Raw genomic sequence first — 106803 nt, 5'->3', positions numbered from 1 at the left:
GGCAATCTTAAAACGCTGGCGGGCAGCAGCGAAGCGTTCGCTGCCGACCCCCAGCATTTTAAAATCGTCCCGGGACAGTGGAAGCTTTGCTGCCGCCCGCCAGCATTTTAAAATCGCCCCGGGACAGCGGAGAAGTCTCCGCTGTCCCGGGTGCTTTTAAAATGCTGGCGGTCGGCAGCGGAGGCTTTGCTGCCGCCCGCCAGCATTTTAAAATCGCCCCGGGACAGCGGAGAAGTCTCCGCTGTCCCGGGGGCTTTTAAAATGCTGGCGGTCGGCAGCAAAGCCCTCCTGTCCCCGGAGCTTGCGGGGCGGGAGGTGGGGAGAAGGGCTTTTCTTCCCACCGCCAGCCTTCAGAACAGCCTTCTGAAGGCTGGCGGTGGGAAGAAAAGCCCTTGTCCCCCCCCCCCAGCCTTCAGAAGAGGTCGGGGGACAGACTGTCCCCGGACCTGGTCTGAAGGCGGTTTCCATAGGAACGCATTGATTTTCAATGCATTCCTATGGGAAACCGTGCTTCGCAAGACAAAAAACTCGCAAGAAGAAAAAACTCGCGGAACGAATTAATTTCGTCTTGCGAGGTACCACTGTAACCAAGGATGTTAAACTAATATCCTCCATACAAAACATCATATGCCATCAGTAAGTGTTAAGCTTTATCAATACCAGCATCAAAGAGCTTCAAGCAGAAAGAATTATAGCATTTTCGACTATGTGTACGTTTTCATTTTGTATACTTAATGGAAGTTAACAAATACAGTAGTTAGATAATTTATTCTTACTGAGTGCTTGACAAACTGACTTGTACTTGTTTTGTTTGGGCTTGCAAATGCATCTGCAGTAGTAGCAATACTATTTTTATCAAGATTTCATGGGCATTTCAAGAGCATAAAGAGATGCACATACATTGAATATTTTCAGTATATTCTGTGGGAATGCGTCAGGACAAATGTCAGCAAGAAACTACTCACATCAGTAAAAAAATAAGCATCATGAAATATTATTCTGTATTACTAAATTGATAGTAAACATAATTCAACATCTGCTAAATCATACTGTTCAGTCATTGTAACATTAATAAAAATCAATGTATCCTTTTAAAACCATCATTTTATTTAATACAAATGTGTTTTCCTGTAATTTATAAACATGATTTTCATGTTTTCCATCTGAAATTAGTTAACATCATCAAACTATAAAAAGCATTTTTCAGTATTTTAAATAAAGTACAGTTTGGAGATAATGCTGATAAAGTTTGGGAAACATAATATGGGCAAATTTAACAAAATACTTGCACTTCAGTGGAAAAACCCACCAGACAGCAGTTTGAAAAAACAACTGGAGCTTACAAAATATCAACTGCATTTAAATCAATGAACCATTTCACATGGGCCCATTTCGGCTAGATTTTTCTTTACATGATTTTGCCCGTGTTATGTGCCCATGATCATGTCAAGAAGGCACCATGTAAATGGTTCATTCTGTAGCGATTTTCACAGCTGCAGTAGCTATGCTAGTTTACATCTCTAGGTAATGTGGCAGGAGACCCATGAAGTGATGTCCCATGCTTTTTTTGTTATTTCATTTTAAAGTGAAGAGCAACTACAGGCACCTCCCAAACTGAATCTGGCCACAGCATTGGGAGAATGATGCTTAATAACCCACCTACTCACGTGCGGGTTCCAAAACTAAATTCCTGCCAGACTTTTTTATCCTATGGGAAAGAAACATACAGGTACTATGTGGTTACCTGTCTTTTTCTCTGTTTCTCTGATGTCTTCTACTTATCTGGCACATAGTATGCTACTCCACATAACTACATCACTGGAGACAGTTTGCATGAATGAAATGAAAAAAATGTCCATGTGAACCACCCATTCATCAGATACACACCTATGATTTGAAATTTCACTGCATGAATATATTGCTTTGTATAATAAATTAATTTAAATCTTCTATGCTATTTCCATTTTCTATTGGCAGGTTTTAAGGAATCTTTAAAGTTGGCTGAAATCATTATCTGTTTCGCACATACTTTTCCATCTTTGCAGTTCTCCAGAATTGGTAGTATTCCATATTTTAACAAAGGTCATCAGCCTTTTTCTAAAAGCAAACAAACACCAAGTTCAGTGTTAGAACTTCATTAAATGTTCAGTTCATTAGTATTTAAATATCTCAGTAAAGAAGAATTAGATGAAGAAAGGCAAGGCTGATTTTTCTAACTAGACAAAGTATTATGAATGCGTTTACATTTGATGTCACAATGGTGGTGTGGAAAGAAAAGAACATGGGGGGAATCCACTAGAATACTTTAACTGAAATGAAAGCTATGTTAAAAACATATATCTATATTTTTTACTGCAGAAAGTATTATTACTTAAAGTGAAAGCATAATCCAGCCTGTCCCATACATGTGTGCCAATGTGGAATCCCACACACTGGAGAAATATTTATTTTATCCTCACTTCCTACTATTGTGTGAATTTTCACACAGAAGATACTAGAATTAATATCTAATTCCTACAATAAAAAGTGCAATATACTACCCTGGGGTTATTCAGAAGACAAAAGCAAATTTTTGAAAACATTAGGGCAGGAGACGCCAATATTTTTGGATGCATGGACACATCTGCAAACTGAATTGCTGGTTGGCCCACCACCAAACACACACTGCAACCCATTCTACTGGCCAGAAATAATGCTTCTTTTAAGTCTAATTTCAGCAAAAAGAGGGGGCCATGTAGCCAATCAGGAAGGCCATTTGTGGGAGCACATATGTGCCCATAAGCACCCAGCTGGCAACCCCTGCATTAGGGCCATAAAAATTGTGATTCTAAATTTTCTTCCCCTTTCAAGTTTGCAAATGGTAAACAGTTTAATCTTTTTTTTATAGTGAATTATTACCAAAACTATCAAGTTATTTAGGGTGTCAAGAAAGCATTGACCAAATTTAAATAGTGTTTCAAATGTATGAAAGAAGGAATGAAGCATGTGTTTAACAGTTCCGTCTTGCCCTAGCCCTTTAAAGCAGTAATGAACAGTACTTGTTGGGACCTTTTTTTAAGATGCACTAGTAATTTATTTTTCATTACTTTTTAGAAGTCTTTTAGGAGCACACACCCTGATTGTTTGCAAACATTTACAGGGAGGTGATACCACATCACTGTTTAATGAACAGGAGCCCATCTGGAAGAGTCCTCAGTCCCAGAAGTATTTCACTTACATTTCTGAATCCTCAATCCAAAATATAAATGTTATATTTAAAGCGAGACTTCCATATTGCACCCCTATAGCTGTTTAAGACATGTGCTAAAGGGTTGAAGAAATGACTTTAGCACTCTGTTGACATGGCTAGTATGGACCCTGAGCCATGCAGTGACTGGTTTTGGTTGTATCAGGTCATTTTTGCTACATCAGGCCATTAATGAGTAGTCATCACAATTGTTAAAGAAAAACATACAGTTCCCTAAAGAAGTTTTTTCATTAATAGAATTCACGTTTAGCTACTCAGACTGTAGGTTGTAATGACGTTAATGTAATTAAGCATTTAGGCACCTCTTGAAAATCTTTTAAATCTACTTTTTATGGCTGCTCAGAAAGGCTCTCCCAGATGATATATGTGAAAGTTTTATTACTAAGATGTCAATCAATCCATTCTCTAACCTTTTCATATTCTCTAATCTCTCTAGTTCTTTTGATTTGCGAGCTGCCTTTTTAAGAATTTCATCAGGAACATCTGCTAGTTTAGCAACGTTTAGCCCATAACTCTTTGTGGCAACTTCCCTTGTTATTTGATAAAGGAAAGTGACAAATTCAGGATTTTCTTCACCTTCAGATCCTAGGAAAACAAAAAACAAAAACATACATTTGTATGAAGATGTCATAATTGAGTTCAATATGGTTTATATTTTATTCATCTCAAAAACCTGGAAATCTTACTTCAAGTCAACCACCATACTACGCTAGCTTTTCAATCATTTTAGTCACATTCGCTGGGTGACCTTTCACAGCTTAACCAACCCCACATGGTTGTGGTGAGGATAAAAAGGTAAGAAGTATGCCACCTTGAGCTCCTTGGAAGAAAGGTGTGATATGTGAAATGTATATTCATATATATATATATATATATATATATATATATATATATATATATGTGTGTGTGTGTGTGTGTGTGTCTAAATTTGATATCATACCCCTTTCTTGTTCACGATCATCTTCATTCACCAGAAAAGCCATATGGTAATTCCCAACTTGTCTCAGGTAGGCCCTTTCTAATTCACACACTGGAGGATAATGGGTGACAAACAGTGTCAATGAACCAACCTAGAGAAATAAAATACATTAAGGCTTTAAAATATGCATACTTCCTATTTAGAGAAGGTGAGGGAGGGGAAGAGGCAACTGGGTTCAGTCCTAGTCATTTGACTGAATCAGCCTTAGTTTTCTTGACAGATGGTTTTTATCAAGAATGGGACAAGGTGTGAACCCTGCTCCTTCTCAGCTCCAGCTCCACGGAATCTGTTTCTAGGGAAGGTGCACTGAGATAATCATCTGGGGAAAACTCATTTTCACAACTTAAAGCCTTCTAAACTTTTAATGTTGGTGAAACACTTTTTAGACATGCATCATTTCGCAAAACAGTAATTCAGCTTTACTAGCAAACCAGAGGTTAAACTAACCCCTTTCCAGCCCCTGGGGATCATGGGGAGCGTTCGCACTTCACACTAACGTGTCACAACACAGTTTGAAAAGCTCTGACTTAGATCATTCAAAGGGACAGATAATGCACTTACATCTCTAATAAAGTATTCCAGGGTAGCATAAGCAATTGCAATTCCATCATGTGTGCTAGTTCCTCTCCCCAGTTCATCCAAAATTACTAGTGAATTGGAAGTTGCTTTAGTAATTATATCAGCTGTTTCTGTCAGTTCTTCCATAAATGTGCTTTGACCTTTGAATATGTTGTCTGTGGCACCCATTCTGCAAAATAAAACAAAATTGTTCAGTATTATTAGAAAATAGTACAAATTAGAAAACCAGGAAGCACACACTATTGAGTTTTTAAAATAAAAAATGCGTAAAGAATGAGTAAAAATCATCTGAACTTCTATTACGTAATTTTGCTGTACATAAGAATATTATCTGGTTGCTGAAGTACACAAGAAAAAACTCCAAAATATAAAAGTGTTTATTAATTTCAATGGGTCTACTCTGAGTATAACTTAGTTGAATATCATCCCATGGTCTTCAAATATTTATTGCAAGAAAACAAGATGTATGCTCTCTTCCTGCAATTAATTTTAATATTTTGTTTTATATTTTTGCAAACTGCCTGGATGTTTTCTTACAATCATATAAATTTTGTTAAATAAATACTTTTTTGAGCCAGGATATGTTTTGACAAACTTTTCGTACTGAAGGTTTAAAATATTTAGTTATGCTTGATACTTCACTGGAAACTACATGAACATCTAGACAACAATGCAGATGTATACTGCCGTATGTGTTGCACCCTAACCATTTGTTCAACTAATTACATTCATGGAAAGTTTTTCCCCAGGACTTCCTTAGCAGAAGTGACCTTTATCTTTTAGCTATTTTCAGGAGCAGCTGTAAAAACAAATCTCTTTTGTCCATGATAAATAACAATTCTACTCTGGTCCAACAGTGATAAGTGGTCCAAATGATACACAAAAACCATTAGATAAGAAATGAACTTGCTTTTGGCATCTATTGTATATAGCACCAAGGTACAATATTACTTAGAATAAATACATTTAATCCTCATCACTAATATACTCTTATTACTTGCTCTGTGTTTAAAAGCATTAAAAAAAATATTGGGCACTTGAAAATAACTTTGCTGGCAAAGGTACTTCAGGAATGATGTATGTGTTAGTTCACTGCTGCTAAGACAAAACCAATTTGCCACCACCACAAGGCACTGGAAGTCAATCCCCAGCAAATTCCAGGCATGTCTTCAGTTAGTATGCTACTCAACAACAACCAATTTGTTAATACTTCATAGTTTTTCTTTTACTTACCGGTAATTCCAAAGAAGTAAAAAAAGGTATTTTCTAGTATTAATTTACTCCAAAATATTGTATGTTTTCCCGGATTATGGTTGTTCTTCCAGGTCTCTAGTCAATTATTAGTAATACATGTAGCAGATGAGGTCCCTTGTCACCCAAATTATTATAATTTTTCATCTCTCCCCACTCTTACACATGCAGCAATACAGTTGCACATTGCAAATTGTGCAGAGATCCAATTTAATTACTTATTTCAAGTGTTGATAAGAGACTCATCTGCACAGAGCAAATTCTATCTGGAAACAATTCAATAACTGCTGAGCCAACTAAATCACATTCCAGAGAATAAAGCATTTTGTACAATTATCAAACTTTAAATTCAATAGACAATTTAAAAAACCAAACACATCTTTCAGATTTTTTGTCTGCACCTATCAGACATAAAAATATCCTTCGTTTTTATTAAAGTTACAAAAGAGATATATCACTGCTGCCAGAATGTTTTTGATCCCATTAGATGATGTGCAACAGGGGCAGCATTGTTTAATTGACTTCTACATTTAGATTAGATAGCCTGTACAAGAAAATACACTCAACGGACACATCAAAGCACAAAGGGGGGAAATGATTACTTGCTATAACCCTAAATTATTAATATGAATTTTCAGCGATAATCATGAGCAACTTCATAAACTGAAACTCTGAAAACAAACAGCATTTAAGGAAATCCTAGTTTCAAAGCAAATTGCTGCATCATGCAGCAGGGAATTATGTAAGCAGGTCTGAATTGCTTAGCACACTGGTCATGAGAGAACCTGCATACTCCTTAAGATCATTACAGACAGAAATGTCATGTAATTAAAACATCCTGGAATCTGATGAGGTGGGCAGTTGTGTCAAGGACATCACTTTAGCAGTTACTGTTAAATTACTTTCAAACAATGAATTAAGTTGGCTGCAAGCTGATTTTCCACATAATCACAAATCCATTCCTGATTGGGGAGTTAAAAATGGCTCAAAGATCTAACTGAGTGTTGAACTGGGTCATTAGGAACCTTTGGTGACAGTTTCCAGCTACCACAAGGTAACTCTCACAGGAAATAGGACCATCCCACAAAACAGATGAAATGATGAGATGTAAATGGGAGACAGAAACATGTGGCCATGAAAAGGAGGAGACATGAAAAGTAAATAAATGTGTTCCCTAGGTAGGTAGAGGATACACAGCCCAATGTGGAATCTGAGCCTTTAAGCATAACCCATCTTCATATTTCCAAACTTTTCCAGTGACCTTGAGAGCTAGAAACTTGCTCTTCATTTCAAGAACGAAGCTATACACTGAGCCAATCAGCACACACAAATGATATTTTAAAAGAAATGTCTTATGAAGTGAAATTATAATTTACAAGATTACTTATCTTTAAAACATGAAGCTTTGACATCTCACCTGGTAAATATACCAGTCACAATACCAATTCTTGCTTCCTCAGCTGGTACATAGGAACCAATTTGTGCCATGACTGTGATCAATGCAACCTGCTTTATGTAAGAGCTCTTTCCACCCATGTTAGGTCCAGTAATTATCATTACCCTTTGACCGTCTTCCTGGAGAAAGGGAAACTATCATTAAAATACTTTTCAGAAGCAGGTAATTTAACAGTTCCAGGACTGCAACCTCTGGACCAATGTCAAGGGTAGACCCACCCAGAGCACACTGCAGTAATCCAACCTTGAGGTTTTAATGCATAAACAACTGTGGTCAAGCTACCCCTGGCATCCCCATTCCACACTTCCCAGATACATATTAAAGACATAAAGACACTCCACACAAAACCAGCTGTTCAATCATAATAATGTAGTACCAATAGGTCTTCTGGCAATCAATGTCAAAAGGTAGCAAACTGGGAGAGACATACATATGACATAAAAATATCAGGCATGACCCACACCTCAGCTGTCACCTGAGACAAAAATGACTTCCTCCTCTCCTCCACCCAGGAAGGGTTAAGTTCCATGCTAAGTTGGATTCTCACTGTAGGGGAATGATACCATTTGTCTCTCACGTCACTGCAGGCTACTTCCAGTTTCTCACACTGTAAATGGTCTAGAGAACTGTGCACAGTATTCCAAATGCAGCCACATCATAGATTTGTATAATGGCATTTTGATATTAGCAGTTTTACTGTATTTTCAATTCCTTTCCCAATGATCCCTAGCATGAAATAGCTGCCACACACTGAGCTATCCCCTATTTGCTTTTTCAATAGGTTTCAATTCTACACGATTTCACCAACACATGTGGTGTCTCAGAACATAACCCCTGCATAAACAGGGAGATGCCTGTAGCCCACTTATTCCTAATCTCTGCTTCCTGCTACTTAACCAATTCCTGGCCCACAGAAGGACCCCTCCTCTTATTCCATGACAGTTAAGCTTACCGTACTTAGTACCCAGTCAAAACCTTTTTGAAGGTCCAAGCACAGTATGAAATTAAGAAACCATGTTCAGTGTCTTTTTCGTCTACGGGGGGGGGGGGGGCTAATCCACACCAAAAATATGGTGTCATGATATATTTTGATTCCCTATACCATACTTACTGATAAATGTGTATCATTTGGAACATACTGCTCTTGCTCTCCCAATAACACATCAATCACAGGGTGCTTCCCATTTTTTATCATTATCTCTGACCTTCCATCTTTTATGACAGGTCTGAAAAGAAAATTATGTTACAGCGTGTTAGATGGAGTTTGGGGTGAGGCATCTGAAACCAGACTCTTGCTTTTCTGAAACTGAATCAATCAGGCCACAATCTACAGGAAATGTAAATCAATCCATCCTACCCAGAAACTACACTGTCTAATCTTTTGAAGCATCACTATGTGTCCTCAAATATGACAAACATACATTTGACAGTACTCGTTTTTGTAGTCTAGTGAAAAAAATCAACAAAGCTAACCATAATATTCTACCGTTGTTTAGACAGTGATTACCTGCAGTAGTCTCCTTGTTTGGCAACCTCAGCCAGGGAAAATATACAGTCCACAGTTGCTAGGTGACCCACAGCTTTAGATATTGTGTAGTAATGGTCGTTAAAATCACTGTATAGAGGTAAATGGGGGGGGGGAGAAAGACGTGAATAAAATATTAATATGAATAAAATGTTGAACTAAGTGGCAGCACAGGATAGTCTTTTAAAATATTGCTATATAAAGTTCCTATATAAAGGTTTGGACCAGCACTTTTTTGGGGTAAAACTGAAAATAAAAAAGAGATGCTGGTACTCATATATGTGCAGTGGGTGTCAGCAAAAAATGGCTGCCATGGGCAGAAAAAAAAGGTGCTGGTACTCTGTACCAAGTAGAGTTCTCTCTCTCTCTCTCTCGTTCTCTCTCTCTCTCTCTCTCTCTCTCTCTCTCTGTGTGTGTGTGTGTGTGTCTGTCTGTCTGTCTGTCTGTCTGTCTGTCTGTCTGTCTGTCTGTCTTTCTGTCTCTGTCTCACTCACACACAGGCAGAGACAGAGAGAGAAAACACCCTGGTTGGGACTATTCTTTAAAGGACAAACAAAATTAAATTAGACTATGTGGAAAGGGTATATTAACAGTGCAATGAGGACTGCCAAAAGATGAAGAATTTATCGCATTAAAATAAGTATTTGCCCTCCTCTTATGAATTACTACTGCAAGACATTAGTGATATCAGGTGACACATACTTAATAATAATAATAATAATAATAATAATAATAATAATATCTTTATTGTCATTGCCCCCTCTCGGGGACAACAAAATTACTTCTTTTGTAGCATGTCAAGCCAAGTGATTGATGGTAGACGCTATACACAAACTAAAAGGGACAACAGGCCCTGCCTGCAGACTTACATACTAAAGATTGCCTAAACTTTCCATTTGTTAGGCAAGAAAGCAGGAGTAGGAATAGCTGGCAAAGCAGTGGCTGAGTCAGGGCTGTGTGGGTGCACCAGTGGAGCCAATCCTGCACTCTTGCCAGTGCAAGAGCAACACGGCTGTTGGAATGGCACCACCCCACCATACCAGTGCCTCATGCTTTCTTCTCTAACAGACTTTGTACCACTGCAGATTTTGTTCAAGAGCAGAACCTACCTCATATTGATCTGCAGCACTCTGTGCTAAGGTAGAGCTGTGTTACCCAGCTCTTCTGGCAGCTCCTCTCTGCCATTAGGGGGGAAGAATATGTTAAGTGTTGCCAGCAATACATGAGTGATGGTTCTGAGGCATAGCTGCTGTTTTTCTTCAACTGTTGTAGAAGTTGTCTGGGTACAACAGTGCCATTGGTGGAAAGAGGCGGACAGTCTGTCACTATAATTAATTTCCTAATGACATTCTAAAAGTCTTTTGCTAGAGTCAGCCCTCCCGATGTTTTGAGACTACAATTCCCCATCATCCCTGACCACTGGTCCTGCTAGCTAGGGATCATGGGAGTTGTAGGCCAAAAACATCAGGAAGGCCGAGGTTGAGGAAGCCTGGTCTGACTTATAAGGCAGCTTCTGGTGTTCCTATGACCAATTAGGCTACCCTTTTACTTACTTTATAAAAACTGTAAAATGTGATAGAAGTACTCAAATGGGTCGTGGCAGTTCTGGCATTCTTAAGCTGGAAGTTCTTTTGACTTTGCTATTGTGCTATTGTGTTGTTCGTCAGGAGGCAAAGAGGGACAACTGCTCTGAGCCTCACAGTTAGTGCCCATGGCCAACAGCGCCACTGCCCCCCCCCCCATCTGCCTGGCAAGGCTTTCTACCTCTGCCCTTTCTAGAGAAAGGCAGGAAGGGGGGAGGTGGAGGGCTTTGCCAGCACTGCCACTGCAACAGCAGCAACAAGAGAAAAAAATGTAAGGAGGTAGGGGGAAGATCACGTCTGCTAAAGTAGTGGCAAACCCTCTCCATTACCAGCAAAAAGTAAGCTGGGGAGAGGAAGAGATCCCCCACTACAATGAAGAGGAACGACAGCAGAGACAGGAAGGACATGAAGGGGTACACATAGTGTAATCTGCTCTGGATCCTGCACTCCTTAGGGACAGTCCTATTTTGGTGTAATTCTGTTGATTATCTTAGATTACTAGAGTGCACTGCTGTAACTAGAGACACACTAGCATCTATTTCAGGTGGATCATCTCAAGAAGGGCTGTAGCTCACATATACAGAAGTTTCCAGGTTCAAACTCCATCATCTACCTGAAATTCTAGAGGGGTGATGTCAGTCAATGTAGAAAATGCTAGGCTAGATGAACCAATGGTCTGACTCAGGCTTCCTCAACCTCAGCCCTCCAGATGTTTTGAGACTACAATTCCCATCATCCCTGACCACTGGTCCTGCTAGCTAGGGATCATGGGAGTTGTAGGCCAAAAACATCAGGAAGGCTGAGGTTGAGGAAGCCTGGTCTGACTTATAAGGCAGCTTCTGGTGTTCCTATGACCAATTAGGCTACCCTTTACTTACTTTATAAAAACTGTAAAATGTGATAGAAGTACTCAAATGGGTCGTGGCAGTTCTAAAGTACTGCCTCTATTTTAAATATAACCACCTTTCGAAGTTCAGGTAAGCCTATAAGCAAGGCAAACTACACATCAGATGCTTCAATAATAATAATAATACGAATTGTAAGCTTTATAGTTATATTTTGTAACTTACTTTATAATCTTATTTCAATAGAAAAAACTGAATTTGTAAACTCACTCTAAAAAGCGTAGCCATTCAGCACTGCAGTCAAGGACTAGCTGCTCACGTAGCTGATTCAAATGCCTGTAATTTTCTACAATAAAAGGAGTGTGGAAGCGGCTGACTGCTTTTGTGCTATAAGAGAAAACCAAATAGGAAATCAAGGTTACTAAGCAATCAGTTATGTAGCAATATGCAAAAATCAGACCAGTTCTTTTTTTAGGACCAGTACACAAATTAAATTTTTTCTGCACAGAGATAAGGAAAGAGAGCGTGATCCATACTATCTGAAGTGGAAATGTTCTTGACAAAGCAGTTGCTGCTCATATCTGCTCAAATACTTTACTTGCAGTAAACATACCATTGTGCATCAAACAACAAAAAACACACTTTTACTTCATGGAGGTTCCTTTCTTATAGTCAAAATGCAACGTGAGAAGCAGTCACAATTACCTATTGTGAACACAATGTACCAACAACTAAATCTACATAGCACTGTAACTTTACATTAAGAGTTTTCAGGAAAGCAGGATAAAAAGAAATGAAGAGGAATGGGTATTGAAGGCTGCATGGAGAGAGATGCTAGACAAAGATGTAGCATTGGTCCATCTTGTTTACCTACCTGGTTTATCCATATGTAGAATCTCTTACATAAGAGCTTCTTAAAAGCATTTAATTCATTCTACAATATTTAGAATGACCAAGTATTTGATTAGAGCTTTTTCAGTGATACCAAAATTTTCAAGTTTTCAGTTGGGTGGTTGTCATTTTCTAAGTCCTTGAAAAAACAGTAACAACCCCCCCCCCCGAATCTTCACATTTGTATATGGAAGTAATTCCAAGTTCTGTTGTGTAAGCCCAAGTAAATGTAGCCTTGGGTCCTCAGACTGGGCACTGCTGAGAGTACCATATGCTCCCCAGAGGTGCATTTAGCATGCATTAGAAACTGGGCTTTTACTGTTCCAGCTCCAGTCCTCTGGAATCAGATATGACCTGAATTTAGACAACTGCCTGGTCTTTTGATATTTAGGCAACTATTGAAAACACTTTTGCTTCAGAAGGCTTTCCCTGAAGTGTGACTCATTAATTTTATGGCCTCTTAATTGTACAAATACTACAATCTCATATTCTAAATAAACTATAAAATATACATATTGTGTTGTGAAAGCAGTTAAACAAGCTTAGTGTTGCTAAGAAAGTAAGTGCTGCATATGTTTCAATACTTCCCAAAAGAGAAAGGATAATCATTCTTCAACTATTTCTCTATTTCTTGTTGCTTTTTCAAAACTGCTCTTTCAAAAACAAAATGAAAAAGGAGCAGTTGTCCCAGCTCAGTTGCACAGATCTGTATGTAATGTTTAGTGAGGCCTTTCAGACATCTCAAGTATTTCTAAACTAACAACTTAAAACCTTTATCTACCTGTTTTTAGGCTAAAGATAGTGTCTCTCGCTGCAATCTAGATAGCTTGCATTTACTTTTATTTCCACAGACTCTCTAATCCAAGTTGCAGTTCTATTTGAGAAAAATAATAATTATGCTACCAATAAAAACTGTTCTTTTGTATTATATTTTGAATCGGGGCGGAGGGGAGAGTTCCTACTCATCCCCCCCCCAGAAAAAATGCTCCAATCTGTGTCCTTGAAAGTTGACATGTAACAGAACACACAACATAGAATCTTAGAATAGAATTCTAGAGTTGGAAGAGACCCTGAGGATCATCTAGTCCAACCCCCTGCAATGCAGGAATATGTAGCTGTCCCATACGGGGATCGGACCTGCAACCTTGATCTTATCAGCACCACACTCTAACCAACTGACCTTTCTTTCTACAGCACTGAAATCTAACTGACAGACACAGAAAGTTACTAGTGATTTCCTATTTCTTGTGACAAGGCACCCAGGCCTTGAATATACTCAATGCAGATATTCACATTGGTGGCATGTTATGAACCTGAGACAGCTCCCTCCCTGCCCCCATTCTTTGATTGTGACATGTATATCCTGCTCTTACATGGGCAGCAGTTTCTCATCCAGACTACACTTGTTTATCTTCACTAATATTACAGCATTTGGTGTTCCCAGACAATTCACCAGGCTCCTTCTGAAAGAGTTCTTTATATCTGCTTACACTTACATATATGCTTCTGAAACACAAAACCAGCAAACACAAGACACTGAAACAAATCAGGAAGATTGCCCAATGCATGCAGCACATGGATCAAGAACCTTTTGTTTTTCATGATAGTTTCTTGATTGGTACTCTTATCATTTTGATGAGCTTTTGATATGAGCACATGCTCCTAGATTCAATTTTATTTTTTAAAATCAAAATAATCAATCAATTCTATGCTAAGAGACCTTTGGAGAAATCAAATTTATTCAGAAATAGGCTTCTACTGCTTACTGTGTAAAATACATATTCCCTCCCTTCTTTGGTAACCCTGATTCAGCAAAGAAGTCCAATGACAATTAGTAAACAAAGCCCTTGTGATCTAGCATAACATTTCAAGAATATAATTCCAGAGGATGGTTTGACTGGGTGAAATACCTCAGGCTTTAATTCAGTCCTAGATTAAATTACCAGCCGGAAGACTAGATATCATGTACAGTGGTGCCTCGCAAGACGAAATTAATTCATTCCGCAAGTTTTTTCTTCTTGCGAGTTTTTTGTCTTGCGAAGCACGGTTTCCCATAGGAATGCACTGAAAATCAATCAATGCGTTCCTATGGAAACCGCCTTCAGACCAGGTCCGGGGACAGTCTGTCCCCCGACCTCTTCTGAAGGCTGGGGGGGGGGGACAAGGGCTTTTCTTCCCACCGCCAGCCTTCAGAAGGCTGTTCTGAAGGCTGGCGGTGGGAAGAAAAGCCCTTCTCCCCACCTCCCACCCCGCAAACCCAGGGGACAGGAGGGCTTTCCTCCCACCCGCCAGCATTTTAAAAGCCCCCGGGACAGCGGAGACTTCTCCGCTGTCCCGGGGAGATTTTAAAATGCTGGCGGGCGGCAGCGAAGCCTTCGCTGCCGCCCGCCAGCATTTTAAGATCGCCCGGGACAGCGGAGAAGTCTCCGCTGTCCCGGGGGCTTTTAAAATGCTGGGGGTCGGCAGCGAAGGCTTCGCTGCCACCCGCCAGCATTTTAAGATCGCCCCGGGACAGCGGAGAAGTCTCTGCTGTCCCGGGAAGGCAGGCGGGGGGGAGCAAAGACTTTTGCCCCCCGCCGGCCTTCAGAAGAGGTCCAGGACCTCTTCTGAAGGCCGGCGGTGAGCGAAAGTCTTTGCTCCCAATGGCCAGCATTTTAAAAGCGGTCCGGGACAGCGGGAAAGCGCAGCGCGTTTCCCTGCTATCCCGGACCGCTTTTAAAATGCTGGTGGTGGGGAGCAAAGCCTTTCGGCCCCCGCCGGCCTTCCTGGACCTCTTCTGAAGGCCGGAGGGGGGCGAAAGGCTTTGCTCCCAATGGCCAGCATTTTAAAAGCGGTCCGGGACAGCGGGAAAGCGCAGCGCGTTTCCCTGCTATCCCGGACCGCTTTTAAAATGCTGGTGGTGGGGAGCAAAGCCTTTCGGCCCCCGCCGGCCTTCCTGGACCTCTTCTGAAGGCCGGAGGGGGGCGAAAGGCTTTGCTCCCCACCGCCAGCATTTAAAAGAGGTCCCCGGAGATTTCCCTATGGGCTTTCTTCTTGCGAAGCAAGCCCATAGGGAAATTCGTCTTGCGGAACGACTCAAAAACGGAAAACTCTTTCGTCTTGCGAGTTTTTCGTTTTGCGAGGCGTTCGTTTTGCGAGGCACCACTGTATGTTATAATATTTATCTTTTGCTTTAACATCAGATCCATTTCAGCTTACGACATTTAACTTGTTATGAGATGTACATACTATTTTCAAAGGGAAAATATTTAAGTAGTAATAAAAGATTTTAATTCCTCGCTGTGAATTAGTGTGAGCAAAGTCACACTGAAGTCTATGGGATGTACCTGCACGTAACAGATGACAGGACTGCATTCTCAGTATAAAAAATAAAAGGAAGAAGGAAATCAGTTTATCTACCTCAAACTTTATGTTACATTATGAACATCCACACATTATAAATGGAAGCTCCATGAAAGTAGAAAAACGTATTAACTAAGATGAGAACACAGCTGTCCAAATATATGTCAGATTTTTTTGATGGGAAAATAGCCCTGAATTTAGTAAGGAATCTGACTACATTATGTGACTGAGTAAAGTACTGCAGACATACATGAAATTCCTGCACCTACAGATATATTACTGTTAGGCCTGACTACAGCTTTTGAGCGGTCCTTAACAGACTCCCCATGGCTCCTGCATCTTACACCCTTCCTCATGGCAATACTCCACTATAGTGCTGACTGGTCCACAAGCCTGCAAAGTGAGCATGGCAGGAGGCTGACAACTGTCTCACCACTTCCCTGTGATGCAGTGCTTACTGGGCAGAGATTTTCCTGATAGTGGTGATCCTGCAATGGGCTGCTGCCACCAAGTAAGCCAGTAGGCAAGCAGGAATGAGGCTGACTCACAGTGACCACAAGTAAACTGACCACCGTCAGGCAAACCAAGAAGTTAGCTTGAAGTGATGACTGGCCGCTGCTGGGTACCTCTGTGTCCATAGGACCAGGTAAAGCAACATCCCTAGTGGGCTGTACTGGCATGTGTAGAAACCTGGAAATGCCCCCTTTGCCATGTGCTGATGCCAAGACTGATTACTGTACCTAAGAGTATTAGATACTGATTTATAGTTTGCAAAGGTGTATTTAAAAACATTCATCCAACCCCACCATTCAGAACCTTAAGGTGCTTTCATGCAAATCATCTTCACCATTAACGTAAATAAAATTAATGGTAATCACATTGCAAATTACATTATCTTTACATACCTGCTAACTTTAATCCAATCATATGGTACAGAAGATAAAAGTGAGTTCTTGACTTCAATCTGAAACTAAAATATCTCTGCATTACTATTATTGTTATCATTGTTATCATTTATTCCATACTATCCCACCCTTCATCAATTCACAATCTATGGGCTCCTGGGAGGAAAAGCGAGATACAAACATATAATGCATTCACATAAAGAAAAATTAAGTTGTACAAACCCTCTTGTTTGAACTACAACATTCCACAGTCCTAATATTTTACAGCAAAATACCAAAATCTTGCCACTGAGATTATTGCAGCCATCAATAGATGGCCCAACAAATTGTTATGTAAAATATCCTAGTCAAGTTTCTTCCCATGCTACCTCGTTACTACTTACGTTACAGTTTAACTTATCTGTTATAATGTCAGATTGTACAGCTAAAAGTGTGTTGGTTTATTTATTTATTGGATTTATATCCCACCCTTCTTCCAAAGGAGCCCAGGGCAGCAAAGTGGGTATCAAGTGTTACCTACTTTTAAAAACAATTCTCAATGCAAAAGCCAGAGGCTGAGCTTATATCTATCTCACTTGTTCTTTGTTTACCCTTGAAAAAAAAGCTTTATCAACAGAAGATAATCTCTTTATATATGACTGTATCTAATATCTCGGATTAGAATGACAGTAGCAGGAAAAATGATTTGGAATTAATGCAGCTCTATTGGTTGCAAGTCAGCCCATTGGTTGGAAAACAGGTGTCCGGTTCAGAAATGGGGGCTAGGAAAATCAATGTAGCAAAGTGATATGGCAATTCAATGTTATGTATAATTTGGCATTTGGTAGTCATCATACAAATCACACATCTTTTGTCAAACTGACTGAAAAGGATTGTGTATCAACTATTTAGCTGCTGTCCTTCTATTTGCATTCCATTCAAAACATTTAAGCAGCATAAACAGCAGTAAAGATTAACCTTTCTACTAGCAAGAAATCCAAATGATCTTTCACAAAAAAATGCACTTTATTTCTTTTATATAGCATATCAATACAATATCAGGGGAAAACATTTCTAAGCTTTTTAGCTTGCAGAAGCATTATTTATTCTGACAGCATATAACCTGCCTACCTAAAGATGAGTAAGAGGATCATTTTCTCACTTTTGAAGATGGATTGGCAGTCTTACCCTTGTTTTGTCTTTTTATTGTCTCTGAATCCTTTATTATATTGTATAGGTTCACTAATTAACCAATTCAGTTGCACTATAATTTATTATCGTCTGTGCTCAAGCAAGCTTTAATTTGGTAATCTATATGCTACTTTTACATCGGTCTGATGAATTTCTCTTGAAGAAGCCAACAAGATTCTTGAAGAATACTCTCTCAACCGTTATGTGTGAAAGTTGATAATAGCTATATGGCAGAGATTGGCTGGATTTGTCAGATCACTGGACAATATCATTGTTGGAGGGGAATGTACTTTCTGACTGAAAGCAGGCTGCAGTAATATCCCAATTTAATATAAACTAGTCTCTCTACTTGTGGGTAATGTGCCTCTTCATGCAGTGCTTGGGAGGCCCTTTTGATTAACCCTGGTCAATGGGAACAAATACTAAATTCCCAGCAGCTTAGGTGGTTCTAGTCTTTGAAGTTTTGTCTGCTGACAAATGAACACTTGAACAAAATATGACCGATGGCAAATACAACAAGAAAGAATATGAAGCAAATATTTAACTTACTGCTTGTCCTGACACTGTAACATAATCCTTAGAGGGACAATTTAGCGTTCTTCGTATATCCTGAAGGTGTAACTGGATCTGAGAGTGAACTTCCTGAATCTCATCCTTCCTCTTTCTTATTAAGGGAAATTCTTCAAGATCCTTGAACAGTTGGGTTTTGTCTCCACTTCTAAGTATACAGAATCCAACAGTTAAGATAGACACCCCCCAAAGTACACACATTCCTTAATACTAACAAAAAAGTACAGTAGTACATTCGTAACAATATGTTACCAAATATATGTAATACTAACACACACATTAGTAAAAAAACAAACTCCATTACCTTTCAGATTAAGAACAATATTTTAAGAGTATAAATAAACCAAACTAAAGAAATAAACAATTTTGTTTCACTTGCAGGGATTATAGTCAAAGTAACTTTATGACATTTCAAAGCAATGGTGTAAACTGGGATATATAGTGTTTGATGTACAGAATGTAATAATAAAAACAAACCAATTAGTATAACTATTGTTCCCTGCCCCAGGAACTTATGGTGAAGATTAAGAAATCTTATTAAGAAACACTCAAGGAAACTAGCTCCTCAAGGTTAAAAATGAATGGACAGCTTAGAAACTGAACAATCTTTCAGTCCAGTAGGATTTATTCTATATTCACTTTCCATACTAACTGCACACTGAGTGTCTATGCTAGGTGGCTACTGTCAAAACCAGTGGGCTCAAAGACCTTTGCCTGAGGGTACGGTAAATGATGGGGCAACAGGGTAGCAGTAGTGGTATCCAGGTAGCATGGCCAGGATTACAAGACCTTCTGTTAGAGCCATTTGTTAATATTACATAAGACTATTGTACCATGCTTATATAACAATTTAGGCTGCAATCCTAACCCTATTTACCTGGAAATAAGTCCAATTGAATTCAGTACAGCTTATTTTTGAGTAAACATGGAAAGACTGCACTGTTACTTACTTTGCTGCTGCTTCATTAAGCATGCTTATATACTTCTTTGTTGAACAAAGCAATTCTGGAATTTCCAAAAGACTCTTCTGTAATAAAGGTGCTTGAACCTGAGTACGTATAGCTGGAACCAGTGCTGTGATTGTTGTTTCCAACTGAGAGAGTGTGCTGACTACCAGATAGAACTCTTGAATGGAACACTGAAATTAGAAACAATTGTAACTTCAAGGCTAATGTTTTAAAAATTAATGTTCCTTAGTTTCCTCCCAATTTTGGACATTCATTTAAATATATGCACCCTGATTATATTTGCTGCTGGTATCACAATGCGAAGGGAACTTACATACATGGGATGCAGTCTAATTGTTGTCGTTTTAATAATGTATAAATTAGAATGTCAATAATATTTTAATTTATATTTTAATGCATAGCCTGAAACTGTAGGCCTACTACCCTACAGCATTATGAGGCAACTTGCTCAGCAAAGACTGAAGGAAATCCATATTTTGTATTAATCACAAATGAACAAAATACTTTTCTCAAGACACTGCTAATATTGAAACTGATTTAACCCTCCACTTAATGGTGAAATTCAAACATACTGCAACAGGGCGGGTGGGGGTTGGTTAATGAAAATCTTGGGTCAGTCAGCCCTATCAACCAATGAAGTGTGAATTGCCATGCAGTGTTTCAGGGCCATCTTGTCTGAATTAAATGAAAACAGATGTTGTGTACTCTTTCAGCCCAATGACTTGTTTGTAGCTTCTTCTTGTTTACTGGAAAAGGGAGGGTCTCAATAAAGGCTTTTTTTAAAAAAAATGTGGGTAGTATTATGCTTAGTAATCAGGTATTTTATTTCAGGTATATATTTGACCCTGGGACTAGATTTACAGTGTTAATTTTTCTACTAATGTAGGGTTAAATCATCTCCTTCCTTTCAATGTATGAATCTTAAACCTAAATTTCAAGGAAAAAATGCCAGTTTAAACCCATATTTTAATATAACAGAATATAGTATTAATCATTTGTAGCTCACTGATTTTTTTTACCTTTTTGTGATAAATACTACAGAGTCCTCGTTCAACATCTGGCATCTTACATAGAAGGTGCTTTATTTGGCCAAAGATACTCGATTCTGATAGGATGACCTCCGACACCGCATCAAGTCGAGAATTAATTTCACTGTTAAAAAAGGATTATTTTACTACAGATTGAATGTTCTCTACAATATAAGAATTTCAGGCTCTCTGTCTGGATCACCCCACTTAAGTGGGCTGTGTAGATAGAAGGCAAAGTTACATAAAGCAGCAAGTTTCTTAAAATATCTTCAACACCATCAGAAAACAGTTTACAATGAAAATATTTAACCCAGAATAACCTTTGTCTATTCTGTGGATTTATATTCCCCACTGGCCACAGCATAGACACTCTTTCTTAGTTAACTAGGGGTTGTACCACTGCTTGCTCTGCCTGCTAACACTCCTGCAATTCCCTCATTAAACCCCTAGAGCTTCCCCTTAACACAACATGCAGCTATTAAGCTTGCATTTCACTTTCCCAACTCCACTTCTGAAGCTGCTTCTCTCTTCTAGTCTGCAATTCCCCTTTGCAACCATTTCCATCTTCACCCCCATGTCCATGCCTCCTCCTCCTTTTGTGCACCCTCCCCTTGCGTGTGCGCACACACACGTAGCCTACTGCATCTTTCTCCTCCAGCACATTGCAACCATGAAGCATTGTTTTCACCTTCTGCCCAATTCTTAAGTGGCCATCCCTTCCTGTTCTTCAGATTCTTTCATGGCCCTGCTTTCATCTTTAACCCCAATCCCATACCTCCAACCTTCTCCTTTTTTGCAACCTCCCTTGCACACCCATTTGCACCTTCAGCCTCTTTTCTCAACTCTCCTTTGCACATAGAGCACCCCTATTTCCATGCAATGTCCTGTCTCCTATTCTGCAGCTCCCTTTGCATGCGCACACGCCATGATGATATAAGTTACTGTATCTTTAAGATGAATGGACTCTGAAGAGCAATCCTGCCAGTTTTCTTGTTTAGTTAGAGAACTTTTCGGTTGGTGAGTGTTATACTTTATTAACAAGCAAACACCCATATATGCACATCTTCTAAATTTCTACACTGAATCTAGAACATCATTTTGAAGACAACACATGATACCAGAAGTGAAACATACTGTAGGCACAGTATTATGGAGTATCTGAGGGCTCCACATCCTTTATTTCTCACACATGAAGCAGCTGGGGAATGGAAGAGGGTGAAGTTTAAAACAGTCTCTCCCCCCCCCCCCCCCGCTTGTTCTTCCCTTCAGGGATGTAGAGACACTCAAGAGTTTTTAAAAACAAACCAATTTTAACAAGAAGAAATAGCAGAGATGGGCACAATGCAGCAGCTAACACTTCCCCCCACTCCCTTATTGGGGTACTCAAACTTTGTTTTTAAACATTCATTTCCCCAACCTCCAGAGTCACCCCTGCTCGCTCCACTGAAAGCTCTGTCATGTTTAAAATTGCCACTTCCCCCTTCAGGTTTACTCCATGCCTGCTCTATTCAAAGCTCTGTTGTTGTTTAAAACTATGTACCATTTTCCTCTGTGTGTTTTCATCCCTGCTTTATCAAAACCTTTGCTGCTCTGTTTTCCTTTTTATCTCCCCCCCCCCCCAATTCAAATTTCTGGCACTCTTTTATGCCAGCACTTTCTCTCCTCTCAATTTTTCTCCCTTCTTGCTCCCATGTCAAGCTGATTATACTCATCTGTCTGGATAAACCAGCAATCAGGGGCTAGCTTAGTACCAGTCTAGAAATCAGAGAGCCAATTCAACATACAAGACACACACACACCTCTCTAAATTGAAGGATCTAGCATTACATTTATGGGTAGCATTCCACCTGAGCTGGCCTTTTCAAAAAACTATGACTGTTATGATTCAAATGGAGGACCATTCTCTGAGTCAAAAGGCTTCAGACATTCTCCCCCGCCTAGTTTTTGTATGGGTATTTAAAGGAGAACATAAATACATCTAAAAATACTAACTATATATCACATTGGGACTGGAAAAACATGTTTATGAACTCTATTTATGAATACATAATATACTAACATGAAGCAGTAAATGTAAACATACTACGACAGAGGAAAGATGAAACACTACCCTCAAAAGGTTAATCTGCACTTTAAATCATTTTCACATATGGCTATGCTACTATAGCTCTAGTAATCTAACACAAAAGAAGCATGCATAGACTTTGCCTGCTGTAATCCTCAATATTTAAAAACCGGGTCAAGAGAACATCATCCAATATCAAGTGACCTATTTTTTTCACCTCACTATGTTTTTTAAACACTTTCCCAAGAATAATAAAATTCCATAGAGGATTATGTATGGGATAAATATGCCACTGTAAAAGGGCCATTTAAAACATTTTTGCTTCTACTACAATCTGTTGTAAATACAGTACAACAAATATTATGAGAAACTAAATATTCAGATTGCATTATCTGAATTTTAGTTTGTTTTTATATCTGTACTAGGACTCGAATCATGTATATTGTCTACATTTTATACAAACACAAATTGCACTACAATATTATTTAGATTTACAGCAATTGAGATAGATGGGTCAAACTTTCTATATACTTTTAGCATAAAAGCTGCAACAGTCTTTTTTCTGTCTGGAAGCCCCTGAGTATAAACAACCATGTGGCTGGGGGACGGGGACAATATGGTCCGTGCCAAAAGTGTGAGAGAAAGTTAAACAAAAACCCATGCAAAAATACCCATCAAGTTTTGAGCCTGACAGACTCTTCAAGGAACTGCAGAACTATTACTAAGATGAAGTTTTCTTTTCTTCTCTCAACCTTCTAAGTAAAACATTAAAAACTTGAAACATCCTACATATCCCACAGTCCATTTCTAGCAACTTTAGAATGGCTCCTTTTGGGTTTTTTTGTGGTATAATGGCACAGCTCTCTTCATATTTGTGAAACAATAGTGAAAATATTCATGAATGCATCTAGAGGGATGACTAGATCTGCATACTACTATCTCCACATCTGTTAAATGGCAATCAAGGGCTTTTGTTTTGCACAAGTAAAATGCAACTTCAGCAACAATCACCTTGAAAAAGGAAACAAGCAAATTTGCACAAATGAAGAATTTAAATGTTTGCCAAATACAGGTAATCTTATGCAAGGGTTATGTTCCTGGCTATCAAATGTATAAGCAAAATTGTGTAAAGTACTAGGAAACCATTTTTTTTAATTGTTGCAATTACCAGTGAGGGATAAACGCAGCTCTTAGTCTTCCTCCTCTTTTTCCTCACTGGATGACACTTCAGGGGATGATATGAGGATAAGGGGGATTGACCGATAGTTCAAAGAGGTGCTGGGGGGGTCAAACTCTGAAATCAAATCATTTCTCTACAACTCGGAATATGTTTGCCCTTTCTCTGCCATATAAAACAGTTGCAGCTGTGTGTGGATAATCTTTAAGTGTCTAGCATAAGAGACAGGATCATTTTTCATACAAAGTTGTATTCATACCTCAATTGTAGTAGGAGAGGAGCCATTCTCCATAGCATTATGAAAAGCTATTTATGAGCAATTAGCCCAATATTGGGACATCAAGCTAGACCACTTCACACATGACTTCTATCTCTGATACAATGGTCCCTGTCTCACTCTCATGTCCCACTCCCATATTTTCCAAAATAAAGTTTTAGTTCCAAAGTATTTACTGGATGTTGATCCAATTCTAAGCAGAATTACTACTGGGTCTAAATTAGGCTTTAGTCATACACATTCCATCCTTAGGGAGAGATGAGCCATTGAGTAGAATGCATCCGTAATGAAAAGCTGCAATCATCATAAATAATTCTGATCTACAATTACAGCACATTTTGTTGCAACAACAGTCATTCATCATGATAAGTCAGGAGAGGAAGCTGCTGAATGCAAACTGATTAGGAAAAAAGATAAAGAGGCACATCAGCCAGTATCATAGTTTTCTCAACTTCCATTCATATATTACTGCAAAGAAAAAAACTGCTGACTGGTGAGGATTTTACATAAAATTCTAAATTCTGAAATTCAGTTAAATGACAATAAACAACTGCATGCTTCCAGCTAGCAGAATTTTGTCTCCTACCAGTGATCACTCCCCACTAGTACTATAACAGGGGAATGTCTCTCCCATTGTTTCCAACTGTTATCAAAGTGAACTGCCAAGGGCAGACACTGACTCTTCTATAATTGTCACAATCACTGCACAGCTGAAAATAGTTCCTAGGATGAACATGTAAGTAAGACACAGTAGTGAGTGATCCCCAATGGGCACAGCAGAAGTTAATTCTCAATAAATTTACACCATAAGAGTCTCTTATGGGATTCCCTGTAAGAAAGCAAAACAAAACCCAACTACGTTAGAAGTGAAGCATTTTATTTATTTCCTTATGTTTCTGTTCTGGCCTTCCTCCCAATGGAAGCATAGGGTGGCTAGCAATACAGAACATCACAATCAAAACAAATAAAATATTGTTAAAACACTGCATCAAATCTAAAAATGGAATCATAACAAAGCAGCAACTCTAAAATCAACAAAACTATCTGTTACATTCCAATGCCTAGCCAATGAAGAGTTTTTATTTTATACCTAAGTATGGCCAAAGTTGAGGACAACTATATATTATTCAAAAAGGAGTTCCATTAAACATAGCAAGTAATGCCAGCATGTTTAAAGGATGCAGAAACAGGCAAATGCATTTTTTGTAACTGCCAAAACCTAAAAAACACACTAAATTTTACATGGAGTATAAGAGCTGGAGTAGCAGAGCTGATCTGAAAGTTGGTAATTATTCCTCGAAGCTAGCAGTGTTTAATTTAGCCTAAGAAGAAAATTAGCTGCATAGACTCTCATCAAAGGAAAAACAAAAGAATTATACCTTTAAAATAATCAATATCCAGCTCAGCTATTGGGTAGCAAAGTTATTTGGTAATGAATACCTGGATTTCAAAAGAGGCTGTGTCACCCATTTCTTTAGTCTTCGTTGCCCAAATGAAGTTTTTGTATGATCCAAGACCCAAAACAGGCTGCCTTTTTTTTTCTTATCAGTCTGCAGTAATGACAGTGTTTTATTCAATCAATTAAAACACATTTGAAAGAAAATATGGGAAATCTGAACTTTAAGAATCTTAGTTCTTTAAACATATTCTGTTTTTCATCAACATAAAATAGAAGAAGTATGATAAAAATGCACAACAAAATAAGTTTACCTTTTTCCTCAGAAATTCACATTTCCTTGAATGTCTGTGGATCCCTTTTTTGAAAAGTGGTGTTACAGTGGCTACCACAATCCTCCCATAAAGAGGTCAATGTTAATAATATCTACACTTCTGAAAAGATTGTGCTCTTTGATAAATGACATTTGGTTCTAGTGGCCAATTACTTTGTCTTTTGTCTGTTTGTTCTACAACTTATTTCCACACATTATACATACTAATAACATCAATGCAGTGATTTAGATATGAATCTCTTGAACTTCTGGGGAAAAAACTTTACTTTTTCTTTTACTTTCTATAACTCCTTCAGTGATCTTTGTGACTAGATTCCTGCTTTTGGTGTAAATGTTTATTTATTTATATCTTTAGCCATTTTTTTATCTTCAGTAAATTCCTTCTCTCCTTGGCTTATTTTCCATGTACAGTTGTGTTCCAAGTGTTTGTGCCTTTTATGGGTAAGAGCTTCACTTTTAAAAAGGAAGTCTTATCTTCAGTATAGTCATACCTTGTGTTGCATTAGGTTCATGTTGCGTCTTTTCGGCTTGCGAACGCAGCAAACCCGGAAGTGTATACTTCGGGGTTTTGCCGCGTGCGCATGTGCAGAAGCATTCTGCACACTTCGCACATGCACAAAGGTGCTTTATTGCGCTCCGTGCTTGAGCCGAAGCGCCGCTCTAGTTGCGGACTTTTCGGGGTGCGAACGGTACCCTGGAATGGATCATGTCCGCAACTAGAGGTACCATTGTACTTATATCTGGCCTTTCATTCATCACATAATTAAAAATGACTAGACCAGGACCTGCTTAACTTCAACAAGCTGGCTGCATCATATGCCCTCAGAACATGCATGCCCTGCATCATGTTCTTCTTCTTTGATTGGTATTAAATTATGCTGGCATCCTTCTAGAGTTGTACATTATCTGATAAAAAGACAGGGTACAAATCAAAACAATGAATATAATGTCAGCTTGGTAAATGCATTACCCCAAAACTGCATTTACTAAAGTACTGTCAACATAGGCTCAGAGGGAAATCAGGAGACTAGCTGCTAAATTCTAACTCAGGGGTCCTCAAACTTTTTCAGCAGGGGGCCGGTCCACTGTCCTTCAGACCTTGTGGGGGGCCGGACTATATTTTGGAAAGGAAAGGGGGGGGGGAAAGAACGGCGGTGGAGGGATGATGAGCAGCACGCGAAAGGGCTCCTGAGGGGCTGGCAGCAACAAAGCCCAGCCCCCTTCCTCCTCTAGGCAGGGCGGGGAGAAGGCAGGAGGGAGGGAGGAGGAGCCATTACCACCATTGTGTCAGGGAAAGGGAAAGAACGCGCGCGCACTGGCAATCCACATGGCGATTCCCAGACCATCTGTGGGCTGAATTTAGAAGGCAATTGGGCCTGATCCGGCCCATGGACCTTAGTTTGCCGACCCATGTTCTAACTGCTGATTCTTCCCTGAATATATTCCTTCCGAGAAAAAAAACAGAATCATAGGTCTCCTGTTTCAACTTACTTCCATTGTTAGAGCCTAGCTGGGGAAAATCTGACTAAACACAGGAAGCTAGGGGAGAACTGGTGTATGAAGGACACATGCAATAATCCAAGACATGCTTCCCAAGCAAAGAAATGTGCAGGATGAAGCATACTTTCTTACCTGATTCTGTAAGATTTCAAGATTATTTACTGTAGACCCATTAAGTATCATATATTCAGCTTCACTTGATAACTTCTTAAAATTACTGAAAGTAAAAGCATTATTCCATAGTGATGACACAAAATAGTTGCTTATTAACCTTTAAAATAAAATCTTGGCTTTGTATATTGTTGGGGAAAGCACGTTAAGACATATGAAGGAGAAACAGCTTCTGGTAAACACATGTGAATCATTTTACTTCTGGGAAAAACTAATTTAAAATCAACTACCAATGTTAAAGTGAAAGCCTTTGCAGATGACTTGGTTTTAACAATGGAAGAACCATTAACTAGTGATAAAGAAGCACTAGAAGAAATAGAACAGTTCGGAAAAGTAGCAGGTTTCAAATTAAATAAAAAGAAAACTAAAATGTTAGTTAAAAGTATGAAACAAGATTTGGTGGCTATGCTGCAACGACAAACTGGTGTAGAAGTAGTAAAAAAAAAAAGTGAAATATTTGGTAATTTGGCTAACCCCCAAAGAATATAAATTTATTTCAAGATAATTAGACACCGATGTGGAATGGAATTAAGAGAGATTTGGAAGTGTGGGGACGGATGCAACTTTCTCTATAGGATAGGATGTCAGTCATTAAAATGAATGTGCTACCAAAACTGTTATTTTTGTTCCAATCAATTCCGATAATCAAAGGGGCAGCTATATTTAAGGAGTGGCAGAAAATAATTTCAAGATATATCTGGCAGGGGAAGAAACCAAGAATTAAATTTAAATTGTTAACTGATATTAGAGAAAGAGGGGGCTTCGCCTTGCCAGACCTGAAGTTATACTATGAACCATCCTGCCTTTGTTGGTTGAAGGAATGGATATTGTTAGACAATACAGATTTGTTGGACTTAAAATGATTTGATAATAGGTTTCGTTGGCACGTATATTTATGGCACGACATAACAAAAGTGCATAAAGGATTTGGAAACCACATATTCCGAAGAGCTCTATATGAAATTTGGGATAGGTATAAAAACCTATTAGAACGTAAAACACCATGGTGGTTTTCACCTTTGGAAGCAATGAGTGTAAAAAAGATAAATATGAGTAAAAATTGGGGCACATATGAAAAGTTAGTAAGTGAAGAATGAAATAATTGGAAAATTAAACCTTATGAAGAGGTAAAAGAGGCACTTTTATCATCTGTCGTGGGAATGTAAGAAAGTGAAAGGCTTCTGGGAAATGATTTATAATGAGATGGAAAAGATGTTGAAATATACATTTATTAAAAAAACCAGAAGCATTTTTACTTGGTATTGTAGGCACTGACATTAAAAGACAAGATAAAAAACTGTTTTTATATACAATTGCAGCAAGAGTATTATTGGCACAGAAGTGGTGATTTGATAGAATAAGGATTTGCTTAAAAATTCTTCTCATAGCAGTTCTGCATTTAGTATTATAGTAGTTCAACTAGGCAGTATAATAACCAGGTAAGTAATTTTAAAAACCCCTACAAGCATATACTTTTACATTTCTAAAGTTTTCCCACTTTTGTTAGCTTTAAATGCCTCATTTATAAAACATTATAGAACTTGTTTACAAGTGGGATATCACAAAAAGTAAACTTATTTTATGAAAGGAAATTGGCCAGAGGATTCAAAATAATATCCCTACAGTATTCTTTCTTCAGGATTGTGATTTTCTCAAATTAAAAGTACTTACCTTGGGTTGTAGAGTATCTTTTCTAAATTAAATTCTTTAAGATACATGATTACAGCAGCCAGGGAGCATAGCACTGACTTATCCAAGTTTAAAACCACTGACAATGCTTGGGAACCTTAAAAATACAATTGTAATTTGTGTAGTTGTATTACAACCAGCTTTTATTACAGCAACATATAAAATCCAGTGTGTAGGAGCTCCTATTCTGCACTATATTTTAGCTCTCGCTCCAAATTGGCATCCTAATCACTACTACAACAAATATTTCTTTTGCCTACCTCATACTTATGGACAGTGCAGCAAGGATATCTCCTTCAGCGAGTTATTTGTGGTATTTTTACAATCTACACATTTAATGCCTTGTATTTGTTTGTGCATCTTGGGACAGGGAAAAACTGATGCCTTACTGGGCAAGAAGAGTTATCAAGTTCTGCATGATATATTGGATTCAGGCAAGGGAAGAAGCTTTGCTGCACGGGAAATAGTGGCTGTGCATTCCAGAGCTGGAGAGGAGGAGAAAGAGGAAAAGCAGTAGCATTGCTACTGAGGAAAGGAAAGCCTTCCTGGTATTTGCTTCCTTCAAATTCTTCAGCATATACTTTTGTATTACCATAAACGGATACAAACACATGGGCAGGATCTTATGCCACTTACCTACAAGGTTCTGTATACTATGTAATAGGGGCTTATGTTACCATTGCAATGACGCAAACTAGCTAGAAAAAGAACCATATTTTTCACAGCAACAATTTATTACTGGGAAAATGAGAATCCAAAAAATGTTGGGTGATATCCAATGTTACTGAGTATGACCTGGTTAGGACACACTGCAAGTATATTATATCATTTATATTATTAACATTATCATCATCCCATATATAATATCAAAACCTTTCTTAACAGAAACAAGTTAACTAAGCATTTGTTACATGAAAAACTGGTTGCATAGAAACAGCCTAAGACTGAAAACCTATACAAAATTACTTAGAAGCAAGTACCAATGAACTCTGAATAGCTTACTTAAGAACAGACATGTATAGGATTGCATTGCAAGAAATTAATTAGGGAACTAATTTCATCAAATCTCCTCTGAGACAAATACTCTGAGGCACTGTCAAGATTCCTTGAGTGGCTCCCTTTCCAAAATCAAACCAGGCCCAACTTGCTGCTCAACTGACTAGTAAAGAGTTTAGTTCTTGAATTATTTTTGGAGTTTTTATTTGAATAATCTGTAATTTAAAATTAACGTTTACTGGTTATCAAGAAATACATATGGATGGAATGACCTCTGATTCTTAAATACTGCTTACGATATATATACTACCTCCGAGGCAGCAGTGGGCGCCAGGCAGCTTCCTCCCAACGCGGAGACCGCCGCCCACTGCTGCTTTGGAGGCTGCCAAAGCTGCCACTGCAGCAGTGGGCACCGTGCCGGGCGGCTTCCTCCTGCCCAGCGTATAAGACTGGGCTTATAAGACGAAACCTTATATGCCCAGTCGCCTAATACGCTGGAATCTACAGTATATCAAAACCTCTATATATTAACAAGCACAATTTCAGAATATTAAAATCTATTTGTAAATTAAGGAAAATATGACACCATGAAGTAACTTTTACAAAATAATAAAATCCTATTTAATACAAATGCAAACTATTCAGACAAATTTCAATGAGTTTCTGAATCAGTTACCTTTACTATCAAGTACTCGGTCTCCATAGAAGTTTGTAATCAGTTGGAAAGCATTGCTGTACTCAAAATGCTTGTTTTCCATCCTCTCTACCCGAATTCTGTCATCCTGTATGCTGGAAATAGAAAGTGTGTTTAATCTTGCTGTACTCTTACAAAAATAACTGAAAGAAAACTCACAATATCAGAAAATCTATTTGTCTTGTTTGCAAACACATCAAGACGCAGGACTATTTCATTAAGCGAAACTTTGAAAATAAATTTGATTTTTAAAGTGTGCCCTTTTCTCATTGCACAGGTTGATCAAATCACTTTGTAACTCAACAAATTAGATTTTAGAGTGGTTTCAAAGCTCTGTCTTCCCATTTCAGTTGCTACTGCATTTTCCTTAGCTAAGCCCTGAAGCATTAATAAATCCAGAAGAATGGCATTAATTGTGCCCTTTATTTAGTTAGTTGGATTGATAACCTGTATTTTTCTAGGTTCAGGACAGGTTTAACATTTTGCTACCTAATTCATTCTCACAGAATTGTGATGAAAGTCCCATGTTTAATTTATAAAATAAATGGTGCCAAGACACATTCTTGCCTTCTGGCCAGCACTGATTCTAATTCTACATTTTTAGGGAGTTGGGTGTGTTCACACAGTTGAAGGGTGAGGAGTTTTCCCATACTAAGCAGCATGTGCACACGCGCACACACAAATACACAGTTTTGCCAGTAAGTGCCAAAAATCCAATTAAAACATGGTAAGGGAATTCAGGGACATAAAAAGTAAAGGTAAAGGTACCCCTGCCCGTACGGGCCAGTCTTGACAGACTCTAGGGTTGTGTGCCCATTTCACTCTAGAGGCCGGGGGCCAGCGCTGTCCAGAGACACTTCCGGGTCACGTGGCCAGCATGACATCGCCGCTCTGGCGAGCCAGAGCCGCACACGGAAACGCCGTTTACCTTCCCGCTAGTAAGCGGTCCCTATTTATCTACTTGCACCCGGGAGTGCTTTCAAACTGCTAGGTTGGCAGGCGCTGGGACCGAACAACGGGAGCGCACCCCGCCACAGGGATTCGAACCGCCGACCTTTCGATCGGCAAGCCCTAGGCACTGAGGCTTTTACCCACAGCGCCACCCGCGTCCCTATTCAGGGACATACAACATCTGAAACATGTGTGTTCCTGGAGTTCTAAATACTGTTCCAGCTAGAACACAGGAGCTATGCATAAACCTAGCTGAAGGACTAATTAGCAACCAGGGCTATCTTGGAGCGTTTGTGGCTCTGAAATTCAGCTCCTCTGCCCTGCCATAAAAGAACTGCCCCTTTTAAAAAACAAGTATGCAGTTTATAACACTGAAGTCATGTGATCCTTGAAGGACCTCACCTTAGCTATGGCCTCCTACTTGCTGACCAGAAGGGTGACTTAGGAATGTGTCTAGTGTTTAGACTGAGGATGCTGTAAATATTTATGTCCCTCTCCCATACAGCAAACCAAATACTGGTGCTATCCATACAAAAAAAAAAAAAAAAGAGGGGAGAAAGCAAGAGATTACTCTTTCTCATTATGAGAGATCCCAGTACATTCTCTCTTTTATTCTATTTATGATCTTCTAGAGACAGTGAGCCCACAGCTAGTAGTCAAAACTATGCCATACACTCATGAGAAGGGGGTATCAACAAACTCAAGGTAGCCCCAAAGTGCGCAGGAGTGCTCAGGGGGCACAGGATGCTGACTGACTGTTGGAAAGAAGGAACACCATGGGGAGGGGAAATGAAATGGCTAGAACCCTGAACAGAAATGCTTCACACTACAAAATTTTGCTTCGAGGCCCTACTTGTATACACTAGTAGTGATCTCAATTTACCACACACGAATGCACACAAGAGGGAGGTATCAGCAAGCTCAAGGGAACATGAAGGTTTGCAAAAATTAAAAAACAACAACTGTGGATTTGCTTCCACTTTAAGTCCAACTTTGCAAAGGAATAATACAACAGTACAATAGAGTAATATGCTATTCCTACTTTGCAGATGAGGAACTCAAGGAAGGACTACTCTAATCAATCAGACTGATAATTTTCTTCTAAACTTCTAGATTGTTAATTTGATAACAGATTGGTCCTAACTCTGTAAAACTGCAAGTAGAGAGATGCAAATATGTGGTTAAACAGTTGGACAATACACATGATGGCAATCTGCATAGCACATACGACCTTTGTGCAGCCAGCGACTGCTTAGCAACAAATGAAAGTGAATAATGGACTGAACAAGCAACACAACTAGAGTCTGTAGCAGCCCATTAATCAGAAGCACCACCATCCTTCATTATCATCATGAACCTTCTCCAAAACACCCAGATACATAATAAGTAACTGTACCATTAACACCTTCAAAAATTCATGGAACGCAATGGGCTAGCTAACCTTACTTAAACAACTGCCATGGCATTGTTTAAAACTCAAATTTTACTTTTATGAATATGAAAATGGCAACTTCACTCTAGCTTTATCACACCTTATTTCTGCCTGATGTAACAACATCATGTCCTGGACATGAACTTGCACCATGAATCAACTGGTAACATGTTTTAAAAGCACTACACTAGCAATGTAGCCACTCCCCATTCTGCATAGGAAAAACCCATATGTGTGAACTTTCAAATATGCAGCCAGAGTAGGATGTGCAATGTAACCCAAAAGTTTACATTGTCAGTTTGCAACACACAAGAGTTTTAATTAGTTATCAAAAAAAACAAAAACAAAAAAACACCTTACAGTGAGTTTTGTGGTTTCCTCAACAGAAGGTACTGGACAGCAAGCAACAGACAGCTGGCTTTGCAATTACTCTAATTAATGCTTTCTTTGATAAGCTGGTGTGGATTTAAGTCATTAGGGTAAGGGAAATGCCCTGCTCTGTTTTTCAATTAATTATGTTAAGCTTTCCTGGCAGATTTATGAAAATGCTATATGTGTCTTACATTTTCTTTATCAGAAGTCATAGAAATCATATTCTTCAATTATTCTGTTTATCTAAAGAAACATTGTGCGAGAGTAAAAATGAGATTTATGTGTGCAATAAAATTATCTTTATGTACTGCAAGGTGGTTTTGTTTACATGTTTCATGTCACTCTAAACAATGCTTTTAAAAATGAAAATTTAAATCTAGCTTGTCATTCATATACAGTGGTACCTCGGGTTACATACGCTTCAGGTTACAGACGCTTCAGGTCACAGACTCCTCTAACCCAGAAATAGTACCTTGGGTTAAGAACTTTGCTTCAGGATAAGAACAGAAATTGTGCTCTGGCAGCGCGGCGGCAGCGGAAGGCGCCATTAGCTAAAGTGGTCTTCAGGTTAAGAACAGTTTCAGGTTAAGAACGGACCTCCAGAATGAATTAAGTTCTTAACCCGAGGTATCACTGTAGAAACATAGAATTGTAGAGTTGCCAGGGACCCCAAGGATCATCTTGTAAACCCCCTGCAATGCAAGAATCTCAACTAGATCATACATGACAGATGGCCATCCAGCCTCTGATTTAAATACTCCAAAGAAGGAGAGTCAGCAACCTCCTGAGGGAGTCAGACTACTAATATACTTCCAAATCTTAACAAAACTACTATCTACAGGTGTTCTCTACAAGTGGAAAAATAAAACAAACCTAACTAATCAAACTAAATCTTACCCAGATTCTAAAAACTTGTACATCTCAACGAAACTATATGGCCAATGCAATGAACCACTATTATCCCTTCTACTATCAACTCCTTTAAAATCTTAAACCACATAAAAATTTAGTGTAAGGTTCAACTAAAACTTGAACTAGAGAGCTCCTCCTTGGTCTCCTATTGCCCTTGATGGCAAACAATGGAGATTAAGAGTGTAGGAAGAAAATACAAATGTTGCCTTCCTATATAATAATTTATTATTACATAGCCTGCAGAATGGTTCCACCCCTAAACAGTCTATTGGTTCTTCCTGGACAGACCATAAATGCTCCTAGCTTGCAGTAAGTATTTGCATGCGCAACAAGGCAACTCTCACCTTGGTTCTGTCACTCCCTAACTTTGCTTCTTTGACTGTCATGATGTCTATTCCTCCTGTTTCTCTGCCCACCTTAGCCTACTAAGAATGTCTGCTGGCTCAGATCTTGGCCTGCAATAACTCTGACTCTGCAACAACTCTCCTTTGAATCTGCCCCACTTCTTCATCTAAACATGATTGCAATCTAATTGGGACCATGCATGGCTGTCTGCTGACCAACACTGACAGTTAGCACAAGAATGTTTTTAAGTGAAGATGATATAAAAGTGTCTTATGAATGCTATACTGCATCATATTCAATGGAGAAACACTATCTCTTACTTAACATATTTACTGTGTGCCTACCTGCTTCAGAAGTAGTTCTGAAACCATTTCAGTCCCAGCTACTACATTCATATATGGAGGTTTCATTAAAATATTTTTGTGAGGACTTAAGACCATAAACAAAAGTTATTAGATGTCAGTATTGCTTTTTGTTTTCTAGACCACCCCGCCCCCCGGTAATAATGGTTTGAAACAGAAGTAGAGGTAAATGATGTTTCAATGAAATCAAAGTCAGCTAAAAAAATTTTTAAAGCTCATCTCTATTCATTTTTTTCAGTTTTCTGCGAAGCCAAATAGCAGATAATACTTTCCATTATTGTTTTATAGTCATACATGCATAACCATCAATTCTGAATCTGGAAGCAAGTTCAGCATCATGGGCTCCTCTAAGCAGCTCTTTCAATGCCAGTATCAGCAACTCTGAAGCCTAATTAGTCACAGCTAGTGAAGTGCCAGCAGTTGCATATGTTCAGATGAGGCCAGGGCAGGGATATAGGAAGCACATGTTTGCATTGTCAGTGGAATGTAATAGGGAATGAGAAAGAAAGAAACAGAAGCGTCCAGCAGTTACAGCAATATTTCCACTGCTAGTATTCTTAAAGGGTGGGGAAAACACTGCATGAGAAATATCCAGTCCAGCACACATATATTGTCTAACCACATTGTATGATAGGCCAGATGAATGCAAATAGCCCTAATAAATTTGGATAGGGCATACTCCAGTCAAACAAAGCACACATTAAGATGTCTGCAAAATGCACCAAGAGTGAACCACGAAATTAGTCGGTCACAGCAATTTCTCTCCTTGTGCACAGTCTGCATATATATTACACTTTACAAAAGGTCCAGGAAATTAGGCCCACCAGGCCTTCCCACTGGGCATGTAAGGCCATTTAAGCCAAGTCCACCTATCTTACACCTTATATCATATATAGTATCAGGTATGGGGCAGGTAAAAACTTGGCTCAGCCAAAAGGGTTTTTCTCTGGCACTGCTGATTAGCGGTGCCTGCAAAACCCTATGGCAACATAACATTTTGCAAGGGGCTATGATGATCAGCTAGTTGTTGTGTCTTGCAGAGCACTTTGCAAGGGGCATCTGGAGAACCATGCAAGCAAAAAAGATCACCCAATGTCACTGTCAAACTTGACCCACAAGGGGTGGGGAAATAAAAATCTGGCCTGCCAGCCAGATGCATTCTCCACCCTACTTTACCACGTATTTAAATTGCTATAGCTTGTTAAATAACTCCCTCTGGTAGGAGGCCAAACCTTTCCAGTCCTCTAGAAAATTAAAAGTTAAATTCACATCAATTAAGACTACAAATCTGGATTTTAGGTATTTAAATAACTGATCAGATTCTTCTTTTATTAAGGAGCTTTTCTTTAAGTCACCTCATTTCCGATATTAAGGGTTAGAAGAATTACTGTGTACACACTGCTAATAAGTTATTTTAGTGAATTCTGAAAAATGGATCAAGGGGTGCTTGACAGTCACAGACAAAACACAGGCATGACAGTAATGGTCCACCTTCAGTATATGTCTGTGTACCCATGCTGGGAAACTGGGATACAGCTTCATCACAAGTGGAAAGAGTGCTTTTGCACTGATGTCCTCCTTGAACTTTTTCATAGTCATCTGTTTGATCACTATGAGAAAAGGATGCTGGGATAAATGGGCCATCAGTCACATCCAGTAGGGCTCTTATATTCTTAACAATTGGGCTTGATAAATGCATAAACCTGTCCAGCCATGATTAGGTGATTGCTTGGGCAAAATTTAATTCAAACAGAAAATATTCTTATAGTCATTCCTGTTCAAGAGCATCTAATAACCAGTCTCGGAGGGCAGGTTCAGTTCTGGACTTGAAGATACACCTTAGGCAGGTGCCTTAACATGAAGTTCAGTTGCTCATCACACAGGGCAGCCACACACAAATTGAAAGTTTGCTAGTTTGAGCCATGTTATCTCCTGACACAGGTAGAACAGAGATATCCAACTGCCAGTAATACACTCGTATATCCTTATCTCGGCAATTAGGATATTGCATTGTGAGGCCATTAACAGATAATTCCTCCTTTCCATTTCTGTATTAGTGACTTTTCAAGGCACTGGTAAACAGAAGTGGAGGACTGCTGCAGATTTTGTCACTGCAAGTCTACTATTATTTTTTAAAAACTGGGAAATCGCAAATAAAGATTCCTGAAGGGGGGGAAAAGACAACTACAACAAGAGTTACTTTGTGCCTTGTACTCACTCCCTTTCTCATTATAGTGGTACCTTGGGTTAAGTACTTAATTCGTTCCAGAGGTCCGTACTTAACCTAAAACTGTTCTTAACCTGAAGCACCACTTTAGCTAATGGGGCCTCCTGCTGCTGCCGCGCTGCCGGAGCACGATTTCTGTTCTCACCCTGAAGCAAAGTTCTTAACCTGAAGCACTATTTCTGGGTTAGCGGAGTCTGTAACCTGAAGCATATGTAACCTGAAGCGTATGTAACCCGAGGTACCACTGTATTACGCAGGAGACACAAACTAGGGACTCTAGCAGTATGACCTGGACACTTTGTTCACTACATCGGGCTGCAAGAGAAAAAAATAGAGATGAGAGTGCAGGGCTTCATCAGACTTCCTCTCCAGAAGCCATCAATAGCAGCCATTCCATTAGACACATAAAAGGAGAGATAGGACTGCAGGGACTCCACATCTGCTGTGTTGAAAGACCAGCCACTTTTGGCTTCTCCTCTCCTTGAAATCTTTCCATTCCCACTGATCGTTACACAAACTCTACAGCTAGGAAACAGTGCCAGAGTTTGCTTTTCCCCCTTCATACTTCCCAATTTCTTTTCCTTTTGTGTCATACCTTTTAGAATGAAAGCCTGAGATAGCCAGAAAGTAATACTGCTGTTACTGGCTCAGTGTGGGACAACTGGTATAATCTGGTCCTATACAGCATCTGGCCTGGCTTCTCAATCATTTGTATGCTTACACTGCAATGTCTACTCAGCAATAAGTTCCACCAATTTCACTGGGATTTACTCCTATGTATAGGACTGAAGCCTGAGCTCTTACACTATCTGGAATAATCTGTTTATCTGCCTGCTTCCTGTGTCACCTCCAAACAAATAGTCTTGATAATGAGAGTAGAAAGAGAGAGAACACATGAGCACTATGGAGGGGATAGAGAATAAAGAAAAATAAATGCCCCACCTATGAGTGATAATTCGCATTTAGCAGAAAGTACTACCTTGATATCTCTGCTAGAAACTGGAAATGTAACTTATTGGTATAACGCAGAAAAACTATAGGGCCAACAATTCAGTTAAGTGCAAAGCTAAGTCAGAAAGTTAGGAAAAATTCAATGCCAAGAACCAGGGAGATCCAAAATAGAGTAATTTGTTTTCCCAATGGCCTGAGTTGTCTTATTCCTATTATATTATACACACATTGAAATATCATTCATTAGATTTTTTGCCTGCCCTTCACCATGACATCTTAGGGTAGGTTACAACAGTTTAAGACTACAATATTAATATCAGTTAATATCCAGCAAGACAGTTTTCCCAAAAATTATATAAAACCAATTTCATGGGAAAGTTTTATTCCCAGTGCTCTTAGCAATTAGGATCATATTTATCATTTATATTTGCCATATCAATTTTACATGTTCTATTAATATCTTTAAAGCACTAGTACCTAACATGATGCTCTCCACTTTCGCCAGCGGGGCCAGCAGTTAAGGATAAAGGAAGCTGTAGCCCCCATTACATCTGGGAGGGTACAACATTGGATATTTCCATTCTAAAGTTTTCCCAATAGCCAAAAGTAGTTGGATGCTGAACTGAAATAGTTGGTTTTAGAAGAAAATCAGTAACTTCTACTCCAAAGCTATATTTTTTCATAGGAACACCTGTCAATATTTTAATAAATGACTACTCAGTAGTATCCACTTCATTATATAACCTGTTTTTGAGCATAACTTGCTTCTGGGGCCCCAAATGACTTAAAACTCTATGACTTAGGCCCCACATAAGACTACCTACTTGTCCACAGAATCTCTCACATGTTAAAAGCAACAGAGGGGGACCTCTTAGCAGTTCCACCATCCTCAGACGTTCAAAGAGTGGGGCCCAGGAAGAGAACATTCTCCTAAGCTATGAAATTTCATCTCCACAGATGTGTGTACGATACCTTCATTATACAGTTTTCAACCTATGGTGAAGACATAACTCTTTTCCATAGCGTTTTACACCTGAAATGTGTATTTTCAGATCCAAACCTATTCCTTTAACTACAAGATGTTTCAACTGTTTTTACTGTTGAATTTTAATTGTTGTAACTCATCCTGGGACCTGATGGTGAAGGCTGAGTAATAAATTGAAGAAATAATACTAATACAAATAATACTGTTAAAATCCTGAGAAAAAAGGAAGGGACTGAAAACTGCTAATATACTGATTTTAACAACTCCCCCCAAACTATGTATTTATTTTTTAGAAATACATGCATGCTTCCAAAAAAACAGACACCTAAAGAAAGGTAATTACAATTTTGAAACTTCCAAATTTAACTGGCATTCATTATACTTTTACTAATTTTATAAAACAATGATTGTTTCCATGGAAAAACATAGCAGTAGAAAATGCTCCACCCTACAGGATACATTCTCTCTCACACACACATACACCCTACTGTTAGCAAGTCAATCCTTCCTTGCATATGGGTGGTACCTAAATACTGGCAGAACATTACACAGGCAAAGCATGGACCACAGATAATTACTGCAAGTGAGATGCATTAGAACATTTCCTACATTTTAGAGCAATAGGAAAGACATATACCTAACAATTAATATGCAGTGCTTGTAGCAATGCTGAATGGCCTGATGCTCATGTCAACTGTAGTATTATACCTACGTTATAAAAAACAGATCTTGAGGAGGCTAGACGATTTCAGGTCACTGAAATAAAGGATGCTGTCATTAACACAGGGTTGCCCTGAAGGCTCAAACAGGGTTACAGCAGACTGTGCAAATGCAAACCAAATTAAGAGACTCTCAGACAAATAATTGATGCTGAGATTCACTGACATCCAATCATCGTGGATATGCTGCAACAAGACAGGCCTTGGACACAAAAGTAACAAACAAGGAAGTGAGAGTAGTCACTGCCAGCACTTAAGAGGAAAGGCTATTTAGAGGAAAGAGTTTGAAATGGATTAAAAAGGGGATAAACCTTAGATTGAGCAAAAGAACCTTCTACTAACTTTAAATCACGTAGGCTTCTTGCACTCAGAACATATTGAAGTTATTCCCAACTAGGTATGGTGAAGCACATTATCAAAAAACAAGAAATACTTTTGAAATTAGCTCTCCAGAAGGAGCAGGTTTAGGAGGTTAATTTCTCTGGCAGCTAAAATTATGGTTTATCATCTGACCTAGAAGATTCAATGAGAGTAAAAATCATTAAGTTACTTTAACCATTTTAATTACAATAACCTAGTCTTTGACTTGTGGAAGAGTAAGTTGGATTTATCATACATTTAGTTGTGTTACCAGAGTTATAAAAGATCATCAAAGGATAATAACCAGGGGAAGCAACCCCCTAAGAAAGTTAATGCCCCAGACACATAAAAAAGAAAGTATGTTTGTATTGTCAAATAAAATGACCCATGAATAAGCCACTGATTGCAATCCCACTTCCATTGCTCCAAGCAGTTCTACATCAAGATTTTACCAAAACTAGATGACTCTCGTGGTTCCTTCCAGCTGTACAATTTTATGATTTTATCCTCAAGATATGGAACTTTGCATACAAAGAGTCAGTGTGGTATAAGAGTGTCAGACTACGACATGGAAGACCAATACAGTGGTACCTCGGGTTAAGTACTTAATTCATTCCGGAGGTCCGTTCTTAACCTAAAACTGTTCTTAACCTGAAGCACCACTTTAGCTAATGGGGCCTCTTGCTGCTGCTGCGCCACCGGAGCATGATTTCTGTTCTCATCCTGAAGCAAAGTTCTTAACCCGAGGTACTATTTCTGGGTTAGCGGAGTCTGTAACCTGAAGCGTATGTAACCCGAGGTACCACTGTATTAAAATATCTTCAGCCATGAAATTCATTGGGTGACCTTCAGCCAGTCCCTGCCTCTCAATCAAACCTACCTCCTAGACTTGTTGTGGGGGTGGGTATACGTAATCATGTTCATAACCTTGGAATCCTCAGAGGAAAGGAGGGGTGTAAAAGTAATTAATTAATTATGTAATATACTTTTCCCTAGCATTTTAAATGGGAGTTTTATCTCATTAACTGTATGCTATTTTGAAAACTACTTTTATTTGCATATTTTTATAATACTTTTTTTATTATCGTGTTGTGTAAGACATTTTGGAAAGTTTTCAAAGGGTAAGCTAGTAATCCTTACTGTATATAAACAAATGTTTACATTTCCTCGGTTGAAACCAGTGACTTAATAATGTCTTAATTTTGAAGGGATTGTTCCTATAGAAAATATTTAGAAGGAGAAGAACGAGAGTTATGGAGTGCATTGATGAATATGAAACCCTATAGGACCCTCTAGTGGCAAAGAGTTTATCATGGTAAACCAGTTTGTTATGTAATTTTTCTGTTCAAAACACTAAAGCATTTGGGTGGTGATTTTGAATTCCTAATTACATCCATTTAGCCTTGAAAGTTGGTCTATTAATACTCCTTCCTACGGGCTACTAGAGGTGAAAAAAATCTAGCTGCTATCAGTTAAGGAGCTTATCAAATAACACAGGTTTGTAATGTTATTCCCCTGAATAAAACTTTAATATAATTTAACAGAAGCCGTAAGTTTATAAACATCAGACAACTGATTATAAAAATCAGTTTCATTCATTAATTAGTATTGAGTATTCATTGAACATTAACTATATGCTTGAAGGGGAGGGAAAGATGCAAATATATCCAGTGAACCCATACAGTCACACATCATGCTCTGCCTCTGCTGCTGCACTTCCTTCACTAGGAACCCATCTAAATCTATATGGAAGTCATCTCAACGGCAGAAAGGAGATGTCAAAATTTATTCTTACATTTTAATTTAAAACAATTATTTTAAAACATTAATTTTTTCTAGAAAAGGTATGGAAGGTTAGAACATGATGCAAACAGTGATTACCAAACACAGAACAGTGAATGCTTGGGTGCTCCTAACTGCTAAAACCAGGGAAAAGTGGATTTCATCTCACAGCTACATTAACTGGCATGCTGGAATGCAACAGACTAATTTTTAAACAGCAGGCCACCATCTGTTAGTATCAAATCACTCATAGCTATTAGAACAAAATAAACAATGACTTTTAAAATTCTTTAGTAGATTTAGTACCTATGCCTGTAGCAGATCAGAAAACTGACTCAAATTCATAGTGTACACATTTGGTCTCCACAAATTATTCAGGTGCACGCATGCTTTAATGCATCTTCCAATAACACACTTCATAAGCATAAGAAGTCATTTTACTTCCATCACCAAGTGCTGCAGTCCTAAGCCCACTTCACAGATCATTTAGTGATCCCGATGGATGACAGAAAGAAATCATTGTAAAGTATCAAGCATCAGTATTAATAAGGAACACACATTATTACTATCAAGAAAGATGTAAAATAAATACCAAACAACAAAAAGATCCTGAACTGAATTATAGCACATTTAGCATATGAAGAAAATAATTTGTAATTCAATTTCTAGAGGTTTCCAGTATGCAAATAATATACATATAACATGAAAATAATACAGCATTATCACTAAAGAATAGGCGGGTTATTCTTGTGCTTCACAAACCCACTTCAAAACCACTGAGAATTAGACACAAACGACAGCTTCTGAACTCAGGGATGCAACCACGAACAACATTAAGACAACCATTGAAGCACCCAATCCATCACACTTGGTGGGTGTTGGATGGGATGGAGGTCTCCTTCTACTGAGTCCAAAACAGCTCTGCTGACCTGTACTCACAGAATGATCACTTTTTCAGCCTAGAGCTACCTTTCCACCTGTCAAAACTATGGGCTGATTAAAGTAGCACCCAATGGCACAAGCAGAAGCCTGCAGAAACTCCAATACAGGCCATTCTGGGAGGGGAAGGGAGGGGCTGAGCCAGCCCAAGATCCTATGGAACCCCAAACCCATTGCTGTTGCTTGACTACAGTGAGCCCAACTCAAGATAAGGTATGTTGGAAATGCAAGGAGAAGGAAGGGAATTTCTTTCATATGTGGTGGATGTGTACTAAGACCAAAGCCTAGAAAGATATGATATATAATGAATTGAAAAAGGTTTTTTAAAATACTTTTAGCAAAAAACCAGAGGCTTTCTTACTGGGTATAACAGAAGAAAAAAATCCCAAAAAAGACATAAACATATTTATGTATGCTACCACTGCGGCGAGAACACTTTTAGCCCAGAAATGGAAGCAGCAGGAACTTCCAACATTGGAAGAATGGCAGACTAAGATGACTGAATAAGCAGAACTGGCGAAGCTGACGGGGAACATCCGAAACCAGCATGACGAACTGTTTGAAAAGGACTGGAGTAAATTTTTACAATATATGAAGGAACACTGTAAACATTTGAAAACATTTGCAGGACTGACTTAAAATATTTTATAAGGTTAAGACTTGACACCTGTTTGCAAATATCAGGGGTTTTTTAAGCACATAAAGAAGGTAAATAGGGGAATATAGAAATGCTAAGATGAATGTGAATATCTATGGAAGCCAGGGAGTGGGAGGGGAAGTCGATGCTCAGTTTGAGCAAAGATGTATGTGATGACATGATTTTATTTGATTGTAACAAAGGGAAAAAAGGAAAACTTAATAAAATATTATTTGGACAATGAAAACAGTGAACCCAACTGCTACAGCAAGCTGCAGTTTGCCATTGAAGACAAGACAAATCATTTCCATTTATTTTTAACTTAGTATATTTTCACTTGTCCAAGGCTTCCAGTTCAGTTTTTCTTCCCATTGTTGCCTTGGTCTAGTTCAGGACCTGGTACCAGTGTCCAAATAAAAATATCAAGTGTATCTGTTACATAGAAGCGTACCTTACAGAAGTCACAGTATTGATAAGTTTTTCAGTTTGATCTGACACATCTGCAGGAAGAATAATCTCAACAGGCTGCAGGCGTAAAATTAGACTTTCCAACTCTATACGGCCTACAGAATCTTGAAAACTGTCATAAATAACTTCTCCTGTAGTAGGCTGAGCTGCCTAAAAAAAAGATAATAAAAACTAAATACTTATTTACACATATGGAGGTGAACTGTTATTAAAGCAGAAGCCCATGCATCTCAAAGAGTATAAAAGGCTACAGAAAATATTCAAGGTTACTTACCACTATGCCTATGACAACATTTTCCTGGCTCTTATTTCTTAAGCTGTCTTTGCTTTCAGACACACACAGGAGATAATTATCACAGACATCAGATATTTCTTCAGCTTCCATAGCATTGTCGAACATCCGCAGAGGATTCACATTTAAAAAATCTTAAGGAAAACTAGTTCTCTACCTCGTTTTTAGATAAAGCAATTAAAATAATAAATCATACTACATTGGATAAAGATTGTTACAGCTCAGTTAGTCCAGTGTGTGAAGCATATTTTTGGATTGAAGCCAGGCAGTCATGCTTACAGCATACCCACTAACATTAATGGGACTTAAGTTAATGGGACCCACTGATTTCAGTGGGTCTACTCTAAGCATGCCTAGCAGTGCAAGCCTAACCATGTAAGACCTACTGAATTAAATGTGGGTTACTCCCAGGTAAGAAAGTTTAAAATTGTAGGCCCATGGCTTTCACTTCAATAAGGGTCATTGGGTTATCCTGAATTCTAAAAGTTCAAGAGAGAAAACCTATCTATCCACACAATTTGCTTTATAAACATCTATCCTTTGGTTGTCTTTTTTCTAAACTAAAGAGGTCCAAACGTTTAACCTTTTCACAAACACTTCAAACCACCCCCTTTGATAGTTTTAGTTATCTAACTCTAGTTTTATGACAGTCTTTTTGAGATGGATAAATAATGTATTACAAAAGTGGCCACATCACAGAGCTATATAACGTGTGTCACTGTGGATTGAATGCAATGCCATTTGAGAACACTCAAGAAACCTTGGGCACAAAGAGAGAGAAAGAGTGTGCACATTAATATAGAACCAATTGTCTACTGCCAAGGGAGTATTAGAATTACTGCACAATTCTATACATGTCTACTAGAAAGCAAGTTTCATTAAGTTCAATGGGCCTTATTTCCCAGGTAAGTGAGTACTGGATTGCAACCTGATTTATGAATTACAAGGATATCTTCTCCAAGAACTGTAGATTTTGTATACAGTGCAGTTAGTTGTCTGCTAAAGAGAGAGCTTCTGTTTTCTCCAACAGCCTTCAAAGCAGCTGTTTCCATTTGTTTTATAACTCCTACCTGCACGAAAAACAAATACCTAAACCAACAAATAATATGAAAGTAAAATAAGCATAAAATTTTAACTTTGTTACATTATGGATGGGTATGGAAATGCAATATACAAAGACATACGACATATTTAAGTGAAGGAACAATGATTCATTCTCTTTTCAATGTAACAGTTCACCATTCAATGCAGAAGGATCAAAAGAGGAATAAAGTAAGAATATATGAAAAGACTACTAAAACACCACAATTATACTGCTGAACGAATTATTCTTTAATTTTAACGTGCCATCCAAAATCAGGACATATCATGTAGTTGAACTAGTTACTGAAACTCACATACAGTCATGAGAAAAAGAGCGTACACCTTCTTTGAATTGTGGTTTTTCGTATCAGGACATAATAACAATCATCTGTTCCTTAGCAGATCTTAAAATTGGGTAAATAAATCTCAGGTGAATAACAACACATGGCATATTACACATGTCAGGATTTATTTAACAAAAATAAAGCCCTTCAAGCTGTCTCTCAGCTTGTTTCCTTGCCTTAATAAAGCCAAGCATGCTCCACAAAGATGGAGAGGCCACTCAGACGCAATTGTGTCAACAGCCCTAGCTATCTGGATGTTGCAGAGGTTGGCTAGAGCTTTGACAGTAGTGCAAGTCATAGCTGCCAGAAAATCCCCCAGAGCTGTCTGGAAACCTTATGTGAAGATGCCACAGACATCCATAAAACATGTGGCACTGATTGTTACAGCCAATCAAATTAAACAGAAGTAATGGCAAACAAGACCAAAGACATAACCGTGAAAAATGTTAAAAGCAAAAACAGCAAGAGAACAAAAGGGCCCCAAACAACCATAGGTTCAAAAATTAAAAAAAATCAATGAAAATGAGAGGCACACACTGATGTTTTCAAGAGCACACATAAAACTAGGCATGCAGCTTTGGTTCAGCCTAGTTGTGACTCCCAGGTACAAATAAACAAACAAAGAAAAGAAAAAAGAAAAGAAAATACTGGAGTGGGTGAAGAGAATTATTTTGGAAACTATTTTTTCTTTTCTACTAATAAAGTGAAATTATATAGCTGTGAAACATAAGCTCAGATAAAAATAAAGCGTTAGATAACTTATTATAGAGCCAAACCTTATAACCCTTTGCTACGAGACGCCGAACATGAACAAATAATCTGTGAGTTGGTATGCTGGCAGTCATAAGGTTGTGATTTTTATGGCAAAAGATGTTCAACTCCTTAGCAGCAATCTATAAAACATGACAATTATTAGCAATTTATTATGACAGCCTACAGTTACCACTGAACTTGTGTCTATTTAGCATTTAATGAGCAGCTACCCATAAAACTAATAGTCAACATTTTTTTAAAAGTCTCCTAAAAACAGAAAGAAAAATGTGACCTGGTTAACATATTACTAGCTATTAACAATATTAATTTTTATCAAGCAATATGAGCTCAAAGGAGGCAAACACATGCTAAATTTAAAATCAGTTTTAATGATTTGTAAATTCTGTTCTAGGCAAATATTGTCATTAATTTTTTTTAACTACAAGATTATGCAGAAGTACCAGCATTCTAACTTGCAAAGATCTGGGCTACAGACATACTGTTCAATAAATAGCCTTTTACATGGCATTAGGCACAGCAGAGTTCCTCCAGGCCCTGAAATCCACATGCAATTGCTGTGGTCACACCTCTTCCAACAGATTTGCATGGCTGTTCCTACTTAGGTTTAAGTATGTTTGGATGCTTTTTGACTTCACATTGCACCTTCTGCATATACTTTACAGAGATCATGCACAATATGTTAATAGCAACAGTGTGTAACTGTAAAACAATGTGGTTGATAGAAGTCCTTTACCTCTGCATCTTCTCCGAAAAATCTGTACTTGTAACCACACTCAACACACAAAATAGCATCCTTATACTGATTTTTAATTTCTAGGAACTGGAGCTCAAGGGGTGTATACACACTTTTGCTTCTTTTTTTAAGAGTAGTATCAGTTGCATATTGAGTGTTTTCCAAACTCAAATCAGAGGAAGAAAATTGGCTTTTATCTAGACACATTTCTTCCTGTGAGCAGAAGAGATCAAGCAAGAATGAAGAAAAACACAATTACACAGTTAGTAAAAACAGTATGATTCACTTCATTAGATGTCACATTTTCCAGCAAGAAATAATAAGCGAATCTAGAATTTCACCCAAGTTTGAATTCCAACCCAACATTTTAACTTTAAAACTTACTTCCTTCCCAGCCCATAAATCAGTGATAAGGTGGCAAGTCTGGCTCCAACATGAAATCAGAAATAGAAAGTTTGACAAGGCAGTAAGATGAATTCCCAAAATACTTCAACAAAATGTTCTAGCCCACAACACATTTTTGCCAGCTTCCTTGTTTGCATATCGTATCTTTGTTATTCAATGCTGGTATATCAAAAAACTCTTTTTCCAGTTTATGAAAGCTGGTCCCCTAAATCGTTTTTTACATAGATCACCTGAAGACTAAAATATGAAATTTTTCAGATGTGTAGTGAAAATATTGCAACGTAAAGGGTTGTATTAAGCTAACTTTTATTCAGAGCAGACCCATTGAAATTCTTAGACTTAAGTTAGCCATGTTTATTAATTTTAATGGGTTTGTTGCAAGTAAAAAATATTTGAACACAACCCAAAGTCTGTTAGATGTTCTATAAAGAAAAACTAGTCATGAACTGATCATTACCAATCTGAATCTATAAAATCTGTAAAACTAATGGCTTAATCTAGGGGTGGAGAACTTTAGGTCCAGAACCTGAATGTTGCTTTGTAGGTCCCTCTGTCTGGTCCTCACGATTCTCCCTAGGCTACACCCCTTCTTCCTAGGATATTTGCCTCACCAATCATATTCTGCAATTTCTTTAAATGCTTTTATCTGGCTCTATTATGCCCTTGCATAACTGGCATGTGGACCTCAGAAGGTTGTCCAATAGGAAATGTGGCCCCCGGGTTGAAAAAGGTTGCCTACCCTTTGCTTAGTTTTCAAGAAAACTCTGCCACTATCAAGAAGGATTAACAACCACATAAACTGAATTTGGAAATCATCACATACCTTTAGGATTAACGATTATTTGATTCATAATAATGCTTTTTGGCACATTACTAAATTATGATAAATATACAAGGGCGTTATCTTTCCACTAGCTATGTACTTTAAAATGTCTTCATGAATAACTGGCTTTCAGCTCATTGTCTTCTCTAGCGAACCATCAGCCACAGAATCAATTAACTGTAAAGTCAATGTAAAATTACACACAGGTTTTTTATCAGCAATTTTCCTTATTAATGCATCATACCCATATTTTTAAATGGAGAACTTAAAAGCAATTTGAGATCAAGTGAGTGAATGTTGAAGCAAAACTCTCTCTCTTACTGACTCCTCTGTACTGTAACCACAGTCATCCCATTCAATCTGAGCTCTAACTTGAAACACAGAACAGTCTGTCTCCAGATTTAGAAATATTATGCTGCCAGTATTCACCGCTGCTTGCATTTGGAAGGGCTGGTGGCCTAATTCATGAAGAAACACACAAATAACGTATTTTTAAAAACTGAATGTAAAAGTACTGTGGGGCAGGGTGGGGACTACTTGCCTTGTTACTGTCGTGAGAATGTTGAGAGCCACTTATACCATTGTTTCCAACCACAGAATGCTGGTACTTGCTTAAATCCACAGAGGGACTTCCATGAAGAGTCTCCGAATGAATTCTTTTTCTTGGACGCTCCAAATTGAAAGAGAACTTTCGTAGTTTATCTAAGGTTTCTGAACATATTTGGGAACTGGTAGATTTGTTTGGCTCTCCTTTGTCAGCAAATATAAACAAACAAATAAACAAACAAAAGATTTTCACCTCAAACTCAACATGCCCAAGGTCAAATTTCTTATTTTCCCTCCCAAGCTTTCTTCCCCACATAAGTTTTCCTTATCCAAGGACAGTGTTACCATCATGTTTAAAAGGCACACAGGATGACATTGTCTATGGCTCCTCTCTCTCATTTGTTCTCCATATTCACTCTGCAGTCAAGTTGCATCACTTCTCCCTTTACAGCATTGCAAATACATGGTCCTTTATAACACTGCAAGAATATGGCCCTTCCTGAATTGGAGAAGGTTGGACTAGATGACCCTCTGGGTCCTTTCCAACTCTACAATTCTATGATTCTAGTATTCCTCTGCCCCACTCAGCAAAGGCAATCAGCCCTCCGGTCACTCTGCACATGACATCACTCCTTATATATCTATGCTGGCTTCCTGTCTGCTCCCAGATCTAGCAAAAGCTTCTTGCCCAAACTTTCAATGTCCTCTGTGTTACCCTTTCTCTCACTCCTGCCTGTGATCTTTGGTTCTCTGGTTCCACCACCGTCCATCATCCAAGGTCCTCTGCTCTATCCCCACTGCTTGGAACTGCCTGATAACATCTATGTAGTCTTTTGTTCAAATACCTCATCAAAACCCACATCAGAATGTTACTAACCCTAAGCATGTGCGGGTGAAATCACCTATATTGCTTACATGTCTATGCCTCCCTTTACTTTACTTTCCATTCTGCTTCCTCTATGTCAAATTTCAGGTTGTAAGTTCTCTCGGGACAAGGACCTGCCCTCTTGTACTCTTGTGCTATTCATACTGATGGTGCTACATTCATTATTAGTAACTGAAATAACAATGCTTCTAATACAATATGCTGTTGTTAATATTAATAAGTTATAAGTACTAAATATAATGCATTATGGGTTTTATCAGCTAAGAAAAGAGTCTATCATATCCACAATTTCCCCCCTTCACATCTATGCATAGGCAGGTCAGGAGAAGGTCTCAGACTCAGTACATGTAGCTCGGTGGTAGAAAACATGTTATGTTTTGCATGCGTAAGATTCCAGGTTTAATTCCCAGCATCTTTGGGTAAGGCTGGGAAATTCTCCAGTCTGAAACCCTGGAAAGTAATGACCAATTAGAATAGAAAATAATGAGCGAGATGAACCAATCATTGGACTGTGAAAGACTGCTTCATATGTTCCTATTGTGGGGGATTTGCAGTAAACCTAACAATGCTAGTTAGCATGTGAATGGGTTAAGGACCAGAGAGTTCTAAATTACTAGAGCAGGCTCTGCAATGTTACATGCCCCCTTCTGCAAAGAGGGAGAAAGTAAGGCTTATTTCCTCTTCCCCTCCACTCTCCCTTTCTGCTTGGGATGGAGGCAGTCACGCTCTCCATCCCTCAGCTCTCTGCCTCAAATACGTATCTGAGGCTGTTCGTGCTGTAGCTTTACAACCTAGCAGCTCGAAAGCACGCTAAAAAAAGTGCAAGGAGATAGATACCGCTCTGGCGGGAAGGTAAATGGCGTTTCCGTGCACTGCTCTGGTTTCAGTGTTCTGTTGTGCCAGAAGTGGCTTGGTCATCTGGCCACATGACCCGGAAAAACTGTCCTGTAAAGCGAGATGATCACCGCAACCCGAGTCGTCTGCGACTGGACTTAACTGTCAGGGGTCCTTTACCTTTACCTTTATTTAATTCTTGCTTTTAATTATGACCAGCTACTTTACTGAAAACTTACCAGTGTTCAGAGTACTCACTCTATTGACCTCTTCTTTTCTTCTACTCTGCAGAAGTTTTGAACATTTGTCCGCATGTTCTTGGTTCACAACTCTTCTCTTTTTCCCATCAGGTTCATGAGTCTGCAAAATGTTATTTCAAACAGTTTCAGTCTGTTTGCACTCTGGAATCAGTTTGAAGATAAGTAGAGAACAATCAAAGATTCAGAACAAACTATCATGAAGAGCTCTTTACTGTAATTATTTGAAATTAGACCCACTGAAATCAATGGGTGATATCCAACATTAGTCATACTCATGAAGGTCCACTGAAACTTGATTTCAATAGGTCTGAGTATGACTAATGTTGGATACAACCCAATGTATCTCTATAGTATGACTGGTGAAAGACCCACAAGTCTTTCCCACAAGTCATAGATTTTAGTTTTCATTTAAAACAAAGTTTTTACCATCGCTTCTTTTATGCAAAAGATAGAATGCAGTCCAAAACTTTTAAAAGTTGAACATGCAAGGTTTATCAGCCTGCAAGATTTAGCAGGCTGTATCTGACAGTCAGCTGCCAGGACATAACTGGCAGCCCTTTTGCCCTCACCCCCAAATGTCAGTAATTTAGACAAAAGCCTGGGCACAACCACACCCTAGGCCAACCCCAACCTCTCTCACCACCAAAGAAACACAAGTGAACAGCAAAGAACCTGCACAAGCAACGCTGACACCAAAGCCTACATATAGTAAGTAAAATAGAAACAGCGCCACCCGACCCCACCCCCACTCATCTTTCCCCCCTCCACCTCTTTCCCCCTTTTCTTCCCAACGTCTCAACAAATGAAACTGACTTGTAAAAATGTTACATGGGGGGGGTGTGGAATATACGAGAGAGAGACATTGCACACACTTTTGTACATCAAGAAAATCTTTAATAATAATAATAATAATAATAATAAAGCCTGGGCACAGTTATGAGAGACAGGGTGGTGCAACGGTTAGTAGTGGATTAGGACCCGAGAGACCAAGGTTCAAATCCATACCCAGCAATGAAGCTCATTTGTTTATCAGCCTAACCTACCTCACAGGGTTGCTGTAAGAATAAAAGAGGGTTCTTGAGCATCTTGGAAAAAAGGAGATATAAATTGTAGTAATAAAATCTCTCTGATAAGACCATAAGGTGAAATGAAAAGTTAGCTATGTTTCTATGCAGTAACCACACAATCCATTATACCCTACACATTTAACTTTGGAGTGCAATGTGTGCCCCAGTATTTATTTACCAACTAAAATATGTTAATCATTAGATTTTTATCTTTCGTTGTCATATAAAATGACAGAAATCAATGATACAGTATGAAAATCCAAACTAATTTTACCATACCACTAAAAAGCAAGTAAATTTTAGAATGGGACAGTCTATCCAGAGTGTGATTAGGAGTGAGCCTTAAACTCACATTTACTGCCTCTCACCAGAGGAATGTACTAAATGAACAGTAACATCTGCAGTCTTCCTGACAGATAGCAGTAAACTGAAACTTCACTTTTATTGGTTTTATCAAAATATATCTTGCTGTTCCTCCTCAAAGGATGCCCAGGATGCCATAAGAAAATGAAATTAAATAAAATCATGCACAAAATACAATAATTAAAATGACAACTATAAAGACTACAGTACCTAAATATATCAATCCCCTTTCACAGGCCTGGAGAAATAAAAATGTCTTCAAATTCCACAAGGCTCATATAACAATAATTCCTACAGCATTTTATATTTGCAAAATGTGTTGCAATTTGTCATTCCTATCTTAAAAACACATTTACTTTAATTTAAACCTCACTTAATTCAACAAGAAAACATGCTTATTTTTTTCTCATTTGTATGCATTCTCAAGAACCCTCAGACTGGCTACAAATAAGAGACCTGATGTGCCAAAATCACATAAACCCAAGATAGCCAATGTGGTGACCTCTGTATTATCTTGAAATACAGCTCACATCAACCTCAACCAGCAGGGTTAATGATCAGGGATGATTGCAATTGTGGTGCAGCAACATACTTCTGATTCCAGATCAAGAGAAGTAATAGTACTGTTCTATTCTGCCTTGGTCAGACCACACCTGGAATACTGTGGTGTCCAGTTCTGGGCATCACAATTTAAGAATACTGGCAAGCTGGAACATGTGCAGAGGCAGGTGACCAAGATAATCAAAGGTATGGAAACCAAGCCTTATGAGGGATAGTTGAGGGAGTATGTTTAGCCTGGAAAAGAGGCGGCTGAAAGGTTATATGATAGCCATCTTCAAATATCTAAAGGGCTGTCACATGGAAGATGGAGCAAGCTGCACTAGAGGGTAGCCTGCACTGCATTTTCTCCTGCACTGGAGGGTAGCTACTCCACACTCTCCTTCCTTGGAGTTTTTTACGCACAGGTTAGATGGCTATCTACCATGGATGCTTTAGCTGAGATTCCTGCATTTCAGGGGGTTGGACTAGATGGCCCTCTGGGTCGCTTCAGACTCTACAATTCTATCAACAGGGCACATTGGGTAATCCAGACTTAAACAGTCACAGGGCTAAAAGGTGTGATGTAAACCTACACTCCCTGTTTTGCATCAGAACAGCTGGGTTCAAATCCCTGCGGCACTATCAAGTTCATTTGTCCAATCACACATATACACAGCTTAACACACATAACTTATTAGCTATCAGAAAAAAGTATTTCTTCCTGCATGAGTTCCTTAATGGAACATAACAGCCCTGATTGATCAGCTCAAAGTTACATTTAGCAGTGGTCAACTAGCTTTTTCTGCCAAGACCACAAACAGGGCTTGAAGGCACACTCCATCTTTTGCTCCCTAGTATTCAGTAGCATACTGCCTCTGATCCTGGAGTTTTCTTTTAACAATCGTGGTTAAAAGTCTTCAATGCAACTGTTGAGTTTGTTTAACCCGTTTGCTGTGTCTGCCCTGAATCTTTCAACCAATAAATTTCATTGCATGCTCCCAACCAGCGCCCGTTCCCCAACACAGAGCACAGAGCTGAGGGGATACAAAGTAATAAGAACACCACCAGCAGCTATTTTATATAGGGGGGCATACAAATGCATCAAACTCGACCTTTAAAAGGTTGTCGAAGAAAACGAGCAACTCTTTTCAATACATTCAGTGAATTTCTTCTAGCTGCATCAGCCTACAAGTCTATACTCGCATTTGGCTCGTCAGAGCACCCAAGGGCACGAATGCAGAGCACCCTAGAGAACCAAGCCCTGCTCAAAGAACAAGGCTGAGAGGGAACTCTAGTTCTTGGAAGTACTGAAGAGGCCCCTGCTCGAACTGCGGCTGCCTGTAGGGACGTCGGGGGGGGGGGCGAAGAAGGGGTCGCTTTTTCCTGCGCCGCGAAATAGGATTGAAAGATTAGAAGGCGGGGAGGGAAATGTGCTTTGAGGAGGATTTACGTCAAGTCAGGCTCAGGCACCCAACGCCGCCACCCGCTTCCCACCACAGTCAAGGCGCGCACCGTGTGCGGAGCAACCCCTGCAGCCGCCATACAGCCCTCGCTTCTCTCCTCCTCTTCGGAGGCAGCGGCAGCGGCAGCCGAGGAGGAAGCGGTTGCCCGAAGGGATCCCGCCGCCTGGAAGAACTTGCTTAGCACCGGCTGCCCGCGGGCCCCGCCGCTTGGGCCGGGCCTGCTTCGCCCCCGCGGCATCCCGGCCTCGAGACTGGGCAGTTGCCCCTCAGCAGCCGTTCGGAGAGCCACGCGACCGGCCTCGCGCCGTTCCTCGGCCCCGCTCCTCTCCCGCGCCAAAAAAGCCTATTGTGGAGATTATAGGAGGGGGCGGTAACCGTTGGATTTCGTCACAGAAGAGGGGGAAAGGCCGTTGTTTTATTTGAGTCGCGGAGCCTCGTGGGAGGAGGGGGGGTGTCTAACCTACGCATGCGCAAAGGGCGCAGACCTCCACCACCCCGCCCCTTCGTTGGACTCGTGGGCTGTTTAATTCCAAAGTCTAACAGAGGCCGCTTCAGTACCGAAGGCAGATTCAGCACAGGCACGGGAGGCATTATGGTTCTCTCATTAAATTCCATTGCTGCTGTATCCCTGAACATGGGCATCGGGAAGAATGGGAATCTTCCTTGGCCCCCGCTCAGGTAAAAATGCTTGTTCGCTTATCTTTTTCCCCGCGCTTTTAAAATGAATACAAATCCCAGCATGCACTGCTGTCTTTACACGACGGGTGATTGTGCTGAGGACGAGCAAAGCAGGCTGGGAGTTGGTGTCTTTTCTGAAACTATATTATGCTAGTGAAAGGGGCAGTAATTGTAATCATCTAATCATACATACCTTTTACATACTTATTCAGCCTCTCCTCCCTCCCACCCCCGGATATTTTTATGCACCCTTCAGGACAGAAAACCCTTTCCAAGGCTGCCGGTGGAAATGCTATAAAAATCAGTGTAAAAAATATAAAACATACCAAACGCCTAACAATATATAATTTTAAAAACTAAAGCAGCAGCATAGAACCAGCTCTGAACCAGGCCAGCAACACATCAAAAATATAGCATAAAACATAAGTGGCAACCGTTTGCGTATACAACCCAACTTCATTAAAAATAGATGGAGATAAAAACAAGTATTGGCATCACATAATACCTGTAAGTCTGGATGGGTACAATTTTTGCTTTAGTGAGCAATTTTAGGCTTACTATGGAAATCTCTTTCCTTACGCACTCCCATCACATTCATTCTCACCGTTTATCAGGGAATCTTGATCCCAATGCCTTATAGAAACAGTAATGGTGGCTCAACAGCATGCACAAACAAATAAACAAATAACCCAAATAGGGATGTGTGAAATCAAGCCAATCCACAGTTGTATGAGCTACAAAGTTAGGGTTTAACAAAAGAGATGCTGAAGTGTTGAGGTCAGGAATAAAGATAGCTATTGCAAGGATGACATGATTACAACATTGTTCATTTGTTTTTGAACAGGAATGAGTTTAAGTATTTTCAGAAAATGACAGTGACACCAACACAAGAAGGTAATGTTAGTTAACTTTCCATGGGTCTTGTTTTGTTTGTTTCAACCACGAGCTCTCATCTATATACTTTGGGAAATGAGTGATTTTGGTCCAGATTAATTTTTTATTCTGGTGAAAGGACCTTCAAATCTAAGCATATTTCAAAATTTTAAACAAATGAGGTTCGTGATCCTAATGCTAGTTATCATGCCATAAGTCTACAAGTTGCTGAGGAAGAGAGGTGTTGTGTGTCTTAGTCTATGGCAGTGCTTAGTGATGTGAGAATATTCTCCACAAATTGTAAATTCTGTGTCATCTACACAGCTGCTTTAAATGTACACACCTCATTAATCAAGATTATTCTCCAAAAGATTATTCTCAAGAATTTAACATCACTAGCAGTGCTATATGACCGCAGTCCTGGTTCAGTTGAAGTTGGTGGCACAAACCTTCCATGGAAGATTGTAGACTAAGCCTGCATCCTAAACAGGTGATTTAATAATAGCACATTTCTTTGGCAAGTTAGAGTGTTCATTTTGCACACACATCTCTTGGTGGAGCCATAAAACAACCCTTACAATTTTAGTGTTGTTGTTTTTATATTGCAAATCTGTGATGACTGGTGTGCATTAGGACTGGTAGGGTGAAAGGTAGGAAGACCAGCAGTACATGAATCCAGAGCCAATGACAGGCAGAGCCCACTAACTCTAATTTTGTCTCAATCCTCTTGCTTGGTTCTACAAGGACTAAACTGAGACTAACTATTGAATTATTTGCCTGTTAAAATCTGGAATTAAATATGTTGTCTTTTTTCTTCCATAACTCTTCTTATAACCTAGGTCCATTGACTTAAATAGTATTAATTCAAAGCATATTAATAGTAAAAATAAAAGGTTTAAATTGTCTCTGTTCACTCAGTTGGTTTGAGCATGGTTGACTATTGAATTAAATAGTATTAATTCAAAGCATATTAATAGTAAAAATAAAAGGTTTAAATTGTCTCTGTTCACTCAGTTGGTTTGAGCATGGTTGACTATTGACTTAAATAGTATTAATTCAAAGCATATTAATAGTAAAAATAAAAGGTTTAAATTGGCTCTGTTCACTCAGTTGGTTTGATCCCCATGTAGGCCAGCTGCATATTCCTGCATTGCAGGGGGTTGGACTAGATGACCCTTCCAACTCTACAATTCGATGATTCTATGAATTCAACTGGTATTAAGTCGAATATTGTGGTGCTACTGCTTAAACAGATGTTGCATGGACATACCACCACCACTAGATGTCACCAGATAATAACATCAAGTATGTTCTTTATATTTTACAGGAAAACAAAATGTAGTGATAATGGGTAAAAGGACTTGGTTCTCCATTCCTGGGAAGAATCGCCCTTTAAAAGGCAGAATTAATATAGTACTCAGCAAGGAACTGGTGTAAGTACCCATTTTTTTGAAAAATTGGAAGAGGATATAAAATCACTTACTGAACTTAACTGGCTCAGTGGGATTAGTTTTAAAAGTTTCTGTGTTAGCAATAGTACCTTTTAAAACTAATCCCCTGCTCAGTGCTAAAAATGCCTGTCCTGTAGAAAGTGTTGACTTTTCTATGTGCTCTTTAAAACCTGGGGGCCATTTCAGGACACATTTTTTGTTCTGTATCTTTAATTCCTGCATGGTTACTAGTATTTTGGCTCCAAATTTCCAATTTGTCCCAAATACAGTTTCTATTTTAGATCCCCCCACATTTCCTCCACAGAGCTCAGGGCGATTAGAAATTGTTGTCCCCCATTTTTGCCCTGACAGCAACCCTATGAAGTCAGACTGAAGGATAGTGACTGTTCCAGGGTCACCCAGTGAGCTTGATAGCTAAGTGAAGACTTGTACCTGGATCTCCCTAGTCCTATTCCAACACTAACCACTACACCATGGTCAACGAAGCAGAAACATGGTAGAGATAAATGCTTGCAGTTCACAGCTGAGATTATTGTAATATTGTTGTTTTTATGCTTGGATGCATACATGTACAAACATACACACATATAAAACATGCATATATCTATAGACATGACTATTTTTGTAGTTGCCTGTAGTGTTCAACTGTAACATGACAGATATTATGCTGAGAAACAGCATGTGCATGCTTACGAAAATGTGATAGGAATACTCAAGGATGGGTATATGCATGTATGTATGTGAACTGTAGCATATCACCTGATTTCTAAAATTGTAGAAATATCTCAAGGACAACAAAAGCAAACTATCTCTGGTACAGCTAATACCGGTAATTTATTTTCATTTCCTGTATTATTTATTTACTGAATTTATATACCGCCCTATACCTGGGGGTCTCAGGGCAGTTCACAGAATAATGTCTTGTTCAAACTGTAGGCTTAACAGTTTATGAGGATGTAGTTTTACCTTCTCTCAAAAGTGGTTTTACACTGTAATTCTAATTGTATACAGTGGTATCTCGGGTTACATACGCTTCAGGTTACATACGCTTCCGGTTACAGACTCCGCTAACCCAAAAATAGTGCTTCAGGTTAAGAACTTTGCTTCAGGATGAGAACAGAAATTGTGCTCTGGCAGCGCAGCAGCAGCAGGAGGCCCCATTAGCTAAAGTGGTGCTTCAGGTTAAGAACAGTTTTAGGTTAAGTACGGACCTCCGGAACGAATTAAGTACTTAACCCGAGGTACCACTGTATCAGCCACAAAATCTAATGATCAAGGGATGGTTTTATAAGAGGGAGGAATGTGCTTAAATATTAAGCAGTGACATTTGTTCGTTCTAGGAAAATTCCTGAAGGAGCCCATTACCTGGCCAAAAGTCTAGACCAGGCATTAGATCTTCTGGAATCACCAGAGTTGGCAAGCAAAATAGACATGATTTGGATAGTTGGAGGCACTTCTGTTTATAAGGTATGGGTCAAACGCAAGATTAATATTCTAAAATAATGTAATATATTAATTAAAGATAGACAATACCTACTTTTAGCATGGCCTTTTCACATCCTGACAATTTTCGAATCATTGAAGTAGACGGCACATTTAAAACAGTTTCCATAGTGGGCTTTTCTCCAAATGTAGCTGTACTTTTCCTTTAACAAAGTAACATTTATTTTAGAAAATTATTAATTCTGTTCAAAAGAATTGCAAAGTGATATACTAAACAGAAATTTACTACAATATATTAATAATCAAGTATAAATCTAAAAAAAAAATACATACTGTTCGACCAATAGTACTTACCCATCCATAGTGGCTGGTACAAAATGCCAGCCAGTCACATTGTACAGCAGTGCAAGATAAAAACTCACACAGCCTCAAAATTCAGATAAATATAATCTCCTACCCCACCTCCTGCCTGGGGTGCACAGTCACTCCCTCTCCATCTCACACCAGTGGGAAGGCAGCAGCTAGGTGCAATCCACCAAGAAACAATACAGTTTTTGCTTATTTATTTTAATGGTCCTTAGATGGGATTTTGCAGCAAGCCACATTAAAATAAATGCAGGCTAAACAAGTACAATCCTTCGTGAATTGTTAAAAAGAAGGGTGCACATTTTCACCACATTTTTTACCTTCCCAGTTTCTACTGATATTTTTTATATAAAATATATACATATGTTATCCTGGTTACTATAGTGAAGCTTTTTTTGTGCTTTTGGCCTCTGTAACCTTCTAATATGGACATCTAGTGTTTTATTATTATGCATTTTAGTTTGTTTATTGTATAACATTCATTTTCAATGGATGTTGTGAACTGACTTGAAGAATTCTGAGAACCTGAAATACATTTTAAAATAACCTGCCTCCTACTGGAGTATGTTTATCTTCCATTTAGAAGAAAACGCCAATTGAGAACTGAACAGTCAAAATGCATGCTTCACAAAGCTGCTTTTGTAGTGTTCCAAAAATGTATACTTCAGTTAATAATTTATATTCTTCATATCTAACCTAGTTAAGTTTTATGCCTTCTGCTTCACTTCCTGTTACTTAAAAGAGAGCAATGCTATTCAGCGTTGCAACTCTCAGGCATTAATTGTTTTTTATTATTGTTCCCTGCGTCCTGTTGTTCGTGTGGTGGGTTAACTTCATAGCCACAGGCTGTCTTGCCCAATAGAGTATGCTACTCTACTAGTCAATGTAACATTTTTATGTAAATTCTGTCTATAACTTCAAGTTCTGGTAATAAAGCCACTTCCTGATAGCCTGCAAGGAAAAAGTAAAGTGGTTCTAGAGAAAGCTTTATTTTTGAGCTGACATTATGGTTTTAATGAGATGGACTAAATTAACATGAACACCAATAAAAATTCAAAGTGTTTTAGTGCATTTATCAGAGATGTAGTATGCTGAATGATAAGAGTTTCTAAAAGACTACTATTATTTTATGAATAGGTGTGTGGGTAGAAAATTATCTATGGGTACTGAATATCTGCTGGTAATTGAAATGAATCATTTTATTTTATGTAATCCATTAGTTGCATGAATTTGCTTTTGAAAGCTTTGTTTTTGACATTACTGTGTTACATGTTTTAATGTAACAGCTTTTGCACCACATCATTAGGCAAAGCCAGTGTTGGGGACAGTGGGGTATAGAACTTTACCAATTAAAGGTTAAAGGGACCCCTCACTGTTGGGTCCAGTCGTGGACTACTCTGGGGTTGCGGCACTCATCTCGCTTTACTTGGCCGAGGGAGCCGGCGTACAGCTTCCGGGTCATGTGGCCAGCATGACTAAACCGCTTCTGGCGTACCAAAGCAGTGCACGGAAACGCCGTTTGCCTTCCCGCCGGAGTGGTACCTATTTATCTACTTGCACTTGGACGTGCTTTTGAGCTGCTAGGTTGGCAGGAGCTGGGACCGAGGAATGGGAGCTCACCCCGTCATGGGGGTTCAAACCGCTGACCTTCTGATCGCCAAGCCCTAGGCTCTGTGGTTTGGTTTAATTTGTAGCCTCACCCAATCCAAAGAACTCTGGCCATACACGTTTGGGGTGAAAGTATATACATTAAAATTGCTACTTTATCCTAGTCAGTTCAAAATATCATTTTACTTCTAGGGTATGTACGAAAATCCATTACAAGTATCATACTGTTGGACTTGGATTGAGGAGCTGAAATTTCCACATACCTGTGGAAGCACTCTGAAGTGACAGGAGAATGCCTGTCTCAAACCCCTTGCAAGAATGATGGGGTTAGAATTGTGATTAATAATAAATATGTTCCTTTATGTCACCAAAAGAGGCAGGGTGGGGCAGAATTTAGTGTTTGCAGACATTCTCAGTGGTGTTTCAAATATATATGTTTTCACTGAGGCATGTGCTGCCTCGAAACGTAAACCCCTGGGTATATGCGGGGTGGCCTGCACACAACTGGGCAGAAAGTGAAAAGGGTGCTTCATAGTTGCAACATGTGGGTGAGGAGGAAGATGCAGGAGGTTACAGGATGGTGGGGTTGTGTACAAGCGGGGGCATGGGAACGTGAAGAGCAAGTTCATAGTTGCTTAGGGCGGGAAGGGAAAGTTATAAAGGGCTAATGGGAGGGGTGGTGGGAGCAGGGTGCCCCAGCAGGGTGAGCACACACACGTAGTGAATTACATACACTTAACACAGCTACATGGTGATTGTACAGAAATACCTTTAATTAAGAAGGCACGTAGGGTGATATCAAACGTAAGTGATATCAAACGTAAGTCTGCTGATTTTGATGGGTCTTCTCTGAGGATGACTAACGTTGACTCTTGCCCATTGTACATAGCTTTCTGACAATGTTTGGATCCTCTTCCAAACACATTCCTTTCTCATGTGTTGAATATTGTCATAAAGCTTTCTGCATGGGTTCCAAATGGGGACGTGGGTGGCGCTGTGGGTTAAACCACAGAGCCTAGGACTTGTCGATCAGAAGGTCGGCGGTTCAAATCCCCACGACGGGGTGAGCTCTCGTTGCTCAGTCCCTGCTCCTGCCAACTTAGCAGTTCGAAAGCACATCAAAGTGCAAGTAGATAAATAGGTACCACTCCGGCGGGAGTGGGAAGTGGGAGTGGGAAACGGCGTTTTCGTGTGCTGCTCTGGTTTGCCAGAAGTCATGCTGGCCACATGACCCGGAAGCTGTATGCCGGCTCCCTCGGCCAATAAAGCGAGATGAGCGCCGCAACCCCAGAGTCGGACACGACTGGACCTAATGGTCAGGGGTCCCTTTACCTTTACCTTATGGGTTCCAAGAGTGTTGCCTGGGGCATAATGAACTCTTTGGAACAAAACCTGGCATTACAGCTACATTACAGGAGGTGTGATAATGCGGATAATACAAAGTACTATTCATTCTGCATGTCTTAATTCTTCTATTTTACTCAACAAGATGGCAGTATCAAAGAAGAGCACTAGCTAAAGATTTTCATAAGTGCTTCTATTTCATACCTACAGGGGGGGGGAACAAATGCTGGATCCTCAATGCTGAATATGATTTGTCCTAGTCTTTCCTCTTTCCTGCTGCTTGTACTGTTCCTTCAAACAGACCACATAGGGCCAAACTATTCATGTGATGCTAAGTATGTCATTAGAAGGCCCCTCAAAGTGCATTAAAAAACAACAACAGCAGGCATGGGAGTTCGATTTTCATTGCACTGCAACATGAAAAGAGGTTTAACCCTTTCTATTTTCCAGCAATCCTTCTGAAATACACACTCAATATTAATCTGAGCCGGGGGAAGGTTGTTCTCATTACTGTTGATGGGAGCCTTTTTCTGAAGCTAATAGCAATGCTTTGGAGTTGCTATTTTTGTCAGGACTGTGCAGGGAAATAAACCTCCCCTCCTTGGATACCGTGGTCCTAATAAAACTGGGAACTGTGTTGTTTGGTGAAACATATTGATGTACAGTGGTATCTCTGGTTACGAACGGGATCCGTTCTGGAGGCCCGGCCGTATCCCGAAAATTTCGTAACCGGAGGACCGCTTTTGCGCACTCGTGAGTGGCAAACCCACTGCCAGGTTTGCCGCGTTCGCAACCCGAAGATTACGTTACCTGGAGATAATTCTTAGTGATACTGTAATTCTTCATGATACATTGAGGATCACACATAGTTTGCCCCTTAGAGAGGAACTGGTACAGTGTAGCATGAAGTTTCATATACAACAGTCTACTGGTGTATGGACTAAGAACATGATAGAGTCAATACTAGTAGTGCAAACTTGCAAGATCAGAGTTACAGACTATGATTGAAATATGATACCTGTGTGCTACCTGTTGCAGCTGAGTTGGGAATGTGCTCTCGCCCTCATGTGCTTGCAGGCTCCCCAAAGGCATCTGGTTGGCTACTGTGAAAACAGGGTGCTGCTCTAGATGAGCCTTTGATCAAGCAGGGCTCATTTTCTGTTTGTTCTGGCAACAACTGTAATCCACCTCACTGATAACTTTTATATAGCCACTACAGATTTTATACAGACGTGCAAATGGCACTGAGTTAAATGTGCCTGTTGTTTGGTAGATTTAAATATATTTTCTGAGCCATGATTCATAAACAGTTTTCAGTGGCAAACAATGTGCTGGTTGAGGCTGTTTTATACACGAATGGACAGTGTTACCTGAATGCTTTTTGATTAAAGCATTGTGTAAAGAATTACTCATTTGGCAAAAGGACAGGAGGGGCTGTTAAGCTTATCAGTCACTGAACAATGGAAAATGAAAACCCTTTGCTGTACACTCTCATAAAATACGATACTTTGCTCCATATTTAATGTCAGAGTGTTTAAAAGAACATATTTTATTCTGTTGTATTTAGCATGGCTTCCAGCTTTTTCCAATTACTTTCCTTGCATTAATTAAGAACCATTTATTTGTGCTTTATTACTGTAGCAACTATCTGTTTAAAAGATAAACTGTCTCTTTAATAGAGTACTTCCCAACAAAAGCAGTCAGCATACTCACCGATTTGCTAAAAATGCTACTCTGTAAGCTTCACATTGAATAGATGCCCAGAGCCAGAATGTCGGGGGAGTGAGAGTACGACATAGTATGTTGTACAAAACAGCAAAAATCTAAATATAGGTAGTCCAATATGTTTTGTATGATTTCATTTATGAAATCATTTTAATAATAACATTTTAATAAAATAAATGCCAAGTACTTATCAGTAATACCACGTACCGGAACTCTGGGGGAAGTAGCTTTATATATTATTACTGGGTAATTTGGTAGATCAATACTTGGATGTTTTTCCATTTTTCTGTAGGCTAAAAAATTACCAATACTTTTGTGTGTGTGTATGTGAAAAAAATACAGGGAAGAAGTCTGGTATGTCCTTGACCCTAACAGCCCATACCTCACTCTTGAGGGTTATTGCAATAGTTTAATAAGCCCTTTTCCCCCCCTAAAAGGATTCATTAAAAAGTTTGTTTAAGATGTTGTGGTGCTGGTGCATGCCCACACACACATTGTGCTACGACAGTAAGTGAATCTACATTGGGGAAGTAGACAAACCCTTGGAACTAGGCAAGCAAGAGGGAAGAAAGCAGGAGGAAGCGCACCTTTCACTTCTTGTTTGCCTGTCACTCTGAGACTGGAACATTCCTATTTACTCTGGTTTACTTGAGAGGGTTTGTGTGATGAAGACCTTTGAAATTAATTAACATGACTAAGTTAGGTCCACTTATTTCAATAGGTCTACTCTGAGTAAATTGTAGTTGAGTACCACCCTGAGTCTGCCTTTAGAAGATTGTTTTATTGCATGCACTCCACTTCTGCGTTCATGTTAAATTAAAAGGCTATGCTCTATGTCACCCCTACCAACAGAAGCTCAGCTGGTGGGTATATGAGAAGGTCATAGCACCTCGACTTTGGGATGCCTTTTCTAAAGAGGTCCACCATGCTCCATCATTACCTGTTTTTTAAGCCAATTGTTGAAAAAAAGGCTGTTCTAGGGTCTCTTCAGCTATACGAAAATTTCGATACAGTACAGACTTATGCATGCTTACTCAAAAGTAAGTCTGACTGTGTTCATTGGGGTTTATTTTACTATAGTAAGCATGTTTTGAATTGAAGTTATGATAATCATTTATTGAATTGTTAGTTTGCATTTTTGTTTAACTTTTATTTTAGAGACTAGTTGCTTTGAGGGACATTGGTAGAGGTGTGTAGTAACCACAAGATTTGGCTTAGACTCCAGTTTGGTGCTTTGGAAACATACAGATTTGGTTCAGACTGCTTCAGAGCCTGCCCAGTTCACCTCTGATCTGAATCCAAATCCCAGTTTGGGGAAAACAAAGTTGTGTGCCTCCCTAGTGCTTATAGTGGAGAAAACAACAAACAGCTATAGCTTTTCTTTTTGACAAAACTGAATGAAATTAGCAGGCATAGCAGGCTCTTTTGGGTCTCAGCTCCTGCCAACCTAGCAGTTCAAAAGCATGCCAGTGCAAGTAGATAAATAGGTACTGCTGCAGCAGGAAGGTAAATGGCGTTTCCGTGCACTCTTGTTTCCGTCACGGTGTTCCATTGCGCCAGAAGTGGTTTAGTTATGCTGGCCACATGACTCAGAAAGCTGCCTCTGGACAAAAGCTGGCTCCCTCAGCTTGAAAAGCAAGATGAGCACCGCAACCTCATAGTTGCCTTTAACGACTTAACCGTCCAAGGGTCCTTTACCTTTACCTTTATACAGTACTGCTCTGCTTAATTGAGTGTGCTAATCTACACTATGCTTGCAGGCAATTGCCAGTTCAGTAGTGCTGATGATGGAGGCTGCTGCATCAACACGGAGGGCAGAATGGTTCTAGTATCATGGAAACATCACAAGTGGTGGCAGTGCAGCCACATCAGGACTGTAGTACATGATCTGACACTTTCTAGAAGCAGTGCCATGCAGGAGATGTTCAGGCCTTTAAAATAATACACAGTTCTAATACAGAAAACAAATGTCAAATTATTTATCCAAAATTAGCAGTAAACTCTTATTCATATAAAAGAAACATGCTGATTTGACATCTCCTTGGAAAATTATAAAATGGGGGACGGGTGGAAGAAAGGTTAGAGCATGACTCATTGATGGAGGCATAAGTCACTTAAATCCCAGTCTTCTGTATTTTAAGTGCCTTTTTAGAAGTGCTTGCTAAGATTGAAGTGGGAGGATTTGAACTTCTGCTCTGAATAAGAGGTGTGGGGGTGGGGACTTGGTTGAAAGAAATGTAGCAACGTCTTAACTATATTGGAGTTGATGCCAACTGACAATGTGACTTTAAAAAATCAACAACATTTATAAGATGCAGTGGAATCTTTTTCCTTCCTTTTGTGTACAAGAACTGTGTGAGATTAGTAGCTGAACGTTGCCCACTGTCCTGTGTCAGTAGATGTATGTATGTGGGCCACGTTCACTGTGGGGTTTTCTCTTTCTCCCCTCATTTTGTTAAGCTGCAAGTGCTTAGCAAGGGAAGATTTGGCACTGCAAGAATGGAAGGATTAATTCAAGAGCTAATCCTTAGTGGTTTCTTAGTATTTCCTTTCCCTTGAAATTTGTTTTATATAATCAGCAGAATGAATCCTCTCTGAAAACTCTGCATTATGTACACAGAGGATTCTAAAGCAAACACTAGTATTAGATTCCATATGAAACTTTTTTTAGCAGGATACAATGCAGTTTATATATGCCTGTTATCTTTGTCCATGGAGTTTTCTTGGCAAGGTTACTGGAGTGGCTTGCCGGTTATATGCAGAATACATCATGTGAAAGGCTGGGCTGGATGAATCCCAAGCTGGAATTAAGATTGCCGGAAGAATTATCAACAACCTCAGATATGCAGATGACACAACCTTGATGGCAGAAAGTGAGGAGGAATTAAAGAACCTTTTAATGAGGGTGAAAGAGGAGAGCGCAAAATATGGTCTGAAGCTCAACATCAAAAAAACGAAGATCATGGCCACTGGTCCCATCAACTCCTGGCAAATAGAAGGGGAAGAAATGGAGGCAGTGAGAGATTTTACTTTCTTGGGCTCCATGATCACTGCAGATGGTGACAGCAGCCATGAAATTAAAAGACGCCTGCTTCTTGGGAGAAGGGCAATGACAGGCCTAGACAGCATCTTGAGAAGTAGAGACGTCAGCTTGCCAACAAAGGTCCGTATAGTTAAAGCCATGGTTTTCCCAGTAGTGATGTATGGAAGTGAAAGCTGGACCATAAAGAAGGCTGATCGCCGAAGAATTGATGCTTTTGAATTATGGTGCTGGAGAAGACTCTTGAGAGTCCCATGGACTGCAAGAAGATCAAACGCATCCATTCTTAAGGAAATCAGCCCTGAGTGCTCACTGGAAGGACAGATCGTGAAGCTGAGGCTCCAGTACTTTGGCCACCTCATGAGAAGAGAAGACTCCCTGGAGAAGACACTGATGCTGGGAAAGATGGAGGGCACAAGGAGAAGGGGGCGACAGAGGACGAGATGGTTGGATAGTGTTTTCGAGGTTACCAGCATGAGTTTGACCAAACTGCGGGAGGTAGTGGAGGACAGAGGTGCCTGGCGTGCTCTGGTCCATGGGGTCACGAAGAGTCGGACACGACTAAATGACTAAACAACAACAACAATGCAGTTTGGAAGTTACTTTTCACATGTGGCAGCAACTTCACTGCTTAATTCGCAAGAAATTTCTCCTTACGCAAAATGGTGGACTTTTTGTTGCAGAATTTACACGGAAATAGAAGTACATATGTCCGAGGTGGGTGGGAGAAGACATAAAAGTGAGCAAAGTAAACTAATGTGAAATTTACCTTTGTAAATTTGAAAAACTCACTCATAACTTTTGCAACTTCCACCCAGACAACCAAAAAGCATTATCAGAATTCAAGGGCATATTGTAGCCTGGCAAAAACACGTGGGCTGTGAAACAGGGCCAGTGAAGGGTATATCCTGGTGAGAGTTTTGAAGGCCAGCTAAAGAAGCCTGGAGGCCCCTGGCCCAGATTTTCCCCATCAGTGATGTAGCCCCAAGTACTTAAAAATCTGTTTCTGGTTTTGATCATGCCTTTGTCTTGATTTGGTCGTAGTGGTGAATGCATTGCAAAAGTTGGTAGCAGGCAATGGGGACAGAGAGGATTACAATCAATGGATAGTATAATTTTATTCCTGTGCACTCCTTATAAAGAAATGAAATAAAAAATTGGCTTTTCTTGGTCATTAAATGCCAAAAGAATTCTATCTCGCTGATGTGTTCTCCTTTTTACCTGAAAGTATTCAAACTGAACCAGTTGCTTTATAAATTTGTGGCCTCAGCAACTGCTGACTTAAATTGTTGGATTAGATCTGCATGAACAGACGTTTGTCAAAGCAACAGTTACCAACTCAGTCTTAAGTGAATCTTTAGAAGATTAAGTGTTCTGTGGGAGAAAAGTGGAAAGAGAATTATTTATGTTGAAATCTTTATGTTGATAACCATATAGCTGTAGCTGGTTGTGTACTTTTCATAAGCAGGCCTGGGGGCGGTTTCCTGCATCTGTAAATTAAAGAAAGAGGCTGCACTTATCAGAATGCACAATATTTCAAAACTGATTGCTTCTCCTTATGTGTCCTTTAAAAAAAATATCAAATGGCTGCCACATTCCAGGCTAAATTAATACAGTTGTGCATGGCTGTGTTCAGATGTCACTCTAAACTATGGTTTGGCATAACCTAACCTCCTCCCACACTCTCAGTCCTCCCTTCTCCTCTCAGATGTCTGAGAGGAGGAATTTAGAAGCTTTTGCATCAACTTTAGGTTGACCACTGTTTATTGTCTTATGTGGAATTGTGGTTAATCTTAAGTATGGTTAAGTTTAATAAGCCAACTTCAGAAACCATGTTTTAAACATGGCTTATTTGAAACTAACCATAATTAAGATTAACTACATTCTGTCAGGTTTAGAAGGCACAACAAGCTATGGATAATCAAAGCAGAAGGAAAATATATCAAACTTCTCTTCCTGAGTGTTCAGGTGGAAAGTAGGTGGAGTGCAGGAGCCCAGGAAAAGGCTATGTTTATTCATGTCTTGCTAAACTATAGTTTAGCATGATGTCCAAATGCAGCCAATATATTGTATTTTTTTTTATTTTATTGAAAAAGCTTGGCCTCATAAAAATTTTAATCCCCACATAAATCTTTTTATCTTCTTGGGTCAAATTATCTTTGTGTGACATATGTTTCTATAGATGTGTTTATGAGGAATGGTTTTGGATTTGTTTGCAAGTTGTGAAAATTGTCTTCTGCTTTATATCTGTGGTCTGGAAATAAAACAACAGGAGTGGTTGTGATAATCTTCCTGCCCTGCAGTTATTGTATTCACAGGGATTCTTGTAGTGTCCTTTCAAGTGGATAATGCTCTGAGTTTTGTTTTCAGACCTAATTTCTATGTTAACATGATGTAAAGGAAAACCACAAGTGGGTTCAGCTCTTTAAAAAAAAAATCCAGCAGAGGACACAGAAACACGACCATAATTACCACAGTCATCAATGAGAGGAGGAGACCATTGAAAAGAATGCCCTGTGTGAGAGCGGGGCGGGGGGGTTAGACCATCCTTGTAAGAGGCAGGCTACAGGGCACTGTATGTTAAGTGTTGGGAAACTCTTGGCATTAACTATATGAATGGGTCGAGGATCTGAGAAAATATTCTGCTGCTCCCATGTTTAACAGAATTGATTTTTCGTATAGCTACACTGTGATATTTATGTACTGTATACTATTGCTGCCATTTTTAGGACTTTGCTAACATAATTTACTCTTTGCATCTTTTCACTCTGCAACTGTTTTGAGCTTTTGACTTTATTGTATGTCGAGACCCTGTAACCACCCCCTCGAAGATGAATGAAAAACACCAGGACAGGATATTTGGTTAATGTTATTGGGCAAATTTTGGCCACAACTTTATTGGTTACAGAATTTGAGCAGTATTGGCTTAGGCATTGAATAGACCCGACTATATCTGACTCCTGCCCGCTGCACAGGGAGTCCAATAAGGGTAAACCACCTTTGTATTTGTTAAAATTGTTTAATATGTCAGTGTCACTGCTGTGTGGCGCCGTTTATTATTTTTGTAGTTTCTGTTTTTGCTGTGCTGCAAACCACTTTGGGTGCAGTTTTTTGTGGAGAATTGGGATACAAATTAAACAACAGTAACTCATTGTGACCATGTGATGTCCTTTGAGAATCTGTCTGCTCCTTTTGGCTTCCCAAAACTCCAATATTTCTAAAGATGTTTACAGTTTTCAGTAAATGTCTTACTGTCTAGGGTTGCCATATGTCTGGGATTTCCTGGACATGTCCTTTTGAGGGGGGGCCAGAGCACCCATCCAGGCAGATTTCTGCATTTTTCATGGATTGTCTGGGTTTGGGGGTTTAATTTATTATTATTATTATTATTATTATTATTATTACTACTACTACTACTACTACTACTACTACTACTACTACTACTACAACTACAACTACTTGTGGGGCACACGCATACTCAGAAGGCTCTGTGCCCTGGAACAGGAAGCACTGCATCAGGCGGCCTTCCATGGCCTTCCCAGGGCCATGCTAAGCCCTGAATTGCTCCCAGCGGCCAGCAGGCCTTGCATGGAGATGCAGGATTGGGGGGGGGGTGTCTTCAGAATATGGCAGCCCTATTATGATACGATATGATATGTTTATTGTCATTGTCCCATACAGAACAATGAAATTGAAAAATCTACATAAGACATTCAAAAACCCCTAAAAACTCTGAAACCCCATTTTAAAATACAATATACTCCTATAGAGACTCCTTATACTGCATTTAAAACCAATTTACTATCTGTAAATTGATTGATGATATATTATTAAAATTGCCTGTATTGGCTAATTAAGAAAACACATATTCATTCATTTTATCTGGCTTTTTAAGGCAGCAATGGACAAGCCAGTTCATCAACGATTGTTTGTGACAAGAATCCTGCATTACTTTGAAAGTGATACATTCTTTCCAGAAATTGATTTAGAAAAATACAGGCTTCTACCTAGGTAAGTATTTTATGAACAGTAATATCTCATTTTCATTTGAAGCTTTACTATTAGTGGCATAACAAAATATTTCCCAAGTTAATTTATGCTAATGCAAAACCTGAAAAGAAATATTAGAACCAACAATATGTGAAGGACAAAATAATCTCTTCATGTTTCTTTCAGCTTAGTCAAATATGTAATTATTCTTTTTATCAAACTACAAGCAATGCTTTCTCTCTACATAGTTTCCCAGGTGTCCCTGCTGATATTCAAGAAGAGAATGGCATTCAGTACAAATTTGAAGTGTATGAAAAGAGCATCTAAACTTCACCTGATGTGACAACTCTTTGCTCAAAACAAGCTTCTTAATTTAATCCATTTTGGCAGAATAAACGCTTCCCTCCCTCATGTGCTCTCCACATTGCTTCCCCCTGACAACTGCAGATGCTGAGAATCAGACAGAGGGAGCACCAGGCTCTCCTTTGCCCTCCCAGAGACCAAAATTACATGGGAGTAAGCTCCACTGAAATAAATGAACCAAGTCTCTTTCATGTAGTATTCATCTCTGGCTCACTCGCTTCAGGCTAATGCAAGTTCTGTTGGTGGAGAGGCTTCCTCACAACAAGCACAATACAGTGTAGAAACTACAATAAAAAGTTGTCTCTTGTGTATGTGAGACTTCCATAAGTCCACTGAAAAATGCATTCCATGTTTATGGCTGACAGAATAAATCATGGGTTTGTTTTTGTTGTTGTTTCATAAATAAAAAGGTGTGTTTTGAATTTCATCTTGTATGAATACTCTCTTAGACTGCAACTTCCATCAGCCCCCAACCAGCCACTGGTCAATGCATAAGTTTTAGTTTCCAGCCATTAACTCACATTAAATTTCAATTTTCTGGCAACAGCTCAAACTTTAGGTCTCATCAATTTCATGTTTAAAATTGGAAGTGGAGTTTTTTTTCCTGCTGTTGATAGCTTTTTTTTATGAAAACCAAGAAAAAAATTAAGTTGCTAGGCAGCAGTCACTTTGCTTATGAATCACTGCCTGGAGTAATTACCAGTGCTAAGAAGTTACTATAATCTCCATTAAGAAATTTTAAAAGTGAGTAATTTACCATCAATTGTGTTGGTCAATCTCGCCACAGAATCCTACAGAATAGGGGGGAAATGACAATTAGTGAAATTGTCTTAAACATTCTCTGGATAATACTATCTGATACATAGTCTTTTCCCCCTTCAGCTTCTCAAACAGAACTCTGTTGTCAAATTATTTTCCTTAACACGTTTTTACTCCTCCACCCTGGTACCATCTTCCATTTAGTGCTCTTTTTGTAATTTTAGAGCAAGCCTTTGTTCAGTTTGCTGCTGAGCTTATATCAACATGTAAAAGTGTGTGTGTGTGTGTGTGTATATATAAAACCCCAAGTTGTACAAAATGTGTTTTGTTAACACTCAACTATAACATCCCAATTTACTTCAGAGTCCAAAGGTGGTGAGGGAGACCATACACCCTTCCACCCTAATTGAGGCAGATTTTACTGCCAGTACTGGGGATCCAAAATACCTGAAGCAGTGGTGGCTTGGATGGTCTCCCAAATGCCAGGAACCCCTCCCCCCCCAAAAAAACTCCCTCTTTTCCTTTTCCCTTTCGAAGTGCTGTCTCCACCCACTTCTGGCTAGCTGTACCCACAGACAATCAAGGTGAAGCTCTTGCTTAGCATACTGAGAATTTTGCCTGTATTGTTCCATCAAGCTCTGATTTACCTGGGCCATCTGTCACAGATGCACCTGATTTTTTAAAATTAAAAATCATCTATGGCTTTAAAAATAAATTATTATACTAAATAGAGTTAAACCCTTTTTATTTTTCTGGAGTTCAAAAATGACATGAACTTACGTTCATCAATGTAATTTAAGTCCTGGGGTAAAAATGCCTAAATTGGATTTCAGTACTGATCTTAATATGTCACTGTGTGTTACTGTTTTGTAGTATTAAGATTGTCAGATGTGTAACTGCATTGAGATTATTTGTGACAAAGAGTGATATAGAAATGTATTGAATAAATAAATAAATAAATGCATTTTGCCTGAGAGTAAAAACAAAGTTTTGCCTTTGGTGTTCATCTCTGCCAACTAAGAAGTTCTAGAAGCCATTGATTCACTGCTGCTCCACTGTCACTCTTTTCCTTGCAGTGGTGGATCTTGGGGTCTCAAATTTCACTGGCACCCTGTGCAACACTAAAATCCAGTGCCCCTCTGCCTATGGTGCTCCATTCTAAATCATAGTTGTGGCAGCTCCCAAATCTGCCTCTGTTCCTGGTGAGCTACACAGCGGGTTTGATCATCTCATGGATGAGCCTGGCCTCTCATTGCTCTGTATACATCACATTGAATAATAATGCCTATAGGCCTGAAGCTATTTCAAAACTAGTAGCTTTCTAAAGTACATGCCATAGCAATGTAAGGAATGTATGCACAATCCCTATTACCATTTCCTCTAAGACTCCAACTACATGACACAAAGAGAATGAACTGGCCAATTTCACACTAGTTCTAAAGTTGGCGTTATGGCACAATGAATTGTTTCACCTCCTGTACATTGTTCAAGAATGCAATGCACTTTAGGTGGGCTGCTTTTAGGAACAGGAATATATTTTATAGGGACCTAATTTAGCTCTTTACTACACTCACTACTGCTGCTGTTCCAGCTTTTCCCAGCCATTGAACTTTTATTATTAGGGTTATTCGAGGTAGGGGTGATCAGTTATTTCACTTTATATATAGACACAAGTGAAGGTGGATAAAAGAAAGAGCCTGTTATATATGCGCATGAAGGTATGACAATGGCAACATCTGAAAAAAAGGGGCCACTGTTACCCATTAAACGGCCACCACTGTGCACAGGGAAAAGCAGTCTGCTAATTAAACTCTCCAAAATTTTGCTGAAGGCTGGCATATTTTAGTTGAATCACCAGTCTACTTTTGGAACTGTAATGCAGACCAGCTGGTTTCAGCTTTCTTGCTAGTTCTACTATTAAACAATATTTAATTTTTAAGCTGTTTAGAACACTTTGTTCCCAGGGAAGCATGAATGAGGGGGATTAAATTATATCTGTATTATACTTCTCTTAGTGACTGGTAATTATATTGTCACTCATTGTGCTATGCTATTCACTGCACTTAGCTGCGCAGAGAACTGAGGGAAATGGTTTTATTTTTCCTGTTCTACAACAAGAAGCTGACTCAAAGCGACTTTTAAAGTATCTAACTGATGCCAGTGGGGCTACTTGTGAGAAAAGAAAGGGCAACATTCTGAAGATGAATAATTTCCCATTGCCTCAAAGTGAGGTATATAGAACAAGTGAATATTTTTTTTAAGCGTTTTGGAAAACTTCATTTGTGTTCTGATGTACAGTGGTACCTCGGGTTAAGTATTTAATTCGTTCTGGAGGTCTGTTCTTAACCTGAAACTGTTCTTAACCTGAAGCACCACTTTAGCTAATGGGGCCTCCTGCTGCCGCAGGAGCAAAGTTCTTAACCTGAGGTAATATTTCTGGGTTAGTGGAGACTGTAACCTGAAGCGTATGTAACCTGAAGCGTATGTAACCCGAGGTACCACTGTATTAGGAGTATTAATTTTTTACTATTCTCTAACTTGCACATTTTACTAAACAGGGTTATTGTTGTTTTTACTGTTTTCTTGCTCTCTGTAGAACTGTTATTCTTTATAAGTGTTCCATTTGTGCGAAGTGACTCTCCACATAGGTGAGGTTTTAACAATACCAACATAATCAGCAAAACAAGAGAGTTTGCTGCTATAGTTAAAACAGCTACATCCACATCCAACAAGAATGGCTACAGCTCCATGGGGGGTGCTTCCAGGCTACAAGTGCAAGACATAAACAGTAAATGTATATTTATCTGAAACCCTACAGCTTCTGAAAACAACATGCAAGAAATTCATTGTATTTTAATATTTTGCTGGAAGCCGCCCAGAGTGGCTGGGGAAACCCAGTCAGATGGGTGGGGTATAAATAATAAATTATTATTATATTATTATTATTATTATTATTAGGTATCACACATTGCACCACCACCACTAAGTAGCATGACAAATCAACCCCACATAATGGATAAGGGTAGCCTAGATGAAGAAGTAATAGATTTATGGTTCGAGAAAACATTTTATAACATTGTACACCGACAAAATATTTGTGGCATGCGCTTTTGAGGGATAGATCCCATCTCAGATCTAGGAAGAGGTCACTAAGCAGCTAAGTGCATATTCAGTGAAAATTGGGGGGGGTGTAATCACAGGGGATGTGATTCACTCTAAGCTGGCTGCCAATGGTGATTTATAGGCATATCAAGATAAATTAGAAAAGCATACCTAAGGAGGGCACAATTCCTTCCTGTAGAAAGCCATTTGCAGCGTTTCTTCAACCCAGGTACGTATTGAGTCTTTATCATTTGGCTTTATTATTGGTGGTTCAAACTGAGCGTTCCCTCTGTAGTTAATCAACTTATTTGTGTAATAAACCACATATTTGAATCCTCTAAAGTTTCTCTTGTTCCCAATTCCTTCTGTTGGAAAACCTTACATTTGCCATGCCACACCATGACCCTTGGTTAAATATCTAAATGTGTCATTTAGGTGGACCTTTATTATATATGTGTAGATGATAACACATGGTAACAACTATGTGCTCTAGCTAACTATTCGTGCTGGATGTGTCCCTTTGCTTTCCCCAAGCTGCTCTCCCACAAATACAGGATTCACCACTCATCCTTGTCCATGCTCCTGGCTCCCCCCCCCCCCGGAGATGTTAACCTTTTTCCAAGCAGTTCCCTGTACCTTAGCAAGCTCCAAGAGAGAAACAGCTATGTAACAGGTAAAGGTGTTCCCAACATGGAATTGATGCCACAATGGTCACTACACATGCTACCCTGCTATTCTGAACAGCCTATCCGTGGTCCAGCAGTCTTGTGACTGGTGTGCATGGGCAGTTTTCATGGACGCTGGGGGCATGTCTACCATTTTTACACCATAGTTTCTAGCTCTCTGCTTTGCTTTTCTCCTCCTCTCCTTGGCTGAGCATGCACTGGATACGGTGCCTGTTCCGCTAGTGTAGTGGTGGAAATGTCTTTGGTCCAAGCCTAATGTGAGTTAAAAATTGAGATATAAAATCTTTCTCTGAACTTCTCACTGCTTGAATAACTGAGAACATAAAGCAGTGTTGTAGATCAAATTTCCTTTAAACTCTCTGGCTACTTACTGTAAGTAGAGACAACAACGCATTTGCTCTCTCGTTCCTAAATTCAGTATTTCATATTCCTGCAGATAAAAGAAATAATTGTTCCTTGTTTTCTGTTCCAGACCATGGCTTCTCTGATTGAATACTGCTGTAAAAACATTTTTGGCATTAAAACTTGAGCATATGCTCTTAGGTGAGTTTAAAATACAAGCCTTTCAAAACAGATGGTAATCTTAAAAGTATTGACACATGTGTAGTTTTATCTTTAACTTAAAAAACTAAAAGGACAAGCAATCACACAGAGTGGGGTGTTTTGTAACGTGGCGCAGCATTTTCTCCTATCATTGATTAAAATTAGCTGCCCAGTGCTGTGGTATCTAATATTTTAGTCTTCAACATTATTTAGTAGCAGTACTACAGTGCACACAGTCCAAAAGGATAAAGTGAGGCTAATATAAATAAAACACTTAAAATGTCTGTCCATCCAAGATGAAATGCTAATGAAAACGCCTTCCAACTTAACTTTTTCGTTACTTTAAATATGCACACTGCTATTTGTCAGCCACGATTTGAACCCATTGTTGGAAGGTAGGAAATCTGAATAGATAGAATATTATTTCTGCCTATAGGAAGGTTTACTATAGGCAGCTAAAACATCTTAATATTGGCATCGCATTCACTTCTGCAATTAAAAATAAGCTTTATAACTTATTCTGTGCATGTACAGTATATTTTCTAAATGGGTATCACTAAAGGACCAATGTCACTATAGTCCTGTTTCATGTAAGCACACAAATATGTGATGGCAACACTGGCAACTGTTTGTGTGGCATGATGCCCTCTAGCTTATGGGCAGGCAAACTAAGGCCCGGGAGCCAGATCCGGCCCAATCGCCTTCTAAATCCGCCCCGTGGACGTTCCGGGAATCAGTGTGTTTTTACATGAGTAGAATGTGTGCTTTTATTTAAAATGCATCTCTGGGTTATTTGTGGGGCATTGTCACAAGAGACTAGGGCCCTGCGGGACTTGACATCTTTCCACAGGGCCTGCAAGACAGAGCTGTTCCGCCAGGCCTTTGGCCAGGGCACAGCCTGACTCCCTCCCTCAGCAATCTTCGTGGAGCTCTGGCCCAATGGTGGCCAGTGGCTTGAATTTAATTAATTTTATAATGAATGATTTTAGAGTGTTGTTTGTGTTGTACTTTTGTATTGTTTTATTGTTGTTAGCCGCCCTGAGCCCGGCTTCGGCTGGGGAGGGCGGGATATAAATAAAATTTATTATTATTATTATTATTAGGAATTCGTTCATTTTTAAAAATATATATAGTCCAGCCCCCCACAAGGTCTGAGGGACAGTGGACCGCCCCCCTGCGGAAAAAGTTTGCTGACCCCTGCGAGTCTAGCTGTTCTGTCATGCTGAACACTTTCTGGTTTTTAAGGATGACTCTACCAAGGACTAAGCCTGGGTGGCAATGCAGAACTACTGGTACTGCCAAAATGCTCAAAGAGAGAGAATGGCTGGCATTTTCAATCTGAGCAGTTTTTCCCATCACTTTTAAAATTGGGAATCTGCAGCATATTAAGGCATTGATTCACAGATGTCTCCTTCATACAAAAGCCTTCTCATCAGCTTCTCTGAAGCTTCTCCCATTATTTAATTAGTGTGGCATAAATATGGCAGGCAGATTAAGCAAATGTGTAGGAGAGCTACTTTATTCCATGGTAGCAATGCTGTCCCCACCAGCAACCTTGATAAAATATCCAGAAGTGTATATGCCACCTACATGCCTTACATAATCCCAGCAACAACAGGCCAAAGAAGAGTGGTAACCTTTCCAAAAGAGTGGGTGTGTTGCGTATTCATTTCCCAGGCTGTTCAATAAAGAAACAGTATTAGTAATGTGGGTGGTATGTGAAGAAAGGAGGAAGCGAGACAGAGGATGAGATGGCATAAGTGTCCTTGGATGTTTTCATACTGTGGGCTTCTTTGTTATCTTTGTTTATATCTGTGCCTTATTCAGGTAGTGAGCTCAGAGTCATGGTAACATGGTATGATTTGCCTTCAAACTATTTTTGTTTGTAACAATTATTCAACTGTTAGGGCTGAGTTAAGCATTATATTCACAAGCTACAGAATAAGGGTCCTGAGAAACTAGGTTTTTGGATAAAACTATGCAGGAAATGTCAGACACCTCTAAAATGACTGATAAGATAGGAAAAGCCCTCCTGGATCAGGCCAGTGGCCCAACTAATCCAGCATCCTGTTCTCACAGTGGCTGACCAGATGCCTGTGGGAAGCCCACGATTTAAGAAGCCCACTATTTCCCAACTTTGTTCTTCATCTGTCTCTGAGCTACGACCTCCCGCAAACCACTGTTGTAAATCTATACTATCTTCCTCTTTTCTGGAAGGTTCAGGCTGGAGAGGCAATCTCCACCACTCCTCCTCTGTCCAGTCCCTGACAGCCAGTGAGAGGCACACACAGAGTAACCTAGTGAGCCATAAAAAGAGCATGAATTGGTGCATATCATTGTTCAGTATGTTGCAAGAGAAATGTGGTTGCACAGGCCATTATAAATAGTGAATTGTCATTGGTAGGTGAAAGAAACTATACAGTCATACCTCAGGTTGACATAGCTTCAAGTTAAGTATTTTCGGGTTGAGCTCTACAGCGACCCGGAAGTAACGGAGCGCGTTACTTCCGGGTTTCACTGCTCACGCATGCACAGACACTCAAAATGACGTCATGAGCATGTGTGGAAGCAGCGAAACGTGACCCACACATGCGTAGTCGCGTCTTACATTTACTTCAGGATGCGAACGGGGCTCTGGAACGGATCCCGTTCATATCCAGAGGTACCACTGTAGTTGGATAGGGTTAAATAATGAAGATTCCTTGGGTAGATGGGCATGTTGGAAGTGAAGATTTATTTTGTTACATTGATCATGCAACATCATGCTGAGGGGCAAGCTAACTTCTTTCATTGCAGGAAGCAGATGACTAATAATGACACACCATTCCAAACAGAAATTATCAGCTTCTGTATCAAGGCCCAGTGGCAGCACTAGAGAAAAAAATAACTGAGGGATTGGAGAAGATAGATTGAAATAACAAGTGATGTTTATTAGAGGGCAAGCTCTCTTTTGCATGCATGGTGCTCTGCAGTGTGGGCAAAGGGGAGTAGTGATTTATTTCAGTGGTGCTCACCCACTGTTAGTCCAACACAGTAGCACCTCAGATTGCCTCACTCCCCAACAGGTTTTCTTGGAATCAATCAGCACAGTGCAAGAACAGTAAATCAGATAATACTGTTAGTTGTGGAGATTCTAAAGACCCAGGCAAAGCATACAGAACATCAGGGGTTACTCTGAACAGTTGAGAAAATTGCCTGCTTCATCCCGCAGCTGGGATAACTTCCTCTTAGCATACATAGTGACTTGGAATATTAAGCTCTGCTGTAATTGGCCATTCTCTATTATCTCTAGGCCTCCTTGAGTCATGCCTGATGTTTCCCTGATTCTGTTTTCCTGGAGGTTGCAAGCACCACTCTTGCTTGCTCGGATGATTACTAATAAATAAGCCTACTGAAATGGTATGCATATCTGACTTTGGGCCTTAGGAAGAGCTTGGGTTGGGAATTCAACTTTATGCTTCTTTATACACAAGAAATGGTTTTGCAAATCTAGCCACCTTATTCTGCAGGTCAAAGAGCAGACTAGGAGACAAGAGGGCATATTTAGACAATTTATATGCCACTTAATTAAAACTGTCTCTTCATAGCTGTCAACTTTTCCATTTGCTTGCGAGGAATCCTATTCGGAATAAGGGAATTTCCCTTAAAAAAAGGGGAAAGTTGCCAGCTATCTGTCTCTTAAGTGATAGCTCAGCAAATACAATATAAATAAAATCAGTTAAAAACTTAACTATGCAATCAGAAATAACGTTATAAGTCTGCTGCAATAAAGCAGTCTTCAATGGGCATCAGACATCCAAGAGAGTGGGGTCTGATCTCAGCTGAATGGGAGTTCCATGAAATTGGGCCCACAATACTGAACACAGCCCTTGGTGGATGCAAATCATGCATCCAAGCCATGAGAGGCCACTACAGCAATTTCCCCAAAGACCTCAGTCATTGGGTAGAGATATAAGGCATCACGCAGTTGCTAAGCTATCCTGGACCCCAAGTTTTTAAGAGCCTTGTAAATTAATACAATAAACTTGAACCTAGACCAGTCGTGGGTAGACAGTCAGTGCAGGCTTTTAAGCACTGGAGTTATATGCTGGTGATAGTCTGTCCCCAGCAGCAAAAGCAGAAACTACTAAACAAAGAGTCTCTAGCTGGATGCTGAAAAGATTAGATCATTTCCACAAACACCGTAGACAGGACAGGGGAGACAGGCAACCACATTAATGATCCTTAAGTAAAAAAAGGTGGTTTCAAGTCAGGTCGGAGCCCTTTTTTGTACACACAGCTATCTGTAACTATCCTAGTGCCTGCAGCTTAACATGCACACCAAGCAGCTTGTGAGCATCTGCTGCAGTAACCTTTCATCTCTCTTGTATATTTCAAGATAGATTCAGACATTTCAATAAGCAAGGAAAGGAGAAGATTAAACTGTGACGAGCAATGCAGGGATATCACATACTGGCAAGGTGTTTCACCTTTACCAAATATGATAGAGGGATTTTGCCATGAGGACACTTTCCAACAAGTGTTTCCCACCCAACCATGCGTTCCGAAGTAGTTCTCCCTCCTGTGAGAGGATTGCATTATGCACCTGTCAATCTTATAACCAGTGAAAAAGAAATAGACAACTTAATGGAAGACTGGTCAAAATATCACTAGGCAGTTGCACCTTCTAGCATGGAAAGAAAACCTTATTCTTGGGGGTAAATTGTTGGCTGCAGCATACAAATGGTAAGAATAGTACCCACCCACCTGTCTCATACACACAACCACATCCATTTACAAATGCAGGGCTCCGGGTTGGTGTGTGTGTGTCGGTAAAGTAATGATTTCAGCAGAGTTCTGTCTCCATGTTCTGATCCAACCCATGAATTTTAATGTTTGGGCAAGTGGTCTAAAGCAGAGCACAATGGTCAGCTTTTTCTTGACAAAAGCTTTATTAGTAGTACTTTATTATCTATGTGTTTTATCCCGCTTTCTAAACAAATGTTGTCTCTCAAACTGTCTCACAACAATGGGGGAAAGGAAGGAGACAGGACCTGCCACCAACCTTACAAACTAGAAAGGCAAAGACACTCAAAGTGGGAGAAGCTGCCTTTGACCGTTTTCTGCCCGGCAGAAACTCAACAGGTGCAACTTTCTTCTCGCCATCTCTGCGTCCGAGGGAAAGTCTGCACCTGTTGAACTTCTCCCTGGGACGCAGCTCTTAAAAGACCTCTGGGGCCCGGGGGTGGGGTGGGGAGATGTAAAACCTAAGAGGCCGCAGTCTTCTTATACACGTGTCCTCGGGGGTGCGCTCTCCACTGACTCCAGGGAGACCTGCTTTCCAGCAAACGTAGGCGTTGGCTGCACGCCGCAAATCCGACTGGATGCGTGGAGCAGACTCTGCCTCGCAATCTTCCCTGAGGAGGGACAGAGCGCGCGCGCGCGCTACCGCCGCCTCCGCTGGCTTCCCGCCTTCTGCAAGAGCAGCGAGCAAGCCCACCTTGCCGGCAGTTGGCTAGTTCCGCGCGGACGAGCAGGCAACAGACGCCCTTGGACAACCGGGGGCCGGGGAGGGGGGACTAGCGGCGAGGCAGCGGGTCCTTAGAGCCCGAGCTCAGCAGCGCGTGGGTGGCGCGCCCAAGAGGTGGGCGAAGCCGCCCCAGCGCTGCTGACAGCCGCCTCTCCAGAGCAGGGGCGCTGCCTGCCTGCCTGCCAGCCGAGCAGAGGCGTTTCTTCCCCCTCACTCCCCTCTATTGCTTCAAGCAGCAGCCGCCACTGGAGAACTAAGAAGACCTGAATTCCTGCGCAGAGAGGAGCCCCCCGCGCTAGAGAAAGCAGCTCTCCCGCTCGGCGTCCCTCAGCTGCCGGCTCCTCGAGCAGGTAAAGCGGGCGGAGGGGAGACTTGGAGAGCGGTGGGTTGACCCCGGGCCGCTTGCCTTCCTACCTGAGGGCAGCACAACTTGCCTCACCCAGCGGTGCCTTGGCGTGGTGGCGCCGCCGCTGCGTTTTGGCGAGCGCGCCTGGCGACTCTGCACAGCTACGCCGCCCTGAGCAAATTTTTCCCGCCAGCGACGCGCCCTTCGAGAGTCAGGACGGCAGTGCGCGAGAGTGAGGGGTCTCCCGAGGGCGTGCAAAGGGGGCAGGCAATAGGGAGTAAGGGGTGCAATCCGTGTCCTTGTATATTGCCTGCCGGCTGTTAACCTAGGGTCCTAGGTTCACTTATTAGGAAGCACGACTCTTTGACTTCTGTAGTGCTGGCTTCTAATTAGGCATATACTGTAGTCTGGCATAGGCTCGCTGCTGGCTTGCAAAAGTGTGCAGTCCGACACCCTTTCTTTACTAGCAGTGTTCGGATTCCCAGTTCCGTTTTTGCAACCTCGCACTTCCGAAATATTTTAAAAATCGCAAATACTCTGGACTAAAATGAATGGAGTTACTTCAGAGTGTTGCTGGGTTGTTGTTGGTTTTTTTTGCACCGCGCGGTCACGCTGACATGCAGAAGAGCATACAATTTGCAGTGTTCCAATTAGCAGTTAAATTTAACTAAAACGAAATTACTTTTTATTGTTTATGGGATGCAGCGGTGAAATGGAGCAGACTGTTGTGTGGTACTGAGCAAGGCTGACTGTTTTGCCAGGTTACAAATTGGGTGGAGAATAAATTTTCTGTAAGGGTGCCTCTGAATTTTTATTTCCTAAGAAAATAGAAATATCAGTGCTTTGTTTTTTTAAACTAACCTTGTATGGTGCACACTGCTTAGTAGTGATACGTATTTAATGATAAGGAAGTTCCAGGAAGGCTGCAATATTATGCACACTCACCTGGGAGTAAGCCCCACTTAGATAGGAGGTCCTTTCAGCCGCCCAATAAAATATTAGAGGGGGTCACTCGCCGCGCACTGTGTTGATTATGCAGGACAGGGCTTGCCTGCCCCCTCCTCAATATTTTATTCATGTTGGCACCACTGTCAGTAAGTATGCATAGATTTGGGCTGCATATTTGAAGGGGACTTACTTCCTGGTATGTGTGCCTGAGAGCATACTGGGTATATTTATTTATTACATTTCTGTCCCACCTTTCCTCCAAGGAGCTCAAAGTTCTCCCTCCTCATTTTATCCTCATAACAACCCTGCATGTGGCATAGGCCAGGCAGAGAGGCAATGACTGACCCAAGGTAACCCAATGAGCTTAGGAAGGGCTGTAGTTCAGTGGCAGAGCACCTGCTTTGCATAACAAAGGCACCAGGTCCAATCTCCAGGAAGGGTTGGAAATGCTGGAGGGCTGCTGCTAGTCAGTGTAGATGATGCCGAGCTCAATAGACCAATGAGCTGACTTGGTATAAGGTGGTTTCCTATATTCCTGTGAACACCCATGGCTGAGTGGTCTCCCAAGTCCTAGTCCAACACTCTAACCGACTACTCAGCTTCTCTCAACCTATGCTTTACAGAAGTGTGTTCTTCTGGTTTCAGTTGGGACTACTCTTAGATAGGACTGAAGCCTCACAAAAGAGTAAGGATGCATCCTAAGCTGGTTTCTAGTTGCCAACCAAGAGGTATGGGGTGGTAATTACAATGAGAACCTGTTGTTCAAGCACCTTTGGGTTGTGATGTGTGGTAGCATGGCCCATCGCCCCCACTCGCTACTTAAGTGGTCCTCTAGTAAGCAACTTGCTGACCACAAACATACATACTAGAAACACTCAATGCATCCTCTCTGAGTTTCCTTATTCTTCCATGCCTTCTTGTCAGTTTTAACATAATTCACGAGACTCATGGAAACAATTATTAGATAAGAAAGCAAACTCTGGGTATGACTCAGGCCAAAGTGGAGTACTAATTTATATATTCATTTTTTTTAGTATGAGAGCTGGAGTTGCAATAGGAAAGTATCAGGTAGAGAAAGATTTAAGCAACCTCCTTCCTGATACTTCTCCAATCTAAATAACTATATTCCAAAGCTGCTTTTCCTGTCATAGTTTTGTTAAGTACATATAATGCATTATTTCAGCCTTTAGTGCCAGGTCAACTTGAGGAATACAAGGTAAATGCACTGTTTCATGCAGACAGGTGTGTGTGTGTGTTGCAAAATTAGAATGTTCTGTTTAATAGAGGCTCCCATTTTTTCATCTTCCTGTTACTAAATGAAAATATATATTAGATTCTTAATTATTTTTCCTGTTTGTCTCCAAATTAGGCAACAATTCCAAGAGCTGCAGTCTTCAAAAACAGAGAAGATGGAAGAAGTCATAGAGCTTTCACCTGATGGAAACTCTCTGATAAAAGCGGTCTATCAAAGCAGACTTCGTCTCACAAGGCTGTTGTTAGAAGGTGGGGCCTACATTAACGAAAGTAATGACCGTGGTGAAACCCCTTTAATGATTGCTTGTAAGACAAAGCATGTGGACCATCAGAGTGTTAGCAAAGTCAAAATGGTGAAGTACCTCCTGGAGAATAAGGCAGATCCAAACATACAGGACAAAACTGGGAAGACAGCCTTAATGCATGCTTGCTTGCAGAAGGCTGGCCCTGAAGTGGTTTCTTTACTGCTTAAAAGTGGAGCAGACATAAGTCTGCAAGACCATTCTGGCAATTCAGTTCTTGTTTACTCAGTGAATTCAGAGGACAAGGAAACCCTCAAGGTTCTCCTAGATGCTTGCAAAGCAAGGGGGAAAGAAGTCATAATCATTACGAAAGACAGGTCTCCATCTGGGAGGCAAAGAATTAAGCAGTACTTAAATGTTCCTCCTCCTGACACTGATGAAGCTCATTCTTCAAGTTCTTGCACTTCCCCATCAGATGTAGAAATAAAAACATCTCCCTCACCACAGTCAAACTCAAAGGAGACAGAAAAGGGTCTCTTTAACTTTAAAGAACCAAATCATCCTGGAAGAAAGGAAGATGCCCCTGAACCACATTCTCCTTCAAGAAAACCCAACTTGGCACACACAGGACCTCAGATGCAGCACGTATATTCTGAACCTTGGATGAAGCCTTCCTCTTCACTTTTTGATCAGAATCAAATATCCCCTTTACAGGAAGAGCTTCAGGACATAACTCCAGAGGAAGAATTGTGTTTTAAAATCAACAGCCTGGCCCTGTCCAAGAGATTTATCACCAGACACCACAGCATTGATATAAAGGATACTCTTAATTTCTTGAAAAACTTTGAGCAAACTGCCTCAAGAAAAATGTCGTATGATGAGATAAATTCTCAGTCACTCTTTGGTGAGACTTACCACAATAGGAGCGAAGCTGCAGCAGATCAGAGCGAAGCTCCTGTAGACCAGAATCCAGATTCTGCCCAAATGACCTTTGTTTCCACCTTGAAAAACATTGTTCAAAGAAGAAATCTGGGGGCAAATCACTACAGTTCCGATTCACAGCTAACAACTAGCTTAAGCCCTCTTACTGAAGACAGCAAATCGCTTCTAGGGAAGAAAAAGCTGCTCTCCCCGTCTCCATCGTTGTCATTGAGTTCCAGAGAACTGATAGAAAACATGCCTCCCAGTTTCTTGAGCAGAAGAAATCATGCCATTTTAGAAAGGCGGGGTTCAGATCACACTGCCCTGACCAGACCTTGTTTTCTTCCCCCTTTAAATGTGAACCCTCATCCCCCAATCCCTGATATCTGTAAGATTAATACAGTGGTTTCTTGTGGACAAAAAACCCTAATTCCAACAGCACCCATTTACCCCAAAGACTTCAAAAGTAAAACACTCTTGACAAGGAGGCAATCATTACAAACTGAACAGATCAAACAGCTGGTAAATTTTTAGTTGATTACTGGGGAACAGTGGCATACAACTTGTACACACTAACAAGTATTATTTTGGAATGTGAGAGTGGCTGGACTGGACTGTAGCAACACCCCCTCCCCAACTCTTCATTGAACATCAGCCTTGAAGTTGAGCTGCAAAAAATGTTCTGGTTAGTTGCAGAGGAATAATTTCAAAATATTGCTACCTGCATTGTAACTTACTATGGAGAAAACAATGGATATGGTTCTCCATTGTCTGTATAGATAATACAAACCAGAATTTTCTGATAAGGCATTCTAGGGTTTGCAAATACTAGGCCCAGTCTCTTACAGCAAGTTTATTAATGCCTTTTCTACAGTGTGTGACTATTTTTAAACAGCTGTTACAGAACTAAATCCTATAGTGTGCAACAGACAGTTCAGCTATACAATGGGAACAACCCAGCACATAGTGGGAATGTGTTCAAGCCCATTGATTTCAATAGGTTTAGTCATGCCTAATTCTGTGCTGGATTATGTCTAGTGTCTATTATTCTTACATTAATGTATCCTCTCTTGAAAGATTGCAAACATCTAAAGAGAAGTGAATGAACTGAATGAAGGAAAAGCATAAAGCTTTAGCAACAACAAGGGGGGAAGGCAGGACATGTACGAACAATAGAAAAAACAACATTTTAGAAAAGTATTGCATCCAATTTATAACAGATGGAAGAGGTGCCGTAAAATCCAACAAACATCTCCAGTTTTGCAGAGTGAATGTTTTTCTGTTTAAATTTTGGAAGTTTTTGTTGTTTGTTCATCTTGAGTATTTATTTAATACATTTTGGGGCAGAGGAGCAACCATGGAAGTAATGAAGATATACTGGTGTCATTTTACTGCATTAAACTCTAGCTTTTGCTGCTTTTTTGGTTTTTTTAATCCCCAAACACTTTCTTTCCCTCTGGCCACATTCTTGAATTTATAGGATTCGATGGACTGTGGGAATCTTTTGTGATAGATGCCTAAATAATATAGCCATTAAGGTGAAGAATCACTATGAGGGGAAAAGTGGGAAGAAATGGAGCCCTATGTGCACCAAACAGTAATTTATTATACTTAATACGTTTCAATAAAAATCTTTTTCAGGGTGCTGTAATCAGAAAGTGTTCTCAAAGTGTTATTTGAGAACATAAAGCATTATTGTTTTACTGTATCCCTGACACAGATTTTAATCAAAACATATTGAGGCTGTTAAATGTATTGTTTTGTGCACTTAGAGATATCTCCTCCACCAGGTCTTGCATTTGTTCCTTCCCTTTCTCCCTTAAAGTCTCAAAGGCACTGGGGAAGACAGAGAGAAGCAGCAACGGCATGAGACAAAGAAGGGAAGGTGAGTCCCCTCCCCATTACTTTTGCTGCTGTCATCTACCTCTTCTGAATTAGCAAGCTGCTCTTTGCAATGACAACTGATTGTATGCAATCAATTCTCATGTGACTTCTCTCCAACTGTGTGTATTTGTGTGTGCATGCATGGATCATTAAAACAGGATCTTGGCAAAATTGGGCGTTATCATGGAGTGCCTGGCAGACAAGTTTCTTTGATGTGCACGTTGGCAGGGACTATGTAGTCTGGGATTATGAAAAAGAAGCTGCCACCAAAATGTCAGCTAGGGTAGAGACGAGTCAGAAGGTAACAGAAAAAAATGGTGAGAGAGACAGTATTTCTGTTTGGGACTGTGGGAGAGATTTCTCCCATGATCCATTGTTTGTGGGACAGGAAGGGCTGGTCCAAGACATTTTGGCACCTGAGGCAAACTGTAAAATGGCACTTCCCCTCCCTGCAAGGGAAGAAGAAGGAAGAGAAGGTCAACATCAGGAACATCATTTATGAATCCTACCATCTGAGGTGGTTGCCTCACCTTGCCTCATGGGTGGACTGGCTTTGGGGATGGGAGTGTGTTAGAAAAAACTAGCCAAAACACTGGCTATAGACCTCCAGTAGCTATTGTTACAATTCAAGTGTGGTAAAGGCATAATGATCTCACCTTTCTCCCCTTTGAATGCAGTTACACAGCCCGCCTGCCCCCAGTTCTGGTTTATGTAGCTTCTGGTTCCTCTAAATGGGGATGTGCATTAAAACAAAAATCCAACTCAACATACCTGAAAGAGTGTCTCCACCCCCATCATTCAGCCTAGACACTGAGGTCCAGTTCTGAGGGCCTTCTGGTGGTTCCCTCACTGAAGTAAAGTTACAGGGAACCAGACAGAGGGTCTTCTCAGTAGTTGCACCTGCCCTGTGAGCACCCTCCCATCAGATGTCAAAGAAATAAATACATGGCTTTCTGAAGACAGCCCTGTATCAGGAAGTTTTTAATGTTTGATGTCTCACTGTGTTTTTTATGTTATGTTGGGAGCTGCCCAGCCAAAAGGGTGGGGTATAAGTAATAAAGTATTATTATTATTATTATTATTATTATTATTATTATTATTATATTCCTCATGCAGCATAGAACTTGCTAAATTGGGGCAGGTGTTTTTTTATCTTTGCTCCAGATCTTTCACATCCTACAGACATTTGCTGTGAAAAGCAGCTCTGTTGTTTACTTGCGTTTTATTGGAGTGGGAAAGAGTGCTGATATTGTAAATGTCAGCATTAGTGTTTTGTACTGGAACAGTTCCTGTGAAACATTTATCAGATTTCTATGTTCGCTGATAACTGGCACTATGTTGTTACTTGAAAATGTTTTTTGGCTTTAATCTTTCAGTAATTTCTGATCTAATCAGAAAGCAAATGTTATTGACTGATGGCCCTGAATAATTAACAATATTCTGTTCAGGGTGGCTAGTAGTGCTTTGGCTTACTCGCTTACACAAAGAGAGTAGATCCATAGTAAAGAAGACAGCTATTCTATACTAATTAATATGCAGCTATACAATGTTTCTGTTACAAACAGATTCTCATCCATATCCAGGTTCTCACTTATAGCCTCTTCACCTGTTATTTCCACCAACTCCAAGGCTGTCCCCAAAACGGTGCTTTACCCAGCATCCCATGCTATCTCATGTTCTTGTCTTCCAACCTCACCACCTTTCTGTTTTCTTACCTTCCTGCAGATGAGGAGTGATTGTGGGAATTAATATTCAAAAAAGGTTCAGGTATATATTTCCCCCCATGTCTGTCATCTCAAAAAGAACAGGGTGATCTGAGGAGGGAAGCCGTGAATGAACCTCCACCCCTGGTCTCCATAGAACCCATAGCAGAAAACAACAGCACTATTGAACAAAATGGGGGAGGTTGTAAGGTTAGTGGGGTTTCTTATCCCCAGCAAATCTGCTTCCTTTCCTTCCTAATAAAGTAGAGTAAAGCATTCCAGATAGTAGTGCTGAATGAATTATAAATGAGCATTTATAATTATGACTCATTTCTCTAATGAGTTTAATAGTTTTTTTATTATTGGAAAAGATCTGATATTGCAACGCATTGTGATATTTATAATATTTTGAGCAGCGTTCTGTGTTTTCTTTCCTATTGTACTCCTGAATGATTGGCAATGGCCTTTGGCTTAGCAATAAAGGGGAGCTGAACCATCAAATATCAACTGGTACCACCCAAATGGGAGGCAGTAAAAACTGTGTTAACTTCCTAAGTATTTGAGGCAAATTTTAAAGCAAAGCAGCTATCAGACATAGAGCAGCAAATACTAATTTGAGCCTTTATTGCACTAATTAAGACAGTTTTAATTGTTTTAAAATGTGTGTGGGGTTTTTAAATTATTTGTAAATGTATTGCTTTGCTACTTTGCTGCCCTGTGTTCATTTGGAAGGAAGGGTGTGTCAGAAATTTAATTTAAATAATAACAACCAATTAAACAATATGGGCTCAGCCTAGATAAAAGCTGTAGCAGCGTGTGTGATGGGGGGGGGGAGCTGTCCTCCTGATACCATCATTAGTGCTGCTAAATGGAACTAGGGCTGAGCTGGGATGGTGTGGGTGTAACAGTGGAAGCACTGGATTGCCTCTGACAACCCTTCCACTGCATCCATATGACCCAAAACATAGCAAGAATTGAGTGTAGCTAAGATGTCTAGTTACTGTGTGCACTTTTTTAAACACTGCATTCCGTGTTCCTACTTTGAAAACAAGGCTATAACAGATATCGTGGCTTTTATTTTTTAAAAAATGAATTGTGTATATTAAAATAATTGTTGACTCCTGACAAATTATGAAACGACAAAGGCAAATCAAGCTTCAACGGGTATTTTTTGGAAACTACTGATATTGGAAAATGACATCCACAGCCATTAATTTCAGTTAGGCTGACTCTTCTTCCATGGTGTGTTCATATTTGTTCACTGACATATGTCCCATTATGCAGCCACAGATGTGAGTCAATCTGTCTTGACTTCCAGCTGTGGGTGTCATGGGCTGAGGCAGTCCTATGACTGCTGATGACACACTTGTATAGCTCAGCTGTTTACATGCTGGGCTTGAGAAGCTACTCACAGCACAAAAACATATGAATAATGCCAGACCTCACAGATACCTGCACTTGCCACCAACATTTATAAGAACACCCTAGTGCATGGCACCCACAGTTGAAAATAAGGAAGTAATAGATAAAAGCGGTAGCTACAATGAGCAGATAGACTCAGCTAGTGAAACTTCTGGCATTGAGCAAGAATTTTCCCTAAGGGGTGTACCACCAAACCCGGTGCCCAACCCAAATAAAAGCATTTGGTCTGGGAGGAAAAACTCAGTAGTGGCTCATAACCCCTCTTAAAAGTTAGCAACTTAAATAATTTTTACATTCAGCTGGTAAGTTCCATGTTATATCTCAGAAAGATGAGTATAGACTTGAGATTGTTTCTGTTGCATCTACTTGGTTTTGGAGTATGCAGCCGAAGCTTTCAAAGAAACATGATTTTGAGAAAATATTGACCAGGCGCCCTAAGTCGCCTTGCAAACACAGAACAGTACCCTCCTGGAAATGAAAATCATTGTTATAATCTATATTTTTCATAATCAAGGTAGGAAAATATGCACTGGAAATTATTTTTGTTTGGGAAGTTATTTTATATCTGAAGCAGTCTTAAATGCTCCACTTTAGTTTGTTTTCTCTCTCACTAATAGAATAGATCATGTTGATCTAATCATGATAAGTAAATGTTTTCATGTCATACCAGTTGCCTCATTTGAGGGCTGTTAACCTGCAAGTTCTCCAGATGCACAGTATGTGTAGATATGACAATCTTACCCCTGGCGTCCACATGTTGAGTGGATTGTGGCAAAGGAGACTACCTGATTGGAGTTTTATTTGAGCAAGGACCAGACATGTGTACAACTGCAGCACATGGGCTCCTTTTAAAATGGTCTGCTGAATGTGTGGACAACAGGGGGCAACTTTACCTTTCCCCTTCATGCACGTATCATAGAGTGATTGAAGTAAACATCTCTTTGGTCCCCCCCCCCCCAATATTGTACAATATTTATATACCTGTATCTGATAAATTTTGTAAAATAACTTCCTTACAAAGACTGAAATGTAGTACCAGTAGCTTTCAGGAAACTTTCTCATGCTTTTATTTATATGTAATTTATTTTTATAAATTCAAAATTGTATATCCTTTTGAATCGTTTGATGTTTTGTGATAAACCTGTAATTCCACATGTAAATCATGTATTTTATATGAATTCATACGTGGGTTCTCTACTGCCTAACCGCCCCCTCCCAACATTTATGTAGAAGTATGTGCATTTTCAAATGGATAGGCATATGTTTAAGAGAAAAGAGCTTGCCTTGACTCATTCCAGTCTGCTCCCTGAACACTGTGTAAACAGATGCAAATGTGGGCAGTTCAATGTCATCCAAGGGTTTGACATTTCAGGTTATAAGAAAAAGGATTAAGGGAATAATGAGTTTTCCAGTATCAAAACCACTGTCATCAAAAGAGATGGGAGAATTGTTCTCTTTGAAAGAAAAATTCACCTTGCAGAGAAGCAAATGTAGGTTGGAAATTGCCACAGAATTTATCAAATGCATTTCAAAATGAAACAGTATGAGTTTCCTTTTCAGTTGTGATTCTAAGCTTCAAAACCCATCCAGAATTTTAAGATGTAATGGGGAATTAGTTTGGCATATTCCTTAATGCTCACACTGTGGATTTCCTTGCATTGTATACAGGCAAGCTGAGCAATATATGGAAACAATGCGACTATTGAGACATACAAAGATTCAGCACTAGATCTTTTGGAATGGTTTTCCTTGATGACCTGAGCATAATGCTAATCTGGCAATATTTAGTTCTATACATGTTACAGCTATCATCTATCTATAGATCTATCATCTATCTGATTTTATCCTCATAGAATCATAGAGTTGATGTCATACCAGTTTAAGCAAAATGTAATGACTTCTCACAGAAGCTGATGTATTAGCAATCCTGCCAATATGGAATCCAAAATGCACTGAATTAATGCATAGGTTGAAAACAAAGCAACAGTGGTGTTTCTTCCACTGCAAAGCTATTTCCCACTACAGTGGTACCTCAGTTTAACAACAGCCCTGCTTACGAACTTTTCAGTTTACGAGCTCTGCAAAACTGGTAGTGTCCCAGTTTGCGAACTTTACCTCTGTTTATGAACGGAAGCCTAACGGTGGAAGGGCACTGGCAGCGGGAGGCCTCATAAGGGAAAGTGTGCCTCGATTTAAGAACAGTTTCAGTTTAAGAACGGACTTCCGGAACCGATTAAGTTCATAAACCGAGGTACCACTGTACAATCATTTATTTGTGCAGTCTGACAATTTCTCTAAGCTTTTGTTACACTCTTCCTCTATGCACTAGGTTGTAACTTGTAACTTTTTATGAGATGATATATTCTACAGACATGAGATACATTTTAGCTTTCTATTTATAGTGGACTGTGACAAAAACAAATTCCTGTTTTCCACCTACCAAAGAGCTGGTGTGCTTTGCCTACTTAATATTTTAAAAATATCTTCCCAAGTTTGGTGGGACCATTGTATGTTCATTTTTCCCAGAAGCCTTTGGGCCAACCTAAAACCTGCATTGCATCTAGCAGAGCCTAATCATAATATCTGCTGCTACCTCTGACCACCACGGCTGTCCAATGGGACCTGGGCCAAATCAGTGTGCGCCCCATCCCATTGCCTTAATCTCCCCACTGTCTCTGCCCACTTCCTCTATGTGGTGGCGCTCCTCCTACCACCACCACCCTGGCTTTCCCCCATTATGCTGCTGCTTTAGTGGTGACAGCTTCTCTCCTTTCTCTCCTGAATGGTTCATTTCTTTCTTTCTTTTTGTGCACCTGCACCCTCCCTGCCATGCTCCAGGAAAGGATGTGGAGAGCTTTCTGGGGTGGGAATTATAAACTGGGCTGCTGACCATCGTTGCAGGTGTAGGGTGTGGGGGGACGGGAATGCAGGGCATGAGGTGGTTGCCCCTAAGGAAAAACCCCAGCACCGTTCCTTGGGCACAGTTTTGCCTGCATTCTGTCTTGAGTCTGTGACTGGACACAATTCCATGGCTCCACCATCAGCCAATTTTTCTCAGCCATCTCCATTTGTTTATAACAACCTGAAAAAGAGGTCAGGATAATTTGAAAGCTTGCACACTGTTTGGTGACATTTTGGTTAGCCTAAAAAAAGGTATTGCCCTAATAAGAATTTTGAAAGGTTATTCTTTACTTAAAGATCCTTAAATGTTCATGAATTAGAATCTCCTTCTGATAAAGTGAACTCTTACCCTCCAAAGCTTATGCCATGATTAGTTTACTAGTCTATGAAGTGCCATAGAACTCAGCTTGTAAAAGTCTTGTGTTGGGAAGCTTTCTTGCATTTGTCAGCTGATCAAAGTAACAGCCAAACTTTCTAAATCTAACTCCCACAAGTTATTTGTATAATTTTGCTTTAAATGTTAATAAAGTTATTACAGAAATAAGTAGCTGTCTTTTGAGAATGTAAGAGAAACTGTATCGAAGACATGCCGGTAATTTCAAAAACAGTTTTATTGAGTCTGAGGAAAGAGATTTCTGCAACATCAAATCATTTTAGAACGATTACAGTTTCATTTATGTATTTTCTAGTGCACACAAATGCTGGTAATATAAAGTAAATAACATGCACCCATAAGGATAACATTCTTCAGTTTCCAAGCACAACAGCCCAGCTTTGTGTGGGAGCTCTATGAGATAACATAAAGTAGGTTTATGGAAAGTACAGAAATAAATCTACTCAAACTGTAACCAAAGGCTCTGTGATTACAAATAGGTGGATAATGAAGAAAACACAATAAGCTTAACATCCAGGTAAGAAAAAAAATGACATTTTAAGTGGATGGATGTGAATTTGCCTTCTGTAAAAGTTTAAAAAGCATGGGACCTGAGCACTGAAGACTAAAAGGGAATACATGTTTGAGAATTATGTACTGAAGTGGCAGTTGCTTTCAATGAAACATTAATTTGAAGCAGAATCAAACTAAAACCAGATGATGTTGCTGCTAGTTGGAGTTGAGGCTAAGTACTGCTGTTTTATAATGGATGTATGATTTTATTTTGTTTTTAGATTATAGTACTGTTTATACTGTATGTTGTGTTTGCTCCAGTGGAAGAGCTGGGTACAAAAACTCTGAAATAAATAATAGAATGAATAAAAATACTTGTTGTAGTTTTATTATAATGCTAAGTATAGTATGATGTTTATCAAATGTTGCAGCCTGGTATGTAAGAGATCAAGTATGCCAACTCTTGATTCAAATGCAGATAGACTTGCATTGACACTGGCAGGGTGATTTTTAAAATGTTTCCACACTCAGGTCAAAAAAATAAACCTTTTGCTTTTAGGAGTAAGAAATGCTACACTAAAATCCTGGATATCTGAATTATTTTTGAGAGGTAGGAATCACTTCTCTGTTTAACTGAATAGATCCACTTTCTTAAATGTTAGTCAATGCTGTAACTGTCCCCTTCGCGGACAGCAGCCAACAGCAAAGTTAGGAAGAAAAATGTACGTATCTTTCGGGGGACGAGGAAGACCAGGCAATAATGCCCCACATGTGCTTGATAAACTGAATGACATATAAACTACCTTATGTGCTTTAGAGGGGCTTTTATGGGCTGAGTAAGAGTTTTATTCATCAGTTAATTTAATTAATCTGATGAAATAGGCTTGCACTATAGTAGTTCTAGGGACGCGGGTGGCGCTGTGGGTAAAAGCCTCAGCGCCTAGGGCTTGCCGATCGAAAGGTCGGCGGTTCGAATCCCCGCGGCGGGGTGCACTCCCGCTGCTCGGTCCCAGTGCCTGCCAACCTAGCAGTTCGAAAGCACCCCCGGGTGCAAGTAGATAAATAGGGACCGCTTACTAGCGGGAAGGTAAACGGCGTTCCATGTGCTGCGCTGGCTCGCCAGATGCAGCTTGTCACGCTGGCCACGTGACTCGGAAGTGTCTTCGGACAGCGCTGGCCCCCGGCCTATAGAGTGAGATGGGCGCACAACCCTAGAGTCTGTCAAGACTGGCCCGTACGGGCAGGGGTACCTTTACCTTTATAGTAGTTCTACCTGCTGCATCACTCTTTTCAGTGCACTAGGTGAGTATTGCAGAATCAAAAGTGCTGGCTGTAAGACCTTCAAGTGTGTTTCCATGACTGAGGCTAAGATGGGTATATTATAGTGCTCCACTTTAGGCAATGGATCATATATACAATGAGTTAACATGGCGGTAAGTATAGCAATCAGTGGATTTCCAGTATATTATACTTCGTGTATTCATGGAATAGTGGCACTATGGTATCCAGAACAGTAACTTTTTTGCATTGATTAGGTCAGAGATGGGGAGCTTGTGGTCCTCCAAATATTTTGTTTGATTCCCAGTTCCCATCAGCACTGCAAGCATGACCAGTGGTCAGGGAATATGGGAGTTAGAGTACAACTACTTCTGGAAAACCACAGTAAAAGTTCTATTTAATGTCCAGGTGTAACTCTCTCAACTCCCATACCATCCTAAGAATTCCCAACCCCCAGAAGCAGATTGAGTGAGCAAGGAGCACTGCAAAGAGAAGCGGAATATGGAAAAGCCCCGTTCCATAAACATGAACTCCGATCACAGTCTGTTCTCTTTATGCCGCAATTTGCATTCCTATGGCCTTTCTAAACTCAGACTTTTGTGGTTCTAAGATATCATAAAAAACTCTACTTTTATCAAAGCTATCTCTGATGAAGAGCAGATCTTCTACGGAATAGTCATCATGTTTTCCTGTCCAAATTGTCAGAGTGTATCTGGAATGAAAGTCACCAAAACTTTGGTTTAATTTTATAGAAGTCTACATAAAACTTAAGCAAATAACATTAATATTAAAATTTAAGATAGGCAGAATCCATTCTTAAAATGATAGAAGTGTCTCTGCTAATATTTTCTCAACATCATTGCACAGCTCCTTCCTCTAGCACACCAGCATCATGGTTGACTTGCATTAAGTCCAAGTTCCTTTTTATGTCCAAACTGGGGAATTCCAACAATGTCAGAAAAAAATACTAGGTATTTTTGGCATATATTGAAGTTGCCTTATACAATCATTCCATTCTGTCAACAGTTTTTAAGCATATGTGCACAAGCTCATTGCTTTTTGTTCAAGTATGTCCATCATTAGTAACACCAACACAAAAAGCTGCCTTATGCCAAGTCTGCCCCTTCGTCCATCTAGCCTACTGTCTACACTCACTCTCCAGGGTTTCGGATAGGGGCAATTTTCATCCCTACCTTGAGGAACCAGAGATTGAACCGAATAACTTCTGCATGCAAAGCAAATTGTTCTACAATTGAGCCACGACCCTTCTCTTTAATACTTAAATGTTGAACTATATACTTGACACACTGATTAAAAAAATTAATGAGTAGTTACCGTATTTTGCTCTATAAGACTCACTTTTCCCCTCCTAAAAAGTAAGGTAACTAGCATTAATGCTAAGCTATTGGTGTACAGAGGCTTTCCATTCATTCTATGAGGGAGAAATGCTCAATGGACAATGAACATACTGTTACATGCCACCCCAATCTCCCAGTTGGTCTCCAATCTCCAAATCACCCCAATTGATGTTAACTATACCTGTTTGACTGCTGTAATAACCACAATAGTTCAGGTATTGACTGACGGACCAAAGCAGCTCGAACAGGAAATGTTATTGGCTGAGTAAGATCTCTACATATCTTGGCCATCTCTTCCACCATTGCTAAACTATAGCCTAAAAAAATAACAAAACACATAATTAATTGAAGCACTTATTCTGCCATCTCAGCAGCATGTGTGGGTTTTTTTAAAGTTACAACCACAAAATATTAATGATCAGAAATCATTTTTCAGGAACTAGGCACCAGGGGAAGAGACAATGAGCACCAAGCTGTGAAATGGGCTCAGAAATCTTAAATCCAGACTCAAATTCCTGTTGGCTTCAGAGCATACAAACCTAGAACATTTATTTTCAAATAGCTGGGAAAACAGGTTTCATAATGTGCTGTGTGTACAGGCATATAGAAGATAACGGTTCTGGATTTTAACATGACCCAGGCACACTTCACATGTTACAGTAATTCACAGTAAGTTAAAGGTAAAGGTAAAGGTACCCCTGCCCGTACGGGCCAGTCTTGCCAGACTCTAGGGTTGTGCGCCCATCTCACTCTAAGTTACTTTCACTTAATTTAAGTGGGCAGCTCTGCATGCTCATTCTTTTGCACACACAGAGCAGCTTTCCTAATTTTATTTAATGGGGGGAATGCATCACAGCATCAGAGGTCCCAAACAGCAGCAGATAGACAACTAGGATAACCAAGTACAAGGAAACACAAATTAAAATTTAAAATATAAACTATGTCAATGATAACCGCTTGACATAATTTCATAGAATGCATACTGTTAGGTAAATTAACTGCATGATATTGTATCTTGCATAGTATTAGGTGGATGAATTCTTGCGAAGCATTCCAATATTTATTCTTACCTTTATTGCATTTTAGATTAATCCACCCAGTTGTCCATCCTAATGACAAAGTTACATCTGGAAAAAATGTTATCACAGTGTCTAGAAACCCCTTTGCATCTACTACACAATTACTTCCATTTGGTCCAGGAAGAATGTCTGCATTAATCCAAACTGGTTGCCTGAGTTTTATGTCTCCAAGAAGCTTCATTGATGGATTAACAGCTGCTAGGCTGTAAAGACAGAACAAGTAGTATGAATACATCTTAGTAAAGGAACTTCTGACAGTTAAGACCAATCACGAATGACTCTGGGGTTGCGGTGCTCATCTCGCTTTACAGCCCAAGGGAGCTGGCGTCTGTCCACTCTGCAGACAGTTTTTCTGGGTCATGTGGTCAGCATGACTAAGCCGCTTCTGGCGCAACAGAACGCTGACACCAGAGCAGCGCAAGGAAACACTGTTTACCTTCCCGCCAGAGCGGTACCTATTAATCTACTTGCACTTTTGGTGTGCTTTCGAACTGCTAGGTTGGCAGGAGCTGGGACCGAGCAATGGGAGCTCACCCCATCATGGGGATTCAAACCGCCGACCTTTTGATCGGCAAGTCCAAGGCTCAGTGGTTTAGACCACAGCGCTACTCGCTTATCTGTAACACTAGGATTGATTCATATAATGCTCTTTATTGTCAGCTTCTAAAGATTCTTACACCATTAAATTCCAGCTCAGCAAATTAACCATGATAACACAGACTGTAAAGTGATTAATATTTTTGTACCACATACATGTTAAATTAAACATCATTAAATATAGTGTGATGCTTTATGGTTCCAGCTCTATTCTAATATCTATAACAGCTACATTGTAACATCATATAGTCTAGCTGCATGTGACCATTTCTTAATGTCTCGTTGGTCTTGCTTTTATCTGTAATTTTAGTTTTTGTAAGCTGCCTTGTTGTACTGTATTGAATAAGAAGGATAAGGTATAAATTATATTAAGAGAAAATGCAATGGACTAAACCTGAGGCTGCAGATCACATGAAAGTGGGAAAGGGGGGAACTGAGGAATTTTGCAGGGGAAAATGTTTAACCTAAGCAAAATGCTTTTTTTTATTGTATCCTAAAATGCTTTAAAACTTAAGAGATAATAACGGGTTTGCTGTTGGCTATATCTAATGTTATAATTACTGTTAAGACAGAACTGTAGAATTGTACTTGTGCAATTCTATGCAAGTTTACTGGGAAGACAGTCCCACTAAGCTCAATGGAACTTACTTCTTAGTAAGCATGTGTGCATTTAGGACTGCACCCTTAATCTTACAAACATTTATCTATATATTTTCCAAATACCTTTTAAAATCAAGCTTGATGCCCTTGCTAGTGTTTTTAATTTCATTCAGCCATTCCTTTAATGTGCTATCACTACTGGTTTCAGGTGGATGAGCCATGATGGGCTCACCACTTCCCTCTTCTTCACAAAGAAGAACATCAGCCTCTATCATGTGAGCTGGACCTGTTTGTTTACAAAAACAGAAAAAGTAAAACAAGCAGTGTTGTGACATTTAAATTTATCATGGATAAATTGTATTGCTATCTAACATTTATGTATCACTTAAGAGTCAGTTTAATCCACTTGAAGGAGATCACTAGACACAGACAGTGGAAACATAGATTCATATCTCTGTTCACATACCTCATCTGGGAGGCTTGGGGAAACCAGGACTATTGCATTCACTTAGATAGACTTGTCAGTGTTATTTTAAATATATTCATAAATACAAATATTTCCTAATCACACTGTAGAGCAGGGTTGTTTGCTGGAATAGAAGTATCTAGCTTAAAACATTAAGCTTAAGAATCTTTGCTTTAAAAAACAGTTGACAAGTTAATTTGTGAGTGGGCAGTAAATTGAAAGGCACACTAATTGCATTCTTCTCCTTATTTTGTACTCCACAGAAGCTACTTAATTAATTTCTCATGTTTGTGCTTTTTAAGGCAAACAATTTAGGCTCTAGTCCTAACCATATCTACTCCAAAGCAAGTCCCATTGGATTAAATGGGTCCTATTCCCAGGTCAATGGGATTAGGGTTATAGACTTACAGTGCAATTCCAACCCAGGATCTGCCAAAATTAAAAAATTTTAATCTGGCAAATCTTGAATGCAGCTGGGGCTATGCTGGAGCAAGTCCCTCAACCTTGCTCAACTGGGACTCAGCCAGAACTTAAACTGGTGTAATTTAAAATGGTATGTCCCCACAAAAAGAGAGTTCTGGAGTAGGGCAGGACAAGGAGAGACTTGCACCTATTCCAAATTATAAATTACTTGGATGAAGGTATTGAGGGGATGCTCATCAAACATGCAGATGACACAAAAATGGGAGGGGTAACTAATGTTGCAGGACAGAATCGGGATTCAATATGACATCAACAGATTGGCCCAAACTAAGGGACAAATACAAGGTTCTACACTTCAGCAGGAAGAGCCAGCTACACAAATATAAGATGGGGGGCACCTGATTTGCATGTGAAAATGATCTAGGGGTCTTAGTAGGCCCCAAGTTTAACGTGAGTCCACAGTGTGATGTAGCAGCAAAAAAGAAAGAAAGAAAAAGCAAAAAAAGCTATTGCTATTATTGGCTACATCAGCAGAGTTGATCAATGTGTCCTGATCAACGGAAGTAACAGTCCTGCTCTATTCTGCCTTGGTCACACACGTGAAGTACTGTGTCCAGTTATTGGAGCCACAATTTAAGGAGGATATTGACAAGCTGGAACATGTGCAGAGGAGGGCAACCAAGATGTTGAAGTGCCTGGAAATCAAGCATAATGAAAAATGGTTGAGGGCATTTGGTATGTTTAGCCTGGAAAAGAGGGACTTAGAGAAGATATGATAGCCATCTTCAAATATCTAATATCCCTGGTTTCTTTCTCACCTTAACTGATTTCCAGTGTGTGTGCTGTTGCATGCTTATCCCAGAGAGCAAAAGCCATCGACTTAAGTGCTGCTTACTTCTGAGTAAAGTGTGCAACCTCCTTTCTGCACTAAAAGGGAAGTGAGGTATTCTCAGAAGTTCCTGCCTCTGGCATGCCAGATTTAGGCTGCAGTCCTGTGTACCCAGTTTCCTCAGAGTAAGCCCCATTGAACTTGGTGATATGTACTCATGAGTAGACATTTATAGAATTTGCTGTTAAGCCCCCAGTTTAAGTCTTTTGTGATTATTTAATTACATCATGCTTTTTTTATGGAGATGGGGGCACCAATATATCTCCTTGCCAAGGGCGCAAGGGAACCTAGGTACGCCTCTACCTGTAGCGGAGCAGGCAGGATACCTGTGACCCCTCTAAATGTTGCTGGACTTCAGCTACAATCAGCCCCCGTTACCATGGCCAATGGGATGACAAGAGGTATACTCTAGCAACATCTTGAAGGACATTGGTTTTCCACCACTGCTGTCACATACCTAGACTGGGGGTTCAAATATTTTACCACCATCACTCCATGCAATCTCTTCTCTGCTGTTCAGGATGGGCTCGTGCCATAAGGTTCTCTGCCTTTCTCATCTTGGAAATTTGCTTAAAGGGTGTTATATAATAAATAATTGCAGCCACAATGGAATGCCTTCAGAAAATGTTGCATAAAGCTTATGATGCACTCATGTTTTTCACATATTGTCTCAAAACATAAGGGCTAGAAATGCATTTCTGAAGTGGCATGGCTGCCAGGCAACTGAGTAGCTCTCTGATTTGATGATCACAAAAGAAACAAACTATTCTTCTAACAAACCACATGCAACGCTCTGGTAATTCAACTCTGGCCTCAGAAGTGCTTCCATGATACATTGTGAAACTAAAATAAACCACTTTTATCATATTCTCAGTTAACAGTTGGTCTGTTTTCAAATATATTGTCCAGCAAATACTTACTCTGTATCGCCTCTGTCATTTGTAACTTATTATTTGCTCTATGGTACCAGATGATTTCAGCTCCATCTCTTGTTTTAATTTGTTTGGCATTCAGGAAATAATCCAATATATTTTCACTCCAACACCCTATGTTGAGAACATTAGAGGGAGTAAATGTCAATGTTAGACAGCTTACAAAAGCTTATTAAGCCGTGTGTGGGGGGGGGAATAGAGACAACTAATGTGAAACAGAAATAATATCTAGCATTAAAGTAGGAATAAAATAAGCTATTATTGACAATAAAGGAAAGATTTGAACATAAAGGCTAATCAGTCAGTCCTTCATTTCATTTGTATGTCACCTTTCCAAACTTAAAACCACACTCAAGGCTGCTTACAACATACAAAAAAACCACATAATTACAAACAACAGTAGTTGTAAACAATTTAAAAAATAACATCAATAGCAGCAACTATCCCACACCTCAACAAAAGCCCCTAAACACTATGCCAGCCCAAGAATTCAGCAGCTTTTGTAGTCAGTCAGGGCCTCACCCTCCCAGGCCAGGTGGGAAAAGGCCTGCAAGGCAGGGAGCAGGGTCTTCTAGGAATCACAGTCAAGTGGAACTTCTGAAGGGGAAGGGCTACAGCTTAGTGGCACAGCATCTGCTTTGCATGCAGAAGGTCCCAGGTGTAATCCTTGGCATCTCCAGGTAGTGCTGGGAGAGTGCCATGCTTAAAGTATTAGAGAGTTGCTGCCAGTCAGTGTAGATGATACTAAGATTTCCCAATTTGTGGAAATTAACGACAAGAAGTTATTATTTGTACCCCACCCATCTTACTGAGTTGCCCCAGCCACTCTGGGCGGCTTCCAACCTATATAAAAGCATAAGAAAACATCAAACATTAATAATAATATTTATTTATTATTTTCACCCCGTCCAGCTGGGGTATAAAAACTTCTCTATACAGGGTTGCCTTCAGATGTCTTCGAAAAGTTGTATAGTTATTTAACTCCTTGAAATATGATGGGAGAGCATTCTATAGTGGGCACCACTACCTAGAAGGCCCAATGTAGCACTATGTGAGGTATGTATGCATGGAACAAGAGATCCACCAACCATCCAGATCAGAAGTTGTAAGAGATTAATCTAATCCAGTAAGTGGCAGGTTTTGCTTTTGTGGAGAGAGGCATGGGTTTGTCAACAAATGGAACAAGGTTATTCCAGGCAAATTGCTCTTCAGTCATACATGCTCTTCAGTTTCATATCATGAAAAAGCTGTGGGAGCATTAGCAACATAGCCCTCAAAACAAATCAATAACTTTATGAGGTGGTAATGTGTTTAATTTCTGAAGACACTCCATTTCTTTCTCTGTCTGTGTTTCAATTAAACTATCTGACACGGGGTCTTGTATGTAACATTGCAGCAATTGCTTCTCTGATTAGAAAAACAGCATCCTCTTGATTTATTCCTAATAATCAAAATAGCTTTTTTCACTCTTCCAGTCAAGTCTCCACAACAGATGTTACACTTACCCACACAAGCTGACCACAGAGGTGAGCAGTGATTTATGTATAGAGAACAAAAGGTTAATATTTGCACCAGCACACCTGCCCTGCTCCTCATTCTAGCAGGTGCACCCAAGAAGCAACCAACCAAGCATGTGCATGCAAAAAAGGAGAAAGAGAAACCACAATGCATGGTGGCTGGAAGGAAATCTTCACTCAAAAACATGTGGAAGTTTCTATTTCAGCCTTTCCCAAACCATTGCCCTCCAAATATTATTGGACTACAACCCTCAACATCACTTTGGGGAAGTGCCATAGCTCAGTGGCAAGTTCCAGGTTCAATCCTGGGAATGTCCTGTCTGAAACCATAGAGCACCAGTCAGTATAGACAGTACTGGATAGATCAGGTGTCTGACCTTGGCTTTTCTGTATTTATATCCCACCTTTCCTCCAAGGAGCTCAAGGCAACATACATACTTCTCCTCCCCATTTTATCCAGGCATGCCTGTGAGGTTAAGTGAGGCTCAGAGAGTGGTCCGAGGTCGCCCAGTGAACTTCAATGGCCGAGTCAGAATTTGAACCCTAGTCTCCTGGGTCCTGAACCAGCGCTCTAACCACTATACCACACTGTCTCCCCTATTTTACCACTGGCCACAGTACTGGGCCTAATGGAAATCGGCGTCCAGAACACCTGCAGGTTAACAAGCAGGAGGAAAGACTGCCCTAGTTTAACCCTGGCAGCGCTTTTTTCATGTTTCAAAATGGACACCACCAGCCGTTGCTTCCCTTCTCTCTCAGTGGCTTCATGTTGTTTCTCTTTTTGTAACGGATAGGAATGCTTGACCTCACTTTGTACATCACGGGTGTGCGGAGGTCAGAGCTTTGGGAATCTCCTTTGGCTATTTTTCTACCAGAAACCCCCCTCAAAATCCGAAATATTTGCACTTCCCACCGAGGAACTTGAGTTTTTTCTCCATATAGACAAAACGGTTTCTACAGCGCCCCCGCCCTCCGCTCGGCTGCGCTTTTTTTTCGAAAATTTCAGCAGTAAAATGGAAGGAAGGGTGATTTTTGTTGTTAATAAATAATTGGGAGCCAGACGACGGTCTGCCGGGGCTCAACGGGGCGGGACCAACCCGGCTATGAGGAGGGAAGAAGGGGCTGCTAGAGCCTCTCTCTCCCCGCTCAGCTCCAGCGAGCGCGCAAGACTCTCCACGAGGGGCGGCGCACGGACCTTACCCGGCTCGCGCGCTTCCATGTTCGGCCGTAGCGGGAGGAGGGAAGATGCCCAGATACTTCCAGGCCTCGAGAGCGCCTACGTCGAGCACGCGCCGAGGCCGCTGCGGCACAGCGCCAACATATCCTTCCGCCGAGTGGACGGGAGACAGAGTCCCATCTCAGGATGCCCTTTGAATCTGCCGCTCTGGGATTAAATCTTTCAATCTCGCGCTCCACTGCCGCCTCGATATTGCCCCTTTTGGTTTTAACAATGCATTGGGACGGAGGTTGGGAGGTCCATATGTGCAGAGGGGGCACAAAAGGGAAAATGTATTTCTAAGTGGGCAAGCTGTGTCCTACGTTAAGATCTTTGGAACAAATATAACGCTCTATTTGGAGCCCAAAGCACCCATGGGCGCAGCCAAGGGGGAGCAGGGAGGGGCAGCTGCCCCCCAATCAATAAAAACCAATAGCAAACAGGTTCTCCCCCCCCAACAAAAGGCCTGATCCCACCTCCCCAACAAAAATGCTGGCTACACCCATGCAAGCACCTAAGAGTGTGTCCCACAAATACCTTTGGTGCAGCAAAGATATTTAAAAGTATATATCACATGTTTCTCCTTAAAATGCTGCTCATACAGCTGTATTACTACATGTTTCCTTTAAGTGCCAACCTGCACAAAAGCACCCTGCAAAAGCAAGAGCAATAAGAGTTTAATTCTAAAACAAAGTCAGGCAGGAGTGCAGTACACAGCAAGTGACATTACTGCTTGGGGGACAAGAAGTTAAGGGCTGCACTTTGGTCTATTAAACACACAGCCACTCCAAGCAAGTTTTGTCAGGATTCTGAAGGGCACAGATAGCACTTAGAAGGCAGTAGTGCTAGTGTAGTGGATTAGTTGCATAGAAGTGAAGGATAGGACTGGCACCTTCAACTGTAGGAGAGCTACCCATCCAATCCCTATACATTTAGTGGTACCTTGGTTCTCAAACTTAATCCGTTCTGGGAGTCCATTTGACTCTCGAAACCGTTCAAAAACCAAGGTGTGGCTTTTGATTGGCTGTAGGAGCTTCCTGCACTCAATCGGAAGCCGCATCGGATGTCCGGTTTCTGAAAACGTTCACAAACCTGAACACTCACTTCTGGGCTTGTGGCATTCGGGGGCCAAGCCGTTCGAGTACCAAGGTACCACTGTACTTGTTTAAGTATAGGGAGGAGGGTTAACAGGCCTGCCAAATCCAATAGATAAGGCTGTGAGAAGTTATTTGGAAAGGGCAATAAAGATTGATTGGCGCAGCCAGTGGTGGAGTTTCATGCTCGTGTCCTGGGGGCGTGGCACACCGCCTGTGGGGGCATGGCGCCCAGCGTGGGTGGGAGGCAGCCGCGATGGCACCCAACCAGGATCGCATTGCTGGGGATGATGTGCTCCCCCCGCACTCCTCTTCCTCCGCCAGTGGGTGCAGCCCTAGCCAAGCAGAAGATGTAGGGAAATGGAAATGTGAGGAGGTAAGCAAAAGTATACTCGGGAATAGAAAAGGACCTTAAAGCATAAATAAAGGATCTGCAGCTAACTGCAAGATATGGCCATGAATGAAGGTATTATTATTAACAACATTTCAAAAACACCCTTCATCGGAAGATCACAAGGTGGTTTACAATACAAAAACATGCAATTTTTTTCATTCCCTTGAGGTCTATCAACACAAACAAAACAGGTAAGAACAAGTATGAGCATAAATTTCACAATGTATCTTATAACATTAAATCATTCTTCAAGGGACATAAATTACTTGCACAAAAATCGCTGGTGTAAAGAGACAACATCTCCTATATGATCATGTTCAAAGGAAGAGGCAGTATAGATCGGGCAATTGCCTGAACTTAAAAAGGAGGAAGATGACGGAGTCAGCAAGCCAGTGGTACCAAGGGGAAAGGGAAGAAAGGGGGTAAGATTGTTTCTAGTAATATGACAGTAATGGTAGTCTAAAAGCTGCTAGTGATTTA

The 106803-nt window shown here is 40.0% G+C and overlaps 3 protein-coding genes and 1 long non-coding RNA gene across 13 annotated transcripts; 1 reads left to right on the top strand and 3 right to left on the bottom strand.

Annotated features, from left to right (window-relative positions):
• Nucleotides 1-1770: 1770 nt before the first annotated feature.
• MSH3 (mutS homolog 3) lies at nucleotides 1771-54827 on the bottom strand. The gene is made up of 24 exons (XM_053409244.1): nucleotides 54543-54827; nucleotides 51040-51160; nucleotides 49072-49284; nucleotides 47307-47515; nucleotides 46576-46692; nucleotides 45325-45442; nucleotides 44355-44497; nucleotides 44064-44230; nucleotides 30621-30733; nucleotides 28931-29045; nucleotides 27221-27305; nucleotides 25299-25408; nucleotides 20331-20463; nucleotides 19294-19481; nucleotides 18323-18491; nucleotides 16604-16668; nucleotides 11736-11852; nucleotides 9020-9127; nucleotides 8624-8738; nucleotides 7474-7631; nucleotides 4788-4974; nucleotides 4188-4317; nucleotides 3658-3832; nucleotides 1771-2097 (listed from the first exon to the last, which is right to left on the bottom strand). The coding sequence occupies exons 1-24, from the start codon at nucleotides 54729-54731 to the stop codon at nucleotides 1992-1994; spliced, it is 3351 nt and encodes a 1116-aa protein (XP_053265219.1). The 5' UTR covers nucleotides 54732-54827; the 3' UTR covers nucleotides 1771-1991.
• A 39-nt stretch (nucleotides 54828-54866) lies between these two features.
• On the top strand, nucleotides 54867-86231 carry LOC128423738 (dihydrofolate reductase-like). Of its 4 annotated transcripts, none has more exons than XR_008332824.1 (6): nucleotides 54867-55171; nucleotides 56016-56065; nucleotides 57372-57477; nucleotides 58836-58962; nucleotides 70921-71032; nucleotides 71260-73120. XR_008332824.1 is itself a non-coding variant. In XM_053409219.1 (6 exons), the coding sequence occupies exons 1-6, from the start codon at nucleotides 54960-54962 to the stop codon at nucleotides 86216-86218; spliced, it is 2193 nt and encodes a 730-aa protein (XP_053265194.1). In that variant the 5' UTR covers nucleotides 54867-54959; the 3' UTR covers nucleotides 86219-86231. The 4 variants fall into 4 exon arrangements, 3 of the variants coding, with proteins under 3 accessions (XP_053265194.1, XP_053265192.1, XP_053265191.1); XM_053409219.1 differs by lacking the exon at nucleotides 71260-73120 and adding an exon at nucleotides 84637-86231 and having other exon boundaries at nucleotides 70917-71032; XM_053409217.1 differs by having other exon boundaries at nucleotides 70917-71032.
• On the bottom strand, nucleotides 86196-90338 carry LOC128423747 (uncharacterized). Its single transcript, XR_008332829.1, has 2 exons — nucleotides 89175-90338; nucleotides 86196-88017 (listed from the first exon to the last, which is right to left on the bottom strand). It is a non-coding gene; the product is annotated as an uncharacterized LOC128423747 (long non-coding RNA).
• A 498-nt stretch (nucleotides 90339-90836) lies between these two features.
• FAM151B (family with sequence similarity 151 member B) lies at nucleotides 90837-105095 on the bottom strand. Of its 7 annotated transcripts, XM_053409209.1 has the most exons (9): nucleotides 104272-104547; nucleotides 102091-102216; nucleotides 100881-100976; nucleotides 99516-99678; nucleotides 98187-98398; nucleotides 97298-97433; nucleotides 96388-96470; nucleotides 93662-93775; nucleotides 90837-92006 (listed from the first exon to the last, which is right to left on the bottom strand). In XM_053409209.1, the coding sequence occupies exons 4-9, from the start codon at nucleotides 99665-99667 to the stop codon at nucleotides 91888-91890; spliced, it is 816 nt and encodes a 271-aa protein (XP_053265184.1). In that variant the 5' UTR covers nucleotides 99668-99678; nucleotides 100881-100976; nucleotides 102091-102216; nucleotides 104272-104547; the 3' UTR covers nucleotides 90837-91887. The 7 variants fall into 7 exon arrangements, with proteins under 7 accessions (XP_053265184.1, XP_053265183.1, XP_053265181.1 ...); XM_053409208.1 differs by lacking the exons at nucleotides 100881-100976; nucleotides 104272-104547 and adding an exon at nucleotides 104815-105095; XM_053409206.1 differs by lacking the exons at nucleotides 100881-100976; nucleotides 104272-104547 and adding an exon at nucleotides 104820-105094.
• Nucleotides 105096-106803: the final 1708 nt, after the last annotated feature.

The sequence above is a fragment of the Podarcis raffonei genome, chromosome 11 (assembly GCF_027172205.1).
Source record: "Podarcis raffonei isolate rPodRaf1 chromosome 11, rPodRaf1.pri, whole genome shotgun sequence".
Lineage (NCBI taxonomy): Eukaryota > Metazoa > Chordata > Lepidosauria > Squamata > Lacertidae > Podarcis > Podarcis raffonei.
The sequence above is the reverse complement of the archived record's forward strand: the minus strand, read 5'-3'. Positions and strand labels throughout refer to the sequence as shown.

Bases quoted from the DNA above. Each gene is read 5' to 3' on its own strand.
- FAM151B (XM_053409202.1), bottom strand. From the start codon at position 103,806: ATGTTTTTGAGTGAAGATTTCCTTCCAGCCACCATGCATTGTGGTTTC. The intron at 102,217-103,607 runs GTAAGTGTAACA...TTCTCAACATAG, and splicing joins TCTGTGGTCAGCTTGTGTGG to GGTGTTGGAGTGAAAATATA. The intron at 96,471-97,297 runs GTATAGTTAACA...CTTTCATTCCAG, and splicing joins TTATTACAGCAGTCAAACAG to ATACACTCTGACAATTTGGA.
- MSH3 (XM_053409244.1), bottom strand. From the start codon at position 54,731: ATGCCGCGGGGGCGAAGCAGGCCCGGCCCAAGCGGCGGGGCCCGCGGG. The intron at 45,443-46,575 runs GTTTGGCTCTAT...TTTTTCGTGCAG, and splicing joins TCGTAGCAAAGGGTTATAAG to GTAGGAGTTATAAAACAAAT. The intron at 4,975-7,473 runs GTGAGATGTCAA...TTTATTTTGCAG, and splicing joins GTGACTGGTATATTTACCAG to AATGGGTGCCACAGACAACA.
- LOC128423738 (XM_053409219.1), top strand. From the start codon at position 54,960: ATGCGCAAAGGGCGCAGACCTCCACCACCCCGCCCCTTCGTTGGACTC. The intron at 55,172-56,015 runs GTAAAAATGCTT...GTTTTTGAACAG, and splicing joins CTTCCTTGGCCCCCGCTCAG to GAATGAGTTTAAGTATTTTC. The intron at 57,478-58,835 runs GTAAGTACCCAT...TGTTCGTTCTAG, and splicing joins GTACTCAGCAAGGAACTGGT to GAAAATTCCTGAAGGAGCCC.